The sequence below is a fragment of the Myodes glareolus genome, chromosome 5 (assembly GCF_982192425.1).
Source record: "Myodes glareolus chromosome 5, mMyoGla1.1, whole genome shotgun sequence".
Lineage (NCBI taxonomy): Eukaryota > Metazoa > Chordata > Mammalia > Rodentia > Cricetidae > Myodes > Myodes glareolus.
Genome location: NC_142030.1, coordinates 76,646,360 through 76,790,538, shown reverse-complemented (window position 1 = coordinate 76,790,538; position 144,179 = coordinate 76,646,360).

Genomic DNA, 144,179 nt, shown 5'->3' with positions numbered 1-144,179 from the left:
AATATTTATAGTGGAAATTATCTCTCCTATTTTGCAATTAATAAGCATGTTTAGTAGCATATTCTAGCAGAGTATTTGATTGTTTTCTGTGGTGATATAGCAAAGTATCTTAATTGTATTCCACCAAAGATAAAGATAATTAAATTCTAATTCTCATATTATTTGCACACTTAAAATGCTGTCTTAACTATATGAACAGGTAAGCTACTCAACTGTCACCAAATGAGAAATACATACTAGCATGTTTCATAGGCAATCTTGAGACTAGTATGTGTTGGTCACTGTTCTGTGTGAATGTACTCATGCTTCAAGTCCCTAAACAACTTTTAGTTCAACAATGGAGAAAGACAAAGCATGTAAAGGCATAGCAAAACAGTTATGCATTATAAATAAAACAAGTATAAAGAAAAAAATAAAAGGGATAATACAAGAGAAATTTCATGCTAATAGAGGGTCAGAGAAAGACATTACACTGGTGAATTTGTGAGATCTGAACAAAACAAAATAATTAGGGGAGGAAAAGAAGCAGCAAGCAGAGGGACAACAGAGATACTGGACAACTCTCCTACAGCCTCATAAAAGTCAGGTCAAACGACTTGGAGGTATACAGAAGCAGAAGTTTTCAGTATAGCAGTAAATGATCCCCATTCTTGACTGACTGTTATATATCAGCACTTTGTGACATCTTCTAACCATCCTGCAGGAAAGGTTGATTACAAAACCTCTGATATAGAAGGGATCAAGAACACTTAGGGAGGAAGCAGTCACCTCAGAGCCCACAATGCAAAAGAAAGGAAGTCAGACTTCATGGACATCTACAGCAGAAGCTCTTTCCCTCTCTGTGTGCTCAGTTCATGTTCAGTATCAAACACTGTACAAAATTCTTTGCAATGTATATTAAAAATAAAACCTGCAGTGAATATTAAATAGTAATCTAATTTTGTGAATTAAGAAACTAATAGATGCTAATACCGGGTGAGTGCTTGGGTCAATAAGGGATGCAGGTAACATGTTTCAGTCCGTCTTTTATTTCTCAAGACATTATACATTTTCATTTTCACTGTCTACTGAAGACTTTTATTTTCCTTGCAATAGGCAACCTTTTGGCAATTATTTATTCTCAAAGTTGACAGTTTGATCTTTCAATGGGAACAATAACAGAAACTACAAAAGACGTGCCACTGACTCCTGAGTGCTGGCATTAAAGGTATTATGTCACTACAAAAAAAATTCAGCTATACTTTTGATATTCATATATGAAATTCAGTACATGGCATATTTCATGCTGGATAAGGTCATTTTATTTTATTTATTTATTATTCTGTTGTAGTCATGAAAACTGGAAGAATTTTTACCGAAGAAAAACATTAAGTAAAGAACTATATTAGAAAAATATAGGCATTAAGTAGTTTGGTTTTTCTTTTCTATCCTCTTCTTTTATTTTTAAATTACTTTTTCTTCTTTCTTTCTTTCTTTCTTTTGTGTATGTATGTGTGCAATGTGTGTGAAAACATTAATGTAAATGTGCCTTGACATACTTGCCGAAAACTATGCAGTCTGTCTTTGTTATCTTCAATGTTCTGTGACTTTCAGGATCAAACAATGTACCTGGTTGTTGCAGCAAATGCCTTCCCTAGCTGAGTCATCTGGCCAACTGACAACTCTAAGGTTTTCTTCTTTGGCTACTTTCCTTTGTCTTATGCTCATCACCATCAGACCAGAGCATTTGGTAATACAGTCAATATATGTATAATTTTATTAGCAGAAATTAAACAAGTAAAGCTTTTTAAAACATTTCATATATCTTCTTGTCAAGGACAATTACCATGATTTTATATGTTAATATAAAATATAAAATGAGGTTTTCAAAACAACAACATGAGTACTTACTAAAATGTCTTCTGATTCATTTCATCTAATTCAAGCCTTGCTCTTTCTTTGAAGTATAAAACAAATAAATAAAAGCAGATATGTAATATACATATATATAAATACACACATACATATATGTATTGAATGTATATGTGTGTTGTTCTGTTCTTAAACATCTCTGCTTACTTTCATTATTGAAGAATTATAAAAAAAATGTGGGAAAAGTTAAAATGTTACAGTATGATCTATGTCTTTTACCTGAAATATGAAAACATGACTTGATGTTTTCTTAAAGCTGATTTATAACTGGGACAGGGAAAAGCAAATATTGGTGAAGGGATCATTTATTGTTAAGAAAAGATGTTCTCCTTTTTTGGAATAATTTTGTCCTTTAACTTGTTGGTCCTATCTGGAAGCTCTCTGATTGCCTTCTAAGAGAAGTGTTAGTTACAATCCTTGCTGATATTCCAGAGCATGTAGTGAAAGAACAGCTCCTCACAGCAATATGTGTCTAGCCTGGAACATCAGCAGGGTCAAAACCGAAGAGCACTATTGTAGAGAAAGTGTATGCTTTGCTGTTTTATATTAAAAATGCGTGCAGAACCAGTTTTATTTTAAAACTAATTTTAAAAATGCATTGTTCTCATTCAAACCATGAATATAATTTAGCTAATTCTACTTCTTTTTAAAAAAAACATTGAAGCAGGGTGTTTGCATAGCTCCTGCCACTCTCGGGCTTCTGCTCCTCTAGGTTCTGCTTCCAGAGTCCTGGATCTACAGGGTGAACCATCAGTTTCAATAAGTTAACTATTGTTTATTAAATATACTTTCAAGTAGCACATGTTTAAAAATTGAAAATATTTCACAAATAATTTTTAAAAATAAATTGAAATGATATTTTAGAATTTAGGGTTATATATTTAAAGTACTTTTATAGATTTCACATACATTGATTTATACATCTCTTTAGAACAGTAGTAATTTGTACATGTTACATTCTTTATTGTGATCCTTGCAACACGACAGCCAAGCTGCCAGAGGGTCTTCAACAAAGTAGCATGAATATTTACAATTACAGATCACCATACCTAAATATCTGAAAAAATTAAAAGTTTTCCAGGTCCAAGGGTTGGTTTATTCATAATGTGCTTGCCAGTCCCCATATTTGATGACTGGTGTTTGATTCCAGAAACATTCATAGTGCAATAAGATAATGGCAAGTTTTCCTTTGACTTTCACAAATGTGCTGTGGTATTCACACACACAGAGACACACAGACACACATACACAGATATCAAAATCAGTACAAGTGATAAAAAATGAATAAATAAACAAAAGTAGTTTAGATGACTGATGAATAAAGCTCTCCCTCTTGATTTCTCTATTCCAATTGGAGCGCTGACTGTTCCTAAACATGTTCCATCTTGATGAAGCAACATCTGTTGCCCAACCATAGGTGATACCTGCACAGGTGCGTGGTCTTGACCTTTCCTCCTAAGCCTACATAAATATCCCTCTCTGGTGACGCAAAGTTATCTGAGATAAGAGAGCAAGTAACATAAACAATATTTGGAAAGAGAGAATGTGCTGCAGCAAGAATAAAATGATAATCAGGTTTAAGAATGACGGCAGGAACTACATTGTTGTTGAAAACATTTTTCATCTTTATTATGTATGAAGGAATTGCTAATTGGTAAATATAGAAATTACAAAGTTTATGAAATAACAGTTGATGAACATATAAAATAGTGAGATAGGGAAGATAAGTTGGTGTGAAGAATTTAGCATGCAAGATTTCGATTAAGTTATGCCTATATTTCTAGGAAAGAACTCGATAATGTTACTGAATACATTGATCTGCTAGGTTCTGAGACAGGCAAAGCAGAGTAATGTATTACAAATGATTCTTCAGTGTCTGACCTGATCAAAAATTGGAGACTCAACCTCTTTCAAAACATTAGGAGAAAACTACAAGAAAAATTTATTTCAAAATATATAGTATGTTGGTTTCGGTAAAGTTAAATTTTGAACATCTGTGTTCATCCAAGCAGAGATTTTTTTTTCCTCTCAGGAGACAACAGGATATTGCACTCTGACCTTGAAAAGGATTTGTTGCATAAATTGTTTTACTTCTCATTGGAGAAAATTCAAGTCTATAGTTGTTACTCAGTTTTGAGTATAAATAAGCATCCTGATATAATCCTTGAGCAGCTACAGTATATGAAAATGGTTAGAGGATAAAAATAACTAAAAGACCTCTTGAATAAAGTAGAAGTATGTTCAAAAGAAAGAGTGGGCATAATGAAACTTGGAGATGAAAATTTGGAGTAGGGAACTGGCTTGCCAACAATTTTTTTTTAATCTCACTACTATGCAAGGTTGTGCCAAATTATAAAGGAAGAATCCTGAATCAAATTTGATGAACACATAGTTCTTGAGTGAATGGAAAGTAAATATTTTCATCACAAATATTTTTTTAAAAGTGGAAGAAGGATAGCTAAGTTACAATTTTACGACAGATCCCAAATGAAGATAAAATACATAAAGGGAAAATTTCTACTTTGCAAAAGAATGGGAACAGTATACGAAGCCAATTTCTAAGAAGAAAAACGTGATATGGCTATGATGCACCTGTGGAAGTATAGAGATTCACAGTGTTCAGTGTCACCATTGAAGGCAAATTTTGATTGAAGATGATAGTTAATTTTTCATTTTCAATAATGGGAAAAGAGCATTCTCTTTTTGCTACTATAAATATTCTATATTAGCTGAATCCTTTAGCTTAGGATGTCTTAGATTTCAAGGAACACAATCTGTAATAGAAAGGAGAAAACTGACATATAAAATTTGGAGAAATGATATAGGGAGAAAATTTAAGAAGAGTAGTTATATTAAATGGTTTTCATTAGATGTGATTAAAATAAGTGAACATTGATGCTAATAAATCAGGTTGTGGAGTTTACATACAGTATTTCTCAGTTGCTATGGTGTTTGGTGTGTAGTCATTGGCTGCATTCCTCTCTAGTACAACTTTTGCCAGATTCATCTAATGAGCAACCCAACCATAATGAGTTCAAGAAATAAAAGTACAAGAAAATGTAATATCTCCACTGAGTATAGTAATTGTTCCCCAAAAAAGAGCTGGCATTACTCATTGTAATTCTTTCTTCTGCTAAATTTTGAATATGGGTAATACCTGATCTAATTCATACTAATTAGTTCTAAAAGTTTAAGCCTTGTCCCAATCACATTTTGTATAATAATTTCAAGCACACATAAGAACTCTGCATTGCCAGTGATCATTGCTCACTTTTAGTGCAGATAACCCGATACAATCTTATTAAAGAAGATAAGAAGCATAAGAGACATCTACAGAGAGAACTAAATTGAGAGGCAGTGAATTCCGTCCTGGTGAATTTTTGTTTCTGCACTCCATATGCCTTTTTAAAGCAAATTAAGATCTTAATCAAACTTGCTTACAGGCAAGTATGAATTAACTCACTGAAATTTAGATGAATCATGCTGAGAAGTGCTAAACTTATATAATATTTTCACATTAAAATGAGGGAGGGGACTATTGTATTTCTTGATACTTGCTTCACTTATCCTGACTTGCTGGTGTAGGAGAGTCTTCTGTCTCTGTGTTATTTTCATTGGTTAAATAAAGAAGCTGCTTTGGCCTTTTGATAGGCCAGCCCTTACGTGGGTGGAGTAGACAGAATACAATTTCTGTGTAATTGTTTCGGGTAAAGCTAGCTGGGAGCCAGGTGGAGGGAAGTGGCCCGCTGCTCCACATTACTACAACTTGCTACTTTGTGAAACAGTCGTATTTTAAACATTTGGAAAGATATGTCTGGTAAACATTTTTGAGGAAAAGGTGTATGTCTTTTGTAAGTGAATATTACATTATGACTCATCTGCAGATGCAAAATATGACAAGAACTTAAGTGAAATGAGTGTAATTGAAGATATGCTCATAAACTTGGAGGCTTTTAAAAATATAATCAAATCAAAGCTGTTTGAGAGTTTATTTTTCTTGTTGTTAAAATGTTCTTATTTTCCACATATGACTACAATGTGCAAATAACTACTTACCACTGATAGTAGTAAAGAAGAACTTAGGGACTAAGGGACTGAGTGGGTCAGTGACAGCACATGTCCCCTCAAAACAAGGGAATAACAAAGATCACACCTTTTGCTAGTATATGAAATTATATTTAAATGTACAGGGATTAGTGCAGAGAGAAGGCACTCTGCACATAATTAGATGATTTGTAAAACAAATTGGTTATGTGTTAACCCTAAGGCAAAATACATGTTTTGTTATCCAGTTGAATAATTATGGTCAAAAACATTCACAGATAAAAGTACTCCATGATACCCTCTTCCTCAAGGCAATATCATTTTCTAACCATTAAAATAATACAATTTTCACAATAAACTTTCTACTTTATTGTAATAAAGGTGTCTGCTATGTATATTTTAAACCAAAATTACACAGCATCTCTAATAAATATTCAAATTTATTTCTATCTGAATAGATTTAATTTAATGGGTTACATTTGTATAAATTGTTTGCGTGTGTTTGTGTGTGTGCAAAATGTTACTGTGAAGGTCATCAAAACCTAAAATGTCAAATCCATAATGAAAAATTAAAATATATCACAAAGGTACAGGTCTTTAAGGAAATAAAGTGAGCTGAAGCAAACAACTTTACTTCCTTCCATTTCTTCTCAAGTACAGTGGTTCACTGCTGGAAGTAAACAGGAGAGTTTCAAGTTTGACATGGTTTTGTGCCACCATAATTTCCATGTTTTAGTTAGTATAAACTTAAATACCTTATGAATAATTTGGATTCTTTTGTCGTTGAGTACCATTTATTAGAAATTAATCTTTTTTGTACATTGAAGGAGAGTTTTACTTTATGTTCATCTAACTATGAAAATCAGTAATATAATTTTCTTTGAAGCAGTCAGAAGGATCAGAAACTTAAATTCTAAAATAGAAAAATGTAAGGCAAAAAAACTAACAATAATTCATTAATAATTGATGTTTTTCAAAAGTGCTTTTAAATCTTTCAAAATATTATAAATGTTTCTTTCAGAAAGTCAAGTTGGCAAAAATGCGAGTTATTCAGTTCAAGGTGTCACTCTAAAATTTCAAGTAAGCAACCATTAATAAAATATAAGTTGCTTGCATGGTCCAAAGGAATATAAAATTATATTAGTCAGAAAATGCAATGGAATCTCCTAGGAAATAAACTCAATAAAAACATTCATACTTTATCTTCAGGATAATATCCAACCATAATTATTTCACTGCTCTAACTATTCATTGTTTGGCATGAAGCCTGAATAATTTTTAGTGGTTTTATTCATCATACATTTCTAGATAGTACGCATAGAAAAAGAGAAAACACAGTACCTGTAGTCTATCTCTTAATAAGTATCACAGTCACTTTAATCTATTTTCGTAATTCTTTCTCAATTAAAAAAAATCTACAGGTCATTAATGTTGTTTATAACATGAATTGATATTAATATGATAATTTTTAAAGAATGTTAACATCATACATATTCCAACTCTTGGTGCAAAATTTTCCAAATAAATATTTTGGCTTCATTTGTAAAATACATAAGTGTTAATAAATGTCATCTGTGCTATTATGCTATTCATCACTCAGTGTAGAAGCCCCTGTTGCCTTAAGAACAAGTCATTGACCTCCATATATACACAATGTATTTGTCAGTTAAGATCTTTTTGGGAAGCCATAACTAGAATTTTGATAAAGAAAAATACTAACTGAATTTGGTACCTGTAGATAATAAAGTAAGTAATTATATAGGTTTTATATACATCTTAATCTTTATATTTTTTTGAGAAAATAAATCACACAGTTCCTTGTTTCCATAAAAGTGGACATAATACTAAACTAAGAAAAAAGAAACTGAAGTGTTTTCAGACAAGTATTGTGACCTGACTTCAGATCCCCAGAAACCATGTGAAGCCCAGCTAAGTAGTGCAAGCCTCTGTAATCACATCATGTCCCTTCAGGGATACAGAAGGCAAAACAAGGCCAACTACCAAGACTTTGTCAGTTGCTACTTATTCTGAAGTTGGTGTTTTAGTAGACTCTTTTTAGTTACTTGAAAAAAAGCCTTACATTGGAGTATGCTGGAAATGATTCCTTGAATAGCTTCCTATGTGAGAGCATTTGCTAGCTGTGTAAGCATAAATACTGAGATTTGAATCTCTAGCATTCATGTAAAAGGCTGTACATTGTCTCATATATATATATATATATATATATATATATATATATATGTGTGTGTCAGAGCTTTGGGCAGTGCGGACAGTAGGATTGTTGGGGATTGCTGGCTACTGCCTAACATCTAGGTTCAATTAGAGACCCTGTCTCAAAAGAATAAACAGAGAGTGAGGGAGCAAGACTCCTGAGCCTTTCTCCGGCCTCACATGCATGCAAGTGTTATCTGTTAACATGAGAATTAAACTAATATTGATATGTCCTCTTTAGCATCCTTTTCAAAATTTTTATTTGGCATACATTTTAGAACATGTATTAACAAATTGTTTTTTAATTTTTCCACTGATAGTTTACCTACTTGAGAATTTTATATATGTAATTTGGTCATATTTACCTAAAACATTTCTCAGCGTGACTACTACCGCACATAATCCAACATTAATTTGTTCTATCTCCTTTGAAAACTCACTGAGTCTAATGTGTGTTGCTCAAATAATCTTGAATATAGGACCCATCAGCATTCACCTCCTAACGAAAACTGACGATTCCTCTCTCAATAGCCTAGAGAATGTCATCATTAGCTCCTCAGCTAGTGGTGGGAGTTTGTTTCCTGTGATTTTATACCCTGTCCTGCCTCCACGCTGAGATTTTTGTGGCTTGAGCTTAAGCAGGTCTTCTTCATGCTATTGTAATCACTGTAAGGGCTCATGTGCAACTGCCATGTTGGGGCATGAAAACACTGTTGCACTGCACCACTTCTGGATGTTTCCTTCACATTTACCATAGTGCTCCCTAAGCTTTGGTGGAAGCAGTATGGTAAAAATGTGAATAGAATGCTGGTTGACAAGTCGTAGGTCTCTTTATAAGCTCTCTGATTAAACTTGGGAGTCTAATAATAACTCAGTAGCAATCGTTTTAATGTGATGCCATTTAGCAGAATAAGAATATTAAGATTGCCTAGGACCTATGACCTATCTAGTCACAAGTTCTAGTACCCAATAATATTGGCATGTATGGGTTCCATCTCCTAGAACAGACCTTAAATCCAGTCAAAAAGTAGATAATTTCTCCAATAGCATTCTTACCATTACTTTACCAGTATAATATCTTTCCATGATAGACATTCTTGTAGTTAATAGGGCTGGCAGTTAGGTTAAATTTATGAAGATTTATCTCTGCTGGTAGAGTATATAACACTTTCTTGCACTCTCAAAGTTAGCTAATAGAGATGAAGCTTCCAAAAAGTACTTTCTTGATTACTCTAAAACTTACAACTCAAGTGTGTGGTATATTGAGCAATAGGCTCTTACTGTGCAGTTCTGGAGGTTATCCAAGAGAGATTACAACATTCAATAATACCTAGGTGTTTATTCCCCAAGAGCAATGACAATATTCAATAATACCTAGGGCGTTTAATCCATTATTCTATTTTATTCATATTATGCAACATTAAAAAGAGTGAAGGAAATGATTTGAATCTTCCATTAGGTACTGATAAAAAATGTTTGAATAAATAGGTGTAATTCACCTCATTATTATATTGACTATTACAAATATGTAAGCATTGCATGTTACATGTCTAATATGTTCCTTTTATGATTCAGTACTGAACTGTATTGGGTTTGATGCCCTTTTTGACCCCTGTGTGCACTGTATTCGTGTGTACAAAGACACATACAAAGACACATAGATATGATTAAATATCAATTACATTCCTCATATAATTAAAAATGAAAACCCCCAATACAAATGGAAGCACAAAAGAAGCAGAAAAACAAAAGGGATATGAGCAATATGAGAAATACTGGAGGCCTCACAAAACCTTATAACTTATCATGTAGTCATTGTAACAATCAAACATAGAGCAGGCACTTAAAACAAAGGACTAGAACAGAGATAAAAATAACATTATAAAAATGAGGTAAAGATAAGAGAGATAGCTGTAAAATAAATAATGCAAGTAAGCTATGTGTTTATTAAAATATTCAAAACCCCTAAGCACCACAGAAAAAATAGTCAAAAAACAAAACAAAACAAAATAGTCAAAACAAATTGAGATTCTTGACTACTTATAATGTTTATTACATAAAAACAAAACAAACATACCAATAATGTGGAATAAAATGAAGATTCACATTGTTAGTGGAGGAGTAAATTTATATAATCACTATGGAGATCAGGACTGATTTTTTTAAAAAAATAAATAAATCAACCATAAAATCAAGAGATACTGTTTCTGAATCAGTATCTGAAGGAAATAAAATAAGCCTGAACTAGAAAACCATTTGCCCATAGTAATGCCTGTTCTTTTCTTTTATAAAATTTTTAAATTTTAACTTTGAGTCTTTCACATCAGGCATCCTGATCCCACCCATCTCTCGTCTCCTCGCATCTTCCCTCTGCCTCTGCAACCTCTCCTGCCAAAATAAAAGAAAATAAAATTTAATATCATAAAAAGGGGGGAAAGGAGAAAATCTTGTCATAGAAGCTACAGCGAAACATGCAGTGAACCCGTTTATGTATACATCTTTACATGCAGGTGTTTATTACATAGAAACAATGGTTGGGTTCAAAGCCCATAGTCTCTGCTTTACTATCAACACTGGGTGCTCAATGAGATTCTTCCTGGACATCCTGTTGCTACCCTCTGTTATGAAAAACCTGTAGCTCTGAGTCCACCGGATGCTCCCCACTTGTGTTCCAGCAGATCACAGATGGAGTGGTTATTGGGGTGGGCCAGCACACTTAACCCTGGATCTGGGCTTCGGTAGTTGAAGAGTTGGTCAGTTTACCTGCTCTTCCCTGTCTTCACCACTAGGGTGAGTTCTTCAGCATTGCTCCAGCTATTTCAGCTCCTGAAGTGATGATCAAGGGATAGAATCAGTTCTGCTTTCACACCCTCAGGGGCTGTTTTCCCCACCTGTACCTTCAGGGCCATCTCTATCGTGTTGCCCAGATGAAGTAGAGGGATCATTCCCCTGAGTACTGCAGCTGACAGGGGACAGGGACAGTTCTCCTGCCCTGCTCTTAATGGCCTCAGGGCCAGGCCTCCTAGCTGAGACCTGGGGAGGTCAGGATAGAGCAGAATCTCTCCCCTCCCGATGCTTCCACAAGACAGATGAGTACTGTGGATTCCTATTCTTGATTGTTGACTGGACTTAGAATCAACTTAAATGCAAGATTCTAGGCACTCCTCTAAGTGTTATGTATATCTGTGTAGGGGAGGGAGAAAGAATACATAATAGTTTCAGTAGAGGCCAGATGAGGCCATCTGGTTCCCTTGGAGCAGGAGTTGCAGGCATTGGTGAGTTTACCTGAGGAGGGTACTGAGAACGTAACTGTGCTCCTCTGCAAGAGAAGTGTGTGATGTTAATTGCCACCTATTTCAAAACCCATAATCCTGACACTATACTTAGTAGGATAAATGCTTCTCTCTCTCTCTCTCTCTCTCTCTCTCTCTCTCTCTCTCTCTCTCTCTCTCTCTCTTCTTTTTTTTTTGTTTTTTTCGATACAGGGTTTTTCTGTGTATTTCTAACTATGCTGAAACCCAATATGTAGACCAGGCTTGCCTTGAATTCACAGAGATCCGTCTGCCTCTGCCTCCCTGAGTACTGGGATTAAAGGTATGTGCCTCTACCTCCTGGCAAAATGATTATTTATTATGATTCTTTGTGATTCCCTTTATTTGATATGAATGAACTTCCATTTGTATGTAAAAATATTGGTAAACAGAATCTTTATTATACACTATTATTCACAGTGCAAAAGCATTTTGTTTGCTGTTGTTCCTTTTAAATATAAATATATTAACTTAGTTTGAAAAACTAGATATTTATCAGAAATAATTGATCAAAAGTTATTCATATCCAGTCACCTAATAATATGCTCTAAGTGTTGCCACATTACTTCTTTATTTTTTTAAAAAAAATCTGTTGAATAATTGAAAGGGAAATGAAATACCTCTGGAGACCTTAATCTCCTTCTGGGAGAAAACCATAGCATTCTGAGTTACATACCTAGGGAATAAGAGACTAATTTTCTTTTGTTTCTCTAATTGATTAATCTACAAAAATATTAAACTTTGTGTCTAGTATCTAGAAGAGTGTCAATAGATCCCTTTACTAATGTCCTATGCACTGGAAAGAATGAATGGAGGGCTACTCTCTAAGCATTTACATTGTGAAGTCAGTGACACTCCCAAATTTGGAAATTAAGTTTTTAAAGGCTGGAAAATGGAGACTGGTTGGCACCTGTATGTTTTATTAACATATCACAGGTCTAGAATTAATACTCTAGGCTCCTAGTAGATACACTTAAGAAGGAGGCAGTTGCAGCCTTATTTTGTTAGATAACTAGTGAAAGCTTTTCTACATCCTTAAATTGTATAGTGCCCAACTGCTTCAGTAGAATCACAAAAAACACAAACTTTCCATGTATTAACTATCCCTGAGATAAACCTGAGGACAAGTGTGATGCTTGCTATATATTACTACAAAGAATTAAATCTATTTGATCAAAATAATTGGTTTAATTTATGAAAAACAATTTATGATGAATTAAAGAAAATTAGTTCTAAACACTGAATGGTGTTGGTGATGATATTATAATATTATTTTCTATGTAGATTGTTTTTGAGTTGTTCATCTTTAAAAAAAAAACTGGTTTATCTAATTAGATTTTTGATTCACTTTCTCAGAATTATTTTCTATTATACTATAACTGAACTTGATATTTCCCTTTATTAAATATAAAGTATATCATTGAAAAATAATATTGTCTTCATTTTGGTTGTTTTCATGATCTTCTTTTCACATGCTTTTACTTTTGCTATAGTATATCACCAAGTATTATATGCATATTTATTAAATATAATGCTTGAACAGAAACTTGAGGACAGCTTTATTAGATAAAAAAATAAAGAAAGAAAAGAAGAAAGAAAGAAAGAAGAAAAATAAAACAAGAAACATTAGCAGGCAAACTGTCAATAACTAAACCTGCCAGGAGAGAACATAGAGATTAAAAAACCATGCAATTAGAGCTATGCTGGCAAGGAGGTCATCTTGAAGGCAGACAAAATCACGTGGCTGGGAGTGCTACTTGCAGAAAGAATGAAAACGCCAATGTACTACAAAAGCCACTAAGTATACTTAAGTAGTTCTGGGCAGTGTCTAAAAGAAAAAGAGGAGAAAAGATGGTTCTTTTCAAGTAGACTGACTGACCCAACTCGGAGATTCTGACTAGGAAATTTTCAATATTTCATTGAAGGTCCAGTATTTTCTTCTATCACTTTATCATAGTTTATAACGAGTCCAAATTCTTGAGGTGTGGTTTCCTGTCCAGGTGATTGACTGCCTCACGTAAATATCTTTTAAGGGAGGAAAAGACGACATGTCTCTACCCAGAAGTAGATTCAATTCTTGAGTGGAAAGCAATAACTTTCTCTTAAGGAGCATTCAACACTATTGTAACCTATTAAAATATCTAAAACTCATATATTACCACGTGTTAGTCTAGCAGTATGTTCAAAATCATTACTGGTATTAGCTAATTTAATTAAGACAATTATCTCAAAGGAGTAGCAAATATATTTGTAGATGCTCGGGGCAGGGGTTACATTTTCAAGATCATAAGGGTAGGATGTAAACTACATGTATTTGGCCTTTCTCTTGGATCTGTGCTAATATTCACTACCACCATACTGCAAAGGTTTATTGCAAAAGTAGAAACAAAATGGCAAGACAAACAAAACAGCAGAATCAAATCTATTTCAAAGGACACTATAACTGTGTTTGAGAGGAATTAATATTTTTAAAATGTGTCTTACTAAGAATGTACAAAAACTTTAAAAGTAGTTTCTCCTATTAGTCTATACAGAATCCAGATCACCATTATACATTTGAGTAATAATTGATATCCATACATTAAATACTTGCAAATCAGACATTATGAAACATATTGATAAAAATAAGATACACAATTGTTCCTGCAAATATGTGTGGGAGGATTTATTCTAGAGTTCTTGTGAAGGCACACAGACATGCACCCAAATATCTTTGGGTGCTCAAATTTCTTATATAAAACAATGTATCCTGGAGGCTGGAGAGGTGGGTGAGTGGTTCAAAGGACTTGCTGCTCTAGCAGATGACCAAAGTTTGATTCCTGTCATGCAGAAAGTGTCTCACAAACATCTACAACTCCAGTTCTCAGTGTTTTTATGTCCTCTTTTGACTCCCATGGACACTAACCATACTCATGGTGTACATACATGCAGACAAAGCACTAATGTTCATAACATATATGAATAATTTTAAAAATACAGTGGAGCATATGAAGGCGACCAAATGAGAAACTCCATAGATGAGTCAGCAACGGGACAGTTATCTGTCCTTAATTCAATAGCCAGCACCTCGCTTTCAATGGATAAGTTGGAAGCAGGATTTTCCAGGATAAGGAGAGAAAAATAAGACCAGGTTTACCCAGTGCTGTATACGAGCCAGTAAGGGCATATCTGTTTTTGATCAGTCAGAGGAAAAGTTGTATTTACCTTTTCATATGGAAAATTGTGGATAGGCAACCTTTGCATGCAGAGAGTTTCTGCATTTAGAAGTTCAACTGTCAATGATGGTAGGATGCAGCTCATTCCCAACCTTTGGGGTCTCACCATGTGCCTACATGCATATAAAGAATATCAGAAAAAGAACCTGGAAATCTTGAGTCATATATATGAATAATCCTACTACCACACCAATTCTCTGAAGTATTTTCCACATTTTTACTCACTTTGAATTATCATATACTTTCACCACTGCTACTCTATCTCTTGCCCACTTAGTGTCCCAGGCACAAAGGACCTGGATGTTATAACATGAGACACTCAAAAATGCCAAACTGTAGCACTTTCATATAATTTAAAAATCTTTAGGCTACTTATATCTAATACCATCAATTGCTAAGTAAATAGTAGTTTATCCATATAATTTAGAAAATAAAGATAAGAAAAGTGTCTGTAGATACTCTGAGGTCAGTAAATCTGCCTTTAGCAAATATTGTTCATCTATTGTACGTAATCATATTACCCGTTCAGTCCTTGAATAATGGTGAACTATACTACATGGGAATACTAAATTTTAATATTTTGTTAAAGTTTAGAAAACATCTGGACTACAGTAAAAAAATAGTATACTTTATTAAATTAGAGGATTATATACTTTTAGAAATTGTGAGTCTTAATTTATATATATCTAAAATGTGAGAAAATGGGCTAATTTACTGTATTGTCTTCCTTTGTATTTGTGAAATATTGTGGTAATAAACCATATTTTTAATTGTAAATTCCAGAGGAATTTTTATCCTAAAATTTTTAACAAAGAAACCTTGCAAAATAATGTCTACGCAAACATTTTAGTAAATTTTTCACCAACTTGTAGGTCTGTTGATTATACATAGTATAAGGAAATTTGCCAAAATAATGTTTACAATTTGACCATTTATATTTTTTCGTTTTACTGTAATGCCAAAGCAGTATAAAAAATTACTGAAACATTAGCAACATGGATACTGATTACTCTTTTCCACACTCTAAAACAGGTAAGAACAAAATTAAGTTGTGTCATACTGGGAACCTTGATGATCATTTGAAATTGCTGTGGAAATGGGCAAAGAGATAAAAAAAAATATATAGAAGATTTCTTTCAGGAAGTGTTCTTCAAGGAGAGATTTAATCTGGAGGCAGACTGTCAGACAAAGGGCCTGTTAGAGGAGAGAGTGAGCAGGTATTATTTCAAAATAGTCAGAGGAAAGTTACTTGGTATTAGCATCAAGTGCCATTCATGAGAGCCTATCTATTTGCTAACTGGTAAGTCTTGTGGCACTGTTGTTTTGATTGACTTTGGCCATTTGGATTAAGGTTTGGAGTCATTGAGATAAGGATTAGAGTCAGCAAATGATTTTATGAAATATCAGACATCACTAAGGCTGAATACTAAAGAATGAGAGTCATTGTTCCTGTGCTCTCCTTTGTGTCTTCACAATTTAAACTTTGCAAATCTATTGAATATTTTTTAAGAATTTTCAAATTAATGTCCTGAGATTCAAGGCACACAAACAAAATAAAATGTGTAACAAGTATCTAGGAAACAGAACATTAAGAATCTCTCACTCTCCTATGCAAAGCGTGCATTGCCTACTGGTTTCCTGGTTCATAAAGATGCACACATGTGCTTCTTCACAAAGTCAGGAAAAGAATAGTCTTTTTTTTTACTTTTTTAATGAATCATTGAAATTTACTAAATTAGAAAAAATATTGCAAAATCATAAAAAGTCACTTGATTTTTTTTTCTGTGTTTTTGCATTGGTTGTCACTGGCTATTCAAAACATTTTTCAAAGTTTATTTATTATAATGCTTCTATGTTTGTCAGTTTTAAGAGTTTATATTTTTCAGAATTTCCGTTAGAATTATGTTTAAAGTTTCTTTATTCATTCTTCCACAGAGGGCCTTCTAGGTTGTTTCCAGGTTCTGGCTATTACAAATAATGTAATATAATGCTGCTATGAACATAGTTGAACAAATGCTTTTGTAGTATAATTGGGAATTTCTTGGGTATATTCCCAAAAGTGATATTGCTGGATCCTGAGGTAGGTTGATTCCCAATTTCTGAGAAGCTGCCACACTGATTTCCAAAGTGGTTGTACAAGCTTGCATTCCACCAGTAATGAATGAGTATTCCCCTTATTCCACATCCTCTCCATCATAGACTATCATTAGTGTTTTTGATTTTACCCATTATGAAAGGTGTAAGATGGTATCTCAAAGTTGTTTTGATTTGCATTTCCCTGATAACTAAGGAAGTTGAACATGTCCTTAAGTATTTTTTGGCCGTTTGACCCAGAGGTCCTGTCTCTCTGCGCACTCTCACTTGAGTTACCATCATGAATGGGATGCCTCACTTGTTTTGTGGGCACTGGCATTCAAAGATGTCTTCATGGTTATGTAACAAGTGCTCTTCACCACAAAGCCATTTCCTCACACTAAGTTTTTTTTTTCTTGACTTTACTCACAAATACTTGTAGTCTTGGTGATAATAAACATCCTTACTGGGTAAAGTAATAACTCATTGTGTTTTTCTAATGATTTAGTGATTTTGAATGTTTAAAAATACGTTTTTTACTTTTAAATCATATGTCCATTTGTGTACTATGAATCCACATGGGAATCATACATATTCAACTGTAGGTAAATGCAGGTTTTAGAATGCCACAGGAATTGAATAATCTTGAGTTGGGGTTATAGGTTGTTGTTAGTCAACCATCATGGGTTTTGGGAATCAAACTCTAGACATCTGCAAGTACAGTACTCAATTTAACTTCTCTGCAGCACCAAATTGAAGATTTTCATTATTTTATTTATGTGCATTCTTTTCATAAATATCTATATAGATCTATTTTTTATGTTTAAATCTGGTTGTTCATTATCATTCTTTTTGAAAATCACTTTGGGAATTGAATTGCACACTTTAAACATCTGTCCATTGTGAGATGTATCACTTGAAAATATTTTCTAGATTACCTCCCCACTCCATTGTTTGCTTTTCTATGGAGGAGATTATTTCATTGATGTAATCTCTAATATATATATATATATATATATATATGAGGCTGCTTATTTTCTACTTTGCTTTAAATTCTCTGAGTTTTCACATACTTATTATGACAGGGTCAATATCTCCCACCATATTTTAATATTCATCAAGGATTCCCTGTAATTTCTTGATGCTTGTTGTCATAATAAATCTGCTGGGCTTTGAAAGATTATGCATTTATTCCAGTTTTCCTAATTTGGCTTTGTTTGTATCTATGGCTCCAGAAGTACTAAGCAGATTGCTTATGTTCCCATGCGTCTCTCCTCATTTACACCATGTCAACTCTGGATGACATCCAAGACCAGACTTTCTGGGCGTCTACTTATGGTTTGTTACTACTGCTTCAGGGCTAGAGAAAAAGCCAACCTTGGGTTTGTTTCAAAAGCAAGCCCAGGGTATGTTGTTCAATAAGAAATGCGAACATCTAAAAAGAGTCAGCTGCCCCAACAAACCAGGGTTCATTGAGGTGCCTTGTCCAAAAATGTGTTGCCCATTGGTTAGACACTAAATTATCCAGTTAATTCATAATGGACAACGTGCACATTAACGTCTAAATCCCAAGTTGTATATCACACATTTTCCTTTCAATGTCTCTACCTGTTCAGTGGTTGGTTTAGATTTTCATTTTAGGTATTTTGAAGAAATTAAAATTAAATGAATATTGTCATAGTTTTAATTTCTATATGGTATTTTTAAAGAAACTTATAAATTATAGGTTTAGTGTAAGAATTATGAATTTCATATTTTCTTAGATTGAAACATTATGTTCCCTTTTACTGTTGATCATTAAATAACATTTTAACTCTTCAGGAAAATAAGCACAATATCCTGAAAATATGAAAAATATAGAAAAACATATAATTGCAGAATTATATAAGGACTCTTAATTTTAATTTTATGTTTATTTGACAATAAATAAACATGTGACTCACTCAATATGTTGACATATGTTAAACATTATTTATTAAAATGAATGAGGTGATTGATATAGTTTTACTGGGTATAAACTCACAAAACAATTCCCAACATATGCACTCCCTAAACAATTAGAGGTAGGTCTACTGTTTTGATTCAGAATGCATGTACTTACACATACACTTTTCTATTGGGTGTTATTTTGTACTAAACGTTCAATAAAATGATTCTTCTGTAAGTAAATTAATTTCCAACAGCACTAATCTAATAATAATTGTGAAATTAAAAAATAATTATATAAGCCAAAGTTTTCAGAAAAACCACATGCGTGTTAAAGGCTGGAGGATTGACTAGAATATCCTAACCACGGGGTCTGATGCTGAGCATCCCAGAACTGCATAGTCTTGAGCTATTGTTATTCACTTTATTAACTACTCATCCTCCACTCTTGTGTCTGAAATAATATGATTTAATTGTCAGGTAAAAGTTTTAATATCTATTCTAGCAGACAACTAATTTATATAAAGCCAAAAACTATGAGTACTATTAGATAACATATGAAATGTACAACTGAAATTTACATACTTAACTAAAACCCCCTAACTTAAGATCCTTACCAATATATTTCATGGAGCTTTGGTTTTGACTTTCATTTGTCCTGTAACTAATAAATCTTATGTAACTGTTTTCATGTTGGAACATGTTATCTGGGGCTGAAAATATTTTTCTACAACCAAAATTAAAGATGAGGCAGTTTGGATCTCTGATTCCCTTTTTGGCTCCGGAATAGTGCTAATTAACATGTTCTAGAATTCAATTTCTTATGTTTCAGACTTGGTCTCACAAATTCACTGTATTATTATTTGTTTTCACTGCAGTAGTGATATCATATATTCTGTTACTACTTAGTAAATTATATTTTCTTCTTAGTGCTTCAGAAACCCCATATTCTAAATGGTTGTAGTAAATACATCAGGAAATATAGGCATCATAGGACAATAGTTATTATCATTGTGGAGATGCAAAGTTGAAACTCATGCTATCATTGGGAAGAAAATAAAATATGTTCACAGAAAGGTATCTTTTAAAATATTAACTCTGTAGGGAAATCTAACTGTATTCATTGGGCAAATAAGGTGTGTCATATTATAATAAATCTGTAAAGCAGACTTGTAGCTTCCACAATAAGTTTCATCATATAGTGATCAAGTATCTAAATTCATGTTATCTCTTTCCTTACATGTCTCTCTCTGATAAAAAGAAAGCAGAACCAATTATTTTGAAATTTGAGGCAGATCATCTGCTTCCACCACCAGTAAGTCTATAAAAAGTTAGCATAGCACTAAGCCAATGTCTACCATTTATTGATTCCATTTCTTGATCTATTCATAAATCAGTTAAATATAGTGTACAATTTATTCATTTATTCATACCCCATGGAAAATTTTAATGTGAAATACATTGCAAAAAGTAAACATGATTTACCTTTCATGCATATAATGAGATGTTCAATGATATAAAGGCAATGGCAATTAGATTATGATGTTATGAAAAATAATATTCATTATTAAAAATAAAAAAGCTATTAAATTGCTTATACTAAATTGATTAGAACCCTATTAATGTTATCTCACTGTAATTAAATGTAGGCCTTCGTGACATTGTAAGGAAAAGTGGCAAATAAATCGATCAGTCAGAACGGTTTGCTTCATTCAAGTACCTTAGAGTTTAAGTTTTAAATAATCAGCTTCACTTTTAACCAAAGAACCTTGTCCAAATGTAATTACTTTGAATTTGAAATTACATTAAACAGAAGAAGAAAGAGGAATTAGTGAAATCTAGTGTAATGGCTACACTTCACTAATTCTCTGTTGATATCTAATTATTTTGTGCTAGTGGAACCAGGGCAGATTAAATTCCATCATACTTGTGTACAAAGCTTGTAGAATGTGCTATATAGATGCTCTTTGAATAGCACAAAAATCCAGGTCTCATATTTAAATAAGAAAAGGTGAAGTTTTAATGATTTGGATGTACTGTAATAAAATATAAAGGAAAAATGATTTCAGTCAGCTTTTAGTAGTGTGTGTTGAACTAAATTCTAATTATAAACTTACAAAAAAGTAGCAATTTTTATTTTAATGTACTTCTCTCAGACTTACAAACTGCACTGTGTCTTATATTTCTCTATATATTGTATTATCAATGATAGAACTGAATGTTTACTTTTCCTTTAACCCATCTATCTTGAAGTATACATTCTCTTTGTTTAGGTGTGCCTCTAACTCTGTCTTTCTGTCTTCTTCTCTCTCTTGTCTCAGTAGATTTTCTCTTCTTTCTTTAACCTCTTACATCTTTTAAAAATATGGGTAAATTTAAAACTATTGTTTTACAAGTTTAAAGTTAATCTAGTTTAGATAAGACGATTTTGGACTGTAGAAGAATGTACTATGTCAGCAGTGAAAACCTAATGAGTTGTCAATAATATATAAACATGACACACACAGGTAGATGTGGACATGAATAAAAGCCATTCACCTTGTTACCTAGGAAACAAAATGTTAATGATTTTACCCCTAAGTTTATGTTTTGATATATAAGATTGTTTGGAGAATAAAGCAAAGGAGGAATTCTTCAGGATGTGAACTCAGGACTTCATGACAGGCCACTGAGAGTCTCTCTCCTAATAATGCTGGAAAAAAAAAGAATGAAAAAGAAAAAGAAAAAAAGAAAATTCTTGAAGTTTGTGTTTTCCAACAAATCACTACAGAAAAGGGTTCCAGATGCAGAAATTAAACCTTCAGATTTAAAATGAAGAGAAACTAACATTTGTTTATAATAAAGGGTCAATTGTCTCCTTGTCTGGGTCCAAATTCTGTAATGCAGTGGTGAGGAGTTACTGTCAAACATTAAGAAAATTCAACAAAATCCCTGAATAGCAGATTAGCATCTGCTCTTCTTGGATTTTATATATAAAACATATACATCTTTAAAAAAACTTTTATCCAGTAAGACCCATGACCAGCTTGGACTTTCCTAAACAAAGTTTACAGAATACGTTAAAGCTAAGTGTTGTATTATAAATTGAATATTAGGACTTGAAAAAAAAAGTGAAATAATTGTATCACCCAGTCTAAAAAATTGCAATGAATAAAAAATACATAAATGACATAACAAAAAAATCAAAGAAAAAACAGCCTGTAATTCACAATCCTAGAGAAATTAGACAACAAAGACGACCTTAAGAGAGGCATACATGAATCTATCTAATCTACAGGTAAAGTAGAAAAAGACAGGATCTCCTCAGTAAATTGTGAGCACAATATCATAGGAGGAGGTCGAAGGGGAGGGGAGAGGAAAGGACAGAAGCAGAGAAAAATATATAACTCAATAAAAACAATAAAAATCTTCAACAAAATATCTAGAAATTTTGGAACAGTATTTAAAATATCAAACTTATGAATAATAGGTATAGGAGAGAAGATGAAAATCAAAGAGACAAATATTATTTAACAAAACCACCACAGAAAACTTTGTTTATCTAAGGAATGTGATATTATTAAGGTCGAGAGATGTACAGAACATCAAGTAGACAGGACCAGAACAGAAATGTTCTATTGTTGACTGAGGTTTCCTGGTCCACCAGGTCCCACAGTTGTTAAGTCCCAAAGAATCATACCAAGGTCTACATTAGTTATAAACTGAATGGCCCATTAGCTCAGGCTTCTTATTATTCTTACAAATTATACTAGCCCATTATACTTGTCTATGTTAGCCACGTGGCTTGGTACCTTATTTGATGAGGAAGTCACATCTTGCTTCTTCTGTGACTGCATCATGACTGCAGACTGTGTTCTCTTCCCAGAATTCTCCTGTTCTCTAGTCGTGCCTCTACTTCCTGCCTGTTGTCCCTCATCTACTTCCTGCCTGGTTACTGGTCATTCAGCATTTTATTAAAATACAATTGACAGGGTATAAACCATTGTCCCACAGCATTTTACATCAAAATGCAAGTTAAAAAAAAAGGATATTGAAAGTACCTAGGGAAACAACAGATCACATACCCAGTGAGATCCATTAGAAAAGCAATAGATGTTTTTCAGTGGAGACTACGAATACCAGAGGGAGTGGGTAAATGTTCTACATAAAACATGAAATATTGTAGATGCCATACCAAGCTACCATATGCTGCATAACTTTTAATTTTTGTCAAAAGAAAAGAAAATCTTACTATTGTAAAAACAGATAAAAGAAATTCATGACCAATAAGCTAGGTCAACACAGGATAATCAAAGGAATGTTTTTATCTTAACAGAAGTTTAAACACAGCCCAAAAATGCACAAGAAACAAAAAAAAAAATTCCAGAATACTAAATCAAAATAGAAATCATAGAATTTCATGCAAATAACAAAATGACAGGAATTAAAATGAACTGTTTGATAACTCTATTATTAAGTTCCAAACTCCAAAACAGAGACATTAATATATTCAAAAATAGAATCTTTTGACTGCCTCCAAGCAGTACATCTCAATCTATGGTGAAAGGAAGTCAAAAGTTGTTTCAAACAAACAAAACTAAGACTTAGTCAGACATATGTATTCTTATATCTGACAAAATGTAATTCAAATTAAAACTATGCAAAAAAGATAAGTTTGGAAACTTCATACTCAGAAGAAAATCTGCCAAAAGGATATTATAATCTTAAATATATACATTAATATATCACCCAATTTTACAAAAACAAAAATATTACATCTAAAAATCACATATGCACCCCAATACAGCATTTCTGGGTTATTTTAACATGCCCACTCTCATCAATATTCACCATTTGGAAATAAACAGGAAAATGATGGAATCAAATGATATAATAAGTAAAGTGGCCCTAAAAAACATCTTCAAAACATTACACAAACTGTAAATAAATGTTTTTTTCTTGCATTCAATTGTTTTTATTCAGAATTAAGCACATATTATCTAATACCAAATGAATCTCAATAAAAGTAGGAAAATTAAAATTACATTCTGAATTCTATCTGACACAAAATAATAATGCTGGATATCAATAGGAGTATAAAAGCAGAGAAAATACGTAACCATGGAGACTAAACAACACACTATTGAGAGATACATATTGTTTTAATTTTTATCATCTTATATGATTTCTGGAATATGTACATCTTAAATTTTTTAGATTGTCACACAAAGTGTTTTGACCTTATTCACTTTCACTTTCTACCCCAAATATCTCCCAGAATTGACCTCCTACTTCCCTAACCTCTCCAAAATTTCTGTCCTTTTTAAAAATTTTATTTTTATTACAAATGGTATTTGTGTGGCCACTATACTCTACTGAAAAGTATTGACAGATTATGGCTGAAAGAGGAGGGAGAATGACTTTTCTTTTTGTATGTATTAGAAACCTATTCTTTGAAGCACTGGACTGAGCTCCCAAGGTCCACGTGAGGAGCAGAAGGAGAGAGATCATAAGCAAGGAAGTCAAGACCTTGAGGGGTGCATCCACCCACTGAGACAATGGAACTAATCTAATGGGAGCTCACCAAGGCCAGCTGGCCTGGGACTGATGGAGCATGTGATCAAACTGGACTCTCTGAGTGTGGCTGGCAATGAGAGCTGACTGAGAAGCCAAGGACTATGGCACTGAGTTTTGATTCTACTGCATGGACTGGCCTCGTGGGAGCCTAGTCTGTTTGGATGCTCACCTTCCTAGACCTGGAGGACCTTGGACTTCCCACAGGGCAGGAAATCCTGACTGCTCTTAGCACTAGAGAGAGAGCGGAAGAGGGAGTTGGGGGAGTGGAAGGGAATTGGGAGGAGGGGAAGGGTGGAAATTTTTAATAAATAAATAAAAAAATGTAAAAAAAAGGTGAAAATGTAAAAAAAAAGAAACATATTTTTTGGAAGTTCTTAACATGAACAATGAGATATTATCATATTTCCTCATCCATCTCCTCCTGCGTCCCCACAGTATTCCACTGTTTCAATTTTATGTCCCACTCTTCATCTCATTTGCATATATTGTTTGTTTCTGTTCTTTGTTAATAGCCAATAGTTGTTGTGAGTTTCTGAGTGTCCTAATGACAGCATTTCACAGCTCTTCTCCCTTAATATTTTCAAACATATTAATCCAAGTCTATATCTGTCAGTATAACTGCATTTTTGTAAAAGTATAAAAGTATATGTTAAAAATAGGAAAATATTTAATTGGATGATTTGGCAAATATCTACACATATTTATGTATAGGAATTTCTATCAGAATAGATAATAAATTAAAAAGTGAAAAACTACTTAATATATTTTGTCTTGACACTCGATAAACAGCTTACTGGAAGGCATAATATATAAAAAAATGTTTAAGCTCTAGTATATTTGCATATCTTTTTATTTTAGTACATTGAAATGGTTGTTTGTGCATAAGTGTGTATGTGTGTGTGTATAGTATTAAGGACTAGTGATAATTTTAAGTACCTTCAGTAGAATAAAACAACAATCAAATCAAATTAAAATATGTTGAATTTATTTTCTTACTTATTTTACTTCATTTGTCAAAATATTGATACCAAGTTACAAAAGAAATTCTGAAATCTAATATGAGACTAGTATTTTTTATAGAATAAACTATCAATTTAAGCTCTACAGTTAGAATTATGGGGTTCAGAGTACAGTTTTAGATAAATAAAGATATAGTAGTCAATGAATATTACAAAATTTAATAATAATTCTTGCTATGTATTTGTAAATGAGATGAACAACTTGTTGGTTTCCTTCTGTCTTTTATTATGTTATTCCTATTGTTTCCTCTTAGCTCGTAGTTCTCTCAAAATTTCCTACAATGTATTTTTGTCATATGCACCCCTACTTCAACTCCTTCAAATCCACTCACCATACCCACATACTCACCTTTGTCTCCTTTTATTAATTTTGAAAATAAAAATCTCATCAAAAATACTCAAATATTAAACAGTTCACTTGAAAATGTTAAAATTTCACACCAGTTTTCTTTAAACACTCCAAATAATGGATACATTTTCTTTAAAAACTCAAAATGACATTTCTCTGAAATAAGTTTAGCCAATTCAGTAACATTAATATTTTCCCATGAGAATAATGAAAACGAAGGAGTAGAAACCCTGCCAAGTCCCAATTTGAACACTAAGAGCACAGATAAGCTTGTCTACTCAAAATGAAATATTTTTCTTTGTACAGACACATTTAAATGCATACGTGCATATGGACGTAAGATTTTATTTTTGTTTTTGTTTTCTTCGGCCAATCCTTTGTACAATGCTCATTTGTCAATTTTATTAATAATGCTACCAGGATCCAGGGTCTACTGAAGCCAGGGTCTGTGCTGATGCCCAATGCACCTGTTACCATCGAAGGCCAGGCAGACAGCAGAGATGGAGGGCCATGTTGGTGTTTCAGGGCCATACTTCTGCTGGGTACGTGGTGACATCCAGACCCAGCCACTGTTGAGTCAGGGTCCATGGTTCCACCACGGCTGAGGTCTATGCTGAATTCCGGGTCCTAAATTGCCACCAAAGGTCACATAGAGGCTCAAGTTTAGGGTCACAATCATTCTCATGCAAATGACTAGTCCTTTTACCCAGAGTCAGGATATCTACTGGGCCCAAGCTGCTGCCGAGGACCACGTCAACGTCCATGGTACGTTTACAACTGGAGTCTATGTGGAGGCTCTAGGAACCATGTGAGACGAAATCAGAGTGTCATTCTGAGCCAACCATGCCTTTTGCTGGTTCTGGGAAAGCTGGCCCCTTCATGCCGGAGAGATGGCCCCCACCCCACTCCACAGAACAGGGGGAACCCACTCTAACTGCATACATGATCTGGAGCTGACTCCACACACTCACCCAAGGTGAGTGGCTCTAGGGCCTGGACTGACCAGCTTGGCTGCTACCCAGGTTCATAGCTGTGTATTGATTTGACCCACCCTAGCATCTACCCCATCTAGGACAAGCTGGAGCTGGTGAAGAGACTGGTCCTGTGGCACGATACCCACGAGATCTCCAAGACTACTAGTGGCCATCACAGGATATCTCACAGGAGTTCCAGTTAAAATCCAGTGATGATGGTGTTCCAGAGACCAGAGGTCTTGAACCAGACCAGTGACTCATTTCATGAGTATTTGCCAGTAAAACTGATGGGACAAAGAGGTATGCTATACGGCACACTGAAGCCTCCATTGCTACCAGGACAAATGAAGAGGTGTTGGAGAAGCAGGAAAGAAGGGAAGCAAAGAGATTTTTCTGTTGTGGATTTCGTTTTGTTTTTGTTTTTTTCCTTGATTGCTTACTTTGACTTGTTTTTTTTTTTTTTTTTTTTTTTTTTTTTTTTTTTTTTTTTTAATGTGTGAGTGTGGGTGTGTGTAGCAGGGATGAGGGGGGAGCAGGGAGGAACGAAAAGTGAAAGGAATGAGGTGTATAATATGAAACTCCCAAAGACTCAATAAAGAAGCTATTTAAAAAAAAAAAGATTTGAAAGTGCTAGAAGAAAGTATTGAGTGATCCAGCCATTGTTGTTAATGGTCCATTTTCTCCCTGTTATATCATGAATCCTGGTATACGGCTGACTAATTACATAGCCAGGTTACAAGTGTCATTCACTGCGGGAAATTGAGCAAGTTCTGTGACCTGTTTGTATCTGTATTTAAGAAAGCTGAATATCTAATAATTTGTTGGGTGTGTTTTGTAAGAGCCAGTGCATATAAAACTGGAAAAAAGCTGCTTGGTAAAGAACTAAAATAATAAATATTATTATTCATTAATAAATATTTCTAAATTTACTGTCTTAGTTTTAAATGGCTTAATTTTATAATACACTTTTTTCTAAAACAAATAAAATATTTTGCACATAATTTGTCGTTTTGAGTGTCAAATATTGAGCTGTGAATAAATGCAATTTAGGATCTATCTATAGTAGTAAATATTGGTGAAGGGGTAAAGAAAATATTAAGTATTTGAAAAAGTTAGAATAAAGACAGCAGTTAAGTTAAATAACACTGATAAAATCAATACTTCTAACTTTCTTGAAAACAACTCATGACTGTAGGGAGGTAGGACTCTAACGAAAGAACTATTATTTAGGCAATGAAAACATGAGAGCTGGCTCCGAAAGGGTTCTTTTGGAAGAATGTGAAGAGTTTTCAAAATTCTTCATGTAACTTTTATTCAATAATAATAATATCAAATATTTAGACTGAAGCACAAATGAAACATGTGGAAATGACTAAAAATCCTGTTAAATATTAAATAATTGGCATAGTCCAATAAATAGACATTTATTTGCAAAGTATTATTAAAACAATCTCTATATACTTTTTCAGAGAAAACTAAAAGCAAAATAGAAGACTATGTAAAAATACTATCAATTTTTAAAACTGTTGTTGGTCTACCTGTATGTCTTTGAACTTCATGTATGCCTTTGAACTTCATTATCCTCGGAGGCCCAAAGCACATGATGGATTTCCTGGAACTGGAGTACAAATGGCTGTGAGTCATCATATAGATACGAAGAATTAAACAAGGTTCTTCTGAGAGAATACCAGTGCACTTAATTTCTAAGCCATCTCTTCAGGTACCAAAGAATTATTTTTAAATTACTTTTATTATTTTACAAATTAAGGTCTGACTACTATTTTGTAAGACTGTGTGTCTTGATGTATATTTGTGTTTGATTGATAATATTACTACCCTCTTGCAGTTCTTGTGGTAAGTTGCTATTTCCCCATGATCCATATTTATTGTAATGTACATTTTATATTTTTGCTGTAAATTTACCTAAATTAAAACATATTTATCATAAAAATTGCAAATTTCAAATGAGCTGTTTTTAAAACGTTGTATACAAGGTATTTAATTAATGATGGTTGTCTATTGACCAAAATTCATTTAAAATTCTAAATTACATGGAAATGGGCTAAAATTTAATTGAAAATGATGCAAAACATAAATGTTCACAATTTTAGTATGGAACTGTCTTCTTTAAAGAACTGGAATGTGTTGTAAACTTTAGTTTGGGATTTCTATAACAAATCCTGAAAAATGATACTTAAATACGAAGAAACAGTGTCCTCATGTGTGTAATAGGTTGCTTCCTCATGTGTGTAATTGCTTGTGTTAAGGTCAGTAGGAAAAGAAAGATAAAAGTATAGGGAAGAGATATGATGTATTTAAGAATGCAGTATTTTTTATTAATTAACATTTCCTATGCAATTAAAAGTACTGAATGTTTTTATAAGTATTAGGAGAAAAGAATTAATAGAAAAAATACACAAAATAATATAGTTTATAACAATGAGTTAATATTGCTATAAAATAATGCTTAGGATATATCTGTATTGCCCATATAATTTCAAGCTGTTAAATTGTGTACAACACTGAATTCTATAGATAGATCTGTTACCCATATTCTCTTAGTCTCTAAGGAAAATGCTCTTAAATTTTCTATGTCATTCCCTGTGAGTCAGAACTTACTATTTGGTAAATTCAGAGAAGCAATCTAGTTCACATTATAAATTTATTGTACGCATTTTTGTTAACAGTTTTTCAGTCATTTTTTTCCCTTTAGTTGAGAATTAGGTGCTTAGTTGCTGTTTTTTAAAAGATGCCAAATACATTTCTCCATACGATTTTTTGATAAAATCTTGCTCTTTAAAAAATTATGTTTTTATTAAGTATGGATACAAATATTAGGAATTGGCATAGTTAGGAAAGAGTTTAGTAGCCTCAGGAGACAAGCTGAAGAATTCATTTTGACACCATGGAAAGAAGACAAATGTACCTGTTACACTCCATACTCTCTAAAATGCCATCCACATGCCTCTGTCAGGGAGGAGACATTATGAAAATTGCTAATCCTTTAAAATAACTGTGCAATTAATCACTGCTGAAATCTCTGGTTAAATCCCAAAGAACTAGTTATGACATACATATTTATACTAGATGAGATCATCATGATTAATATTGTGACAATAAATACCAGAGGAAATTCACAGTGATTAGCTGTAATTTTAAAGCAATGTTTCACAATTCAAATATTTTACCTTAAAATATAAGCATTTTAAGATACATATTATCTACTTTTTTCCTTGTTTTAATTCACTGTAGTAAGCTGTAGTATCCTCTATTTTGTAAATAATAACTACTGAAAAATATAATTCTACTTATCTTTACTAATATTTTTTAAAAAATGACAATACAAAACAACTTTAATCTATTTAGTTTTCTCTATCTAAAATGTAATTATCTTAAATTATTAACTCTTTGGTAGAAGCATAGAACTGTTAGTCTTTTTTAAAAATTTATTAGATTTTTAAAAAATACCAATCCAAGTTCCCTCTTACTCCCCTCATCCCATATCCTCCACAACTCTCACACCCCAACCTCCTCCAATCTTCAGAGAGGGTATGGCGCATTGCTTTGTGGAGGGTCCAAGATCCTTCCAACTATTTCTAGGTTGAGCAAGGAGAAATTCCAAAGACAGAAATTCCCAAAAAGCCAGTATATGCAATAGGGATAAATCCTGGTGCAACTACCAGTGGCCCCCAGTCTTCTCCAGACTTGCTGCTGTCAACCACATTCAGAGGGACTAGTTTGTTCCTATGTTTGTTCCTTCCCAGTCCGGCAGGAGTTGGTGAGCTCCCATTAGTTCAGGTAGACTGATTCAGTGGGTGAACCCATCATGGTCTTGATCTCTTTGCTCATATTCTCACTCTTCCCGCTCTTCAACTGGACTTTGGGAGCTCAGTGCAGTGCTCTGATGCAGGTCGCTGACTCTGTTTCCATCAGTTGCTGGATGAAGGTTCTATAGAGATATTTAAGATATTCATCAGTCTAACTACAGGGAAAATCCAAAATCAGGCTTTCTCTCCTCTATTGCTTAGGGTCTACCTGGAGTCAACCTTGTGGATTTTGGGGAATTTCTCTAGAGCATAGTTTCTGTTAATCCTATAATGGCTCCCTCAAACAAAATATCCTTTTCCTTGCTCTCTTCTCTGTCCTTCTTCCATCTCGACTATACCAGTCATTCAAGCTCTCCTCAATCCTCCCCTTCTCCCCTTCTCCTCTCCTTCCACCCTCCTTTCTCCCCACACCCCCATGCTCCAAATTTTGCCAGGTGATTTCATCTGTTTCTAATTTTCAGGTGGATTAATATATGTTTTTTCTTAGGGTTCATCTTGTTACTTAACTTCTCTAGGATTATGAACTATAGGGTCAAATTCCTTCGTTTATAGCTAGTATCCACTTAGGAGTGAGGACATACTATATTCATCTTTTTGTGTCTGGGTTATCTCACTCAGGATAGTGTTTTCTAATTCCATCCATTTACATGCAAAATTCAAGATGTCATTGTTTTTTAACTCGAGTAATACTCTAATGTGTAGATATGCCACATTTTCTTTATCCATTCTTCAGCTGAGGGACATCTATGTTGGATCCAGGTTCTGGCTATAACAAATAATGCTGCTATGAACATTGTAGAACAAATGCCTTTGTAGTACAATTGAGCATTTTTTGGGTATATGTCCAAAAGTGGTATTGCTGGATCCTGAAGTAGGCTGATTCCCAATTTTCTGAGAAACTGCCATACTGCTTTCCAAAGTGGTTGTATAAGGTTTATTCCTACAATGATTTTTTTTCCTTCTTAAAAAATGAACCCTATGTGACTTCTACACGAAATAGTAGAATGTGTATGCTTAAGTACATAACTGCCCTAAGGAAAATATTCTCAATATATTTTATCAGGACATTAATAATACTAATTAGACTCTATAATATATAGCACAAACTCAATAGTTCAAGATTTCTGATAAGCAATCTGTTTTTACAGTTGATTCTCATTTTTAAATTGTCATTTTGTCAGTTCTGGTCACCATTTCCTGAATGAAGAACATTCAGAAAAATATCTAATCTCATCCTTGAAGTCTTTTTTATAATGCTACATTATAGGTAGTCTCCTTATAAATTTTTCATTTTGATATATTTCTATCGCTTTATGGAAGCTTTCCTGTTTGTTTTTTTGTACTATAAACAATTTTATTACTCAAGATTTAATTATTTTATATAAATAATTTCTTTTGTATTCTTTCAATTTCTTTTTTTAATTTTATTTATTTTATTTTTTATTTATTAAAAATTTCCACCTCCTCCCTGCCTCCCTTTTCCCTCCCCTCCCCACCTCCCCCTCCCTCTCTAGCCTTAAGAACAGTCAGGGTTCCCTTCCCCGTGGGAAGTCCAAGGTCCTCCCCCCTCCATCCAGGTCTATAAAGGTGAGCATCCAAACAAATCAGGCTCCCATAAAGTCAGTCCATGCAGCAGAATAAAAATCCAGTGCCATTGTCCTTGACTTATCAGTCAGCCTTCATTGCCAGCCACGTTCAGAGTGTCCATTTTGATCACATGCTCCAACACTTCCAGTCCAGCTGGCCTTGGTGAACTCCCATTAGATCAGTCCCAGCATCTCAGTGGGTGGACGCACCCCTCATGGTCTTGACTTTCTTGCTCATGTTCTCACTCCTTCTGCTCCTCATTTGGACCTTGGGAGCTCAGTCCAGTGCTCCAATGTGGGTCTCTGTCTCTATCTCCATCCATCGCCAGATGAAGGTTCTATGGTGATATACAAGATATTCATCAGTGTGGCTATGGGACAAGGCCAGTTCAGGCACCCTCTCCTCTGCTGCCCAAGGAGCAATCTGGGGACCTCTCCTTGTATCATTTAAATACATTAATATATACCAAAGAGTCTCCAATAGCACTGAGTTATAGAATTGCTTGTTCTGATATAAGACAGAAATGGGTACTGCCAGGTCCCCTCTGAATCTATACAGACACTATGAACAACAATCTCATTATTTTATTTTCTCATACATATGATGTTTATTCTACCATGAAGGGTAATGTCTCCTCCTCCCATCATTTCTTGCTGCATCATTAGCTTTGGGTCTTACTGGGGAGTAACACACATTAAGTTTCTCATTTCTAGCATAAACTAAACAACAAGCGATGATAATTCACCCTGAGTAGATCTATAAAGAGACTATTTCAAACTATCTTAAAGCACTGAAATCCTCTGATTCCCACATTCTGTTCTTGACACCAGTGTACAATGCCAGATTATTCATCTTCTAGAAGAAATGTCTTATAATTTTGTTACATTATCTTTTGTCTAGAAACAATTGTAGCTTAATCTGCCAAACTAATATCTCTTTTCAGTTACTTTCCTTAGGCTACATGTCAATGACAGGACAAAGAGTTCTGAAAACATAAGGAATGGTAACCATGAATATATATGTATGTTTGATGCTGTCTCAAATCTATAATTCTGTACTCTTAAGAGAAAATAAATTCTTATGGATTATATCTCACTATTAAACATCATATCTTAAGTCAGAGTCAAAATGTTTGTTTCATGAGAAAATGATGAGATGTAATATCCTATGAAATATCAAACTTTGAAAAAGAAGTGTTTCTCAGTGCATAAAATTTATTGGCTAGTGAACTGAGTCAGTGATTGGAAAATAATTATGACAAAATAAGGACAACAGTCAATTTTTTTTGTATCTCTGACTTGTTCTTCATGTATATCTTTTAAGAAGGGGCTTGCATAGTTTTTAGAGTGTGCTATTTCAGTCTTGCATCTATGAAATCCAGAAGTTGATAGCTGACTTCCTCAAGTAGTCTTCCTACTGCCATATCTATGCTATTTCACATATACACACCTGAATGCTTGTGCAAGGTAGCAATGCATACTAAATAAGCAAATTTTAAAAAAGTCTATATAGAACTTTATAAAGTAAAATCTATCTTAGATTTAGAACTGGAATGTAGTATTAGAGTTTAACTCTACAACAAAATTCCGTAGAAACTAACTGGCATGATTGAAGAAATTGGTACTTGAACCTAATCATTTCTAACAAAGCACTAATATATAGCAATTTCACTTCATTGTATATCATAATTGAGAATCCATTAGCACTAGAAATCCATAATGTTTCAAGAAAATATAAATTCTTATATACTTTCAATTTGTACAGGTAATCTAAATTTTAAAAAGACAACTCACAACAGTTGTAATATGTTAATGATAACAGAGAAAAATATAGATGTCATTTACAACGATTTTGAGTCATATTGATTAACTTCAGTCTTTGCTTCTCAACTTAACAATACATCAACAGAAGTACAAAATCCATATGAATGTTCTTTCTACACAATACTGCTCCCTTAGTATAGCAATTTTCAGGAAACAAAATATCAATGAGTAATTTTTTCATAGTGTTAAGTATTTCAGCAGAGATTATTTTCTCATCTTCAAATAATTTTAGTTGTGTGAAAATAAAATGTTTATTGCTCTTTGATTCAATTTAGACTTGCTCAAGTGGCAGGAATTCTCATTCTGATACTGTAAACTTGATCAACAAGATACACTTTTGAGGGCATAGGCCCTTAAAGAAACTTACTACTGATTTTTAACTAAACTGGCATGACATCAAGCAGTTTTCTAAGTATTCATGAAATATACAAAAATGCTGTTTTCAGTCTTATTCAAAAAAGCATCACTTTGCCGTGAACAAGTATCTATCCAAAGGCTCATAACTGTAGAAGCTTCTGAGAATAAATGGCATTCAATGCTCCCCCTTCTTCAAGAGATTTCTATTTCCTCTTTTAATGCTCAGGGCATATGACAAAAATAATCTGGAAGACAGTGAGAAGACTTCCAAATATATATTTTGAGAATGACACTAAAACTTCACAGTCTCTATAACTACTGGCAATCAGCCCATACAAAAAAATTCCTGTAAACAGCCAATCATGGATGTGGAAAACATTAAGAAACCCTACCCCCTCCCCCGAAACTAGTTATAACTAATAGATTCTGAGAATGGGAAATTCACAAGGCTTTCAGTTTTATATCCACTGAGAGACAACTAGATTCTAGTAGATAATTTGAAACCCTGGCTACATAAAATCTTGGATAAATTAATAGGGTCACAAAATAAACTGAAAAGACATGAATGTAGGAAGTGATTTTGGGAGGGAGCATTAATAATGTAGAAGGGAGATAGGAAAGGGCTGGGTAGTAAAAGCTTTCAGAATAAATTATACATGATGAAAATCATGTGAAATACTGTATAGTATATATACAGTATATAATACTGTATACTGTAAAGATTTGTCACTCAAACTGATTTAATAAATGACAGATTGGACAGTAGCCAGAGAGGAAGTAAAGGTGGGATGACCAAACTAAGGATGTTGGGAAGGAGAAGGGTATAGTCAGGAGTCATAAGTCAGTCACAAAGGGAGTAGGAGATGAATGCACCGTGCTAATAAAGGTACTGCCACGTGACAGAGTATAAATAAGGAATATGGGTTACTTAAATTGTAAAAACTAGTTAGTAATAAGCTTGAGTAATTGTTTGTGCATTTATGAATAATATTAAGTCTCTGTGCGGTTACTTTGTAAGCGGTCTCTGAGTATTTGGGAACCAGCAGGCAGGAGAGAAATATCTGACAGCATATAGCATTTCAATATGGGACGAGACTTTCCACATAAGCACTGTCAAAGCTTTAAAAAGGATACTAAACACACACACACACACACACACACACACACACACACACACTCACACTCACACACACACCAACACACACCTTCAAACTTGGCTTTTCTTGGTTGGGTTCTTTATGCAGGCAGTGAGGATGACCCTTATTGTCATCATAGAGCCTCATCCAGTAATCGATGGAAACAGATTAGGAGATTCATGCTAAACACTGGGTCTAGCTCCTGGAGTCCATCCAAAGAGAGGGAAAAGGGATTATATGAGAAAAATGGTGAAAATCATGATGGGGAAATCCTAATGGTCAGCTGCCTGGAACTAGTAGGAACGCACTGACTTTGGATTGATAAATGGGGAACCTGTGTAAGATCAAACTAGGCCCTCTGATGTAGGTAGCAGTTCCATGACTTGGGCAGTCTGCGGGACTACTGACAATGGAATCAGGATTAATCCCTAGTACATGAACTGGTTTTTTGTAGCCCAGTTCTTATACTCACTATGAGAGGGAGGGCCTTATGACTCAACTTGCTATACCTAGACTTTGTAGTCTTCCCATGTAAGGCCTTGCCCTTTCTGAGGAGAGGATGGGGTTTTGGGTGCAGGAAGTAGGAGGGTAATGGGAGGGACGGGGAACTATGATTGGTATGCAAAAGGAAAAAAATTTAAAAAAAAATTAAAAAAGAAAAATTTTAAAAAATTTGAAAATGAAAAAAGAGAGAGATGGCTCCCTAACTCAGCATTAGCAGAAAAAAAAGCAACAACAAGTGACTTTTTTAACAAGTCCTGTGCCACACTTTTAAATGGAGTTTATGAGCAACTGCTATCAAACTACTTGGTGGTGGCATGGGTCCAGAAATCTCCCAGAGTTGGAGCAGTAAACATTGCTCCCAGAGACGGTAATAAACATACCTCCACTATAAGACTACCTTTCAAGGAACAAAGGAATGGGGTGAAGCCAGCTGCCAAAGCACCTGTTAGGGTCCTACTCATGATTCTTAACAGGTTAAAGACTCATGTGTTCAGAAAAATATAGAAATTTGAAATAAAGATAGATTCAGACAAAAAAAATAGAGACCTCTAAATGGATTTTAAAGTATATGTAGGCTTGGGAGAGAAAGGAAAAACAGTAACAAAATAAGTTCTTATAAAAAGAAATAAAGTAATAAAAATATAATAATCCATATAAAGATGGAAAATAGGCACAAAGTCTGGATTATGTCTGTAATCATATTGTCTTTAATTTTTTAACTGCTAAAAGACCTTGGAACATAAAAAATGTTGTATTAAACTAATCTATATATTTTAAAGTTACGTGGACTTTAAAATATAAGTAAAATGATATGTTAAATTTGGGGTGAGATATGTTTTTTTATTTTCACAGGAAATGAGAGACTATGGATTCATTCCAGGTTAAGGAAAATCAGACAAGACCAGTGAAGGGCTCCTGAAATCATGACCACAGTCATGGAAAAATAAAGCTAAAGGAACTATAAGACATGTGATATATATTTTACCTGATCAAACATGTAAGAAAAAACATCTTTGCATAACTTGTGTATAATTTGCACAATTTATTCTTATATTAATATAGATTTGTATGTTAACATTAAAAGTTTATGTATTTTCAGAAAAGGGGGACCAAAAACCAATAAAAACTCCTTAGATGATCCAGCATCCAGAACACCTTCAAGACTGCTGACAGAGATGATCCAGCCACACAGAGTACTCCATCCAAGATTTAACAATTATCCTGACTTTCTAAATGTTTCCCCAAAGATTAATAGTGTCCCTAGTCAACAGGAAATGGTCTGGAGTACTAAATCCATATCCCCCAAATTGAATAATGAAGGCTTGTCATTGTTTGAGGGGTTGGTTATAAGTTGTTATTAATAATAGTCAAGAAAAAAGCTGAAGAATGAGATTAGATTTTGTGATATCATTCTAAAAAGAAGAGCTATAGAAATAGAATAAAAGAATAGGTTATTGAATCTACTTTAACCCAAAACAACTATTAATCTCAGGATATTTTAAATTTGTTTGGATTTTAGTTTAATAATACAAATATAATGTTATTTCTTTTGTGTTATATGTATGTTTCTACTCTTATTTAGATTAGCATAATTATGCTGCTCATTTAAAATGTAATAAATCACTAGGAAATAAAAATTAATATTCATCAATAATAGTCAAACTTATAGTCATATCAGGTTGTTTTTAAGGTCATATGAAGATATATTTAGATTGTAGATGATCTTCAAACACTTCAAAGACCTAAAAAATATTTCATTTAAAGGTTTTAATAACTTAGACATTTCTGACATTGAGACATTTCTGCTCTTGACAATACCAATTACTTCAAATAGGATGTTGAGCATCAAAGAAACTCCATATGGGTTTGCTTACTGTATGGCAAAAGCTAACCATGTGGGCAAAGAAACAGCCCTTGCCTTACTTGCTGACAGTGATTGTCCAAACTGGACCAGTAGGACCAAGAAAAGAGATTACCAAACTTTATCACACAAAGTAGGACAGTCTCTCAAAATTCCATGATTCACAGGAAAATCTGTCAGAAGTGCTAGGCCTGTAAGTCAGAGTTTAATGCCTCAACATTACAGAGGAACTCTGGATGACTGTCCAGGCAGAGAAATGTTACTATCATTAGGTAACATTTATCTTTCTGGGGTCTTTGATAAAGCTGAAGACTAGATAGTTATAGTTTTCTTTAGTTATCACAACAGATGAATTTGGACTGACAAAGATAAAATAGATAATAGAGTATTTTCTCTAATTTTGCCAAATACAAATGGATTGGTTATAGTAAATGTAATTCTTACTTGGTTATTGTGTTTTGCTGTATATAATCTTACTATGCCAAATTTAAAACTTTTTTTAACTAGAAATTATGTAGAATAATTCTCTTGTAGACTGTAAAAATGTATCACTTAAGTCTCTGGTTGGCCTATAGCAAGACAGGAAAAATAGGTAGGGTGACCCAACTAAGGATGGTGGGAAGGGCAAGGTCTGAGTAAGGAGTCACCAATTATATACACAGAGGGGATGAGACGAATGTGCCATGCTAAGAAAGGTACCGCCACATGAAGAGCATAAATACAAAAATAGGTTAACTTAAAGTATAAGAGCTAGTTAGTAATAAGCCTGAGCAATTCGTTGAACATTGAAAAATAATATTAAGTCTTTTTGTGATAATTTGGGAAACATCCTGTTGATATTTGGAAACAAGTAGATGGGAAAGAAATGTTTAATTATAGGAATGCCTAAATATTTTTTTTATTTTTTTATTATTAAATTATAAAAGTTTCCATTTCAGCCCCTCCTCCCATAACCCTCCCACTCCCCCCACTCCCTCTCCTCCTCCCTCTCCATCCCCTAGAGCAGTCAGGGTTTCCTGCCCTGTGGGAAGTTCGAGTTCCTCCCCCCCTCCCTCCAGGTCCAGGGAAGGTGAGAGTCCAAACAGACTGGAGCGCCAAAATCCAGTATATGCAGAGGAAGCAAGTCCCAGTGTCATTGTCAACGGCTTTTCAAAAAGGCTCCAGGCCAGCCACATTCAGAGAATCTGGTTGGATCATGTCCTCGTTCAGTCCCAGTCCAACAGGCCTTGGTGAACTCTCATTATATCAGTCCCCTTGTATCAGTGGGTGCTCGCATCCCTCGCAGTCCTGATTACTTTTTTTTATTTTCTTCATCATTCTGTTCCTCATTTGGACTGTGGAGTGCTCAGTTCGGTGTTCCAATATGGGTCTCCATCTGTATCGCCATCCAACGTCAGATGAAGGTTTCCTGTGCCCTTGCCTTCATTGCTCACGATCTCTTTCCTTCTGCCTCTCATTTGGACCTAGGGAGCTAGGTCCAGTGTTCCAACGTGGTTCTCCGCCTCCATCTCCATCCATCGCCAGATGAGGGTTCTATGGTGACATGCAAAATATTCATCAGTATGGTTGTGGGCCAAGGCCGGTTCAGGCACCCTCTCCTCTGTCCAGAGAACAATCTGGGGATCTCTCCTTGGACCTGGGATCCCATATATAATCAAGTTTCCTATAAACCCTAAAATGACTCCCTTAGTTGAAATATATTCTTCCCTGCTCCCTTATTCATGCTTCCTCCCTTCCCCCATCCCGGTCAACCGAGCTTTCTCCATTCCTCCCCTACTCCTTTCTCTCTAACCCTCTCCCCTTCCAACAACCCTCCCACCCCCCCCCCCCCATGCACCCAAGGTTACCTGGGACTCTTGACTATTTCCTACCTCCTGGCGGATAGCTAAATAATCTTCATCAGGATCGTCTTCTTATTTAGCTTCTCTAGGATCACGAATAATAGGCTCAAAGACCTTTAAATTATGGTTAGAATCCACTTATGAGTGAATACATACCGTGTTCCTCTTTTTGGGTCTGGCTTACCTCACTCAGTAAAGCGTTTTCTATGTCCATCCATTTGCATGCAAAATTCAAGATGTCATTATTTTTTACTCCTGAGTAAAACTCTAACGTGTATATGTTCCACATCTTTTTTAACCATTCTTCTATTGAGGGGCACCTCGGCTGTTTCCAGGTTCTGGCTATTACAAATAGTGCTGCTATGAACATAGTTGAACAAATGCTTTTGTTGTATGCTAGGGAATCTCTAGGGTAAATTCCCAAGAGTGGAATTGCTGGGTCCTGAGGGAGGTTGACTCCCAGTTTCCTGAGAAACCGCCACACTGATTTCCAAAGTGACTGCAAAAGTTTGCATTCCCACCAACAATGGATGAGTGTTCCCCTCACCCCACATCCTCTCCAGCATAGGCTATCATTGGTGTTTTTTAACTTTAGCTATTCTGACAGGTGTAAGATGGTATCTCAAAGTGGTTTTGATTTGCATTTCCCTGATCGCTAAGGAGGTTGAGCATGACCTTAAGTGTCTTCTGGCCATTCGAAGTTCATCTGTTGTGAATTCTCTGTTCAGTTCAGTACCCCCATTTTTTAATTGGGTTAATTAGAGTTTTAGTGTCTAATTTCTTGAGTTCTTTGTATATTCTGGAGATCAGACCTTTGTCTGATGAGGGGTTGGTGAAGATCTTCTCCCAGTCAGAAGGCAGCCTTTTTGTCTTACTGACAGTGTCCTTTGCTTTACAGAAGCTTCTCAGTTTCAGTAGATCCCATTTATTCATTGTTTCTCTTATTGTCTGTGCTGCTGGGGTCCTACTTAGGAAGAGGCCTCCTGTGCCTATATCTTGTAGACTACTTCCCACTTTCTCTTCTATCAGGTTCAAAGTGGACGGATTAATGTTGATGTCTTTAATCCATTTGGACCTGAGTTTTGTGCATGGTGATAGGTATGGATCTACTTTCATCCTTCTACAGGTTGACATCCAGTTATGCCAGCACCATTTGTTAAAGATGCTTTCCTTCTTCCATTGTATACCTTTAGCTACCTTGTCAAAAATTAGGTGCTCATAGGTTTGTGGGTTAATATCCGGGTCTTCTATTCGATTCCATAGGTCGACTTCTCTGTTCTTATGCCAATACCAAGCTGTTTTCAATACTGTAGCTCTGTAATAGAGTTTGAAGTCAGGGATGGTAATGCCTCCTGAAGTTCCTTTATTGTATAAGATTGTTTTGGCTATCCTGGGTTTTTTGTTTTTCCAAATAAACTTGATTATTGTTTTCTCAAGGTCTGTGAAGAAGTTTGATGGGATTTTGATGGGGATTGCATTGAATCTATAGATTGCTTTTGGTAGAATTGCCATTTTTACTATGTTGATCCTCCCAATCCAAGAACAAGGGAGATCTTTCCATTTTCTGGTGTCCTCCTCAAATTCTTTCTTCAAAGACTTAAAGTTCTTGTCAAATAGTTCTTTCACTTTCTTGGTTAGAGTAACCCCAAGATATTTTATGCTATTTGTGGCTATCGTGAAAGGTGATGTTTCTCTGATTTCCTCTGTGCTTCTTTATCCTTTGTGTATAGGAGGTCAACTGATTTTTTGGAGTTGATCTTGTATCCTGCCACGTTACTAAAGGTGTTTATCAACTGTAGGAGTTCTTTGGTAGAGTTTTTGGGGTCGCTTATGTACACTATCATATCGTCAGCAAATAACGAAAGTTTAACTTCATCCTTTCCAATTCGAATCCCCTTGATCCCCTTATGTTGTCTTATTGCTATTGCTAGAACTTCAAGCACTATATTGAAGAGGTATGGAGAGAGTGGACAGCCTTGTCGTGTTCCTGATTTTAGTGGAAAGGCTTTGAGTTTCTCTCCATTCAATTTGATGTTAGCTGTCGGCTTGCTGTATATTGCTTTTATTATATTTAGGTATGATCCTTGTATCCCCAGTCTCTCCAACACCTTTATCATAAATGGGTGTTGAATTTTGTCAAATGCTTTTTCAGCATCCATTGAAATGATCATATGATTTTTTCTTTCAGTTTATTTATATGATGGACTACATTGATAGATTTGCGTATGTTGAACCAGTCCTGCATCTCTGGGATGAAGCCTACTTGATCATAATGGATAATTTTTCTAATGTGTTCTTGGATTCGGTTTGCCAGGATTTTATTGAGAATTTTCGCGTCGATGTTCATGAGTGAGATTGGCCTGTAATTCTCTTTCTTGGTTGTGTCTTTGTGTGGTGTTGGTATTAAGGTAACTGTAGCTTCATAAAAGGAGTTTGGCAATGACTCTTCTGTTTCTATATTATGGAATACATTAAGGAGTATAGGAATTAGCTCTTCCTGGAAGTTCTGGTAGAATTCTGCATTGAAACCATCTGGTCCTGGGCTTTTTTTGGTAGGGAGATTTCTGATAACAGCTTCTAGTTCTTCACGACTAACAGGTCTATTTAGATTATTCACCTGTTCTTGGTTCAACTTTGGTATATGGTACTTATCTAAAAAAATGTCCATTTCTTTTACATTTTCCAACTTTGTGGCATATAAACTTTCGTAGTAAGATCTAATGATTCTCTGAATTTCCTCTGAGTCTGTGGTTATATCCCCCTTTTCATTTCTGATCCTATTAATTTGCATGTGCTCTCTCTGCCGTTTGATTAGTTTGGATAGGGGTTTGTCAATCTTGTTGATTTTCTCCAAGAACCAGCTTTTTGATTCATTGATTCTTTGGATTGTTTTCTGTGTTTCTATTTTGTTGATTTCAGCCCTCAGTTTGATTATTTCCAGTCTTCTAGACCTCCTGGGTGAATCAGCTTCTTTTTTTTCTAGAGCTTTCAAGTGTGCTGTTAGGTCTCCAATGTGTGCTTTCTCCGTTTTCTTTATTTGGGCACCTATTGCTATGAACTTTCCTCTTAGCACTGCTTTCATAGTGTCCCATAGGTTTGAGTATGTTGTGTCTTTGTTTTCATTAAATTCAAGGAAGACTTTAATTTCTTTCTTAATTTCGTCCTTGACCCAGGGGTGATTTAGTAGTTGACTGTTCAACTTCCATGAGTTTGTTGACTTCCTGTGGGTAGCATTGTTGTTGAATTCTAATTTTAATCCATGGTGATCTGACAAGACACAGGTGGTTACTAATATTTTTTTGTATCTGTGGGAGTTTGCTTTGTTGCCGAGTATGTGGTCAATCTTCGAGAAGGTTCCATGAACTGCAGAGAAGAAGGTATATTCTTTCCTATTTGGGTGGAGTGTTCTATAGATGTCTGTTAAGTCCATTTGATTCAATACCTCCAATAAATCTCTTAATTCTCTGTTTGGTTTCTGTCTGATTGACCTGTCCATTGGTGATAGAGGAGTGTTGAAGTCTCCTACTATTAGCGTGTGTGGTTTGATGACTGCCTTGAGTTCTAGAATAGTTTCTTTTACATATGTGGGTGCCTTTACATTAGGGGCATAGATATTCAGGATTGAGACTTCTTCCTGATGAGTTGTTCCAGTTATGAGTATGAAATGTCCATCTCCATCTCTTCTGATTGATTTTAGTTTGAAGTCGATTTTGTTAGATATTAGAATGGCCACACCCGCTTGTTTCTTAGGTCCATTTGCTTGGAAGACCTTTTCCCAACCCTTTACTCTGAGTAGGTGTCTGTCTTTGTGGTTGAGGTGTGTTTCTTGTAAACAGCAGAATGTTGGATCCTGTTTTCGTATCCAATCTCTAAGTCTGTGCCTCTTTATAGGTGAATTGAGTCCATTGATATTAAGAGATATTAATGACCATTGGTTGTTGACTCCAGTCATTTTTTTTTGTGGTAATAGAGTGTATGTGTTTTCCTTCTTTGAATTGTGCTAGTGAAGAGTCGCTAGATGTCTGAATTATTGTAGTCAGTGTTGGCAGTGTTGGATTCCTTGGGATGTAATTTTCCTTCTAGTATTATCTGTAAGGCTGGATTAGTAGTTACATATTGTTTAAATTTGTTTTTATCCTGGAATATTTTGTTTTCTCCGTTGATAGTGAACGAAAGCTTGGCTGGGTAAAGTAGTCTGGGCTTGCATCCATGGTCCCTTAATTTCTGCAGTACCTCTATCCAGGACCTTCTGGCTTTCATGGTTTCTATAGAGAAGTCTGGTGTAAGTCTGATAGGTTTACCTTTATAGGTTACTTGACCTTTTTCCTTTGCAGCTCTTAATATTCTTTCTTTAATCTGACTGCTTTGTGTTTTGATTATTATATGGCGAGGGGACGTTTTTTTCTGATCCAGTCTATTCGGTGTTCTGTATGCTTCTTGCACCTTCATAGGAATATCCCTCTTTAGGATGGGAAAGTTTTCTTCTATAATTTTGTTGAATATATCTTCTGGACCTTTGATCTGCAATTCTTCTCCTTCTTCTACTCCTATTATTCTTAGATTTGGTTTTTTTTATTATGTCCCATATTTCCTGAATGTTTTGTGATGAGAATTTGTTGGATTTGCTGTTTTCTTTGGTCAGGGCGTTTATTTTCTCTATGGTGTCTTCATAATCTGAGATTCGTTCTTCTATCTCTTGTATTCTATTGGTTAAGCTTGATTCTGTAGTCTCCGTTCGTTTACCTAGATTTTCCATATCCAACCGGCCCTCGGTTTGTGTTTTCTTCACTGCCTCCATTTCAGTTTTCAATTCTTGAACTGATTCCATTACCTGTTTGATTGCTTTTTCTTGGTTTCCCAGGGTATCATTTACGAATTTACTCATTTCTTCAAACTTTTTGTTATATTTGTCTTCCATTTCTTTACTCATTTCTTCCATTTTTTTGTTATATTTCTCTTCTATTTCTTTAAGTGAGTTATTCATACCCTGTTTTAGAGACTCTATTGCTTTCATAATGACACTGTTTTCCACTTCTTCCGGAATAGGGCGTTCGAGTCCTTCTGTCGTAAGATCGCTGGGATCTGGTGATTTCATGTTGTTTTTCAGATTGTTGGAGGAATTCTTGCCTTGGCGCCTGCCCATCTCTTCCTTCAGATGCTCTCCAATGGCTCTTCCCTCCGCTGGGTCTTCTTCTACTGGATTAGTGTCCCTTGCTATCCAGGAATCACTTTGCCTGCAGTCTTAGCTAGCTGCAGGCAGGCTATTAGAACAAAGGGACTTCCTTCCCTTTGCACTCACCACCTGTCCTGACCCACGGTGCCCACCCTGGCTGAGATGGAGGAATTTAAGCCCTGATAAAGGGAGAGGGGAGGGGAGGGGTTCGAGGCCAAAAGCTGGGATGGCGTAGCAGGAGAGAGGGATTAGCTGGGGGAAGCTGCCCCTTTGGAGTAGCCAGGGAGATAAGGATGGCGGGAATATTGTGTGTCCCCTCACCGGTCCACACACTTACCCCTGCACAGGATCAGAGCCCCTCGCTGGTCAGAAGAGTCCCTGCCTGCGGTCTTAGCTGCTGCAGGCCGGCTATCAGAACAAAGGGACTCCCGCCCCTTTGCTCTCACCGCCTGCCCCGGCCTGCGGTCAGGAATGCCTAAATATTTTTATCTAACACAATCCTTAAATGATACAGTGCTCTTCCTATGTTATAACTTAAGACTTAGAGCTCATTCATCGTTTTAGCAAGAAAGTCTTTTATTCTTGTTTTCTTTTATCTGTTGTAATGATTTTTTTCTGTCCTATTACCCTCCAAAAAATGTCATGAAGACATTAAGTATAAATGTCCTTCCCTACCTGGTTGCTTGTTTATAACTAGCTCTTATAACTTAAATTTCCCATTTTTATTAATCTGTCTTCTGTCACATACTACCCATCCTGCTTATTTCCTGTCTTCTCTAATCTCTCCCTCATCTCAATTAATTCTAATTCCTCTCTCTGATGGCAAATCCTTCCTACAAATCCTGCCTAGCTATGGGCCATTCAGTTCACATTATTAAACCAATTACCACAATGTAACTTCTCGTAGTATACAAATATCCCACCACAATTGGGTTGACAATTATACTAGTTTTTTTAGCGAATATTTATTATTTCTGTTTCTAATTATTGTTTTCCAGTGGAGCAGTCTTAATTATTTTCCATTTATTATATTAGTTTTTATTCAGTGGATGAAAGCATTCACTTAAAATATGACTTTGTGTTGCAACAGGGTCAGCGGGCTGTGTCCCGCCTCCAGGTTCCCGGCTAGCTTTACCTGAGATAATTACACAGAAACTGTATTCTTTCAAACACTGCCTGGCCTGTTATCTCCACCCTCTTGGCTAACTCTCACATATTGATTCAACCCATTTCTAATAATGTGTATCTCACCACGAGGTCATGGCTTACCAGGAAAGATTCAGCATGTTTGACCTGGCAGCTTCATGGCGGGCAGCTCTCTTGACTCTGCTTCCTTTCTCCCAAAATTCTGCTCTGTATACTCTGCCTATCTAAGCTGTTGTCCTATCAAAAGCCAAGGCAGTTTCTTTGTTAACCAATAAAAGTAACAAATAGACAGATGACCCTCCTACATCAATTTTGAATTTATAAAGTGTCTTTTTATTGTTGTTAAACAGTGTCTGAATATGAGTGCATACACACAGTAAAAGTGACTAGGATGGAAAGCTTCTATACTTCTCCTCCTTGGAGGTTTCATTAGCATTGCAATTGAGGGATAAGATGGTCAGAAGTCAACATAGGTAAAGAACTTTCTCCTCAGATGATGGAGGCTTGACTTACCATTTTACAGAGGAAAATTTAATTGATCTATCAGGGCCACTTGCAATTTTCCAGGCTAGTTATGATTATAATGATTTTATTTATTTGCTACTAAGGTAAAATGAGTTCCAAGAACCAACAATTTTTTTAAATACCATTTCCTGCCTGTGTTGAATTGTCTCTAGGATTATTTTATAAGTGATAAGAGAAATGGTTCCTATGCATTTAAATTTCAAAGAACATATATTTTATTTTTTTATTTATTTTTTGAAAGTAATTTTATTAAATTATAAAAAGTTTCCATTTACGCCCCTCCTCCCAACGCCCTCCCACTCCCCCCCTCCCTCTCCTCCTCCCTCTTTGTCCCCAAGGGCAGTCAGGGTCTCCTTCCCTGTGGGAAGTCCAAGTTCCTCCCCCCTCCCTCCAGGTCCAGGAAGGTGAGCATACAAACAGACTGGATCCCAAAAATCCAGTATATGCAGAGGAAACCAGTCCCAGTGTCATTGTCAATGGCTTCTCAGAAAGACTGCAGGCCTGCCACAATCAGAAAATCCGGCCACATTCAGAGAATCTGGTTGGATCACATGCTCGTTCAGTCACGGTCCATCTGGCCTTGGTAAACTCTCATTAGATCCGACCCCTTGTATCAGTGGGTGATAGTATCCCTCGCAGTCCTTCGTCATTTTCTTCCTCCTTCTGCTCCTCGTTTGGATCTTGGGGGGCTCAGTTCGGTGCTCCAACGCGGGCCTCCATCTGTATCGCCATCCAATGCCAGATGAAGGATCTATGGTGATAAGCAAAATATTCATCAGTATGGTCACGGGCCAAGGCCGGTTCAGGCACCCCCACCTCTGTCCAAAGAACAATCTGGGGATCTCTCCTTGGACCTGGGATCCCATATATAATCAAGTTTCCTGTAAACTCTAAAATGACTCCCTTAGTTCAAATATATTCTTCCCTGATCCCACATTCATCCTTCCTCCCTTCCCCCCATCTCGGTCAGCCGAGCTTTCTCCATTCCTCCCCTACTCCTTTCTCTCTAACCCTCTCCCCTTCCAACAACCCTCCCACCCCCCCATGCATCCAAGGTTACCTGGGACTCTTGACTATTTCCTACCTCCTGGCAGATAGCTAAATAATCTTCATCAGGTTCGTCTTCTTATTTAGCTTCTCTAGGATCACGAATAATAGGCTCAAAGACCTTTAAATTATGGTTAGAATCCACTTATGAGTGAATACATACCGTGTTCCTCTTTTTGGGTCTGGCTTACCTCACTCAGTAAAGCGTTTTCTATGTCCATCCATTTGCATGCAAAATTCAAGATGTCATTATTTTTTACCGCTGAGTAAAACTCTAATGTGTATATGTTCCACACCTTTTTTAACCATTCTTCTATTGAGGGGCACCTCGGCTGTTTCCAGGTTCTGGCTATTACAAATAGTGCTGCTATGAACATAGTTGAACAAACACTTTTGTAGTATGTTTGGGAATCTCTAGGGTATATTCCCAAGAGAGGAATTGCTGGGTCCTGAGGGAGGTTGACTCCCAGTTTCCTGAGAAACCGCCACACTGATTTCCAAAGTGACTGCAAAAGTTTGCATTCCCACCAACAATGGATGAGTGTTCCCCTCACCCCACATCCTCTCCAGCATAGGCTATCATTGGTGTTTTTAACTTTAGCTATTCTGACAGGTGTAAGATGGTATCTCAAAGTGGTTTTGATTTGCATTTCCCTGATCGCTAAGGAGGTTGAGCATGACCTTAAGTGTCTTCTGGCCATTCGAAGTTCATCTGTTGTGAATTCTCTGTTCAGTTCAGTACCCCATTTTTTAATTGGGTTAATTAGAGTTTTAGTGTCTAATTTCTTGAGTTCTTTGTATATTCTGGAGATCAGACCTTTGTCTGATGAGGGGTTGGTGAAAATCTTCTCCCAGTCAGAAGGCAGCCTTTTTGTCTTACTGACAGTGTCCTTTGCTTTACAGAAGCTTCTCAGTTTCAGTAGATCCCATTTATTCATTGTTTCTCTTATTGTCTGTGCTTCTGGGGTCCTACTTAGGAAGAGGCCTCCTGTGCCTAAATCTTGTAGACTACTTCCCACTTTCTCTTCTATCAGGTTCAAAGTGGACGGATTAATGTTGATGTCTTTAATCCATTTGGACTTGATTTTTGTGCATGGTGATAGATATGGATCTACTTTCATTCTTTTACAGGTTGACATCCAGTTTTGCCAGCACCATTTGTTAAAGATGCTTTCCTTCTTCCATTGTATACCTTTAGCTCCCTTGTCAAAAATTAGGTGCTCATAGGTTTGTGGGTTAATATCCGGGTCTTCTATTCGATTCCATAGGTCGACTTCTCTGTTCTTATGCCAATACCAAGCTGTTTTCAATACTGTAGCTCTGTAATAGAGTTTGAAGTCAGGGATGGTAATGCCTCCTGAAGTTCCTTTATTGTATAAGATTGTTTTGGCTATCCTGGGTTTTTTGTTTTTCCATATAAACTTGATTAATGTTCTCTCAAGGTCTGTGAAGAAGTTTGATGGGATTTTGATGGGGATTGCATTGAATCTGTAGATTGCTTTTGGTAGAATTGCCATTTTTACTATGTTGATTCTCCCAATCCAAGAGCAGGGGAGGTCTTTCCATTTTCTGGTATCCTCCTCAATTTCTCTTTTCAAAGGCTTAAAGTTCTTGTCAAATAGGTCTTTCACATCCTTGGTTAGAGTAACCCCAAGATATTTTATGCTATTTGTGGCTATCGTGAAAGGTGATGTCTCTCTGATTTCCCTCTCCGTTTCTTTATCCTTTGTGTATAGGAGTGCCACTGATTTTTTGGAGTTGATCTTGTATCCTGCCACGTTACTAAAGGTGTTTATCAGCTGTAGGAGTTCTTTGGTAGAGTTTTTGGGGTTGCTTATGTACACTATCATATCGTCAGCAAATAACGAAAGTTTAACTTCATCCTTTCCAATTCGAATCCCCTTGATCCCCTTATGTTGTCTTATTGCTATTGCTAGAACTTCAAGCACTATATTGAAGAGGTATGGAGAGAGTGGACAGCCTTGTCGTGTTCCTGATTTTAGTGGAAAGGCTTTGAGTTTCTCTCCATTCAATTTGATGTTAGCTGTCGGCTTGCTGTATATTGCTTTTATTATATTTAGGTATGATCCTTGTATCCCCAGTCTCTCCCACACCTTTATCATAAATGGGTGTTGAATTTGTCAAACGCTTTTTCAGCATCCAATGAAATCATCATATGATTTTTTTCTTTCAGTTTATTTATATGATGGACTACATTGATAGATTTGCGTATGTTGAACCAGCCCTGCATCTCTGGGATGAAGCCTACTTGATCATAATGGATGATTTTTCTAATGTGTTCTTGGATTCGGTTTGCCAGGATTTTATTGAGAATTTTCGCGTCGATGTTCATGAGTGAGATTGGCCTGTAATTCTCTTTCTTGGTTGTGTCTTTGTGTGGTTTTGGTACATACATTTTAGATTTTTCCATTTTGAGATAAGTTTAGCTTATATAAGCAATAATTACCGATAGAGAGATCACTGTTTATGATGTACTTTATTGCAATCACTTAATTATAATGTAAATTTAAGTTTGTGTCTAGTTCATGATCCTTTACTAATAATGTATTGCTGCTTAACAAAATATTCCTTAACCACTCATCTTAAACATCAAAACTGGTTAAAGTTTCTGTAGGTCAATGTTCTTTACAAAGAGTTTTGTGAGTTTTAAACCTTGCATGAGCTACACAATTATTTTTAACCAGGCTGGGGCTTATGAGATGATATAGCTGAGGAAAGGATCTGTTCAAGCTTGCTAACCTACATCAAAATTGGCAGGATGGATTTGTTTGATTTTGTTGGAATTGCAGGCTCTAGTTCTATAATGCCTCTGGTTCACAGACTCCAGCTATTCCATTGCTATTACTCCCTGTTTGTTGAAAAGCTCACAACAGTTTATTTTAAAATCAGAGAATCCATCAAAAAGAGCCATGGACAGATTAGGAAAAAATCAAACATTAATATTCTACAATTTAATATGAGACATTGCCATGTCTCATATGTTTACAGTGTACTGAACATTAGTTGCAAATTTATAATTGAAAGCAATACTTATTATGATATATCATATGTAGACTGAAACACAGGAAACAGCTCATTGGAAGCTATGTTAGGTAGTAGTCTGTGGCAATGTCCATTCTCAATATATATATATATATATATATATATATATATACATATACATATATATATTCATATATATGTGAACTGAATTTCATCTGTTCACAACAGATGAACTTCGAATGGCCAGAAGACACTTAAGGTCATGCTCAACCTCCTTAGTGATCAGGGAAATGCAAATCAAAACCACTTTGAGATACCATCTTACACCTGTCAGAATAGCTAAAGTCAAAAACACCAATGATAGCCTATGCTGGAGAGGATGTGGGGTGAGGGGAACACTCATCCATTGTTGGTGGGAATGCAAACTTGTGCAGTCACTTTGGAAATCAGTGTGGCGGTTTCTCAGGAAACTGGGAGTCAACCTCCCTCAGGACCCAGCAATTCCACTCTTGGGAATATACCCTAGAGATTCCCTAGCATACTACAAAAGCATTTGTTCAACTATGTTCATAGCAGCACTATTTGTAATAGCCAGAACCTGGAAACAGCCTAGGTGCCCCTCAATAGAAGAATGGTTAAAAAAGGTGTGGAACATATACACATTAGAGTTTTACTCAGCGGTAAAAAATAATGACATCTTGAATTTTGCATGCAAATGGATGGACATAGAAAATGCTTTACTGAGTGAGGTAAGCCAGACCCAAAAAGAGGAACACGGTATGTATTCACTCATAAGTGGATTCTAACCATAATTTAAAGGTCTTTGAGCCTATTATTCGTGATCCTAGAGAAGCTAAATAAGAAGACGAACCTGATGAAGATTATTTAGCTATCTGCCAGGAGGTAGGAAATAGTCAAGAGTCCCAGGTAACCTTGGGTGCATGGGGGGTGGGGTGGGAGGGTTGTTGGAAGGGGTGAGGGTTAGAGTGAAGGGAGTAGGGGAGGAATGGAGAAAGCTTGATTGACCGGGATGGGGTGAAGGGAGAAAGGATGAATATGGGATCAGGGAAGAATATATTTCAACTAAGGGAGTCATTTTAGGGTTTATAGGAAACTTGATTATATATGGGATCCCAGGTCCAAGGAGAGATCCCCAGATTGTTCTCTGGACAGAGGAGAGGGTGCCTGAACCGGCCTTGGCCCATAACCATACTGATGAACATTTTGCTTATCACCATAGATCCTTCATCTGACGATGGATGGCGATACAGAGGGAGACCCACATTGGAGCACCGGACTGAACCCCTCAAGGCCCAAATGAGGAGCAGAAGGACGAAGAAAATGACGAAGGACTGTGAGGGATGCTATCACCCACTGATACAAGGGGTCGGTTCTAATGAGAGTTTACCAAGGCCAGTTGGACTGCGACTGAACGAGCACGTGATCCAACCAGATTCTCTGAATGTCACCGGATTTTCTGAATGTGGCTGGCCCGGAGTCTTTCTGAGAAGCCATTGACAATGTCACTGGGACTAGTTTCCTCTGCATATACTGGATTTTTGGGATCCAGTCTGTTTGGATACTCACTTTCCCGGACCTGGGGGGAGGGGGGACGATCTTGAACTTCCCACAGGGCTTGAAACCCTGACTGACCTTAGGGACAAAGAGGGAGGAGGAGAGGGAGGGGGGGTAGTGGGAGGGTGTTGGGAAGAGGGGCGTAAATGGAAACTTTTATAATTTAATAAAATTACTTAAAAAATATTTTTATATATAAATATATATTATATATGAATATATATTTAATATAAATATATTATATATGTTTTATATATTTATATATATAAATCAAGATATATATATATATAATCCTGTTATTAAATTTAAACATTTTTTTAAATTTTTAATGAACTTACCTATTATAAAAATTGTTTATGCTATTTTAACTTGTAATTTAGAGATTTTTTAAATCAAATTTTATTAAACTATACATTCCTTCTCTACTATTTAGAATTTGCTCTATAACCTTTGTGTAAGTTTTGTGGAAAATATTTAATGTATCGTCTGAAAAAGAGGAGAATTTTAATGCAAGTTTTATTGTTATAAAGGACATGTAGGGCATAGTTTATAAACATCAATAAAATGCAGTTCCCTATTGTAGGTCCATATAAAAAATTGATTTCTTCCAGAATGTGTTTATTGATTTTTGCCTAACCATATCTTTAGCAAGCTTAGGCTTGTAGTTGGACCATGATTTCACAAAATTAGATCTACAAATAGATGCTTGATGATGATCCAATTCAGCAAACACAGTCTCATTCACATAATTGATAAATGAGGGATTTTTAACATTAATTTTGGTTCACAATTCTAGAAAAATTTCAGAAAAAGTATAATGAAACACAGGTTAGTTGGTTAGAATTTTATTTATTGATCAATGATATAGATAAGTGCTTTGCTGAATCAAGTGAAAATATTAATTACTAGAAATCATATTTTCTTATATATTTTTTGGTGTATACATACCTCTCTTAATGATTATAGACATGTAACTTTCAAAGTTTGCAATGCCTTATTAGTATTTCTCCATGTATTAGTTACTCTAAGTCCTCAGCAAACAATAAATCAAGCCTTGAATTTCATAGTTTTCTCAATTCCTTGCTACAAGATGACCTATTATATCTACATTGTATCATCCAAGAGAATGTAGACTAACACGTTTTCAAAAAAGATATGGCCAACATTATACTGTTATTTGGCTTTACAAGTAGATAAAAATAATTTTGTGAACATGGTTCAGAGTTACCATAGCAAGCATATGTGCTGATTAATTATAAGTGTTACAAGATGATTTAATATATCATTTTAGTTTTATCTGACTTAAACTTTAATAATAGTTGTATTTAAAATAGTTTTATAAGATTTCTGAAAATTTCACAGTGAGTTTTGTGATATATAAAACAAGCCAATACGTGGTGGATTATTTATAACATTTCAAAATATGAATTTCAAGAAGACTGCTTTGTCTTGTGATCATACAACCTTTATGTAAATAAGTAGTAAGTTAATGGTTAGTCATATTTAAAAAAAACATTTATAATTTTTATATGTTTTATTATTTCAACAAAACAGTTAAATAAATGTGGACTATCACAAATTGCAGGTGAAATGAAATGTTGTGGTACAAAGAATGTGGAGACTAGGCAATCCCTATTTGTAAAGTAAAGAGAAAAAAGATTTACCTCTGGTTAATTGGCAAGATAAAATCAATTAATATTCACAAGTATTCATATTAAAATTTAGATCATGACAAAGAAAGCCTGTGATATGTCAAGCAATATGATCTAAAGAGATGTGAGAAAGTCCTTTAGTTAAAGCAATAATCTGTTTGAACATTGTGACCTTTCCCCTCCACTGTACATATAGACATAGGGGTGAGAATGAAGCCCAGGGCAAATCTGATATAATAGTGTTCCTGTCATGAGGAATGATTAAATTTTATTTCATTTCCATTTCCTCAGTATAGCAAGACATATTCAATAGATATTTTCAGAAGTTAATATTTATTCCATAAAGGAAGACATTTCTACCAGTCTAAAATAAACAATCTGGTTTTAGATTGTATTATTAGTACATATCTATATCATGAAACATATTACTTGTAAAATTTACAGGTATAACAAAGGAACTACGTCATTTGAATTCAACTTCAGTATGTCACCATTTTAAAGGTTCAAGTTCCTAGTGGAAGACCTATTTCTCCAGCTCACAGTACTTTTTAGTTGCCTGTACTTAGTGTGAGGTGGAGGCCTCAAGTTTTCCCTGACTACTTTAGCATGTCCATTGTTGTTCTTCTGAAGCTCAGGTTTAGACAATCACTTTATTGTGTTTTCAAGGATGTGATTTCTGACTTTCTTAACAGAGTTTCAAAGGAGGAAAGGAAGGAGAAATTATGCAATTATAGTCTCAAGTTATAAAGTTAATAAAAATAAATGTTCCATATCATTAAACTGATATAATTCTATATATGTGTATAAATAATGAAAAATTCTTCAAACTTTATAAGACCATTGTCTATATAATAAAATATTTTATTCTTTTTAAATTTCCTATTTAAAAAGTTTTGTTTCATTTTACATACCAACCATAGCTCCACCTTCCTCCCTTCCATCCACTCTCCCCAACCTTTCCCCCCTCAACCTCTCATCCAGTCCTCAGAAAGTGTATGGCCTCCCATGGGGAGACTACAAAGTCTGGCATATCGAGTTGAGGCAGAAGAACTAAGGCCCTCTCTCCTATATGGTTGCTGAGCAAGATATTCCTCCATAGAGAATGAACTCCAAAAAGGGATTTCATGCACTGTGGATAAATCCTTGTACCACTACTTTCATAAGGAAAGGCCAGAAGCAGCATTGTTTGTTATAGCCAGAACTTGGAAACAACCTAAGTGCCCTTCAATCAAAGAATAGATAAGAAAAATGTGGTACATTTAGACAATGGAGTACTACACAGCATAAAAAATGACATCTTGAAATCTGCAGGCAAATGGAACTAGATGGAACTAGAAAGCATCATACTAAATGAGGTAACCCAGACACAGAAAGACAATTATCATATGTACTCACTCATAAGTGGTACTTAAACATAAGGCAAAGAAAAACAGCCTACAAATTACAATCCCAGAGAACCTAGACAACAATGAGGACCCTAAGAGAGACATACATGGATCTAATCTACATGGTAAATAAAAAAAGACAAGATCTCCTTTAGTAAATTGGGAGCATGGGGACCATGGGAGGGGACAAGAAGGGAGGGGGCAGAGAAAAATGCATAGCTCAATAAAATCAATTAACAAAAAGCCTGAAGAGTTACAGTTAAAACTACAAGTTAGAGCCTCATCAGACCTGGAAAGAATTGGTTTGTAATCAATTGTTTTGTAAAACAGTTTTAACATGTGTTCTTCTATATATTTATGCATTTTATTATTATTATTATTATAAATTTATTTTCTAACATAAGAAAAAATGACTTCTGATTATCAATGATAAACTAGCAAAGTATGGAGTCCTGTTCTCAGGCTGTACAATTCATCATAAAAAAAAAAAAGTCAAAAGCTTAGTGTTAACCAAAAATCTTATTCTCAATTGTAGTAAAGAAAATTGAAACAATGTTTTACTATCTGTCAGCAATGTTGTCCTATGATTAGCAAAGCATATCATGTCACAGATATTGGGAAAAGAGAAGTCAGAGTAACCAAAAGTGAATTTTTAACTGTGATGATGAAAATACACAGTTTAAGCTCTGCAGAGTCATAGAACACACACAGTGGGGAAATTGTATTGAAAAGATGATTAGGTCTTAGGTTTAATCTTTGTTAATTCATTGGATTTAGATAAGTACTTCGCTCTCTGTACTTTCTTTTTTATCAGCTTTAATGAAGATACAGTGAGAGGGATTTATCGTTTTTGTGACATTCAAATGAATTTATACAGGTAAAGTACATTACAAAAGAAAGAAAGAAAGAAAGAAAGCAAGCAAGAAAGCAAGCAAGCAAGAAAGAAAGACATTTTACTTGTATTATTTTCTGGTATTTACAATGATCTTATCAATCACTTATTCTGTATCATGTATTTCAAAATATAAAACAAAGAAGGCCTTTCTACTTTAAAATTTGTATCCTATTCATATAAAGCATCAAGATTACTTTTAACATTGCTTTAAATACAAAGATATTATATTTATTTTATATCTGTAATATATCTGTATGCTGAAACAAATAGAAATAAGTAATTAGTTATTGATGGTGAAATATCTGTAAAGTACAAAATAAATTATATAGATAAGCAGGATATAATAATGAAAAGGTTTTGCTTTTTATATATATGAGAAATAATGAAAACAATGAATTTTCATAATTCAATTGCTTAACAGGCTTTATGGAAATGATAGTAATTCTCAAATAAAAATTAAAAATATATAAAATATTCTTTGCTTTAAATTGAGAATTTATAATAAAATTTAAATAATATCAAATTTCAATTAAATTATTTGACAATCACAAAGTATATTTTACAGAATGCAACAAAAAATTTATCAATATGAAAATATTATTGATAGTAAAACTTTAAACGACAAACTCAAATGTTATGGCATTTCTTTTGATATCAGAATAACCAACTGAAACTTACTCAAATTCTCTGTAATAGTCTAGAAAAATTAATTAACATGGTGTGGATAAAATTCTGCAGGACAATCAAAAGTAAGTATACTATGAATAAAGTATACCACTTGAGGAATTTACTCTTCAGGGATAGAATCCCTATACTACTAGATGGAAAGTTTTCATACATGGACATGGTATTCACATGATTAGTAATTTATTAGACATTATTTGACATGAGCAACATTGCAATCCACCTAAATAGATAAAGAATGTATTCATTTATCCACTTTATAAAACATAAAAGCACATGAGAGAGATGGAAAGAATTAATATTAGATAGAATTTTAGGCATTTGAATAGAAAGTAATCTATTTTTGTTGTGAGATTTTCTACCTACCATGTAAAAGAAGGAAAAAAAGATAAAAAGGATGCAACTATACATAAACAATAGATGTACACAGGTAAACATGGTATTATACTTGTAAATTCCTAAAGAAACTAAAACTTTTAAAAATAGTGGTTGTTGTAAGAAGTGATTGTTTACAATGTTATTGATTTATGTGTTTTTAAAGACAATCAAATATATTTAATGTATACAAAATCACTTGCAAGTAAGCCTTTTTTTGTGTGATTATATTAGCTTCAAATTTTAATAATTAAATATTTAATGAAGAATTCTGTCCAATGGAAACAGAAACGCATGCATGTCTTAGAAAAGTAGATACATTAAAATAGTTAATGAAACATTTGCAATGTTCGTGAAACAAGGCAGATTTGAATAATGATACAATTAATGGTTCTTGGTGTACTTTCGTCTGAGATTGATTTAGCATTTCATTTATTTGTTTATATTTGTAAGTATAGGTGTATGCATTCTATTCACAGTGTATGTGTGGAGGTCACAGACTAACTTTAGGGAATAGATTTTCTTCTGCTACTATGTGGGTTCCAGGGATCAAACTTACATTAGCAAACTTGTTAACAAGTTCTCCAATGTGCTGAACCATACCCCTGAGATGATCTTTTTATATGATTCCCTTCCAGGGAAGAAAAATATTGTTGACTATGGTTTTTGTCCTGCCTGATTCCACAGCTGTGCAGCCCCAAAGAAGCACACAGAGGCTTATATTAATTATAAACTGGTTGGCCTATTAGCTCAGACATTTCATTAACTAAATTAGTCCATTGATTTTGTCTATGTTAGTTGTGCAGCTTGATTCCTTTTATCAGTGAGATTTTTTTTTGGAGGGGGGAGTCTGGCTTTCTCTGTGTCAGACTGACTCTTATTATCCCTGAATTTTCCTGTTTTCATTTCCCCACCTCTACTTCCGGCCTAGTCACCTGGCCTATACTTCCTGCCTGACAACTGGTCAATCAGCATTTTATACAAGACCACTGTCCTATAGCAATCAGCATAATATGAATTTTTCATTGTATTTTGGGTACTTTGCCAGGGCTTACCTTTGGTTTTGTGAAACAGTTAATTAAAGTTAGTCATTTAATCACTATACTGATGACATTAAACCGTTTTTCACAATTTTATGATAAAATTTTAAAACAAATGTCAAAATTTATAACTTATGCCTAGACTTTTCATTTTGACTTAATTTTATGTATCACCATATATCTTGTAAATATTTATTTATAAATGGATAAAATTTCAAAAATATCCATTAGTTATCTTTTATTCAGATTATATTTAATGTAACCTTTCTTGTTTCTTCTGTAAACATATTTTATTGATGGTTGAAACTATTTGTTTTGGTATCTTGTTGCTTTAGCTGAAAAGAAATAAGACAGAAAAAGAAATTGTGGAGCAATATGTAGGAATATATGTTTGGATAGCAATATTTAGAAGACAGAAGGGACAGAAAAGCTTTGTATGTGAAATGTTACAAAGATTCACACACTGGAGATTTGACCGTCAGTATAGGCATGATTGAGGTACTGAACTGCAGATGTGATTGGATCACAGGGGATCTCACACCTTAGCATACTGTGAGAAGGTAGACTATAGATGAAAGATGTGGGCCATTATCTCTTTGTATCCTTTGTATAACATAGCTTGTCTGCATTTCCCACATGTCTGCCTAAAGCTTAGCCCCATCACTTCCATGCACACTGACAGAATTGAGGCTTTGTCTCACTAAAGTACCCTATATAATGAGGCTAAGTGAAAATATACTGAAATTATCACAGGCTGTGAAGGAAATAAAAATTTCTTATTTTGAAATTTTTTCTCAGATATTTGAACAAAAAAAAATCTTGGACAAATGACTTACACAATCCCTGTGTCACAAAGAAAATGAAGAGATCACTTAAAATTATACTTACAAAGAAAACATTCATAAATCTTTATACTTAGGGACAATTTCACTAATAGGTTAGAAAATACTTCTAGTAAAATCATGAAGAAATATAAGCTAGAATATGTTAAATGAGTATAATTATAGTGTTTTACCAATATGCTATTTATTCAAGCAGCATTTTTCCTTGAACATTTCAAGTTATAAAATGAAATAACATGCTGTTTTGTGGGAAACTCACTATTAAAAAAAGGAACAAGGCAATTGTAATAATAACCATAAAAATATTTCATGTAACACAAATGATTCATAATATGTATGATCAAGAAAAAAAGACAAATTGGTGATGTGTGATAACTCAAAGATAAACCAGTGCAATAAATATTAGAAAACAGAACCCAAAAAGAGAACCTTAGAAAGAGAGCTGTGAGAATTCCCAAAAGACATACACTGGAAAGTAATTAACAGAGCTGAAGATAATAAAAGTCTAAAAGGAATCAAAGATAAGATTAAGGTTTGAAAATTGTACTGTTCAAAGACATAATATCACTGAGTAAATACTGGATATAAAAATGGAATCTTAGAGGACTGTATTTACAATGTAGAAGTTGGAAGTTTCTGTAAATGAACATCTTATTAGATAAAATATGGATGAATTTGTATAATTTGATTTCTAGTTTAAATTCATAACATCACATGTAAAAGTGATTAATATGGTCTCACAGAGTTTTTAATAATAAAAGTCATTATGACAGTAAACCTTGGTTTCATGAGCTCACTTCTTTTCTATTAATTTGATATAACTAGTATTTTAAAATTTTTATGAAAATCTATTCCAAGTTTTTATGTTTTTGAGTGTATCATGCTGTTTATTGAACACAGGACCTTGATATTCCAGGCAAACTCTCTAACACTAGATAATTCTCCAACAAAATTTATTAGCTTTTTATTTAGTGAAAATTTAATATCTCCATAAATGACTCCATTTTTTAAATTTAAGTTTTGTGTTCTTTAATAAAAACATATACTTCACTTTTTTGTTTGTTTGTTTGTTTGTTTTTTCAAGACAGGGTTTCTCTGTAGCTTTGGAACCTGTCCTGGAACTTGCTCTTATAGACCAGACTGGCCTCGAACTCACAGAGATCCACCTGTCTCTGCCTCCCAAGTGCTGAGATTAAAGGTGTGCACCACTACCACCCAGCTATATTATTTTCATTTACTTTTAATAAATACTTTTTAATATTTTTGTATGATACATGAGATAAAATTTTTGTCTACTTTTAAATTCATATAAATTTTTTGGTGTTTTATATTTATTTTTAACAACAAAAAATAAGATACACTAAGATATAATAATATAAAATAGAAATCATCTGAGAGACGTTGGACTATGCCAACAAGCAGATGGAAAAGAGCTCAAGAGAAGGCTTAAGAATCAGAGATCCATTCATTTGCACACTCAAAAATCCCGTTAAATTACTAAACTAAAAGCTGTAACTGCTGAGGACCTGGCACAGACCAATGTTTTTCCTGTGCTTGCTACTCAGTCTCTGTGAGTTCATCTTGGCCAACTCTCACATCTTGATCTAACCCATTTCTACCAATCTGTGTTCACCATGAGGTCGTGGCTTACCAGGAAAGATCCTAACCAGCGTCAGTCTCAGACAAGAGTTTTATGGTGTCTGCCACACTGCCTTCTTTCTCCCAGCATTCTGTTTTGTTTTCCCTGCCTATCTAAGTTCTGCAATATCAAAAGGCCAAGCAGTTTCTTTATTTAACTAGAATCTAGTTATAGCGGGATAGGAAAGAATTTAATTAATACAATTTCTCTGTGGTTATTTTGGGTGTGAGCTAGCCTGGCAGGATGGAACAAAGGGCCCTGCAAGGACCATATAACAGAGATCCATGTGTCTTTGCTAGTCCTTTCCTCTAAACCTAACATATTTGGATCTACAGACTGTATCAAGATTATTATGTTTTTTAATAGCTAATGTATACATGTAAGTGAATACATATCATAATTTTCTTTCTAGGTCTGGGTTACCACATTTAGGATTATTTTTTTCTAGTTCCATTCATTTTCCTACAAATTTAATATCACTTTTAAATAATTATGAAATATTCCATTTTGTAAATGTTCCACATTTTCTTTTTTTATTATTCTGTTTAGAAAATTCTAGTATTTCCCAAGTTTCTGACTATTTATTATAATTCATTGAATCTCTAGATTTCTCTTGATAGGATGACTATTCTTACTATGTTACTCCTACAGATTTATGAACATTAGCAGTCTTTCCAACTTCTGATATATTCATTAATTTCTTTCTACCAAGATGTAAAGCTTTTATCTCATACAAGTTTTACATTTGCGTGGCTAGTGTTAACCCAAGATATTTTATAATATTTGTGACTGTTGTAAAAGATGTTTTCATGATTTATTTCTCAGTATGTATTAATTTGCATATAGGAGGGCTACAATTTTAGTGACTTAATCTTGTCTCCAACTACTTTTTTGATAGTATTTTTCAACTTTAGAAGTAACCTGGTGGAATTTTAGGATCAATTATAACATACTATCATTTCATCTTCAAATAAATACTTTGACTTCTTCATTTCCAATTTGTATACACTTGAGAAATATTTAGCCTTTTATATCTGAAAACTTATCTATGTTAATATGGATTTGACAACATTAAAGTACTGATACTATTTCAGTCCATATTATATCACATTACAAAGGAACAAGAGAGAAAATGAAACACAATTTTTTTCAATATATTTGCATAAATTGACCTAACAAAGTTGAATAGAAATGCTGCTGGCAATATGTCTATAACCATTACTTATAGCTATTTTGTATAACCCTACCTTAAGCAAGCACCTCATCAGATTTTTGTTTCTTAGATTGGAGGTATGGCCCATATGTTCATTCTTAAACTGACAGGACCATTTATCATTCTGCCTGAATTAAATCATTGTCTTTTCTCCATTAACCTTAAATAAAAGACATGGCAACACCAACAGTTGCTGTATATGACCCCATGCATACCATACATATTCATTGTGGAGTTCATTTCTTCTCTAGCAGTCTGGATCAATCATGGCATAACTCCTAACAGTGTAGCTCCTCTTAATTCATTGGTTTAAGGACAGCAGTTGATTAGCTTCTAGTTTAGTAGGATATTTATTATGTCTGCTAAGAGAAAAATCACCCACCCCTTTTCTAGAACCACACATTTTTTTGAAAAAACAGCATTAAGTCAGAGGAATAGGAAGCAATTTTTTTAGTGTATCATTAGAAATTCCTTCATTTTAAACCTCAGATACTTGAAACCATAAATTCTATGGCAGAGAGGGTATCATATATTGAATACTGATTCAGAGCATACACTGCTTTCTCAAGAATGCTACCAAGACCTCAAGGCTATCACCACCTAGTTTGTATCATAATTGCCTGTTTAAAATAACATACAATAGTAAAATAAAGACTTCTGCTCTAAGTTTGTATGAAGCAGATTAAAACCAATAAATTCAATAAAAATTGAGTCCATTGATTCACTATTACAATATAAAATGAGTTCCTTGGATAATCACAATGCTGTATAGAGTACCATAATAATGATAAAACATTATATAAGTTTGTAGATGAACGTTTTACCAGAAGTACTTGTTCAGAAAAGTCAATTGTCTAGAACAATTACCTATTCCAATAAAAACAAAGAGATACAAGTGGTCCAATCTAGTCAACTCACCACCAGTTCTACCTTTTCACTATGGAGAAGAAAAGGGAGAATGGCATTGTATCAGGGTTTCAGTGTTGGGTTTACTGCTAACAGATCTGACAATCGATGGCAGTTGTATCTAAATCAGTGTTGGTGAATGGAGTTTCATGTTTCTAAGCCCAGGCATATCCTCAATCCCTTCCACCATGGTCACTTTGTTAATTGGTTCACTGTGAAATTACAAGGCAGACTGGAGATAGAGAATAATTATCATCAATAAATTGGGTAATTCTATCTACCTCACTATTGAAACTTTTCTGAGGTATTCTTTTGTGAGCATTTAGATAAGAACATTATCTTCATAACTTTATACATTTGTACTTTACAAATATACTGTCTCTAAATGTCTTTATCACCAATTTTCAACTTATGTTCCATTTAATTTCCAAATACTGAGTCAAAATATTGACTATATCACATGAATTAATGTGCAAACACACATACTGCCATTGTTCTTTTCCAACCTATTTGTCTGTCTTTCTTTGATCATGTTCTGAAGGTCTACCCACGATGAAAATTTCTTCTTATCACTATACTTAAGGTAATTCCAAGAAAGTTGATGTGTTTTTGTATCTGTTCACTTGTGAGTTGTGTCTGTATAGCATTCAAATTCAATTGGACCTGTTCATTGTTATTTGGTCATTGGTTAGTTTTAGTTGTTGAATTTCTTCTTAGTCTATTGACTACATGGTACATTTCAGAAGAATACCAGTGAATGACTGGAAAGAAAAGGCATTATATAAGGAGTGAGAATCATAGGCATTTGGACAACTTCTTTGTGTAACCTATTTGTGTCTTTACTAGTTGCTTGGTCCTGATTACATTTATACACCATCTATTTGATATGGATTTTTAATGCTCAAATCAAACTTTATGACTTCATAGTTTGGATAAAACCTAGCTCATGATGGACATTTAGAGCACATGGTAACTTACTGGTCCATTTATGGGCAAAGTTTTTAATAAGGGCTCATAGAAGACCAAGATGTGGTATGTAACAACAATAGAAATACTTGCTTATAAATTACAGTAGCACCTTACCCCAAAATTCTAAGAGCTTCCACTGTGAGTCAACTATTGGCGTCGGTCAATGGTGATATTACATGGCACTGACACTTAAAGTACCATTAATGCAAGTGAATCATTTTCCAAAATCTTAGACTATTCAGTAAAGGCACTTTGTCTTAATCTAGAACCCACTCTTGATCTGTGTCTCACTCAAAGCTAGAAGCTTTTCAAATTCACTTGTCCTATGGACTAGAATCTGACATGTAAGTGAGAAACTGGCTGCTTCCATGTAACATCTGGTCCTACTGAGTAATTTGCATTTTTTTGGTAGTGAGGGGAATCAGGCACATGAGAGAGCTTTCATCTCAGGAACATTATCTCTGAATCTTGTAGATCACTGAACTCAGAAATCCTACTGAGGTGGAAAGCTTTACAATTTTCATTAGTTTATTTACCTTTCCTCTTTGTACATATATTCTACAAGCAAGTCTAGAATAGTTCCTATAGCCTATGGTATACTCAGTAATATGTCATCAAAGTATAGGACTTTGGGAAGATTTTGGTAATCAAAAGCCCTGCAAATAAGTTATGACACAGAACTAGAGGGTTAAAGTATAGTAATAGTTCAATTCTATCCTGAAAAATTGAACCCACATTGCTTCTGTTGAGTCTTATGGACAGGTTGGTGATAGTCAGTATCTTCATGCAAAACTATTCAGAAAGGGGTTAATCTGCTCAAACTGAGAAATCTTATCTATTACAGAAGCTAGAATTGAAGTCACTGCTTGATTATGTTTATTATAATCAACTTCAAAGTCTTCTTCAAAGTCTACCTGTCTTTTTGCATAGATCAAATAGAATTAGAGATGTTGTGTCAACTACAATTTCTCAACCGCAAAGTCCTTGATAGCAACCCTAACCTCCAAATTCCTTCCAGAAATTTGGTTCACCATTTTCATCTGTAAATGCTGTAGAACATAAGATCCTAACTAGTCTAATTTGTTCTTACATGTGCTTACCTTTGCTTTAGATTTGAAATGTACTGCTTATTGTCACTCTTTTCTTCTAATTAGGAAATGGCAGAGAGTTGAAAGTCAGCAATGATCATCCATTACTTCGAGAGGCTGAGAGTTCAATTGCTTCTCAGTACATAAGGCTAGATGCCTTATTAGCTTTAGTTTGACAGTGAATAATTGGAAGATTCTTATAAATTTGCTACACCCCAGTCCATCTCTGAAGTTTGAAAACACTTCAGTCTGATGTCAGAGAGGAATAGCAATACACCAGGGACAGAAATACTCACCAACAAGAACCAAACACAACAAAGAACTGCTTTGTGCTTCGATACTTTTGGAGCTGGGATGCCACAGATGTCTGACATATTCTCTGAGAGTCATGACCCTTATAATGTGAATATCGTTCAAATTGAAAATCAGTACTTATAGTCATGAAAATTAAAGTTTCTGTGAATTTCGTTGTAATGAAGTGATCAGCATTTGAATAAGTAAGATTAGTATTGGAGTTCTACCCTCATGGGTATGGATGAGTATGATTCAATATATTAAACACCTTACTAGAACAAAGGATGCTCTGTGTATGAGATGGAGCATCTTCTTCATTTCCCTAACCTTGAATGTTTGAATTCCTGGTGATCAGTTCTTTGGATCTGGATTGAGATATTCCTTTCCTGCTTCCCCTTTCAAGTTCTCATGCGTTGTCTTACACTAAATTATATCCATGACTGTCTTGATTGTGTAGCTCATGAAAGGCATTTTGTAAAACTTCTTGCCCTTCTTTATCATGCTTTCCAATTCAACACATCACATACGTATTAGTATATATGTATACATATATCTTATACACACACACATATGTTGTATGTATATGTGTGTGTTCTGATATCTTAAAAGTCTGAGTAACAATGTAATCATATTTCAGTAGATTTTATATTAGGCAAATAAGAGTTTATTATTCGTTGAATTTATGTATTTTATTAAAGTACTAATATAGCATAACAGCAAAACCAATTAAAATTACAAAGTGTTTATTGTTAAAAAGTAACAAACTCTGACTGTCCTGTAATTTCAACTTCTTTCTATATTCTAAGTTGTTATTGTTACTTTTGAATCCTGAAATAAAATATTCATCATTACTACATTGTAAAAAACCCCAGTAGTTAATAAAAATTAAATATGTTAATGTTTGGTATATTTTAAAAGTTAGTGTAAACATGACTCCAGATGTTATTAAACACTCTAATGTTTATTTTTCTTTTGTTGCATTGGTGTTTCAAAGCTCATTTAATTTAAATTATTTATAACGTTTTCTTGTTGCCCTAGGCTGTTTTTTTCTGGTAAAGTTGATACAGGGTTGTTAACACAAAGAAAATGACACGTAAAATATCAATAGAGTACTAACGGGTGTAACTCAAGGGTAAACAGATGAGTAACATGCAGGAAATGCTGGGTCTGAACCCAACACCAAATTCATTAATTAATCAATTTTAATGCAATATAAGAAAACCAATATTCTTTATTCTTTGAAACTCCCAGATAATTTTCATTTAGGTATTTGAAGTGATTTCTTGTACAATGTCTAACACAAGAATATTTCCCTAAATTTTAAAAGAACTAGAAGTTTTAGGTGGCAGAATAAGAATTTATAGCACTCATGTCCTTAGAGGAATTCCGACTTGAGTTGCTGTCAACATGGGGAATTCCTTTAACAAGAGGGAAAGAAATCACTTATCGGGCTACAGTATGTGATTTTGGCATAATGAAGGAAAAAGATGCAGTGACAAGGTGAGAAAAAATGTATTGAGGATGCCATCCTTCATAAATATCATATACTGTGCTAGAAAGGAAAGTGATATCTGCTCATGGAATAGACAAGATGATTTAAGTATAGGCTGTTGTGCGGTATTTCACTCTTCTTTTGTTTTTTTGAGAAAGGGTTTCTCTATAGCATTAAAGCCTATCCTTGGAACTAGCTCTTATAGATCAAACTGGCCTTGAACTCATAGAGATCCTCCTGCCTCTGCCTCCCAAGTGTTGGGATTAAAAGTGTGTGCCACAACTGCCCAGCTGTGATGTTTTACTCTTTTGGCTCTTTTGCAAGGTCCTACCACCCTGTTCCCAAGTAAACCACAAAGGAGGCTTAATCTTCGTCATGAATGGCTGATCTTAGTTTGGCTTGTTTCTTGCCAGTTTTTCTTAAGTTATCCTGATTACCTTTTGCCTCTGGCCTTTTATCTCTCTTAATTCTGTATATCTTGCTTTCCTTCTTACTCTACAGCTAGCTGGGTGACCGGCCACTGTTTTCCTTCTCTTCTTGCTCTCTTGCTGATCTTTATGCTCCTTCCTCCCAGATTTCTCTGCCTGCCAGCTCCACCAATCCTTGCCTGTTCATCTCTTTGTTAAGACTCACAACTTCAAAGTTAATCAAATGCAGAACAAACAAAGTAATATACCTGAAAATAATATTCCCCAATAGTAGGCCTTAGACTAAAACCATCCTAGCCATAAAAGGACTATCATTTTGCAGATTACAAAGAACTCTGCCCCTCCACAAAGCATGTTGATGATAAATCTTAAATTATATTTGCATAGTGGCCAAAAGACTACTCCTGTCCATCTTTCTCCACTCAAAGGCATGGCAACATTGAAAAATATTGTTATTGTTGTTTTCAAGCAGACATGTAATAAAAGTTGGAATCATAAAAAAAGAAGGCATTGCTTCCCCATATTCATTCAAAGGTTTCAGCTCCTACTGTTTTTTCCCTCCTCTTTCTTAATTATCCCTAAGCTTCCAGGGTGGCTGTCTCTATGAGCTAAGTTGTTATAATAGCATGGATAAGCCCTGAGAAAGCTCAAGCCCAATCATATCACAACATGAATAAAGAGGATGGATTAAAAGCTCAGCATCAGCTGAGAGATTATTGGCTATCTATAGATGCTGGGAGAGCAGCAGAGAGTTTTCTCTTAACAGGTTGTTCCTGGTAGGTTGATCATGCTCCAAAGGAAGTCCACACATTCATGAATATATTGGCAGCATAAATTACACAAAATTTTCAAAGAATTAGTTTTTAAAAGAAAAAATCTAAATAAAAAGCAAGGAAATCACATTCTGCATATTAGGAGAGATCAGAAAAAGACTTTTTCAATGACAACAAACTAGGAAGACATAAATAACTTCCACTTCAATCTCATGCCTTTTGTAATTTGCCTTTGCATCCACCCTTCTATCCAGTGGTGATTCTCCAGTCTCAAAGGTATGGAAATGCATTTTGAACATTATTAATTATATCTGACCCTAGAATATTCAGGTAAAAAGTAGTACAAATAAACAAGGAATAGCCGTACACCTTTAGCTTACTTTGGTGGACTGTCAGCTCTGGTTATGAACGATCATTGGATTATTAGTGGCTACAGAAACACCTCTTGAGAGTCTTTCAAATCCAGTAGCAAATCATATAAACAGTCAATATTTACTCAGTGGATAAAATTTTCCTCAGGAGTCAAGAAGAATTCCGTGCCTGATAATGTCCAGTGGATAGTGACTGTTGATGAAATATTTCCCCTATTCTCTTCCACACACAGATTTAAAGTTGTAAAATGCCCTTTTATGCCATTCTCTCAGTGTGCACTAAATACTACACCAGAAGCAGATTTGCAAAAATGCTGAGCTAAAAATACTGCCTTCGACAATACACAGAAGTCCTGTGGAAAATTGAAACTTAGAGCAAAGGCAATGGAATTAAATAGTTCTGAGGTGTGATGGTGGTGGTGGTAAGAGTAGCCAACCAAGAATAAATCACACAAAAATGTATTTATTTGGAAAGGATGTATAAATATTCACAATATAATACTCATATTCATGCAAGACTAGGCCTGTAATAAATGCTAATGGATGACATAGAAACTGACAATAAAGTTGCTGAAATAAAAGAAAGCATGCAGTCATATGTAATCCAGTGGTAAGGTAACTATATAAATCCAAAATGTAAAATTTTAATTTTAATTTGAAATGTTAAGTTGTTCATGCATTAAATGTTACTATTAAGCATAAAAATAATTCAAACCAAATATAACTGGATTTATTTGTGAAAATTATGTATGAGGTAAAGATTTTTTAAAATGCAACAACAAAGTTTCCAATATTCAAGAGGAGTGCCACGTGAGTGCAAAGACAGTTTTCTTTCACTGTTTTACTATCTTTGTAATCAGAGTCATAGTTTAAAATAGTTTTGAAATAATCAAAAGATTTTATCAAGTTTCATAAAAGCTACAAATAAAATTCTATAATAAACAATTATGAATAAAAGAGTCAATTCACACTACTGTGTTCAATTAATTAACCATTCAGGAGTACCTGAATAGAGGGACAAATAAGATAGTATTTAAGGATGAAAGAACTTTTTGAAAAATAAGAAACTTATAATAATTAGTCCCAACCTAAAGTAATCACAGATTAAATTCTGTGGTCAAATGATAAAAATTAACATCATAAAACCATAGAACAGATTTTTGTATTGGATGTTACTTATAAATGTTTTGCTTCACTTTTAGAGGCTTGCATAGACTGAAATTAGGTATAGAAAAAATAATACATGCTAATTGAGACCAGAAGAAAGCAAGAGTATATACAGTGCTCTAATCTAAAAATACTCAATGCAAAAGTAGCAAAAAGAGACATATTAGTTGATTTTATAATGGTAAAGGGGTATATTCTGCAGTAATTAACAACAGTTGTAGATATGTTTGTAGGCAGCAGTGGAATGCCTACATATAAAAGTAAAATATTTGCAGACAAGTATGAAGACAAAATCTCTTACACAATAGAATTATTGGGCCAACAATATCTCTCATAGATCATCATCCATAGTCAGCAATATCTCTTATAGATCATCATCCAAATGGAAAATCAACAAAAGAATAAAAGAATGTGAGGATTAGCTATACGTAAGAACAAGTGAAACTAATCAATGTCTACTAAATGTTTCATACAGGAACAACTGAATATATACCCTCTAATATAGAATATTTTCTGGAATATATTCAATGATAGGCAGAAAAAATTCTCAACAAAGCAAAATAATGAATAATTATTGCATGTATTCTCTGACTACAATTATAAATAAATGCAAGTCAAGAGAAAAAACCCAGCAATGATCGAACAAACTTTCAAGAGCTTAATAAGAAATAAATTTCAAAAAGCATAAAATTATTATACAAAACTTATATGTAAAACTGACCAACATCATTAAGAGGAAATTTTCCAACCGTCTATGTGAACATGAGAACTAGAAATAGATTTATTATAACTCGACCACCTGAAAAACTAGATCAAGTCCTGCATTCAAATTCCAAAGTAATAGTACAATAGAAAATATTAAAGAAGAGATGATGAGAGTAACAGAGAAATCCCAAAAGAGGAATCTCAAATGGCTTAGAGTCTAAACCGGAGATCTGTATTGAGTCCTTCTCCTAAGAGCTTGGGAATTCTTGGGAAAAGGAGGCAGAAAGACTGCAGGAAACAGAAAGGATTGAGGACACAGGGAAATTCATGTCCACTGAATCAGCTAAGCAGGGCACATGAGGCGCACAAAGACTGAAATAGCAAGCACTGGGTCTACATAGGTCTGTGTAGGTTGCCTGGATCTGTGTTGTGAATGTTAAGCTTAATGATTTTGTGGGACTTGGAACAGTAGGACTGGGTGAAAAGACTCTGACTCTTTTCCCTGTTTCTGGAAATGTTTTCTTCCTGTTAGGATGCCTTGTCCAGCTTTAGTGTAAGGACTTTCGCCCTGTCTTATTTTACTAAGTTTTGTCCTTTTGGTTGTTCTCTCTTGGAGGTCTACTCTTTTCTGATGGGAGTCAGAGGACATGTGGATCCAAGACAGAAGAGAGTTTGAGGAGAAGCTGGGAGAAGTAGATGAAGGTGAAATTGTGGTCAAAATGTATTGTTTGAGAGAAAAATATATTTTCAAAGAAAAAAATGAGAGTAAAACATAAAAATTCAATAGAATTAATTGGAATTTTTCCAACATTTTTCAAACAAGAATTTTAACAAATTCTTAGTTTGAGTAAGTGCAAAAGTAAACATTGAAAAAATAAACCAAAGCTATACGTGGAGATTTGGACGTGGCTTACTTGATAGCAAGCTTGCTGCACAGATTTTATTTTATAGAAAAAAAAACAATGACTTTGCAGACATAAAATATATGTTCAAGAGTCTTATTTGATTATTTACTGCCTAATTTCTTATTCTGAATTTCTTGCTGCATTTATGCATCTAACAAATTCTTATTCTATAGTACTGTAAAGTGTTAAGATCATTTCATAATTTGAGTTACCTCTTAAATTGATGGTCCCAAGTAGGCATAAAAGCATTTCAACTGTCAAAAGTTATGATAAATGACATGTACATTTATGAGTTGAGATTCAATTGTGCTATAGATATTAAGATTACTGAAACTTTGCAATTATATGAGGACTATATAAAATATAAAATAAGATAGAATTTTTGGCAGTATTTGGGCAAATACCGTGTGACCTTTTAATTGTTAAGGAAATCAGTAGTTAAATTAAGTTTCTTTCTTAATTGGAAGCCTTTAACCATGCATAATATGCCTGTATTCCAAGCTCCTAGGAGACTGAAGCAGTAGGATAGAAACCTGGAGGCTAGTTTGAGCTTTCTGGCAAGATTTTGTCACAAACAATAAAGTCAACAAAATATTCAAAGTAATTTCTGATGTATATTTTATAAATCATATTTTTTTAAATTCTGTCACAAACCAGAAAGCAAACAAATTATTCAGAACTATTTTTGGCATATATTTTATAACTCATGATTTTTAATTCTGGTATGCTCACCATGACAAAAAGAGGAAACTGTATACATTTATTTACTTACTAATAATCATAAAGTGATACAGGTAAGGTAATTAGTTTACATTAGTAATATAAATAAAATAATGAATTTATTCAATAAAGTATCTAATAAAACATTCCATATTCCATAGTATTAATATCAAGTCCAATGTTAATGTATATAAATAATCCTCTAAAATTTAGAGTCAGGAAAATTTTTCACAAAACATTATTTATTTTATATGTCACCTAATTTTTGCCTTGTCAACAGTAATCTGAGTAATGTTTTAACACATTAGAAGAAATTTATGGTCACTTCCTGGACCTGATAGTATTTCTTCTTTAAATTTAGAAAGTACGTAATATTTTAAATGAACATTTTCATGATATACATTTTCAAAGACACAGGTGTGAGTGAGATTTTTACATAGGCTGTTTGTGTCATAATTTGGGATCAAAATCACTGAGATGATACCTAAAGGCAATGATGTCGTCAATCACATCTGTTCTTAACAAACAAGTGTTTAGTTTTGTGTTTTCTTATATCAATATTACTGTAAAGAATATTTATTCTCTGTGAATAACAGATATGTAATGTAATGAATATATCATGACAACAAAGTGATTTTATCACACACATGGTGTGACATGGAACTTCCTCATTATTAAAGAATAGAAGTTTTTCTGGCCTCTTTTTTAATTTTTTGTTTGTTTTCTAGAAATTCACACAGGAGTAATTTATTTATATCATTTTGAGTCTTCCTTTTCACTCCCATTTCTCCTGTGTCCCTTTCCCATTTATTCTCAAATGTAATACCTGTTCTTTTATATTTATTATTGTAAAACACATACACACACACACACACAAGCACACATTAAGTTCCCTTGGTGTTGATAATATGTATATATTCTTAGTATTAACACCTTGGGATTATTGTATGACCTATATCATGGAGAACGTTACTCTCTCTCAGAAACAATTGCATGCTTATTTGTTCCTCTAGTGAGAGATAAAAAAAATTGACAATTATCCAAAACATGCTTGTTGACTGGCACTGTCATTATCCAAATCTTGTTCAAGCTACAATACTGCATACATTTCATGGGCATAGCACGCCTACCATGCCCAAAGGACACAATCCAGCAGTAGTCATCCTTTTCTGATGGATCTTACAATTCTACTCCTTCTTCGAGAATATTCTCTGAGCCTTGGATGTGAGGATTGTAATTTAGATGTGGCCATTGGAGCTAGAAAATCTATAATTAAGTTATTTTTCACAATTTTTGTTTTTGTGAAGTATCTTTTAGTACGTTCAATCTGAAAAAAAAATGAAGTCTTTTTGTTTTAAATGAGCTGTGAGATACTGACTTTTCAGTGGATAGAGAAAATTATGTTTATCATATAGTTCCATGTTAGTGTTGTTTAGAACAATGGCAGCAGTAGATCCTCTTTTAGGATCCTCTTTTTAGTAGAGGTTAATGACCTCTTCAGTTACAGGTAAAATATACATAAAAAGTGATTCTCTTGATTTAGTTTAAGAATTGTGCAATGTGATATTTAAATGTGATATTACCAAAATATAGACAATATGCCTGAATAGCTTACAAAGTCATATAAATAAATATATTATCCTGTATTTTTAAGTAATAGAATGAAAAAATAAATATTTTACCATATATTCGTAAGTAACAATGTTCCTTCAAGATTTCTAGAGGCTTACACAAGTCTTGAACATGGACAATGATAATTTATTCAACTATAATTAATTTCTACATGACTACGATAAGGATGAATATTAAGTTCAACCTTGTAACATTGGAAACAAAATCTAAACAAATAGTAAAAGTTAATCGTGTGCCAATATCAAATGTCAAAAAAATAGTTATTGGTATACTTCTTTCTTTTGTAAAAGCACTTTAAAATTAATATCTGAAGATTTCAGTTGGCTCAAATTTGTCTATAACACTGAGACAAGTCAGTCAAGTAAATAACACTAATTAAAAAGAAAGTCTTGGAAGCATATGTGTCAACATATTAAATATTGATAAATTATCATATTAAAGTTGTCTGAGTTTAATATTAATGAAAAAAGGAAGAAAAATTGTAGTAGGAACCCTGCTTGTGAAGTCTCGGCTGCCCAGACTCCTGAAATAACCACACAAAAACTATATTATTTGCAATACTGCTTGGCGAATAGCTTAAGTATATTTCTGGCTAACTCATATCTTAAATTAACCCATCTCCATTACTCTGTGTTTTGCCGGGAGACTGTGGCTTACCAGGTAAAGATCCAGTATCTATCTCTGGCAGGGTTACATGGTTTCTTTTTATTCTGCCTTTTTTTCAACCAACATTCAGCTGAGTTTTCCCCACCTAGCTCTACTCTACTCTACCAACGCAAGCTAGTTTCTTTATTAACTAATGGTATTCACAGCATACAGAGGGGAATCACATACCACCAAAACAATAAAATAAAATCTCTGCACTTATGGGAGAACAAATTCTCAAACACATAGATAACTGAAAACTAAAATCCAATTACCAAAGAGATACTTTTTTGTGTAATATTAAATACAGAATGCACTTCTCCATAAATGAAAACTAACTATATAGTCATCAACCCTGTCTTCTAATCTTTGGGGTATTATTACTGTTTGTATCCATGCTTCTGTCATAAAACAATGTTGCAGTCTGTACTATATTCAGGTTTTGAGTAACAGATTCTTCCCAATTAGAGAAACAATGAAACAACAACCTTTTTCCAATTAGAAAGGAGGTAGGTTTGTTAAACCCAGGAAGTAAGAAAGCCTCAAAGTCCTAAAGGAATAAAATGCTGTAATTTACATAATTTTCAAGGTTTTGTCCTAAATTTACTTAAGTAGCAAATTATTGCTGGGCGAAAAAGGTATTGAATGACTAAGCTGCCTTTTAGTGAGGTAAGGCTCAGGACACAGCTTTTCTGTCATGTATACTGAGGTTCCTTTTGGGGTCATGGGGTTGCATTGGTGTTGGACATTTTTCTGTAAGTCAGTCCTTATATATTCTTAGATGAATAAGAACAATAAACTCATTGGGATTTTGATCTATTTTTGTTGCCTTATCTATGGTTAAGTACTTTTTTTGCCTTCCCCCTTGGGGAAGTCACACAACCTAACTCCATGTATATTTACCACGTATCTAACTTATATTCTTTACTGTGTATAAGTTAAGCTTCATTAGTTTTCCATTTAATTTGTAGAATTCTTTCTCTCTATGATTCCCTTGAGGCCAAATTGGCATGTAATTAAGGTAATTTATTATCTCATAGAATTTTAATATTTAGTTTTTACTAAATATTTAAACAAAATATTCAGAGAAAATTCAAACAAATTAATCTTTTTAAGTATATTGTAAATAAATATATTGAAATATTTATCATGGGTTGTTATTGATTAAACTTGAAATGATTTTTCCTTTATCATAAAGAAAAATATCTGAGAGCCTGACTCTGCACATTTCTCTAATTGTTATACACTAGAGGAAGCCTGTACTCTGTCTCTCAATGTCTCATCCTGGCTTTGATACACAGACATGTGGTTTTAGTAAATAAGATAGCATGAGAAATCACATGTCATTGACAAAATGTCTCAAAGAGGCCACCACAAATGGTATGAAGTCACAGAATATATAATTTTCTGCAAATTTGGTTCACATTTCCATTTTTATTGGCAATAGATCCTTATGAGTAGTATAGTGATAACACCAGAATAAATTATCCCCAATGTTATTTTCAACTGTATAAAAAATAACATCTTCAAAAACTAGCTTGATAATCAATTCACTGGGAATCCTCACACTTCCATATAACTCCTGCCACTTGTTAGTTCTTGCGTTTTCTAATCTCAAAGACTTTGCTTTTAAGGTTCCCAGGCTTGTGACTTTGCAGAGAAATCTTGTCTCTGCTTGAAGAAACTTTTACTTGGCTCTGTCAGATGTGAAAGTTCATAGTTTTGGGAACTTTAAAGTAAAACTATCATTTACATTATTTTCAAATCTATCTAAATTCCTTGATTTCATGTTTATATATATATGTATATATAAAACATATGTATATATATATACATATATGAGTGTTGTAATTGTTAAAATTTTTCAAGAGTGTAACAAAGTAAAGTATAAATTGATACTAATGCAAGTGTGAGAGAGATATAAGGATTATTAAGGGTAATATACAATAAGTCATAGCTTGTTTTTATCATTTTGTTTTGCTTTTGCTGTATTTTATTTTATACTCTTTACAAACAATGGAGTTCATTTATTTGTACAGATATTGAAGATGATTTTTACACTTACAAAAATTTTCTGTCCCTTTAAATAACAGACTATACATTTTCAATTATTTATTACTTCTCCTGATGCCCATAAAATTTTAATACTATTACAAATTCAGACAAGTACTACTTATAAATGTAATATTGATGTAAGGAAGCCTAGAGGCGGAAGCATTGTAGAGCTTTTACGTGTTATCAGGTATAAACAAATTCAGAACACAGCATTCTAGTAAATTGTGTGGTTTATACAGTGCACTTGAGTTTCAACAGTTAACCTGGACTTTGAGGAGACTCAAAAATACTGGCTGTTTTCAGAGAACAGTAGACCAGCATATAAGTATTTATAACACAACAGATGGGTGGTGTGACAGAGGAGAGAGCTAACAGAGAATGGAGAATGAAAGAGACACAGTGACCAAAGTTGGCACAAAACTAAGCAGAAAATAAGTGAATTTTTATATTCTTGCTGGGAATATGGCTCAGAATAACTTATGTTATAAGAATGAGGACCCATGATTGTTTGCCTGTGCTCCTTGGGTAGAAAAAGAAAGAGAGCATGGTGTGACTAGTTTTACACCTGTGTTCTCCCATGATTGGATGAGGCGTGTGTGTGTGTGTGTGTGTGTGTGTGTGTGTGTGTACGTGCATGTGTGTGTGTGTGTGTGTGTGTGTGTGTGCATGAGAGAGAGAGAGAGAGAGAGAGAGAGAGAGAGAGAGAGAGAGAGAGAGATGTAAGTGGTTGAAAAAGTTGTTTAAAGTGGAGGAAGAACGAAGAGAGAGTTGGGAAATGCTAAGAAATGGACTGGAGAGATTGAAAGATCCCTGAAAATTTACTATCCAGCCAGTCAAATTGTTGAGTTTCAGATTCATTAAGGGACCATGGCTAAAGGAATAAGGTCAACAACAATCCAGGAAAACTCTCAACTTTGATCTTTGACCTTGGCACACAGGTGCACACTAATATGTAGCTCTGCACTCGGACAACATCTTGAAAAACTGGTACCCAATTTTCTTCGTTTTTGTAATGCTAAGTCCTTAACTTTTCCTTTCTCCTTGACACAACAAATATTGTCCTGATGCCATTGCCAGTGTCTGTTTTGTTACCTTGTGATGCACTATCACAACATTTCAGAGATGAGATCATTCTTGGTTTGTCCTATTTACTTGTCATTTGTAAATGGTGTGGGGACTATAGTGAATAAGAATAACCAAACCCAGAAAGACAAAACACCATGTTTTCTCTTTGTTGTGAATGCTAGTTCTAAACATTTAGATATAATGTGATATAACTATACATACCATGAACCAAAAGATTCCAAATTAGAGCTGGGGAACATGAGTACCAAAGACAGGAAGAGTAGAATACAGTGGCTACAATGAGGCAGTAGTAAAAATTGGTGGAGAAAATTTAACTGGGGAGAGGAGAGAGTAGGGCAACAGATAGGAAGAGGAAAAAAATGACACTAAGTATATTCCAAATAGCCATCAGTAATTGTGCTATTATGGTTATCACTCAATTATATAACTATATTATATAATTAAATAGGGTGGCAATTCTTTCTTAAAAATTCATAGACTATCTAACAAAACACCGAGTGCAGCATGAGAAACCTCCCTTTGAGTAGTTAGTTAGGGTAGATAAGTGTCCTAGAAAAGAATATAGGCTATTGATAATCTCTTTGCTGCCTCTCAGATGTTGAAAGTACATCCCTGTCACTGAGGACAATGCACAAATCAGATATAGGACTAGTACAAACAGGTATAGACCTGACATGACAGCATATTATTTAAGGATTTATTCTTCTTGTATGAGTGGAGCTCTACAAGGTGACAAGGGAAAAATGCAATCAGTAGTCTAGATGCAATGCTTACAAGCCACAAAAATGTCCAGAATGGCAAAATATTGCAAATGAGGCTATTATATCCTGGAAGTAAATAATTAATTCGTCATAAGGCACACACAGTAGCAGAGAATTCATGATTGACACTGTAAATTAGCAAACTTTCCATGGCTAGTGAGGACATGGAATGTAGAGGAAAACCTACTATTTCTTTCAAAACTTTCAAAATCAGAATAATTTATGGTTGCATTGTAAACACTTACATTATATACAGCTAATTGTTTTTCTCTCCTTACCAAAGAAGATTCTTTTGTAACATGTAGGGATCATTATAAAAAGTCACAATTTCTTAAAATGTAGAGACCAATTGATAGTGAAGTAACTCATTTATAACACAACCCTTATTACATTTACAACACAACCCCAGACTTAGGATTTAGAGATTACCATGAAAGAGGGGCAGCAAGATTGGGTCATAGGCTAAGAAATCTGTTGTGACATAGTTTCATTACAAAAGAAATTCACAGAATGGAGAGTCATGCTGGGAAGAAAAGGTATATATAGCAGGAATTGAGAAAAAAAGTAGAGAGTAAATATCATCAAGGTATTATAATGTTTGAAATTGTTAATAATTGATAAAAGAATGTTGTTTAAAAAGAATATTGGAGCTAGGCTATGGTAGCAAACACCTTTAATCCCAGTACATGGGAGGTAGAGGCAGGTGAATTGCTGCGAGTTCAAGGTCAGTGTGGTCTACAAAACCTAGTTCAAGGACAACTAGGACTATTACACAGGGAAACCCTGTCTCAGAAATCAAAAGCAAAATTAATAATAATAATAATAACAATAATAATAATAATAGAATGGAATTTTCTTTGGATAAACAGCAAGTAATTATAAATTATAATATAGCAGAAAAAGCAAGATTCTGAGAAGAAAAAGAAATTAAAAAAAAGAGGGTGTAGTGTTGTATTTAAGCCCTAAAAGAAAAAAAATCTAGATTGATCTTGATGTCTACGTACAACACTTCTATTTTTGAAGTTTGTAAAGACCTTTCAAGACAGACATTAATGGATTTTCACATTAAGCTAACATTATTGTTTATATTTAACCCTACATTCAACAAATAATATAAAAATAGGGATGGAAGAAATAAACTCTATCAAAACACAAGTAAAGCAAATGAAAAATAGGAAAAGAGAATAAATAACAAAATCAACAAAATAGGAGAAATCATCCTCTAAATTATGACCCGAAATAAAAATCATGGTGATATAAACATGGCTGGGGACACACTAAGTTAAGAAACAAGATACAATTATGTCCTTTCTGTGGGGTTTGAACAAAATGAATGAAATAACCATAGCATTTCTAACATGAAGTGCTGGTAATATTGGCTATTTGCATGTAGAACATAAAAGTAGACTCTGTCTCCCACCTTAATAAAATGTAAGTTCAAAACAAGAGATATATATTTCAATGATTAGGAAAGAAGAGACACTGAATCTGAGAGTAATAGGAATCATGAAGTATTTTAGGGAGAGGAAGACATAGAAATGATACAAATACAATATTCTATAATACTAATGTATGACAGTCTCTTAAGATTTTCAAAAGAAATATGTTTTGTTGTTGTTGTTGTTGAATAGGGTTTTTTTTTGTGAAACAGTCCTGGCTGTCCTGGAATTCAGAATTCATTTTGTAGACCAGGCTGGAGTTGAACTCATAAAGATTCACCTGCTCTTGCCTCCTCAGTGCTGGGATTAAAGGCATAAACCACCCAGCTTTAATGGGTTTGGAGGAAGTTCTGTTTTCAAGACAGTATTTCTCTGTGTAGACCTGGCTGGCCTAAGACTCACTCTGTAGACCAGGCTTGCTTTGAAGTCACAGATATCCACCTGCCTCTGCCTCCTAGAGTGCTGGAATTAAATGTGTGTGCCACTATGCCCTGCAACAAAACCCTTAAAAGAAGAATTACTAAAATCACCATAAGAAATCTTGTAAATAAAATTAGTACATAGGCAATAATTTTCAGAATTGAACTCTATTGGCTCAGAAAATTATAAAAAAATTAACAAAGTGGATTACAGAAAGCTAAAATCATGCATAACAGAATAAACAATAAACAAAATGTAGATAGAGTAGGTAATCCTTCTTAACTATTTTTTTTAGAGAACATTAATTCAGGGTGTTTAAATTGCAAAACATAAGAATAACAAAACACATATACTAATTCAGTCAGTAAAAGGACACATGCAATGATCAGTGTTCAATTACCAACAAATACAGGGAAGTTAGTTAAGCATCTTCAATCCTTGAAAAGCAGAAATCAAAAGTATTTTAAATCCTTTCTTGCTCCAGTCAAAGTGGCTATCCTCAAGGAACCATAAAGCACCAGGTACGAAAATTATTTAAATATTCAAAATAAAATTAACATATCATATAATGGTACTCCGTCTAGATCCATATTCAAAGTAATCAAATTCGACATATGTTGCAGAAACTACATGCTATTGTTTATTGTGATAAGGTTCACAATAAATTGAGGAATCTGCCTAGTTTCCTGTGTGTGGATGAACTGTTCAGTGAAATGTGACATATATTAATAGTAGAATATAATTCATCCAAAAACAACAAAATAATGTGGTTTAAAAGAAAATGGAGCGAAGTAAAAATCACCAAATGAGTGAAATATAGTAGATTCTAAAGTCAAGAAGCACTTGCCCCCTCTTGTTTGTGAATTAATAATAAAGAGGGAAAAGACAGCGAAGCAAAGGTGGTGCTCAGAGCAAAAGAGGCATAGAGTATATTCTATGCACAGATATGAGCAAAGTACATTGTGTCTTGTATAAAACGTCACAACAAATCACATTATGTTGAGCATTAAGTTTAATATATGCTTCTGAGTTGTCTTTTTGTAACTGCCTTGCTGATGCACTATTAGATTTTCAGACAAGGATCATGTATGTTGGTATAGAATGTAAAATTTTCCCTGTTGGTTAATATATGATTTGAAAAGTCATGAGAAAATTTGAGTTTGAAAATGTGAAAGAATGATTGTGTGATGAAAAGAAAAGCCATAGAATAAAGTTAAAGTTTCTGGGAGATAGTGCTTTGGATTTATCCCTAGAAAGAAAAAGTGAAATTGCATACTCCCTACAGGAGAAAACATACTAACAACAGAGATTTTGTGGATGTTTAGTGAAGTATTTTTTTTTCTGCATAGAATGGCATAGTATTTAAAATAAGTTTAGAAAGCTCCATAATTGTTACCAACAAGAATAAATAAGGTTTATAATTCTCCTCTTGCAAATTGCTGCTTCTGGAAGCTGTGAAATTATAATGTTGTAATCACTGTGGAAAGTGTTTCTTAAAAGAAAAAAGAAAGATGTGTTAGAGACATTATTGAAATGTTGCTGGGAATTGAGACTGGCCCTTGGGAAACATCAGCAAAGAAGACTAAAAGAGATAAAATTCTTTGAGTTGTTCTATTAGATTACCTGGTAACCACTGTCTGTAACAAACAATGAAATCAGGAAAATAAGTCTCTGACAAAAAACTTAGCTGCAGGATTCTCATCAGAATGAACTCTTATCCAAGGCACAGATTATAACTAGGTTTCTAAGATCTAACCACAGTAGAAAAGTTAGAGACTTGGGTTTTAGTAGAACCTGGGTGTAGGATTACACAGTATACCTTTAGCTTTCACTTAGATGTTGAGAAACTAAGGCTGGGGAAGAGGAAAAAGAAACAGGGAGTAAAGACTATATTTAATGAGAGATTTTCCAGATGGATCTTCATTCACAGGTTAGAGTAAGTAGGAATGAGGTAGAGAAAAGAATTAGTCATTGTTGTGAGATACAGTGTGGACAAGAGGCAGTTTTGTGTCACCATCCACAAAGAAGAAGTCATCAGAAGGAAGGTTTAGGAGAATCAATAACATTGAGAAATCACCTCTGACAAAGGCTGCTTGGCATTGGGTCATTGAAGATTTTGTCATAATCTGAAGCTGTCGTGACAGGAGCCATCAGTACAAATTATATTTAACATAAGTACTTTAAAAATAGTAGAATTTGCTAAAGGGATAATTATCAAATTTAGGAGGCTATTTAGTTACAAGACCATTCCCCCTCTCATAATGTCATTATAAGAAGAAGAAGTACCATTTATTTTTTGAAATATAACTGGTATTAGAATTTTGTCACAATTCTTTTTAAAAGGATAGCTTTATAGAGTTAGAATATAAAACAAAGCTTGTGGATATTCACTGAGTATAATGTGATAAATTGGGCATAGAGGTGGATATACATGTCTAATGACACTATTAAGATGGGGTCAAATACTATAACCTGGGGAGTGACTACAGAATGCTTTGGTTTAATTTTTTTATTTGTTTTGATTTTATGTTCTTTGTGGCAAAACATACAACATGATAAATGTACCTGTTCTTTATGAAAAAAAAAATTATGGCTTTTCTTACTATTAATTAGTTGCACAAATTTATTAAGCTCTTACATTCCTGTTATGTCTTATTTAGACACGAGATATTTTGTGATAGAACATTTTTATAGCTTTCTATTTTTGTCATTTTCAGCATATACTAATTGCATAAATTAATGTCATTCACTGATTGTTCATATTTGCACAGTCTAGCTGTCTCATAGTTGCCCTCCTTTTTTTCCATTGCCTAGTTTGCTCTCCAGTTCCTACTGGCACACCTCAATTTGTCTTCCTTTCCCCTAGCCCTTGTGTTTTCCTCAGGTCAGTGTTTTTTTTTTTTCTTGTATTTCTTCAGGTATGATATGTTTTTTCCTTAAAGAACAGAGGATGTCTGGTATTAGTTTTCCTGTCTGCTTGGTATTACTTGAGAGAATATTTCCCTTCTGCATCTGTTTTACTTCAAATGACAAAGTTGTTTGCTTCTTTTTAAATGTATACTATCTGATACTGTGACTGCAGCATTTTCTGTGCATGCGCAGCTTCTGTAGTTCATGTCAGCTGATTCTTTGAACCCAGCTGCTGAAAAGGTAAAATGGTATAAATATCATGGGAAATGGACTATTTTCTAAATAAAAGATTATTCTTTAATATGATCTAGACATTCAATCTATGCTTATATAGTTAGAAAATAAAAATAATTCTGGAAGATATGCCTGCTATTGTGTTAACTTCACTTATTTTTAAATAGTTATTAAATCAGGTGTTTATTGATAAATAAAGAGCAAAAGCAATAGTATATATGCAATGTAGTCTTAAAAACAGAAATTTCAAGCTGGATGGTAGCACATAACAATACCCTCAGCACTCAAGAGGTAGAGTCAGGAAGATTATTGTTGGAGACCAGCTTTGACAAAAATACCACTTACCATGGTAGGGGCATAAAGATCAGAAAATAAATAAGCCTATAGTTCACAAGCCTAGAGAAGCCAAATAACAAGGTGAACCCAAATAAAAACATATATAGATTGGCCTGGAAATTGGAAGCAAACAAGATTGCCTAGCAAAAGTTAGGAGCATGGGGGTGGGGGTGAGGTTAGGGGAAGGGAGGGGGGAGAAGGGAGGGAGAAGGGAAAGACAGGAGAGAGCTTGGGGGAGTGGGAGGGTGGAGATGGAGGAAGGGCCAATATAGGAGCAGGGAAGAAGATATCTACATTAAGGGATCCATTTTAGGGTTGACGAGAGGCTTGGCTCTAAAGGAGATCCCAGGTGTCCACGGGGATGTCCCCAGCTAGGTCCTTGGGCAGCAGAGCAGAGGGTGCCTGAACTGTCCTTGCCGCACTATCACACTCATGATTCTCTCGAATATCACCATAGAATCTTTGTCCGGCGATAGATGGAGATAGAGACAGAGACTCTCATCAGAGCCATGGACTGAGCTCCCAAGGTTCAGTTGAAGAGCAGAAGGAGGGAGAGGATGAGCAAGGAACTCAGGACCAAGACGGGTTGGTCCACCAACTGAGGCAGTGTGCCTGCCTGTCCTAATGGGAGCTCACCAAATACAGCTGTACTGGGACTGAAGGAGAATGTGATCAAACCGGACTCTCTGAATGTGGCTGACAATGGGGACTGACTGAGAAGCCACTGATAAAGGCACTGGGTCTTGATTTTACAGCATGTTCTGGCTTTTTGGAACCCTAGTCTATATGGATGCACAGCTTCCTAGGCATGGATGTAGGAGCAAGGGCCTTGGACTTCCCACAGGGCAGGGTTCCCTGCCCTCTTTCAAGAAGAGAGGGGAAGCGAGGAGGGTGAGTGGGGGAGTGGGAGAGAACTGGGAGGAGGGGAGGAAGTGTAAATTTTTTTTTTCTTCAGAAGAACTTGACTCCAGTTTACCACTGGTTCCTGTTTTACATTTAATAATTACTCCAATTCTGGAGGAGGGGTGAGGTTGCTCCTGGCCCGAGGTCTTCGGCTAGGAGGAATTCAGACTTTCCCCACCCCCCTAGACTTTCTGGTTGCACTGCAGTGGTGGCTATACCCTGCGGAGCTCTCCCGAATCCCATCCCAGCCCTCATCCAGGTACACCTCCCTCTCTTTCTCCCCTTAACCTGGGGCCACAAGATCGCCCCAGAGCTGCTCCCTGGTAATCTGAGCCTGGGCTGTGGGCTCAGCCGGGCAGGGGCAGTTCCTGTGCTTTGAGAGCCTGCCTGACAGGCAGGCCCTGAATCACCTCAGCCACATTCCTGACCAGAAACAGACAGTGATCTTCTAGCAGACATCCATTGGAGGAGGGGTGAGTTTGCTCCTGGCCCGAGGGCTTCGGCAAGGAGGAATTCAGACTTTCCCCACCTCCCTCGACATTCTGGTCACCCTGCAGTGGTGGCTCCACCTTGCGGAGCTCTCCCAGATCCCATTCCAGCCTTCATCCAGGTACACCTTCCTCTCTTCCCCCCATCCCCCTGGGGCCACAAGATTTCCCCAGAGCAGCTCCCTTGTGCGCTGGGCCAGGGCTGTGAGTGCAACCCGGCAGGAGGGAGTGCCTGTGTTTCAATAGACTGCCTGAGGAAAGGTAGACATTCTGTCAGTGAAGACCCTGCCCAACAAGGGAACCTGACCTGGTACCAGAAGATCCAATATAGAGCAGTTGAAGGAAAAGATGGGCAGACGCCAAGGCAAGAACTCCTCCAACAATCTAAAAAAACAACATGAAATCACCAGATGCCAACGACCCTAAAATAGAAGGACTTGAACCTCTTAATTCAGAAGAATTGGGAAAAAATGCCATGATGAAAGCAATAGAGTCCCTTAAACAGGATATGAATAATTCCCTTAAAGAACTGGATGAGAAGTTCAACAAAAGGATTGAAGAAATGAGCAAAGAAATGGATGAGAAGTATAACAAAAAGTTTGAAGAACTGAGTAAATCCGTGAATGATACACTGGGAAACCAAGAAAAAACAATCAAACAGGTAATGGAAACAGTTCAAGAATTGAAAACTGAAATGGAGTCAATGAAGAAAACACAAAACAAGGGCCGGCTGGATATGGAAAATCTAGGTAAACGAACAGAGACTACAGAATCAAGCATAACCAATAGGATACAAGAGATGGAAGAATGAATCTCAGAGTCTGAAGATACAATGGAGAAAATAAATGCTCAGATCAAAGAAAACAGCAAATCCAACAAATTCTCATCACAAAACATTCAGGAAATCTGGCACAATAAAAAAACCAAATCTAAGAATAATAGGGATTGAAGAAGGAGAAGGACTGCAGATCAAAGGCCCAGAAAATATATTCAACAAAATTATAGAAGAAAACTTTCTCAACCTAAAGTATGATATTCCTATGAAGGTTCAAGAAGCATACAGTACACCGAATAGACTTGATCAAAAAAAAACATCCCCTTGCCATATAATAATCAAAACACAAAACATACAGATTAAAGAAAGAATATTAAGAGCTGCAAAGGAAAAAGGTCAAGTAACTTATAAAGGTAAACCTATCAGACTTACACCAGACTTCTCTATGGAAACCATGAAAGCCAGAAGGTCCTGGATAGAGGTACTGCAGAAACTAAGAGACCATGGATGCAAACCCAGACTACTATACTCAGCCAAGCTATCATTCACTATCAATGGAGAAAACAAAATATTCCAGGATAAGAACAAATTTAAACAATTCGTAGACACAAACCCAGCCTTACAGAAAGTATTAGAAGGAAAATCGCAACCCAAGGAATCCAACATTGCCAACACTGCCTACAATAACTCAGACATCTAGTGACCCTTCAAGAGCTTAACTCAAAGAAGGGACACATAAAAACTCTATTAAACAAACAAACAAACAAAATAATAACCAGAGTCAACAACCACTGGTCATTAATATTACTTAATATTAATGGACTCAATTCACCTATAAAAAGGCACAGACTAAGAGACTGGATAGAAAATAGGATCCAACATTCTGCTGTTTACAAGAAACACACCTCAAACACAAAGACAGACATCTACTCAGAGTAAAGGGTTGGGAAAAGGTTTTTCAAGCAAATGGACCTAAGAAACAAGCAGGTGTAGCCATTCTAATTTCCAACAAAATTGACTTCAAACTAAAATCAATCAGAAGAGATGGAGACAGACATTTTATACTCATAACAGGAACAATTCACCAGGAGGAAGTCTCAATCCTGAATATCTATGCCCCTAATATAAAGCCTCCTCCTTATGTAAAAGAAACACTTCTAGAACTCAAAGCAATCATCAATTCACAGACACTAATAGTAGGAGACTTCAACACTCCCCTCTCACCAATGGACAGGTCAATCAGACAGAAACCTAGCAGAGAAATAAGAGAATTATTGGAGGTATTGAATCAAATGGACTTAACAGATATCTATAGATCATTCCGCCTAATAGGAAAGAATATACCTTCTTCTCTGCTGCTCATGGAACCTTCTCGAAAATTGACCACATACTGGGTAACAAAGCAAACTTCCACAGATACAAAAAAATATTAGTAACCACCTGCGTCTTGTCAGACCACCATGGATTAAAGTTAGAATTCAACAACAGTGCTACCCCCAGGAAGCCAACAAATTCATGGAAGTTGAACAGTCAACTACTGAATCATCCCTGGGTCAAGGAAGAAATTAAGAAAGAAATTAAAGTCTTCCTTGAATTTAATGAAAATAAAGACAAAACATACTCAAACCTATGGGACACTATGAAAGCAGTGCTAAGAGGAAAGTTCATAGCACTAAGTGCCCAATTAAAGAAAACAGAGAAAGCACACATTGGAGACTTAACAGCACACTTGAAAGCTCTAGAAAAAAAAGAAGTGGATACACCCAGGAGGTATAGAAGACTGGAAATAATCAGACTGAGGGCTGAAATCAACAAAATAGAAACACAGAAAACAATCCAAATAATCAATGAATCAAAAAGCTGGTTCTTGGAGAAAATCAACAAGATTGACAAACCCCTATCCAAATTAATCAAACGGCAGAGAGAGAACATGCAAATTAATAAGATCAGAAATGAAAAGGGGAACTAACCACAGACACAGAAAATTCAGAGAATCATTAGATCTTACTACTAAAATTTATATGCCACAAAGTTGGAAAATGTAAAAGAAATGGACATTTTTTTAGATAAGTACCATATACCAAAGTTGAACCAAGAACAGGTGAACAATCTAAATAGACCTGTCAGTCGTGAAGAATTAGAAGCTGTTATCAATAATCTCCTTACCAAAAAAAGTCCTGGACCAGATGGTTTCAATGCAGAAATCTACCAGAACTTCCAGGAAGAGCTAATACCTATACTCTATAGTGTATTTCACAATATAGAAACAGAAGGATCATTGACAAACTCTTTTTATGAAGCTACGGTTACTCTGATACCAAAACCACACAAAGACACAACCAAGAAAGAGAATTACAGACCAATCTCACTCATGAACATTGACGCAAATATACTCAATAAAATACTGGCAAACCGAATCCAAGAATACATTAGAAAAATCATCCATTATGATCAAGTGGGCTTCATCCCAGAGATGCAGGGTTGGTTCAACATACACAAATCTATCAATGTAATCCATCATATAAATAAACTGAAAGAAAAAAACCATATGATCATTTCATTGGATGCTGAAAAAGCATTTGACAAAATTCAACACCCCTTTATGATAAGGGTGTTGGAGAGATTGGGTTTACGAGGATCATACCTGAATATAATAAAAGCAATATATAGCAAGCCGACAGCTAACATCAAATTGAATGGAGAGAAATTCAAAGCCATTCCACTAAAATCAGGAACACGACAAGGCTGTCCACTCTCTCCATACCTCTTCAATATAGTGCTTGAAGTTCTAGCAATAGCAATAAGACAACATAAAGGGATCAAGGGGATTCGAAATGGAAAGGAAGAAGTTAAACTTTCGTTATTTGAAGACGATATGATAGTGTACATAAGCGACCCCAAAAACTCTACCAAAGAACTCCTACAGTTAATAAACACCTTTAGTAAAGTGGCAGGATACAAGATCAACTCCAAAAAATCGGTTGACCTCCTATACACAAAGGATAAAGAAGCACAGAGGGAAATCAGAGAAACATCACCTTTCATGATAGCCACAAATAGCATAAAATATCTTGGGGTTACTCTAACCAAGGAAGTGAAAGACCTATTTGACAAGAACTTTAAGTCCTTGAAGAAAGAAATTGAGGAGGATACCAGAAAATGGAAAGACCTCCTCTGCTCTTGGATTGGGAGAATCAACATAGTAAAAATGGCAATTCTACCAAAAGCAATCTATAGATTCAATGCAATTCCCATCAAAGTCCCACCAAACTTCTTCACAGACCTTGAGAGAACAATAATCAAGTTTATATGGCAAAACAAAAACCGAAGATAGCCAAAACAATCTTATACAATAAAGGAACTTCTGGAGGCATTACCATTCCTGACTTCAAACTCTATTACAGAGCAACAGTGTTGAAAACAGCTTGGTATTGGCATAAGTACAGAGAAGTTGACCTATGGAATCGAATAGAAGACCCAGGTATTAACCCACAAACTTATGAACACCTAATTTTTGACAAGGGAGCTAAAGGTATACAATGGAAGAATGATAGCATCTTTAACAAATGGTGCTGGCTTAACTGGATGTCAACCTGTAGAAATATGAAAATAGATCCATATCTATCACCATGCACAAAACTCAGGTCCAAATGGATTAAAGACATCAACATTAATCCGACCGCTTTGAACCTGATAGAAGAGAAAGTGGGAAGTAGTCTACAAGATATAGGCACAGGAGACGACTTCCTAAGCAGAACCCCAGGAATGCAGACAATAAGAGAAACAATGAATAAATGGGACCTACTGGAACTGAGAAGCTTCTGTAAAGGAAAGGACACTGTCAGTAAGACAAAAAGGCTACCTTCCGACTGGGAGAAGATCTTCACAAACCCCTCATCAGACAAAGGTCTGATCTGAAAAAAAAAGATAGATGATAAAGATTAGATGGTAGATACAAAGAGATATATACATGGTCGAGAAATAAATGATAGATTGATAGATGATAGAAAAATAGATAGATAGATAGATAGATAGATAGATAGATAGACAGATAGATAGATGATAAACAGGTAAATGATAGCTTATAAAAATGATTTATGTTTTATATATATACATATATATATACAGTAGATAGGCATATATTATAGATAAGAAAGAAAGAATGAAAAAGAGAGGCTGGTTTGCATGATGTTGATGGAGAATTTAGGCTATCACACAGTTCTAGAAACAGACTTTTCCTATGCTTTCTACCACTGTATACCAAAATTATAACAACCTGTGATGTATGTTGGCCTTTATGATGAGAATTGGAGTAATTATTTTTTTAGCTTATTTAACATATATTTATTATACATTTTAAACATAATTATGCATTATAATATTAACAGCCATTGAAAACCTTTACATTAGTACATAATACTCACACATGCTTATATTTGTTACTTTGGATTAAGGGCACAAGGCTATATTATCTCAATCTCTGTGTTTATCTGCCATGGTCTGTATCAGGCTTTTGATGGGAAAGCTTTGTTAACCTTCAAGAGATGGGACAAAGTTAGGGTGTGGATTTCAGGGACCCGGAGAAAAACGGGTGCATGGCCCAGTGATCTCTCTTTGTGGTTTCCACACAGCACAGCTGAGTTGGACTTCTGGTTCCTGTTTTGTGAGTTTTTCCCTTATAATAAATAAAAATATAATTGCTTTATCTTTAAGCTAGCCTGGTTATTTCCTGAATTGAGCAAGTTTCTATAGTTGGTGATCAAATCATGGGGCTAGGTCTCAGCGGCTCTAGCCAGCTGCCTTTAGGCTCTATGCTGTTCATTTGGGTATAGAATTCCCGTGCAGCAGCCCTGAGTAGCTGTTAGCTCTGGTCCTTCGTCTTTTCTAAATAAACGTCTCAGAGACCCTTGTCTACTTGTGACTGTGCACCTGGCTTCTGGGTCCAGTATGGGACGTGGACTTTATGAAAGTTTCCATTTCTGCCCCTCCTCCCAACACCCTCCCACTTCACCCTCCCTCTCCTCCTCCCTCTCCATCCCTAAGAGCAGTCAGGGCTTCCAGCCCTGTGGGAAGTTCAAGTTCCTCCCACCTCCCTCCAGGTACAGGAAGGTGAGTATCCAAACAGACTGGATCCCAAAAATCCAGTATATGCAGAGGAAACAAGTCCCAGTGTCATTGTCAATGGCTTTTCAGAAAGGCTCCGGGCCAGCCACATTCAGGGAATCCGGCCACATTCAGAAAATCTGGCTGGATCACGTCCTCGTTCAGTCCCAGTCCAACTGACCTTGGTGAACTCTCATTATATCAGTCCCCTTGTATCAGTGGGTGATCGCACCCCTCACGGTCCTGAGTTTTTTTTTTTTCTTTTTTTCTTTTTTTTCTTTTTAAAGTAAATTTTATTAAATTATAAAAGTTTCCATTTCCGCCCCTCTTCCCAACACCCTCCCACTCCCCCCACTCCCTCTCCTCCTCCCTCTTCGTCCCTTAGGGCAGTCAGGGTTTCCTGCCCTGTGGGAAGTTCAAGTTCCTCCCCCCTCCCTCCAGGTCCAGGAAGGTGAGTATCCAAACAGACTGGATCCCCAAAATCCAGAATATGCAGAGGAAACAGGTCCCAGTGTCATAGTCAATGGCTTTTCAGGAAGACTCCGGGCCAGCCACATTCAGATAATCCGGCCACATTCAGAGAATCTGGTTAGATCACGTCCTCATTCAGACCCAGTCCAACTGGCCTTGGTAAACTCTCATTAGATCCGTTTCCTTGTATCAGTGGGTGATAGCATCCCTCGCAGTACTGATTTCGTTTTTCATGTTCTTCCTCCTTCTGCTCCTCATTTGGACCTCGGGGGGCTCCGTCCGGTACTCCAATGTGGGTCTCCGACTTTATCGCCGTCCTTCTCCAGATGAAGGATCTATGGTGATAAGCAAAATATACATCAGTATGGTTATGTGCCACGGCCGATTCAGGCACCCTCTCCTCTGTCCAGAGAACAATCTGGGGGATCTCTCCTTGGACCTGGGATCCCATATATAATCAAGTCTCCTGTAAACCCTAAACTGACTCCCTTAGTTGAAATATATTCTTCCCTGATCCCATATTCATCCTTCCTCCCTCCCCCCCCATCCCAGGCCACCGAGCTTTCCCCATTCCTCCCCTACTCCCTTCTCTCTAACCTTCTCCCCTTCCATCAACCCTCCCACCCCCCCATGCACCCGAGGTTACCTGGGACTCTTGTCTATTTCCTACCTCCTGGTGGATAGCTAAATAATCTTCATCAGGTTCATCTTCTTATTTAGCTTCTCTAGGATCACGAATAATGGGCTCAAAGACCTTTAATTATGGTTAGAATCCACTTATGAGTGAATACATACCGTGTTCCTCTTTTTGGGTCTGGCTTACCTCACTCAGTAAAGCGTTTTCTATGTCCATCCATTTGGATGCAAAATTCAAGATGTCATTGTTTTTTACCGCTGAGTAAAACTCTAATGTGTATATGTTCCACACCTTTTTTAACCATTCTTTTATTGAGGGGCACCTAGGCTGTTTCCAGGTTCTGGCTATTACAAATAGTGCTGCTATGAACATAATAGAACAAATGCTTTTGTAGTATGTTAGGGAATCTTTAGGGTATATTCCCAAGAGTGGAATTGCTGGGTCCTGAGGGAGGTTGACTCCCAGTTTCCTGAGAAACCTCCACACTGATTTCCAAAGTGGCTGCACAACTTTGCATTCCCACCAACAATGGATGAGTGTTCCCCTCACCCCACATCCTCTCCAGCATAGGCTATCATTGGTGTTTTTGACTTTAGCTATTCTGACAGGTGTAAGATGGTATCTCAAAGTGGTTTTGATTTGCATTTCCCTGATAGCTAAGGAGGTTGAGCATGACCTTAAGTGTCTTCTGGCCATTCGAAGTTCATCTGTTGTGAATTCTCTGTTAAGTTCAGTACCCCATTTTTTAATTGGATTAATTAGAGTTTTAGTGCCTAGTTTCTTGAGTTCTTTGTATATTTTGGAGATCAGACCTTTGTCTGATGAGGGGTTGGTGAAGATCTTCTCCGAGTCAGAAGGCAGCCTTTTTGTCCTACTACAGCTGATAAACACCTTTAGTAACGTGGCAGGATACAAGATCAACTCCAAAAAATCAGTGGCCCTCCTATACACAAAGGATAAAGAAGCAGAGAGGGAAATCAGAGAAACATCACCTTTCATGATAGCCACAAATAGCATAAAATATCTTGGGGTTACTCTAACCAAGGAAGTGAAAGACCTATTTGACAAAAACTTTAAGTCTTTGAAGAAAGAAATTGAGGAGGATACCAGAAAATGGAAAGACCTCCCCTGCTCTTGGATTGGGAGGATCAACATAGTAAAAATGGCAATTCTACCAAAAGCAATCTATAGATTCAATGCAATCCCCATCAAAATCCCATCAAACTTCTTCACAGACCTTGAGAGAACAATAATCAAGTTTATATGGCAAAACAAAAAACCCAGGATAGCCAAAACAATCTTATACAATGAAGGAACTTCTGGAGGCATTACCATCCCTGACTTCAAATGCTATTATAGAGCTACAGTATTGAAAACAGCTTGGTATTGGCATAAGAACAGAGAAGTTGACCTATGGAATCGAATAGAAGACCCAGATATTAACCCACAAACTTATGAACACCTAATTTTTGACAAGGGAGCTAAAGGTATACAATGGAAGAAGGAAAGCATCTTTAACAAATGGTGCTGGCGTAACTGGATGTCAACCTGTAAAAAAATGAAAGTAGATCCATATCTATCACCATGCACAAAACTCAAGTCCAAATGGATTAAAGACATCAACATTAATCCACTTTGTCCACTTTGAACCTGATAGAAGAGAAAGTGGGAAGTAGTCTACAAGATATAGGCACAGGAGGCCTCTTCCTAAGTAGGACCCCAGCAGCACAGACAATAAGAGAAACAATGAATAAATGGTATCTACTGAAACTGAGAAGCTTCTGTAAAGCAGCGGTCCTGAGTTTTTTTTTTTTTTCATGTTCTTCCTCCTTCTGCTCCTCATTTGGACCACGGGGGGCTCAGTCCGGTGCTCCAATGTGGGTTTCCGTCTGTATCGCCATCCATTGTCGGATGAAGGATCTATGGTGATAAGCAAAATATTCATCAGTATGGTTATAGGCCAAGGCCGGTTCAGGCACCCTCTCCTCTGTCCAGAGAACAATCTGGGGATCTCTCCTTGGACCTGGGATCCCATTTATAATCAAGTCTCTTGTAAACCCTAAAATGACTCCCTTAGTCGAGATATATTTTTCCCTGATCCCATATCCATCCTTCCTCCCTCCCCCCATCTCAGTCCCCTGAGTTTTCTCCATTCCTCCCCTACTCCCTTCTATCTAAACCTCTCCCCTTCCAACAACTCTCCCACCCCCCCCCCCATGCACCCGAGGTTACCTGGGACTCTTGTCTATTTCCAATCTCCAGGAGGATAAGTACATGATTTTCTTCAGGTTCACCTTCTTATTTAGCTTCTCTAGGATCACGAATAATAGGTTCAAAGACCTTTAATTATGGCTAGAATCCACTTTGAGTGAATACATACCATATTCCTCTTTTTGGGTCTCGCTTACTTCACTCAGTAACGCGTTTTCTATGTCCATCCATTTGCATGCAAAATTCAAGATGTCATTGTTTTTTACCGCTGAGTAAATCTCTAGTGTATATATGTTCCACACCTTCTTTAACCATTCTTCTATTCAGGGGCACCTAGGTTGTTTCCATGTTCTGGCTATTACAAATAGTGCTGCTATGAACATAGTTGAACAAATGCTTTTGTGTTATGATAGGGCATCTCTTGGGTATATTCCTAAGAGTGGAATTGCTGGGTCTTGAGGGAGATTGACTCCCAGTTTCCTGAGAAACCGCCACACTGATTTCCACAGTAGCTGCACAAGTTTGCATTCCCACCAACAATGGATGAGAGTTCCCCTCTCTTCACATCCTCTCCAGCATAGGCTATCATTGGTGTTTTTGACTTTAGCTAATCTAACTGGTGTAAAATGGTATCTCATAGTTGTTTTGATTTGCATTTCCCTTATCGCTAAGGATGTTGAGCATGACCTTAAGTGTCTTTTGTCCATTCGGAGTTCTTCTGTTGAGAATTCTCTGTTCAGATCAGCACCCCATTTTTTAATTGGGTTAATTAGAGTTTTATTGTCTAGTTTCTTGAGTTCTTTGTATATTTTGGAGATCAGGCCTTTGGAAGTGTAAATTTTTGAATGGAAAAAAAAAAGAGTATAAAGACAAGAGTGAAAATAACCAAACAGAAACATAAAATGTTATTGGGCAGGAGTTCCAGCGAATACTAAAATCACCTGCATTTAATTTCCAGTTGTTTAAAATACCCTGACAGGAGCAGTTCTTCCCAGAGAGGTGAGTGGGTGCTAGCCTGGGCAGCCTGCCTGCCTGTCTGGGAAGGGAGCACAGCACTCCCCCCCTCAGCTTCTGCGGCAGGGTCTTCGGTGTTCCAAGGGACCCCTCCCCTCCCCCCACTGCTGCGGGCCCTTTGTCTCCTGAGTCCTGGGAAGACCAGCTAGCCCTGTTGCCCTGCTGAGCAGTTCTTCCCAGAGAGGGCTGAGGAGCTCTATCCAGAGAGTGCTGTGAAGTCCTACCCAGAGAGTGCTGAGCAGTTCTATCCAGAAAGTGCTGAGGAGTTTCATCCAGAGTGGAAGAAATGGGCAGGCGCCAATGCAAGAATTCCTCCAACAACCTGAAAGGCAACATGACACCGCCAGAATCCAGGGAGCTCGAAACTAGAAGAATTGAACACCCTACGCCAGAAGAAATAGAAGAAATTGACTCTAAGCACTTCTTTATGAAAATAATAGAGGAAATTAAACAGGAGGTGAAAATCTGCCGTAAAGAAATGGAAGATAAGTATAACAAAAAAATTGAGGAAATGAGTAAATAAATGGAAGAGAAATATACCAAAAAGTTTGAAGAAATGAGTAAATCCGTAAATGAAATTCTGGGAAACCAAGAAAAAACAATCAAACAGGTAATAGAAACAGTTCAAGATTTGAAAACTGAAATGGAGTCAATGAAGAAATCACAAACCGAGGGCCGGCTGGCTATGGAAAATCTGGGTAAACGAACAGAGACTTCAGAAACAAGCTTAACCAATAGAATACAAGAGATAGAAGAAAGAATCTCAGACTCTGAGGACACCATAGAGAAATTAAACACTCTGTCCAAAGAAAACAGCAAATCCAACAAATTCTCATCACAAAACATTCAGGAACTGTGGGACACAATAAAAAAACCAAATCTAAGAATAATAGGAGTAGAAGAAGGAGAAGAATTGCATTTCAAAGGTCCAGAAAATATACTCAACAAAATTATAGAAGAAAACTTTCCCATCCTAAAGAACGATATTCCTATGAAGGTTCAAGAAGCATACAGAACACCGAATAGACTGGATCAGAAAAAAACATCCCCTCGTCATATAGTAATCAAAACACAAAGCATTCAGACTAAAGAAAGGATATTGAAAGCTGCAAAGGAAAAAGGTCAAGTAACTTATAAAGGTAAACCTATCAGACTTACACCAGACTTCTCTATGGAAACCATGAAAGCCAGAAGGTCCTGGATAGAGGTACTGCAGAAACTAAGAGACAATGGATGCAAACCCAGACTACTTTACCCAGCCAAGCTATTGTTCACTATCAACGGAGAAAACAAAATATTCCAGGATAAAAACAAATTTAAACAATACGTAGCTACTAATCCAGCCTTACAGAGAATACTAGAAGGAAAATCACAACCCAAGGAATCCAACATTCCCAACACTGCCTACATTAACTCAGACATTTAGCGACCCTCCACAAGCACAACTCAAAGAAGGAAAACACATACACGCTACTACCCAAAAAAATGACCGGAGTCATTGATCACTGGTCATTAATATCACTTAATATCAATGGTCTCAACTCACCTATAAAGAGGCACAGACTTAGAGATTGGATACGAAAACAGGATCCAACATTCTGCTGTCTACAAGAAACACACCTCAACAACAAAGACAGACACCTACTCAGAGTAAAGGGTTGGGAAAAGGTTTTCCAAGCAAATGGACCTAAGAAACAAGCGGGTGTGGCCATTCTAATATCTAACAAAATCGACTTCAAACTAAAATCAATCAGAAGAGATGGAGATGGACATTTCATACTCATAACAGGAACAATTCATCAGGAAGAAGTCTCAATCTTGAATATCTATGCCCCTAATATAAAGGCACCCACATATGTAAAAGAAACTCTTCTAGAACTCAAGGCAGTCATCAAACCACACACACTAATAGTAGGAGACTTCAACACTCCTCTCTCACCAATGGACAGGTCAATCAGACAGAAACCTAACAGAGAAATAAGAGATTTACTGGAGGTACTGAATCAAATGGACTTAACAGACATCTATAGAACGCTCCACCCAAATAGGAAAGAGTATACCTTCTTCTCTGCAGCTCATGGAACCTTCTCGAAAATTGACCACATACTTGGTAACAAAGCAAACTTCCACAGATACAAAAAAATATTAGTGACCACCTGTGTCTTGTCAGATCACCATGGATTAAAATTAGAATTCAACAACAATGGTACCCCCATGAAGCCAACAAACTCATGGAAGTTGAACAGTCAACTACTAAATCACCCCTGGGTCAAGGAAGAAATAAAGAAAGAAATTAAAGTCTTCCTTGAATATAATGAAAACAAAGACACAACGTATTCAAACCTATGGGACACAATGAAAGCAGTGCTAAGAGGAAAGTTCATAGCACTAAGTGCCCACCTAAAGAAAACAGAGAAAGCACACATTGGAGACTTAACAACACACTTGAAAGCTCTAGAAAAAAAAGAAGCTGATTTACCCAGGAGGAGTAGAAGACTGGAAATAATCAAACTGAGGGCTGAAATCAACAAAATAGAAACACAGAAAACAATTCAAAGAATCAATGAAGCAAAAAGCTGGTTCTTGGAGAAAATTAACAAGATTGACAAACCCCTATCCAAACTAATCAAACGGCAGAGAGAGAACTTGCAAATTAATAGGATCAGAAATGAAAAGGGGGACATAACCACAGACACAGAGGAAATACAGAGAATCATTAGATCTTACTACGAAAGTTTATATGCCACAAAGTTGGAAAATGTAAAAGAAATGGACATTTTTTTAGATAAGTACCATATACCAAAGTTGAACCAAGACCAGGTGAACAATCTAAATAGACCTGTTAGTCGTGAAGAACTAGAAGCTGTTATCAAAAATCTCCCTACCAAAAAAAGTCCTGGACCAGATGGTTTCAATGCAGAATTCTACCAGAACTTCCAGGAAGAGCTAATACCTATACTCCTTAATGTATTCCACAATATAGAAAAAGAAAAGTCACTGCCAAACTCCTTTTATGAAGCTACAGTCACCCTAATACCAAAACCACACAAAGACACAACCAAGAAAGAGAATTACAGGCCAATCTCACTCATGAACATCGATGCGAAAATTCTCAATAAAATACTGGCAAACCGAATCCAAGAACACATTAGAAAAATCATCCATTATGATCAAGTAGGCTTCATCCCAGAGATGCAGGGATGGTTCAACATACGCAAATCTATCAATGTAATCCATCATATAAATAAACGGAAAGAAAAAAATCATATGATCATTTCATTGGATGCTGAAAAAGCGTTTGACAAAATTCAACACCCTTTTATGATAAAGGTGTTGGAGAGACTGGGGATACAAGGATCATACCTAAATATAATAAAAGCAATATACAGCAAGCCGACAGCTAACATCAAATTGAATGGAGAGAAACTCAAAGCCTTTCCACTAAAATCAGGAACACGACAAGGCTGTCCACTCTCTCCATACCTCTTCAATATAGTGCTTGAAGTTCTAGCAATAGCAATAAGACAACATAAGGGGATCAAGGGGATTCGAATTGGAAAGGATGAAGTGAAACTTTCGTTATTTGCAGACGATATGATAGTGTACATAAGCGACCCCAAAAACTCTACCAAAGAACTCCTACAGCTGATAAACACCTTTAGTAACGTGGCAGGATACAAGATCAACTCCAAAAAATCAGTGGCCCTCCTATACACAAAGGATAAAGAAACGGAGAGGGAAATCAGAGAAACATCACCTTTTACGATAGCCACAAACACCATAAAATATCTTGGGGTTACTCTAACCAAGGATGTGAAAGACCTATTTGACAAGAACTTTAAGCCTTTGAAAAGAGAAATTGAGGAGGATACCAGAAAATGGAAAGACCTCCCCTGCTCTTGGATTGGGAGAATCAACATAGTAAAAATGGCAATTCTACCAAAAGCAATCTACAGATTCAATGCAATCCCCATCAAAATCCCATCAAACTTCTTCACAGACCTTGAGAGAACAATAATTAAGTTTATATGGAAAAACAAAAAACCCAGGATAGCCAAAACAATCTTATACAATAAAGGAACTTCTGGAGGCATTACTATCCCTGACTTCAAACTCTATTACAGAGCTACAGTATTGAAAACAGCTTGGTATTGGCATAAGAACAGAGAAGTCGACCTATGGAATCGAATAGAAGACCCAGATACTAACCCTCAAACCTACGAACACCTAATTTTTGACAAGGGAGCTAAAGGTATACAATGGAAGAAGGAAAGCGTCTTTAACAAATGGTGCTGGCATAACTGGATGTCAACCTGTAGAAGAATGAAAATAGATCCATATCTATCACCTTGCACAAAACTCAAGTCCAAATGGATTAAAGACATCAACATCAATCTGTCCACTTTGAACCTGATAGAAGAGAAAGTGGGAAGTAGTCTACAAGATATAGGCACAGGAGGCCACTTCCTAAGTAGGACCCCAGCAGCACAGACAATAAGAGAAACAATGAATAAATGGGACCTGCTGAAACTGAGAAGCTTCTGTAAAGCAAAGGACACTGTCAGTAAGACAAAAAGGCTGCCTTCTGACTGGGAGAAGATCTTCACCAACCCCTCATCAGACAAAGGTCTGATCTACAGAATATACAAAGAACTCAAGAAACTAGACACTAAAACTCTAATTAACCCAATTAAAAAATGGGGTACTGATCTGAACAGAGAATTCACAACAGATGAACTTCGAATGGCCAGAAGACACTTAAGGTCATGCTCAACCTCCTTAGCTATCAGGGAAATGCAAATCAAAACCACTTTGAGATACCATCTTACAGCTCTCAGAATAGCTAAAGTTAAAAACACCAATGATAACCTATGCTGGAGGGGATGTGGAATGAGGGGAACACTCATCCATTGTTGGTGGGAATGCAAAGTTGTGCAGCCACTTTGGAAATCAGTGTGGAGGTTTCTCAGGAAACTGGGAGTCAACCTCCCTCAGGACCCAGCAATTCCTCTCTTGGGAATATACCCTAGAGATGCCCAAACATACTACAAAAGCGTTTGTTCAACTATGTTCATAGCAGCACTATTTGTAATAGCCAGAACCTGGAAACAGCCTAGGTGCCCCTCAATAGAAGAATGGTTAAAAAAGGTGTGGAACATATACACATTAGAGTTTTATTCAGCGGTAAAAAATAATGACATCTTGAATTTTGCATGCAAATGGATGGACATAGAAAACGCTTTACTGAGTGAGGTAAGCCAGACCCAAAAAGAGGAACACGGTATGTATTCACTCATAAGTGGATTCTAACCATAATTAAAGGTCTTTGAGCCTATTATTCGTGATCCTAGAGAAGCTAAATAAGAAGACGAACCTGATGAAGATTATTTACCTATCCGCCAGGAGGTAGGAAATAGTCAAGAGTCCCAGGTAACCTTGGGTGCATGGGGGGGGGGTGGGAGGGTTGATGGAAGGGGAGAGGGTTAGAGAGAAGGGAGTAGGGGAGGAATGGAGAAAGCTCGGTTGACCGGGATGGGGGGAAGGGAGGAAGGATGAATGTGGGATCAGGGAAGAATATATTTCAACTAAGGGAGTCATATTAGAGTTTACAGGAAACTTGATTATATATGGGATCCCAGGTCCAAGGAGAGATCCCCAGATTGTTCTCTGGACAGAGGAGGGGGTGCCTGAACCGGCCTTGGCCCGTGACCATACTGATGAATATTTTGCTTATCACCATAGATCCCTCATCTGGCGTTGGATGACGATACAGATGGAGGCCCGCGTTGGAGCACCGAACTGAGCCCCCCAAGATCCAAACGAGGAGCAAAAGGAGGAAGAAAATGACGAAGGACTGCGAGGGATACTATCACCCACTGATACAAGGGGTCGGATCTAATGAGAGTTTACCAAGGCCAGATGGACCGTGACTGAACGAGCATGTGATCCAACCAGATTCTCTGAATGTGGCCGGATTTTCTGAATGTGGCTGGCCTGCAGTCTTTCCGAGAAGCCATTGACAATGACACTGGGACTGGTTTCCTCTGCATATACTGGATTTTTGGGATCCAGTCTGTTTGGATGCTCACCTTCCTGGACCTGGAGTGAGGGGGGAGGAACTTGGACTTCCCACAGGTCAGGAGACCCTGACTTCCCTAGGGGACAAAGAGGGAGGAGGAGAGGGAGGGGGGGAGTGGGAGGGCGTTGGGAGGAGGGGCGTAAATGGAAACTTTTTATAATTTAATAAAATTACAAAAAAAAAATAAAATACCCTGACAACAAAATATAGGAGTAAGATAGAAAAGAAACTGCATTACATGATGCAAGAAAATGAACAGGACAGTTGAAGCTTGCAGGCTAGATTCATAGTTAAACCTGTTGCTAGAACAAAACAAGTCACACTTATACCCTAGATCAAAACATTCTGTAGGTTAACTACTCCCTAGGTGGACTATAATGTTATCTCCCTAAGGGAACTGAAACTTGCTTGGACCCTTAGCCATTTGTTTTCGTTGTTCCTGAAATACAAGCTCTGAATATTAGCACACCTGCTGACAATAACCTTGAGAGAGCAGAACTCTCTGATCTAAATCTAGGTGGAACCTTTGAGGTAGAAACAGACAATAACCTTGAAGTTCCAACTTTATATATGATCAAGGTGGAAATAGGTTCACACTTTTGGGCCTCCACAGATTGTTACAAATTCTAGGCCAGTCAGCATTAAACAATAATTCTAGCAACTCCAATCCCATGTATATACAGAAATGATTCAGATATACAATACAGGTACTTGTATACGTGTATGTATTGTGACAAATTATAATATCACAGACTAGGTATCTGTGAAGATTGAATGAATGAATAAAGAGGGTATACTGGTTAATTGTGTCAACATGACAAAACTAGAATCACCTGCGAGGAGGAAACTCAATTGAGGACTTCTTTCTTTCAGGTTTGAATTTAGGAAAATCTGAGGTGCATTTTCTCAATCAATGATTGATGTAGCAGTAGCCATCAAATTATGAGAAGTGCAACCCCTGGTCTGTAAATAATGTCTTAAGTACATATCTGACAAAGGTTTGCTCTTATTTTGTGGTCTACCTTTCAACTTTGAATTTTCTTAACATTTTTATAAAGATTAATTTTATTTTTTTCCAGTCTTAGTTGTTGATTTTTGCTACTATTTTGAGTTCTTGATATCTTGTTGGTATCATTGTCTATGCATAGATTTTTAAATATTTTTCTCTACCTTTTTTCAATGTTTAAAGTCAAATTCATTCTAAGTTGATTTTGATACAGAGTGAAAGTCGGGTGTCCAATTTTAGTCTTTGTTGGGAAGATTTTCATTTTTTTCATAAACCTATCTCAAATTTGAGAGAATAATATGGTGTGGCTATACGAGTTTGCTAATGTATTTAATTTCTCTGCCTATCTGCATTAGTGTCACCAGCATATGTTTGTCTTAATTGCAATGGATCTATTCAATAATCTAATCAGATACTGAAATACCTCCACCATTACAATTCTTAATCTTGATATTGTTTGGCTGTTGTGTATCTTTTGTGCTTTGCTATACATACTAAGAATATGTTCTACATTTGTGAAGAATTTCACCATAAAAATACAGGTTTCATGGAGAAACTGTAAGCATTCCTTTGTATTTTATGACTTGTTTGGAAAAAGGTGTTGTTACTTCTTCTAAAGTATCTTGGGGAACATTAATCCTTCCATTTTGCAACCTTTCTTACAATAGAGGGGTCTTTTTATGCTTACTTGAATCCCACTACTTTTTATTTTATTTTATTTTTATCTTTTTTAAAAAGAAAATAAACTATCTTTTTCATTATACATACCAAATGAAGTTCCAGCTCCGCTCTCTTCTCCTATTCCCTCCAGTTACCCGACACACACACACATACCACCCCCTATTCTCTCCATAGAGGATAACGCACATTGCTTTGGGAAAGGTCCGAGACCAGACCCTCACTACTATACCTAGGCTGAGCAAGGTATCCATCCAAAGAGAAAAAGTTTCTAAAAAGCCGGTACAAGCAGTAGGGATAAATCCTGGTCCCACCTCCAGTGGCCCATCAGTCTGCCCCAGCCATGCAACTGCCAACCACATTCAGAGGGACTAGTTTGGACTTATGCTTGTTCCTTCCCTGTCCAGCTGGAACCGGTGAGCTCCTATTAGTTCAGGTAGACTGTTTCAGCATCTATACCCATCATGGTTTTAACCTCTTTGCTCATATTCTCACTCCTCTCACTTTTCAACTGGGTTTTGGGAGCTCAGTCCAGTGCTCTAATGTGGGTCACTGTCTCTATTTCCATTAATTGCTGGATTAGAGGGTTCTATGGTGATATTTAAGATAATCATAGTATGACTACAGGACAAGGCCAGTTTAAGCACCCTCTCCTTTATTGCTTGGGGTATTAGCTGGGGTCATCTTAGTGAATTTCTAGGAATTTTTCTAGAGCCAGGGTTCTTTCTAGCCCCATAATGGCTCCCTCAATCAAGATACCTCTTTCCTTGCTCTCATCTCTGTCCTTCCTCCATCTCAACTGTCCCTTTCCCTCAAGTTCTCCTCCTTTCTCCTCTTCTTCCCTCCTCTTCCTTTACACCCTCCCTATCCCCTCACCACCATTCTCCCAATTTTGTCAGGTGATCTAGTCTATTTTGACTTTTCAGGTGCATGCATATATGTTGTTCTTAGGGTTCACCTTGTTACTTAGCTTCTCTAGCATCATGACTATAGGCTAAATATTCTGTTAATAGCTAGTATCCATTTATGAATGAATATATACCATATTCATCTTTTTAGGTCTGGGTTACCTCAATCAGGAAGGCGTATTCTAGTTCCATCCATTTGCATGCAAATGTAGAAGTTAGCTCAATTCAGGAAATAACCAGGTTGGCTAAAAGATAAACAATTATATTTTTATTTATTATATGGGAAAAACTCACAAAACAGGAACAAGAAGTTTAAGCTCAGCTGTGCCATAAGGGAACCACAAAGAGAGAGCACCTGGGTGATATGCTCATTTTCCTCCAGGTCCCAGAAAGCCATACCCCAATCTGGTCTCACTTCTTAAAGATAATTGGTTAACAAAACTTCCCTATCACCTCCCCACTTTGTCTAAACAAGAGTGATCCAAACCCAATACAAATCTATACATAATAGGAACAGATATCAAGTATAAAATTACAACCAGACATAAACAATATTAAGCAAGGAACACATGACAAATGTTTTAATAAACATTCTATTCCAAAGACTTTAAGTCTTCTATCAAAAATAAGCTTGGCTAAATCATAAGGGGAAGGTAAATATGACTATCTAATCTTCAACCCATCAAAGGCCTGACAAGAGAGATAACATTACTTGAGTCAAGCAGAATATGGCAGAGACAATTGGCTACCTGAGCAATCACCTAACATCTCATTTGCAATACTGAAGCAACCAAATTTCAATAAGGCCTAGAGTAACTGACAGACTATTTTCAGAGGCAGGAAATTGTTTAGAACCGTCTTACCCTTACAAGGTTTGGCAGTCCTTTTCCTTGTGTCTTGCTTATCCAGTCCAGACACCATGTATTTTGTCAGTGTTTGAGGCATGAACAGTTCCTTGCTCAAAGGCCATTTGTGCCAAGGAGAAAACAAATTCCCAGTGGAATGTCTTTGGTGCTTTAGATTCTCTCAGGAATAGATTGGTGCTGTCAGGAACAATCATGTCTCATGTCAACAGAACCCTAAATTATTTAAATGCCATGTTCTACAGATGCTTTAGTGGATGAAGATTAGCTATATAGGCAGAATGCAATCTCTTTGTATCTAAAGAACATAATTAATTTGACTATATGTATAACAAACATGAATACTTACTGACATAATATTTAATAACTGTATAACTTCAACACTAAGACTTCATGTCGGAATATTAAATAATCTGTGAATAAATGTGCAGCAAATCAGGACAATGACCTCAAAATTTAAACAGTGTAAAAATATATTGGTCAGAGGTAAGAATAATATATAATGCAATACAAAAATACATCTTATAAGTTTTATCAATATACAGAATTTCCTAAACAGAGGTAGAAACATGAATATACACAATCTGACAGAATAACTTTGCATAGGTGTACAAATGTTGTGAACAGAACTAATAAATATAATTTGAACTTATATCAATATACAAAAAACTATGGCAATGTAAATTATTTGTAAATAATAGCTCACAAGTATTCATTCTCTTACCCACTATCATTATTCCCCCTTTTTTTAAATCTCTGAATCTACATAGATTCCACCCCAACCCTCTACCTGATATAAGTAATAATCAACAACCCCTAAACGGTGTTCCCAAACCTGAGGACTAACATTATTTGGCTGAAGGTATGTCTTCCTCTAGAAATACTTTCTGCTGTCATGGGAGTGATGTTCTCTTTATGGGATCCTGCAAAAGTAAAGTGATGGTTAAGCTTCAAGATTACTCTCTAGTATAGTTACAAATAATTTCTGAGCAGTAGATAAGGTTTTTTGTCCAAAGTTTTTATTTAGATATTAGGATAGCTACTACCACTTATTTCTTAGGTTAATTTGATTGTAAATTTTTTTTAAGTAATTTTATTAAATTATAAAAGTTTCCTTTTACGCCCCTCTTCCCAACACCCTCCCACTCCCCCCTCCCTCTCCTCCTCCCTCTTTGTCCCTAAGGTCAGTCAGGGTTTCAAGCCCTGTGGGAAGTTCAAGATCGTCCCCCCTCCCTCCAGGTCCAGGAAGGTGAGTATCCAAACAGACTGGATCCCAAAAATCCAGTATATGCAGAGGAAACTAGTCCCAGTGACATTGTCAATGGCTTCTCAGAAAGACTCCAGGCCAGCCACATTCAGAAAATCCGGCCACATTCAGAGAATCTGGTTGGATCCCGTGCTCGTTCAGTCGCAGTCCAACTGCCCTTGGTAAACTCTCATTAGATCCGACCCCTTGTATCAGTGGGTGATAGCATCCCTCGCAGTCCTTCGTCATTTTCTTCGTCCTTCTGCTCCTCATTTGGACCTTGGGGGGCTCAGTCCGGTGCTCCAATGTGGGTCTCCGTCTGTATCGCCATCCATCGTCAGATGAAGGATCTATGGTGATAAGCAAAATATTCATCAGTATGGTTATGGGCCAAGGCCGGTTCAGGCACCCTCTCCTCTGTCCAGAGAACAATCTGGGGATCTCTCCTTGGACCTGGGATCCCATATATAATCAAGTTTCCTATAAACCCTAAAATGACTCCCTTAGTTGAAATATATTCTTCCCTGATCCCATATTCATCCTTTCTCCCTTCCCCCCATCCCGGTCAACCAAGCTTTCTCCATTCCTCCCCTACTCCCTTCTCTCTAACCCTCTCCCCTTCCAACAACCCTCCCACCCCCCCATGCACCCAAGGTTACCTGGGACTCTTGACTATTTCCTACCTCCTGGCGGATAGCTAAATAATCTTCATCAGGTTCGTCTTCTTATTTAGCTTCTCTAGGATCACGAATAATAGGCTCAAAGACCTTTAAAGTTATGGTTAGAATCCACTTATGAGTGAATACATACCGTGTTCCTCTTTTTGGGTCTGGCTTACCTCACTCAGTAAAGCGTTTTCTATGTCCATCCATTTGCATGCAAAATTCAAGATGTCATTATTTTTTACTGCTGAGTAAAACTCTAATGTGTATATGTTCCACACCTTTTTTAACCATTCTTCTATTCAGGGGCACCTAGGCTGTTTCCAGGTTCTGGCTATTACAAATAGTGCTGCTATGAACATAGTTGAACAAATGCTTTTGTAGTATGCTAGGGAATCTCTAGGGTATATTCCCAAGAGTGGAATTGCTGGGTCCTGAGGGAGGTTGACTCCCAGTTTTCTGAGAAACCGCCAAACTGATTTCCACAGTGGCTGCACGAGTTTGCATTCCCAGCAACAATGGATGAGTGTTCCCCTCACCCCACATCCTCTCCAGCATAGGCTATCATTGGTGTTTTTGACTTTAGCTATTCTGACAGGTGTAAGATGGTATCTCAAAGTGGTTTTGATTTGCATTTCCCTGATCGCTAAGGAGGTTGAGCATTCCCAAACCTTTACTCTGAGGTAATGTCTGTCTTTGAGGTTGATGTTTCTTCTATACCACAGAAGAATGGGTCATGTTTTTGTATCCATTTCCTAGCCTTTGTCTTTTTATAAGTAGATTATGTCCAGTGATATAAAGAGATATTAATGATCAGTAGTTGTTGATTCTTGTAATTTTTCAGGGTAAATATGTGTGCATCCCTTTTTTGGGGAATTTTCTGTTGAGAAGGTTTCTGCAGTCTGTGTTTTTATGGATGTAGTCAGCTTCCTTGGGTTGGGGTTTTTCTTCTAGTACTTTCTGTAAAGCTGTGCTTGTGGATATGTATTGTTTCAATCTGAATTTGGCATGGAATACCTTGTTTCTTCCATCGATAGTGGTTGAAAGCTTTGCTGGGTATAGTTGTCTGGGCTTGCATCTGTGGTCTCTTAGTGTCTATAGTAAATCTTCACTGGACCTTCTGGCTTTCAATGGTTTCCACTGAAAAGTTAGGTGTAATTCTAACAGGTCTACCTTTATATGTTACATGACCTTTTTCCTCTGGAGCTCTTCATATCCTTTCTTTATTCTGTATATTTTACATTTTGATTATTATATGGCAAGAGGACATTTTTTTTGAGCCAGTCTATTTGCTGTTCTGTAATCTTCATTTACCTTCATAGGAATATCCTTCTTTAGGTTGGGAAAGTTTTCTTCTATGATTTTGCTGAATATATTTTCTGTGCCTTTGAGCTTGAGTTCTTCCCTTCTTCTATCCCTATTATTCTTAGGTTTGGTCTTTTCATGGTGTCCCAGATTTCCTGGATTTTTTTTGTTAAGAATTTATTGGATTTAATGTTTTCTTTGACCAATGAAATGATTTCCTCTCCATGGTATCATCAACTCTTGAGATTCTCTCTTCCATATCTTGTATCCTCTTGGTAATGCTTGCCTCTGTAGCTTCTATTCATTTATTCAAATTTTCCTAATCAGAATTCCCTCAGTTTGTTCTTTCTTTATTGCCTCTATTTTAGTCTTTAAGTCCTGAACTGCTTACTTCTCCTGTTTGATTTTTCTTTTTTCCTGGTTTTCTTGGGTTTCTTTGAGAGATTTATTAATTTCTTCCAATTTTTTATTTGCCTTTTCCTCCATTCTTTAAGGGAGTTTTTTTTATTTCCTCTTTAAAGGTCTCTATCATCTTCATAAAGTTACATTTAAAATCACTTTCTTCTGCTTCATCTAGTTTAGGATGATCAAGTCTTCCTGTTGTATGACCACTACATTCTGGTGTTATCGTGTTGGTTTTTAGGTTGTTGGATGAATTCTTGCATTGGCACCTACCCATCTCTTCCTTCAGTTGATGCTGGCAGTGTCTTTGTGTCTTGATCCTTGCAGTGGATTTCTGAATCTTTGGAAACTGTTCTTGGTCTGCTCTTTACTGTCAATGTCTGTGTCTCAGGGAGAAACTGAGGTCTCTCTTAGCTTGCTCCTTCGGTCTGTTTTCCTGGTTTACTCTCTTGGTGTACTCTGTGTAGTCACAACTTTGCTTTAGAGTTCTCTTGGCCATCTCTCATTGTCCTCTCTCTTGGTCTTTCTTGTGCAGTAGTAGGCTGTGTTTCAGAGTTCCCAGAGGTTGTGGAATTATAGACAAGTTCAGTGGTGTGGTGGGACTTTTAGTTTTCTGGGACTGGTGGATGGGGGTTATTGGGGCAGCCTACTTGCAGGAAACTCTTCTACTGGCTAGCTAGAGAAGCAGAGACAGGTGGAAGAAGGGACAGAGGTTTTCCCCCACTATCTCCAACACTTTTTTGACATATTTATTTTTATATATTCTCTCAGGTCGTTTTATGGTAGTTCACACATGTGTAGAAACTTATTATTTATTTTAGATTTTCTTAAGTTACATCTATCTATAATCTCTATTATCTATCATTCATTTACCTCTATGTCATCTATTTCATATCTATCTATCAATCGATATATTTATCTACCCATCTATCTGTCTATCTTCTATTTATTTACAACCACCTAGATATCTATTATTTAAGGGTTCTATGGATTTAAGGTATATGTATTCTATCATCACACTTAATACCAATAACTTTATAACTTTTTAATCTTTCTCTCTCATTTGGTACATTTTGTAAATATAAGGTCTCACAATGTTATAGTTCTTGCATCCTTGGAACTCACTATTTTGACTAGGTTGGCCTTAAAATCACAAGAGGCCCATGTGAATCTGCTTTCCAAGTGTTTGAATTACATGTGTGTACCACTACTCCTAGTTCTTCTATTTTATTTTATTGTTTGTTAGTTTTCGATAACATTAATACTGGGAATCATAGAACATATATCTATTTAGTCAAGATAGGAAATCACAATAGGTCAATGTAAGAATATCAGCATTATCAAACTTGTTGAATCAATGAATTTTATATAAGATTACTTGTAAGAGTATGAGTAAAGACTTACTTACAATAGCAGAAATAACTCAGAGATGGCTACATCATCAATGCTCACTCCAGCATGGCGACAACTCATGAAAACTAAAAGCCTAGAGTTCACTGAATGACCTGTACAAATCTCAGTGCATTGGTTGAAAAATGTCCTTTTCACGTAGATTAATTAGTTTGAATCTTTAATAAGCAGCTCTGCTGCTCTCATTTTCCTCCAGGCAGCTTGGCTGTCTCTTAAAAGTGGCTTAACTTGTCTGATAGTATTTTTCTGCATTCCTAAATACCTATGTGTATTTTAATAGGTCATGGCTTCATGTATTTTGTCAGTTTCAGGGTCTTCCTGATAATCAGATATTTTGATATCAGATATTCATGTTATGATTGATAGCAATAGCAATATTTTATCTATGAAGTAGGAACAAAATATTTTATGGTTGGGTGTCACCACAACATGAGGAACTGTATTAAAGGGTTGCAGCATTAGGAAGTTTTAGAATCACTAATTTATAAGTTTTGCTAATGATTTCTATCTTTATTTGATTGTGATCTGTATTCCTGAGATACACAAAATTATTTCACTGTTTTTCAGTTGTTAAAATTTGCTTTAGGGTTTTCATACCAATGGCAGACACTAAATAGCCTGCTTAGCAAGGCAGTTTGAAAATGAGTACAAGGCACATCAGTCACAGCTACTTCCTCAGAGGATTCTGGCCCCACGCAACACTTATGTTCCCTTACTTCTCACCATTCTCTAACCAATACCAAAAGGGAGCTTGAAGGAAGAAGCTGACTTCAATGAAGCAGAGACCACCTTAAATACATTCTAACGTAAACGAGTCAAGAACAAGTTGAATAAAAAATTACATAATTTAATATAAATATGCATGTATCAACACTGAATGCAATATTAAATAAAATTAGAAAGTGATAATTAGACAATAGATAAAAAGTACATTTTATTCTGATGCTATATTTTGTATCTTTACATTTATCAATATTACAAGTGTGTGGTGATATTATGCTTGTGATTTAGCAAATAAAGCTTGCTTGAAGATCAGAGTGCAGATCTAGCCACACTACTTAGACCTAGAGGCCATACAGTCATAGCACACACCTTTAATCTCAGTACTCAGGAGACAGAGGCAGACAGATCTGTGAGTTCAATGCTCCCGTGGGGCACATGAGATTGATTCAGTTTAGAATAGAAACAGAGTCAAGTAGTAATGGCTCATACCTTTAATATCAGCACTGGGGAAGTGGAGATAGGAAGTGATATGGTTGGGCAGAGAAGAGTATAAGTCAGGAAGAAACAGAAGATCAGGATTCTGTCCGAGGTTTCCTATGGACAGCCTTCAGTGTACGGATTTGACTAGAGAAAAAATCCAATTCTGTCTGAGGATTTCATAGAGGTAAGAACCAGTGATCAGCTGCTATGATTCTCTGATCTCAAAACACTTACCTTGATATCTGACTCCAGGTTTTTATAAATAAGATCAACTGGAATTCATGCTTCATGAACAAATATGAATTCATATGCATTCAAAAGAATTGCTCAATAACTAAAGGCTTAATTTTGTTATTTTTTACTTTCTAAGTTCTATCACATCTCACTTTCTGCTGTGTTTCAACATCAGTCTTTGTGTTGATATTTACTTGTGAGTAAATAAGAAAGCTCAAATGATAGTGATAGCTAATTAAATAAATGTTTTTTTTTCATTTAGAGGAATTATTTTACATTGAAAACCATCACTTTTAATTAATCACTTTTATAGCAGTATAATTTAGTGCTAAAAAATTTGTTCAATTAACTGGCATGTAATTAAACTAAAAAGATAATTATAGAGATTTTTCCTTTCCCTGTGTAATGGTGGACACAAGTTTTACTTTTTCAAGTATTGTCATATCAAAACCATGGCTCCAGGATTGTTCATCAACAGATGCTTCTTTCTCAAATATAAAACAATCAAAGTCACTTTATTAGAAGATGTAGTAACTAAAATTTATTCAAATGAAACACCAATTACATTGAATGTATATGAAAAGCTGTGTTCAAAGTTGAAATTACCTTTTAAACTTTGTGATATATTCACTCAATTCATATAAAATATGTATTATTTTTTTTCTTTTGATTTACTCAATAAAAGAAGTTAATCAAGGATCTAATTAAAACTAAAAAGAGTTTACTCTGCTTCAACAACAGACTTTTTTTTAATAAATACCTAAGATAATATGTAACCACATTCTTTTTACCATTTTCAATAATCACTTGATTTGGATTTCAATATTTTTGCTTGTTTGTTTTGCAAATCAGTCTCTTTTTATTTATTTATTTATTTTATTTATTAAAAATTTCCACCTCCTCCCGGCCTCTCTTTTCCCTTCCCCTCCCTCTCTAGCCTTAAGAGATGTCAGGGTTCCCTGCCCTATGGGAAGTCCAAGGTCCTCAACCCTCCATCCAGGCCTATAAAGGTAAGCATCCAAACAAACCAGGCTCCCACAAAGTCAGTCCATGCAGTAGAATAAAAATCCAGTGCCATTGTCATTGGCTTCTCAGTCAGCCTTCATTGCCAGCCACGTTCAGAGTGTCCATTTTGATCACATGCTCCAACATCCCAGTCCAGCTGGCCTTGGTTTGCTCCCGTTAGATCAATCCCACTGTCTCAGTGGGTGGACCTACCCCTCATGATCCTGACTTCATTCACATTCTCCCTCCTTCTGCTCCTCATTTGGACCTCGGGAGCTAAGTCCAGTGCTCCAATGTGGGTCTCTGTCCTATCTCCATCCATCGCCAGATGTAGGTTCTATGGTGATATGCAAGTTATTCATCACTGTGGCTATGGGACAAGGCCAGTTCAGGCACCCTCTCCTCTGCTTCCCAAGGAACAATCAAGGGATCTCTCCTTGGACCTGGGAACCCCTCTAGAGACAAGTCCCTAGCAAACCCTAAAATGGTTCCCTTAATTAAGATATTTATTTCCCTGCTCCCATATCCACCCTTCCTCCATCCCACCCATCCCATTCCCCCAAGCTTTCCCCAATCTTCCCCTTCTCCCCTTACATTCACCCCCCCAACCCCCACCCCCGTTTTGCCTGGCAATTTTATCTACTTCCAATATCCAGGAGGATAACTAAATAATTTTCTTTAGGTTCACCTTCTTATTTAACCTCTTTAGAATCACAAATTATAGGCTCGCAGTCCTTAAATTATGGCTAGAATCTACTTATGAGTGAGTACATATCATATTCCTCTTTTTGGGTCTGGGATACCTCACTCAGTAAAGCGTTTTCTATTTCCATCCATTTGCATGCAAAATTCAAGATGTCATTGTTTTTTACCACTGAGTAAAACTCTAATGTGTATATGTTCCACACCTTCTTTAACCATTCTTCTATTGAGGAGCACCTAGGTTGTTTCCAGGTTCTGGCTGTTACAAATATTGCTGCTATGAACATAGTTGAACAAATGCTTTTGTAGTATGATAGGGCATCTCTTGGGTATATTCCCAAGAGTGGAATTGCTGGGTCCTGAGGGAGGTTGACTCCCAGTTTCCTGAGACACCGCCAAACTGATTTCCACAGTTGCTGCACAAGTTTGCCTTCCCACCAACAATGGATGAGTGTTCCTCTCACTCCACATCCTCTCCAGCATAGGCTATCATTGGTATTTTTGAGTTTAGCTATTCTGACAGATGTAAGATGGTATCTCAAAGTTGTTTTAATTTGCATTTCCCTGATCGCTATGGAGGTTGATCATGAAGTATTTCTGTCATATATGGAAGTATTCACAGACTTCCTGTATTCTTAACTGTGATACCCTCACCCACAATATGTAACATGACATTGCTGCTGTTACAATTATATTGTGTATATTATTTGTTTAGGTTAATTTTCTGAATCCGGTATGCACCGTCATTGACTTTAGGGACTATTTTCAGAACAATTTCTCATCACATATTTAAAGTAAAACCAACCTTTGTTTAAGCAGTTTAGAAATATTAACTTTCCTTGGATATATATTCAATACAATGTTGATTGTTGATTTTATATTTGTAGCTTTGTAATTGTAATTTTTTATAAAATAGTTGAAATTTTATATGAAAAGCTATATTATTAAAAGAAATTTTGTTTAAATATGCCTAGAGTGCTACAAGTTATTAAGAAAATTGAAGTTTTTCTCAGGAAACTTTGAGAAAATAATTTAAATGCAGACTCAGAAAAAACTTAAGATTACCCTTATTAGAATATAAAAGTAAAACTCTAGGGCACGTGCTTAGCGTAGGAAGATGGAGGAAAAGGAAAGAAAAAAAATATTATTTTTTGAGTCATTCAGGTAGTTTAACAATGGAGATTGGACAAATAGCCACATGGCAGAACTGGGGGAAAGAAATTCAGAAATGAGTTTATCAGAAGAAAAACAGAAATGAAAGCATGGCAGAAGAATTTTGGTAAAGAATATAGTTCTTCTAAATATTATTACATGTTTCTTATTGATTATTATTGTTTTTCAGTTTTTATCCATTAGTCAGAAATATTCATAGGAATATTATAACCAAATACTTACATATGTAACACCACACTTATTGAATTGGCTCACATGTTCACAGGGACTGTAAATGCAGACTGCTCTTTCTTTTCTCAGTTGCCCAGAAATGAAAATCACACAAAAGCTATATTCATTACAACATTGCTTGGCCAACAGTTTAGGTGCATTTCTATGCAGTTCTTTCATTTCAAATTAGCCTGTTTCTATTTGTGTATTTCCACAACACCATGGTTTACCAGGTAAAGTTCTGAGCATCTTTCTCCTTTAGCAGCTACATGGCATCTCCCTGACTTTGCCTATTCTTAAAGACGGAGACTGCTTTTTTTATTTCCTGGTGGCCCAGATCTGAAATAATTATACAGAAATTGTATTACTACAGCACTGCTTGGGCTAGTATCTCATGCTTCTTATTAGCTATCTCTTATATCTTAAGTAAACCCATTTTTATTAATCTTCATATTGCCATGAGGTTGAACGTTTCCATCTGGCATCAGGCATCTGTCTCCTAAGGTGGCTACATGACTTCTCTTTGACTCTTCCTTATTTCTCTCAGAATTTAGTTTAATTTTCCCTGCCTAGCTCTGTTCTGCCCTGTCATAGGCCAAAACAGCTTCTTTATTAACTAATGTTAATAACACACACCCACAGTATACAGAGGGGAAATCTCACATCATCTCCCTTTTACTGTCTAAATAAAAAATGAAAGATTTAACTTTAATATAGTAAAATTATATACAACAAAACATATATCAAACAAGAATCACAGTTACAATATTTGTATCTATTTTGTCTTTTATCACAACAAAGGAAAACTATAACTATTATCTTTCTTCAAGTCTTCAAAGACACCAGAACATTAACTAAGTTAATGGGAAGTGCATTGTAAGCAACTTCCATAACTCTAGTGTTGACCGAGACACCTCGCTGCCTGAACTGTCACCCAAAATTATTCTGTAACATTGGGGCACCCATCTTCAGCCTATAGACCAATTGTGTCTGGCATACTTTTCCATAAGGCAGGAAATTTCAATGACAATTTCACCTATACTAGCAGTTTTCTTAGTCATTTTATTCTGTGTTCTGCAAAATTCTGGCAGTTCTTTTATAAAGTATGACCCCCCAAAGGACCATCTCACGTTTAGGAAAGTTAAGAGTAATTTTTCTGGGGGTTCTACATGTCCAGTTCTTATAACATCAAGAAGTCCAGGAAAGAACAGCTTCTTTACCAAATGGCTAACAAATTCCATAAGAAGCTTTTTCTGTGCCCATCTTCTTTTGAAGTAATTGGTGCCCTCAGAAGCAGATGTGTTTCATTTTCATGGGAAGTCCTAAGTTCTTCAAACATTTTATATGTCATAATCTGTTGGTCTTTGAATTTTTTAAATTTTATTATATTAAAAAAATAGCAATCCAATTCCCACTCTGTCCCCTCCTCCCACTCCCTCCCCCAAACCTCCCACAACTCCCCCCTCCAATCCTAAGAGAGGACAAGTTACCCTTCCCTGTGGCAAATACAAGGCCATCCCTATTACATGTAGGTTGAGTAAAGTATACATCCAAAGAGAATAGGATTCCAAAAGCCAGTACATGCAGTAGAGACAAATCTCAGTGCCACTGTCATTCAGAGGGACTAGTTTTTTCCCATGCTCATTCACTCCTACTCCAGTTGGAGATGGTGAACTCCCGTTCACTCAGGAAAACTGCTTCAGTGAGTGAACCCCTCATGATTTTGACCTGTTTGCTCACACTCTCACTCCTTCCACTCTTCAGTTGGACCTTGGAAGCTGAGTCCAGTCTCCAATGTGTGTATTTTCCCCATGAGAAAGTATCTACCTTCATGCACATGTGTTTGAAGACCAGAAGACACCTTGGGTGTCACCTTTCCCCCAAAGACCTGCCATGGATCCTCTGTTTGAGACAGACGCCTGTTAGAATCTATGCCAGTAAACCACTGCCACGTGGTGATATACAGATGAATAGAAATGGGTAAAATTAATATAAGAGTTAGCCAATAAGAAGCTAGCCAATGGGCCAAGCAGTGTTTTAATTAATATAGGTTCTGTGCGATTATTTGGAGATAAGCAAGTGGGACAGCCAGGATGAACAAGCATCCTCTCCTTACAACAATTGGTGTTCCAACATGGTCAACTAACTCCATATAAAACCAGAGAGGACTTAAAAATAAATTTCTGAGCATATCTATCTATCTATCTATCTATAGAGAAAGAGTGAGAGAAACAAAAAAAGAGAGACACACAGAGAGTTTAACACAGCTTTTTGCTGTTTGCTGGCAGTGTACTGCAGAGAGATTTTCCTGACTCAGCAGCTGTAACAGGAAAAAACTGGCAGTTTTGAAATACTGGCTTTCTGGGTTGTGCCAACAACATGATCTCTGACTCTTTTGGGAGACAAAGTATTTGGATGAGATTTGTGAGCAGATTGCTCCAGCTTGCTTGATGGCAACTTTGAACAGCTGGGTGCTTGGAAGTTGGGTGGTGTGTGTGACTCAGAGGATCAAGCAGCTCTGCCATGCTGGATTGAGTGGGGCAAGCAGGCACTAACATATTACCCAAACAATGACACAACTTAAGTTTTTAAGAAGCGCTTAGCATTTTATGAAGTGCTCCTGGACAAAAAAGAATTACAGATGCACAGTAGGAAAAAATCAGACATAAAAGACTTACAAATGGGTCATACTGTTGGATAAATGTACGTAGGCTTGAAAGAGAGAAGAAAAAGAGTATAGAGAGTCATAAAATAAAATTAATGCTATAAAAGGGTAAAGTCTTTAAAGAGACAGAGTACATAGTCATAAATTCATAGACATAAAGAAAAATAAGCCACATAAAAATGGAAAATTTACAGAGAGTCTGGGTTCTGTATATTATTGTGTTTTCTTTGAATTTTTTGACTGTGAAGGAATTAAGTACAGAGAGACATTTCTTTGTATGGGTTGCTAAGCTAAACCAGCATGTATATTATAAAGGTATCATGACTTTATTGTTTGGGTCTAAGGATATTTTTTGGGGGGAAAGAGGGTTCTTCTTTTGTTTTCACAGAAGATGAGAACCTGTGGATTGCCTCCAGGTGAATATGGTTTTATGGTACAAAGCCTCCTGAAAGGTTGCCATGAACACCCTCAAAAAATTACTTGGGCCAACTACTAACTGAGATAAACCTAGCACACAGGATACACCATGAAAGACCTGATTAACAGCACCATTAATCAGCATGAATGGATAAATCTACACCCATATTCCCAAAAGTTGTCTATACATGTTCTTTTAAATTTAAAGGGGGACATGATATAGATATGAATAATTTGCATTGGTATAGATCTTGGTTTATTAATACAAATTTAAGGTAAATCTTGTTATATATATTTCTGCTCTGAATTAAGTTATTGTGATTGTGTAGTTCATTTAAAAATGTAATGTATAATAAGAAATATAGGTTAATAGATAATCATCTATAATAGTCAAGCTTGTAGTCATGTTAGTTACATTTTCTAGATGTACATAGATATATTTCAGAAGGAGAGGCATTCTTCATATCTTTCAAAGACTACAAAATATGGCATTTAAAATGTTTTAAATACGTAGGACTTTTCATGACAACTTCTGCTCCTGGCAGCACCAATTACTTTGAGATGAAGATGGGCACCAAAGAGGCTGATTTGGGCAAGAAACTGCTCTTGCCTTGACTGCTTCACTGGACATGAAGGACCCTCAGAGAAATGACTGTTGGACTTGCCTAAAGGTGAGGTAATCCTTCGGGGTTCATGCTTCATGAAAGACTCTGCGAGACATTCTGTAGGATACAAAAGTAAGTGACTGAACCGTCTTTAAAATCTGCTTTGTAAAAAAGTCTGCTGGATACTATGGACCTGAAGGCCAAAGATGAATGCTCGAATGATATAGAACTTTGGGTAACTGACCAGGCAGCAAGATGTCTCTGTCATTTCTACAGTTTTGGAAGTTGTTTATATGCACTTCTGGTTTACATAGGTAATATTATATCCTTCTGAAGTCTTTGATGGAGTTGAAGAATTTATAGTTATAGTTACAGTTTTCCTTAGTTACAATAAATGATAAAGTAGATATAAATATTGTAACTGTAATTCTTGTTTGATAACTATTTTTGTCATATGTAATTTTACTTATGTTAAAGACTTCACTTTTGTTTAAACAGAAAAGGGGAAATGGTGTAGGAGGTCCTTGTGTTTATGTGTTGCTTTTATTGGTTAATGAATAAAAAAAACTACTTTGGCCTTTTAATAGGCAGAATTTAGGTAGGCAGGGAGAAAACAGAACTGAATGCTGGGAAGAAGAAGGCAGAGAGAGAGTCGCCATGCATCCTCTGTCTGAGACACATGCTGGTTAGAATCTTTCCCAGGAATCCACTGAAACAGGGCAATATGCAGATTAATAGAAATGGGTTAAATTAACATAATACTTAGACAATAAGTATAAGAAGCTATAGCTAATGGACCTAGCAGTGTTTTAGTTAATATAGTTTCTGTGTGGTTATTTTGGGGATCAGCAAGTCAGGTGCCAGGACTAATAAGCAGCCTCTCTTTATGACATACTGGTAAAATTTTGTCCTGCATCAGGCATCTCTCTCCTGTGGTGGCTACATATCTTCCCTTTTATTCTGCCTTCTATCTTCCAGAATTTAGTTTAGTTTTCACTGCCTAACTCTGTTTTGCCCTGTCATAGGCCAAATCAGATTCTTTATTAATCAATAAAACATATTTACAGCATACAGAAAGGAATTCCCCATCATGCTCTCTATGTATCTCTGTTCTGATTTTCTGTCAGTCTTTACTCTGCCCTGTCATAGGATAAAGCAGCTTTATTCATCAACCACTAAAGCAACTTATACAGAAGGATATCTTACCTCAAGGACAAAATTTCCAAGACACTGGTAAGATTCATAAGGTCAGACAAAATTGCATCAATGATGCAAATTCTTAAATCCGGAATCTGATAAAACCTGGAATCCAAAGAACAAGGCTAGTTCCAATAGAAAAGGCCAATGATAAATGAAGTACTTCTGTCTTTTTCTATTTTGTTCTTTCCCCTGGTTAATTTACATGTGCTTCTTTCATTTATGGATTACTTTTTTCATTTAGTTGAATGATTAACATGCAAATCTTTACTGGAACCAAACCAATGGGCATATACAAATATAGCAATGGATCAGATGTATTGAAAACAAAACTAAATAAAAAGAAGGCATGGTAGTAATGAAAGGTCACCCACATAGACTCTGGCATTTGAATAGTAACTTGTCCCTCATTGATGGTAATGTTTGCTATGGCTTATGAGCTGTGGCCTTGCTGGAGGAATCGTTTCACTTAGGCAAGATTTGAGATTTTATAGTCTCACCCTAATTTGCTTTCTCTGCTTTTTGGTTATGGGTCAAGAAGTGAGCTCTCAGCCTCCTACTCCAGCTAACATGACTGTTGTTTGCTGACATAATTACCGATCACAGTGAAAACTAATATCCTTGGTTCTGTAAGTCATGTAAATTCTTTTTCTTTGAGTCACTTTGCTCATAGAGATTTATCATATAACTATAAAAGAAACTAATACAGATTTACACAATTTTGTATGTTAATTTTACTAAAAGAATTTATCAGCTGTAAGATTTTGGTAAAGACTTTCAAATACTTTCAAGTACTATATTGAGCAAAAATGGCGAGAGGGAGAATCTTATTTTAATCCTGGTTTTAATGAAATACTTCATTTTTTCTCTTTTTAGTATGAGATTTGGTATGTGTTTGTTATATATTACCATTATTATGTTAAGATGTGTTCCCTAGGTTCCCTAGGACTTTTACCATTAAGGTATGCTGGATTTTTGTCAAAGGTTATTTCTCCTTTGAATGAAATGGCCTTGTGGTTGCTGTCCTTCAGTCTACTTATTTAGTAGAATGCATTTAGTGATTTATGTATATGTAAACATTTCAGTGTCTCTTGGATGAAATCAATTTTGTCATGACAGATTAAGCTTTTGATGTTTTCTTGAATTTTATTTTCAATTATTTTATGAAAATATTTTCTGCGTGCTTGTTCATTGAATCAATTTGTCTGTGATTGCTTCCCTCACCCCTCTATATCCTGTTTTGTTGTTGTTTTTTATTTGCTTGTTTTTTCTGCATTTTTATTGCTTGTTGGTTTAGTTTAGGTATCAAGTAAATACTGGCTTCATTAAAAATAATTTGGAAGTGTGATTTTTTTATTTTACAGAATAATTTCTGGAGTATTAATACTTTTTTAAAAAGAACTTGTAGCATTCTGTGTTGAGTCCCTTTGATTTGGGATGTGTAGTTGGTATTTATGGGTCCCTTCAAAGTCACTAGACATTTTTTGAGATTAGGAAAAATAATTCCATTAACAGTAGCGTTAAAGAATCTTGAAATAAAAATAACCATAGAAATTAAAGACTTAGATAATAAAAAATTTAATAAGCTAATAAAAGTAATTTAGCTTGATACCAAGAGACATACCTTCTACACTCATGGATTAGTAGGATTAATATTTTAAAAATGATTGAGGTTCTAAAAGTAAAATAGAGATTCAATATAATCCCTTCAAAATTCCAATGCATTTATTCATAGATATTTTTTAAAAAACCTAAACACTTATATAAAAATAAAATTATCTGGGATAACTGAAACTATACTGAACAATAAAATACCCTTGAAAGTATTACTCCTCCTGAATTGTGACTGTGAAGGGTGATGGATTTAATAAAAGGACACTATATGAATGTTTAAATTCACAAACATTAAAAAAATCCAAATGCAGAATGTATCCCATTTTTTTTTAACTAGAAAACCCACAGAGACTTCAAAGCACTGGAGGATTTTACCATTGTGTAACATGACAGGGCCTGTTTGTTTGTGGTTCTGTCTCCCCCAGCCCTCCAGCTATTTAGTCCCAGAGAAAAATCACACAAGAACTCTATAAGTTATAATGCTGATTGGCCCATTAGATCAGGCTTCTTACTGGCTAACTCTCACATCTCGATTAACCCATTTTTCTGATCTATGTTAGCCATGTGGTTCAGTACCTTTTTCAGTAGGGCAGCTCACATCCTGCTGCTTCGGTGATCTGGGAGGAGTGGGAGGAATCAACTTCCTCCTCGCCAGAATTCTCCTGCTCTCCTTGCATCATTTCCACTTCCTGTCTGGTTTTCCCACCTATACATCCTGCCTGGCCAAGCAGCGTTTATTTAAAACATGATTGACAGAATACAGACAATTCTCTCACACCACCATTGCTCTTAGTTACTTGTTTCTAGTTATATCTATTTCTATAGATGTGAAGTACCTGATTTACAATACTACAGACTTTGGATGTATTGCAGAAATCAATAAAGCTGAAACTGATCTAAGAACTTCCAAGTGGCAGAAGGTCTTATAAAAAGACAAATGGAATAATAAAGGTCTCACACAGAGGTAAGGGAACTAGACACACTCAACATTCTCTATTGTTATATTAAAATACTATGTGGAGGTAGGTGAAGTAGAAAGAATCATTCATAACACTCAGAGTTCAGGAAGTTCAAGGCTCTAATTGTCTCAAATTTATGCCACAAACATGAATAGTAATTGATTTTAAGAGAATAGAGTTTTTGTAAATGTCTTTCTGAGAAAATGTTGGTTTTACAAAATTAAAGCAAACATTATATTGTCACTTGTGTTATATACTCCAACATATATAATTTATAAAATCAACACACCCATTTTCTGACATTTTTCAATCATATAAGAAACGAAGTGCTTTGATGAAAATAGTGATATATGGAATAATTGAGATAGGAGTCATTTTATTAATTTGAGAAATAAATATCTGACTTCAAATGTTAATATATATTATCTGAAGAATTTCTCACTTCAGAAAGTTTGTCTTAACTTAAAAAATAAAAAAAGAATGAAAAAAGTTTTGAATGAATAAGACAATCTTAAACAAAATCAACTGCCTAAAATTGTCAATGAGTTTCTCTGTTTACTTTAAAGACAAGGGAGAAAAGAATATAGGGGAAGTAGAAAAAGAAGGAAGAGGAAGAGAAAATAGAGAACAAAGATGGGGAGTGGATGGAGAGGAGCAAGGGTGGAAAGTGGAAAAGAGAACAAAAAAGGGAGGGAGGTAGCAAGACAGTCCACATACAAAAAAATGTGTTTCTGCTGGTGCCATTGAATTGGCCTTACATGTTTAAATATTTTTATAGCCAATTACAATTTTTCTATGACACAAAAGTATAACTATAATGTAATACTTGCTAATTAATGTCAAATATTAATTTAAAGTAATTAAATTATTTGAAGATTTATCTTGTCACAAGACAAGTCATTGCCAAGTTTTTTGCAATCCATCCATGTGTTTGATGAATCTTATGGTTTATTATACTTTGTAGTTTCAATTATAGTTGATTTAAAAAATGTAATCAAATTTATGCATCTTCTAGTTTTATGCTATGGTGATTTCAGCAATTTTTTTGAATTGAGAAATTTAAAATGCTGAGATGTTGATAAATAACATGTTTTTAAAGTATTATATACATTCCATGAATTTTTAGCCCTTTGATCAATTGATAGAAATATTGGGATACTCTCATGAGTGTCACAAATATTGGCTGGCTGCAGACCTTCTTAACTGTGTATCACAGATTGATGCACTCACTTTCTCTCAGAGCATGCACAGTTTCTAAAGCTGGATGCTCTTTGAGCAGCAGAAATAATCTTTCCACTATATTGGGATCTACATAATTGTTTTATTTTTGTAAGTGTCATTTCTCTTCTAATTTGAAGGGAGTTTAAGACTATTTTCTCATATTTTCCTGGTCCTTTTATTTATTTGCCCTTTTCAGGAGAAAAAAAGTTTCCGGGCACAAAGTTTTATTTACCAAAAGAAGGTACTTTAACAAAAATAGATCCTGAGCTTAATCCATAGTATGTGTTTCTCATCAGATATCATTGTATTGATGCTAGACCATTTTACATACAGGTGGCAGAACAAGTTTGAGGGCATTGAACATGACTAATTCTGCCAATGCATCACAATTACCAAGACACCTGGGCTAAATATCCTTGTCCCATTTCCAGGAAAATGAACAGAGTTCAATAACCCTCAAAATATCTTATTTCATGCTGATTCAGGTTTTCTGCAGCCATTTTTCTGTGACATTGATTCCATAACAACATAACGGGTTTAAAAAGACAAAGGTAGTTTGTTTTCCTACATTTATTCAGATTCTTCTTCCCTCATTTTCTTTTTGTAACTAAACCTGTCTTGAAGCACTTATCACAAATATTATATATTTCTTTATAGAGGGCAAAATGAAAAATGATACTATTTATTTTAAAAATCTGTCCAAGCATTATCACTCTACCTATCCTGGCATTCCACGTTGTTAAATTTCACAGATATTGATTAGACACTAAGAATGACTTGAATCACAGCATCCTATTTCACCATTTCAAAAATCACCCACTGCCTTATGATATGTTAAATGACTAAAGCTTGTAAACCAGGAGGTTCCAATTAGAGGTTCATTTACCATTGCACCAAGGTAGTGTTATGCATTTGTACACCAATTTCACAGTGAAAATGAAATAAAACAGCTGAAAGAGATTTTCACATAGACCTTTAAAAAATGTGAGTTCTAACATTAACAAATATCATAAACACGGAAGAAATTTGAATTAATATGCATTAAGTAAGAATAATACAGGGTTTGTGAGATGTCCCATTCAGAAAAAGTGCTTACCATGAAAAGTCCATTAACAGTCCCCAGAACCTGTGGTGGAAGAAGAGAACCATTTTCTAAAAGTTGTCGTCTGACCACCACACCATAACATGGTATGTTCATGCTCACACTCACAACCACCCACAGACAATAATTTTAAATAAATAGAAAACAGGTATATATAATATATCCAAAACCATTCAGAAAGAGTACAACTAATAGATAGCCAATTGACATTTACTTAAGGGTAATATTGATGAAGCCATCATGATAGTATTCAACAACAGATCTGATGTTATAGATCATCAATTATTCAGTGACCCTCCACATGACAGCTGTGAAAAAGCTGAGCTAACATGCTGTCTGTGTTGATTTGAGAGCCGTACTGACAGGAAATTCTCAGATGCATTTAATAAGCTATCTGAATGGGTTGTAAATGCTGGAAAAAATCTTTGGTTGGAATAAATAATTATTTTATGGATGAGTGTCAGGTCCATATTTTAATTTCAAATTGTAGGCATAGTTTTAAATTAAATTTACTAAAACAGAATTTTGAGCATAATATTCATGTCCTATGTCCTAATGTCCTAATACAGGCATCATCTTAGAAATACAGCACAAACAGGTGCAGCTTGTCATCAGGAAATAAAGAATATATGACTAAATATTCTAGGATTTGAAATTTGGGAAGCAGAAAAGAAAATAATGAAGAAACTAAATTAAAACAAGATATATATATATATATATATATATATATATATACAGAGTATATCCTACTTACATATCTAAATTGCTTATTATACTAAAAAAGAAGCATTATCTATAACTGATGTTTTACAAAAGTGTGTTTATCGAAAAATATGTAACATTAACACTGCAGAATTTCATTACCTGAATTTTTTTTGATGTAATCCCCATATAGTACTTTATCATATAGGACGTTAGTCCTATGTATTTAAGATCAAATACAAAGAATCAACTGTTTGCGTTTCTTAGCTATTTTTTCATTTCTGTGATTAAACACCATGACCATGGTAACTCTTTTTTTTTTTTTTTTTGGAAAGAGGTTAATTTGGCTTATGGTTTCAGAAGGCTAGACTACATGTTGGTACAGTGGAGTAACATTTGATCACTCACAACTTGATCCACAAACATTGGGCAAGTAGGCCAAAGGAGAGGGTTTTGGGTAGCAGAGGACTCTGGAAAAATCAAAGCTTACCACTAGTGACACAGCTCCTCCTAAAAGGATACACTTCTGAATTCTTCTCAGCCTGTTCTAACAAGTGAGGCTCAAGCAGTAACAAATGCTTTCATGGGGCTCTTCTCATTCAAATTAAAATGCTAACAGTTCTGTGGAATACTGCCTTCCGTTTGCTTTCATGAGTGTTACAGTTTCAGGGTTTTAAGTTCTTAATTCATTTGCTTAAGGATAAAGATCTGTAACTTCTCAGCATGTAAAAAAAATAAATGCCTAGTTTTCTAAACACTCTAATGTTTGGAAGACATTTACCTGTACATTAGGATTCTTAGTGAACAACCTTATTTTCCACTCTAAATATTTGCATTTCTAAAAAGAGTTATGTTACACAGAGATTTAAGACGGCAACTTGAGGCCTGAAATGTGGAAAATGGGACCTTTTCCTATCTGGTTGCCACTTGAGAAACCCACTACATGATATCCTTCATCACTCCAATGGGATAAAATGGCTATCTAATGTTCTGAGTTCATTGGTAATCTGAGGGGCAGAAACAAAAGAGTAATTCAAATTTGAAATGAAACAAAAGATTGAAAAGTAAACTTAGTCAAACTATACTTCCTTTCCCTTTTCCAGTCTGCCAGAGGCATGCCAGTCAGTCTATGCCTTCCTAGGCACTTCACATCCTGTTCTAGTTCATTTATTCAGTGCAAGAAACTTAGTCAAATCTGCTGTTGGAAATGTGACAAAAAAAATAAGCAAATGCTGACTGCATTTTTTATTTATACTGCTTATAAAAATAGCATTATGGTGCCAGACAGTTGTCTTATCCACCTGCCACTCTTTCTTTGCTTGATCATTATTTTTGAAAAGTTTTTTCTTCAGAATGCATTCTTACAGTAATGATTCCACTTGTCTGTACTGTGAAGCAGTTTGTATAAACCAAACTCAAAATTTAGGGCTTTTCAACTTCAGCTGGCATAGAAGAAAGTCAGGATCACTGCTCACTCATCTTTCTGAACACAATAATTCTAAACTGCTTGATTTCAGGACACTTATCCATTTCAGATATACACTTCATCAATTTCCATGAAGGAGAGCATAAAAACATCATGCATATGGAATATTATTGCTAAAAGGAATGGAACTGAAAGGAGAAGAAAAGTATCAAAGTAATACCAAGTATGTTTATGTGAGTGGAGGCACTTAATGTGCTGCAGATAAAAGGACTTCTTAAATACCACTACTTATTGGCTGTGGTTATATTAACTTATGTCAACGATTTTCTGTTATTATAAAATGTGAAATAAAATTCAAACGAAAATTGATCTTATCATATGGTTCCTTTATAAATATGTATTTTTTAAACCAAGCAAATAGAATTATTTTTCCCATGAATGAAAACAAAAAAGTGAAAAATATTTTTTTAAGATTTTGAAACTCTTTTTTTTTAATTATGTACAATTATAGGTAGATTTAATATTACTTCTAATACTGCCACATTTGACAAACATACTTCTATAGTAATAATATAGAGGAACATAAATGTTACTTAAATTTCTACTTCATTGAGGGTCTTATTTTCTAAACTCCATATGGAAATTTTTTTACAAGCTCTATGAAAATGCAGCAAGGATGTCATTTTGTAGTATAATTTAGAATTATGAATGAAATGTAAAGAATAAAACAAGTTAGTATTAGAACCCCAAATTATTTCTGCATATAAACATGGTTTTCTGCTATATGACTAAATTCCTTTTGCTTTTATACTGTAAGAAGTAGCAAGATTAAATAAGCAAATTATTTAAACACAATATTCACAAATTAGTCATATTCCATAAGAATAATAATACCTACATTTTCATGAATATGAAAATCTGTCATTTTCCCATGTTTATTTGTTGAAGATTTTCTACATATAAGATATTCCAGTGATTGGATGACTAGGCAAGATACGAGTGAGTTTTCAGTATTTTATACATGTTGTGGCACAGGTATGGAAGACCTAGAAAAAGCATTTTGAGTCTTCTGAAAGAAACACTATTCTCAACACATCGTAGCAAAAACATTCAGTGTTTTAGTAAGTTAAAGGAGATATGGAACAGACTGGTATGGAAAGGAATGGAACCAAGCTAAATAATGTGGGACTAGAATACAGCTTAGGGAAAATGGACTGGAAAAAAGCATGGCACTTCCATGATAGTTATCAAACGAACACTTTGCAGCACCAGTGCAATATTTTCTTCTCGTGTGATTTCTTTCAAATACTTTTGTTCTGGTGGATAAGTGAACATCACAGCTTTCCCTATTTGAAACTCCATTAATGATAACTTCACAAGAGAAAGAATAGGTTTATTTATCCTTTCATTTTAAAGCAAAAATAAATTCTTCATTATTAGAATTAGCACAATATAGCACTGTAAATTAATAATTATATATGAAGCTATATCAAAAAATTCATAATTCAAATATTGTTAAGATTAACTTGAAAGCAGATACCATAATGCAATGGAACATGCATGAGTGAAAAGGTGGATTGAGACATGTGTGCTTTCTCACATTTTCAATGGTGAGGGCAGCCTCATATGGGTCAGGGTCTGTTCTTCAATAGTGCAATTCAGATTCTGGACAAGATTTAAATTCATAATCAATGACTAAGTAAATCCTATTTTTTTTTATTTCTTCAGAATGTTGCAATTACTGCTACACTCTTCCTTAGAAACTAAGAGGCTTACTAAAGTTTTCACATGTAGTAAGTGTAAAGGAACATACATTTATTTTATTTTGTCTTGCTCATGCCTTTTGACAGTTAAAATACATTCTTACTTTCAAATTGGTGCATAGTATATGTGGTTTTATAGATAGTGTTGAATTGTATGTAAACTTTTTGAAAGTTCATAACCATTGCTATTTTTTGGTCAAATTTTCACCATAGTCAGCATATTTGATATAAGTGTGATTAGTATCATGAATATTGAATCAGAAAATTGTCTTCATTCTACAGAGAATCAAGACTTTTCTTTTTCAATTATTAACCATTTCTTTAATTGAACAGAAGCAACATATTCATTATATTATTTTTGTTTCTTTTTAATCACACAAATATTTACACAAACTGGGCAGTGGTGGTGCACGCCTTTAATTCCAGCACTTGGGAGGCAGAAACAGGCAGATCTCTGTGAGTTCAAGGCCAGCCTGGTCTACAATAGCTTGTTCCAAGACAGGATCCAAAGCTACAGAGAAACCCTGTCTTGAAGAACCAAAAATAAAAATTAATTAATCAATCAATTAATTAATTAAAATATTTACACAAGTTAGAATAAAATATTTTATACTTATAAAATTTGTGTCTTTATATCAAATGACTGTTTTAAGATGTAATGGCATGAGATAACTTTTAGCATGTTTGATATTACATTTTTGGTTTAATTGATAAATTAATATGTATTTATTTATGTGAACTTTGAGCAATTAAAAGAAGATTAATGACTTATTGAATTATCCAGGGCTCAGAATTAGTCTATAGATATTCTCAAAGAGTTCTGAGATTCTGAGATTTATGGTAATCAATAGAACTCAGTCAATAACATGAGCTAGAAAGGTCTCCCTTCCCACCAACACAAATATGATAATTTTAGTTTACTTGCTGGTAAATGATATCTTTTTATTTGAAAAGTGTAATGACTAATTTGTGTGTCAACGTGACACAAGCTAGGTTCCTTAGAAAGGAAGGAGCCTTAGTTGAGATCCAGCTCTAAGATATTTTCTTATTTAGTGATCAATGAAGGAGGGCCTAGCCCTGGTGGGTGGTGCCATCTCTGGATTCCTGGACTTGAGTTCTATAAGAAGGAAAACTGAACAAGTCATGAGAAAGAAGCCAGTAAGCAGCTTGCCTCCATGGTCTGTATATCAGGATCAGCTCCTGGATCTTGGATTTACTAACTCATTGGTTAGTAAATTAAACTGTGGGAATATTTTTACATAGGTCTATAATTGATTCCCTATCTGATGTGGGTAGATATTTACTCAATTCTCCATATTATTGTATTATGCAATGTTGCTAGCTGTTCACACTAGTTCTCTAAACTAGTGGAACTCAGAAACAGAAAGTAGAGGTTTGATTATGACAAACAGGCATTGGGCTATGTAGAAATGAGTGTTCTATCCTAGAATTTTAGATTTTCAGTTACAAGGATAAATAAATAATGAACAAATAAGTAAATAAGACATCTAAGTATCTTAACTTTCACTTTAATCACCTTAAACAGCAATCTTTCTTTGTTATGTTTTTAAGTATGTGTTGTGATTCTCTATATACCACAGACTGCAAAATTCTCTCCTACAGAAGGAAAGGCAAGGCAAGTCTCTTCTTTTTATAGTATCATCTTAATTTAATGAAATTTATATTGACAACTTAGTTTTAGAAAAATCTTGCAGCTGTAAAAATGAATATAACTAAATCTGTGTGTTTATTTCTCAGTACCTTCCTGCTCAGAATCTCTTCTGGAAATTTCTTGAGTATTCTGGAACTAAGGCATCCTAAAACATCTGGATTCTACAATTAGCAGAAGCTCATTAAGCTCAGTGGTTCTTCTAGCTTCTGCCTCATATGAGAGACAGGTAATACCAGGGGACGCAAGCCTGTGAAAAGAGCTTCGGCACAAGTCTCATCGGTTATTCTCCACAGAGTCAAAGAAGGATATGGCATGCTGAATAAGATCCAAGAGGATTATTTCTATGGTAAGTGGTTCTAAGGGTTGTACTAACAGTACACTGACAGAACCAGTACCGCTGAACCATTATCAAAATGACAGAACTAAGCCACCAGGGAATGACTTAATTCCCCTTCTATCAGATTCTATATGTATGCTACCGTCATGTTTATTGGTTGCGGCTTATAACAACTACAAGAAACATATAAATGTATTAACATTATAGCCATGTGCATAGGTGAAAATAAAAGCATACTTCTTAGTAAAAGGTCTAGATTATTCATTCCACTTGATGGAAATGATATATAAAATTAAAAGAATTTGTAAAAGTTGAAAATTATAAAGACTAAAAACTAACTTATGCCAATTATCACTATTGCTTTGATAAAGTCTGCAACTTGGATAACACAAAATTGTATCAATTCATAAAGTTTTGTTTCTTAGGAAAACTATCAACCTCTAGCCTTTATTGAATATACTGCAAATACATAATTGAAAGAATAAGCATAATCTTCCCCAACTTTTATTTAGTATTTCTAAATTACGCTAAACAATGCAAGGAGACCCTAAGGTATGCATGTGATATGTCTCAAAATGCTTTCCTTAAAACATGCACACAAATTCTCTAATATTTGTAAAGGAAACAAAAAGTTAAAAGTACAAATTTCTCTAACTGTTCACTGAATAGAGAAATGTAGGTCTTTATGTTTTATAAAGCTTTAGAGATATCAGCACAAAAATATTTCTCTACCCCGTTCTACTTGTTCAATAATTGACACCATCAGTTGAAAAAGGCTGACAATATGGTTACATTTATAGTAAATTCATTCTTAGTGAGCATACCTATTCATTGAATATTTATGCAGCATTTGGTAGTTTACGTAATTTAAAAGATGATCAATCATAAAGAGTTTCTCTAGCAAAAAAAGATTAACCCTGACATGTATGAGAATTACAATACATTTCAAAACTGACCAAGCATGTTATGAACCTCTGGTGGTACAGTGCAGCATAGCACATATCCATAAATGACCTCAAATATACTACCCTTCTGTGTTAGATATTTCTGCCATGACACGCACTAAGTAAATCAGCAATAATTTGGACATATCCTTTTCTTTTCAAGACACAAATTACATGCAAAATGCACTGCCAACTTCTAAGTTAAATTCCAATGTATAAAGAACTTTGAGGTAATCACTCAACTTCTTCCAGGAATGAAAATGTCAACAAAATGAGAACAAATTGCTTTTCTGAGATACATTAGGCAACTGAGGTGGTGAGACGTATTACCACCTGGAACCTAAACTACCTCAGTTGTCTAATGAAGTTTCACAGAAAACTCTACCCTTCTGGAATCAAAGAAGCAACAAACTGATAGAAATCTAAAGTCCAGAAAAATTCTCATATGGGGATACAGTTTTCAATATAAAAACATGATTGAAGAGGAAAACAGCAGAAAGTATGTAGTTCATTAAAACTACTGAATACTGTCAGCAATGGACAAAGGTAAAAGACAGACAAGTCAAAAAGACAGAATCTGGAAGATAACTAGAGATAGCCATATTAAGTGAATTAATGTACTCTCAGATAGACAAATATTATGTGTTTCTTCAAGTATTTACTTCCTAGGATTTGTACAAGTGCATACAAATTTGCATCAATACAGCAGAAAAGAGAAGGAGCAAGTGTAGCAAAGCTTGGGATTTGTGGGGGCTAATTAGCAACACACAATGTGTACATGCATGGAAGCTGAAAATTAAAATTATATACAAGTAGTTTTAAATTTTAATGTTGAAAATAAAAATCTAATCAAATTAACGAAAAGGGATAAACACAACCTTGAAGAAGGAGATGGAAGCAAGATAAATGGCTATTAGAATGGTGTTTAAAATAATCTGTCAATGTGGAACTGAAAGTGAGCACCGTGCACTGCTCAATGACCACCAAAAGGAATACAACATCAAAACATGGTAGCCTCATACAGAGATCCAGGAAATTTCATTCATGACCACTGTGATTGCAAAACAGCCTTAATCACCTTGAATATAATGCTTTGCTTTATATAATTTTAAATACAGATTTAAAGGACATATTCATGATCTTATGTGATAATCCATTTACTTTCTATATGTAGAGACTGTTATGATGTATTTTCATGTGTATATTAGTTTACATGCAATGATATATAATATGAAGTTAATACTTTATTATATCTTACTATCCCAGTATGTCTTCCTCTGGTACATCAACTTCTTGTAGAGCTTGGGAACAACTAACCGTATCAACAACGTATTGATGGTAAAATGTTACACTGTGATTACATGTTGCTTTCTAATATCAATATTTCAAGGAAAAGTATGTGCAGAATTCCTCAGAAAACAGTTAATTCTGATTATCGGCGTGGGGTAGAAAATATACTCCAGTGTTGTTTCATACGTGATTCCGAAAAAAAAACCATAAGGATAGAAATATATGTCATGAACAATTAAGAGGAAAATAGCTAATTGAAAGGGAGTACTTTTGAAAACTACAAGAAATGTATAAACAACTTAAATAGTATCTAATCTTTTCCTCAAGTGTGAATAAAAATCTGAGTCCATACTAATATAAGTTATTGAGGATTAAAATATGATTCCCCTGAGCAGAAGAACACAAATATTTTTGTAGATATTAAACTCAATAGAACACAATTCCCTATTACTTTGTCATTAGTTTAATTTATAGGCTTCCAGGGAAAATTTTATAATATAAACAAGTCTGAAAGTGAACTTTCAGGAGAGAAATCTGATACCTTCTACCACAGGATAAGCAATAAGTTTCCAATTTTCACTTGGTAAGTCCTGCTGCTGTATGAATCATTGACAGAGTGCAATGAAAATACAGCCTTGTTCCATTGATCTATTTCATAAACATATAAAGTACCATTCTAAGTGCACTGGAAGACAGTATGTATTTTAATACAAGTACATTTTCAGAAAATAATTGATAAAATATCTTCTAATTCTTTCTAGTTTTCTAAAAGTAAAGAGGATGTAGGAATCTATTAGAGCACAGAGCCTCTGAAAAAGGAGTTGCATCATTTTTTTATTTATCTTAACATAGAAAGTTGCATTTTTAAAGATAAAAAAGTATGTTACATAGTATTCGAAGACAGTGTTTCAAATGTGGACTTTATTATAGCAATGAACCTATTATGTTCATAACTAAGAGAAATATAACGTATACAAGATGCTGGTAACAGACACTAGATACAGATATTTGGGAACACTTGATATACTTTTACAGTTTTTCTTTTGAAGAAGAGTTACATCACATAAAGAATTAATATTTTTAAATGCATAAATTAAAAATATGTGTAATTTTTAGGGTGAATATAATCATATGTAAGTAGAGAAAAAAGTTATTTCATGATCCTTCTATGTCAATTTTTAGTAATTGATTACCTCATTGTTACTGTCCTATACTGGTTTGACCACAGTTTTAATGCTGTATACATTTTATAATGCAGCACATAATTTTATGATCACCTACATTAAAATACATCTGCCAAAAGAAGCAATTAGAACTGTCTAGTGGACTGTTTTCAAATCTGAGATAAGAGTTTGATCTTGAGAATATGTATAAAAAGCTGGGCATGGTGATGTGTTATTAATCATAGTACCTGTCAAACAGATGGGAGGGTCACTGAGGCCTGCTGGCCAGGCACCTTAGTTTACAAGTTCAGATTCAGGCCACTGAAAGCCTGTCATTGCAATGTAGAATGACACATGTAGTTGTCTCTTGTCTGCACACATGCACACAAGCACACAGCCACACACACAAATACATACATCCACACCCACATATACATGAACACATACATACACATATATAAACAAAGTAAGGAAAGAATATGTTTAAAATATTTATTATATTGCATATATTAGATGTTTTCTGAAATGTGTTCTTATTTGTACATATACTAAGATAAGCTTATTTTGGTTGTCTGATACTTAAAGGAATCAGACACTTAACACCTTCTTGGTATGCACTCTCAGTCTGAGCTACAACCCTTCTCAATAAGTTTTTATTCTTGGCTGGGTATTTGGATGATTCCCAGTCTTTAAGCATCCAGGTAAATTGCTAAAGGATTGGATATGGACATGTTCTTGCAATCATTTTGAATACATATGTAGAGGTGAAATAGCCAGACCCAGTTTTAAAAGGTGACAGAAGCCAAACTTGATTGCAGAGAGAGTGTATTGTATTTATTCCAGCAGCATAAGAGGTCAAACTGCTTCTCTGTGATCAGTCATGAGCACTGTATAGTTTTTATCTCAGCCATTTCTACACGTAAAGACTGCTTTTCTATGGTTAGAATTTGCATTTCTCTGCCAAGTAATGATTTCAAGAACATTTTCATATGGTAATGACATGCAATACATATTTTAGTGGGGTACCATATTTTGCATACTATTTGTTGGGAATGTTCTCTTCTCAGATCTGTGTTATTAAAACTGTATATTGAGTCTAGAAACAAATTTTATGTCAGGAATATATTTTCCTCTCAGACCTTGGACTTTTTAATGTGGTAAATTTATCTTTCAAATGAGAGTTTGTTTTTAAAATCTCATATGTCCACATTTTCATTGCTTTATAATTTCTCTGCTTTAAAAATCTTTGGCTACTTAATGACTACAATTTTTCTTGCAGTTCTATATTTATAAATACATAAAATACAATTATAAATAACTCACAGATGGAACTATGTATATTTCACATGTGCATATAAGTTTATTGAAGTTTTTAAATTATTTTGTGTTTGTGTGTGTGTTTTTTGATTATTATATGTACTCAGAGTGTGTAATCACCATGTATCCTAGAGAGAATAACATTTTTCCACAGAACTGGAGTTACAGATAAATGTGTATTTCCCAATGTAGATGCTGAATCATATGAAAGAGAAATTGAAGCTTTCAACCAATGAGTCACATTTCCAGACATATACTTACATATATAAATATATGTGTATATATTTGTGGGTATATGAATGTATGTTAATATATATGCATATGTATGTAGAAAATCTTAATTAAATGAATTAAATCTTTTCTTCTACAAATTGCATTTGCCATGATGTCTTTTTTCAATAATAGAAAAGTAGCTAAGCTACTACTACTTAATATTGCTACTTTTCTTTCATACTTTATTACCAAGATTATTAAAAATCAAACCAAATCTCCTCATATACAGCTGACCTTTATTGCTTTTATTAATGGTTATTATAAAGGGACATTTGTGGGCATTGTAGTAGAAATTTTAAAAAGAATCAATTAGATATTTTTATGTTTTTATTTTTGCTCAAGCTTGCATGCTGTGGGCAAAATGTGGAACAAAACAAAATCAAATTTACTTAAAACATTATAATGTATTTTTGTATTTGATTTTGTTTTGTAATTGATTGTAAAAACACCCCAATGTCTTTCTCTTACATGATTTTTTACATGTGTGAAAATGTTTCTGAAGTTATAAACACCTATGTTGAGGTCAGTGTTTAATTCAGGTGTCTTTCTTTATTGTCCTCCACATTGTTTTTTGGGACAGGATTACCCACTGAACTTGGAGCTTGACATTTCAGCTAGAGGGATCAACAAACCTCTGAGGATCCATCTCTAGAATTCTAGGTTACAGATGCAAATCTCAGACTGAATTTTTATGTGAGTTTTAGAGATCTGAACTCAGGTACTAGTGCATTTGCAGCAAGCTCTTTACATATTGAACCATCTCTAGAGTACTAAGTTGTGTGATTGCTCAGCATGAATTTCATAAATGACAATGGTGTCCTTTAAATCCAAATTATTCGACATACCTAGAGAGCAAGTAGCTCTCCTAAAAATATAAATTATTCTGCATAGATACTGAACCTGTGTCTTCATCTACAGAAAATGGTATTCTTTCAAAAACATATGAGCATGCATTTCAAATATGATGGTTGTCTCAGCAAATACAGGTAGAGAGACAGATATAGCCTACATAATTATAAACTTGTAGATAACATAAGTCTTAAAACAAATATCACTCTTATAAGTATATCTGTAGTTGAATAGACATTTTTATTTTCAATAAATTCCACATGTCAATTGGTAGCCCTAATTCTTGGGTAAACACAGTCTTATTCAGGAGTCTTTTTATATACGTATATCATGTATTGATCTGCCTATTTTTTTTCAAGTAGCTAAATGTTTCAGGTTTAATTTAGTTCTTTGTTCCATTTGGAATTTTGTGCAGGGTGTTAGAGATGTGTTGAATTTTATTATTCTTCATGGGGACATCCAATACCCAATCACTGGTTTTGGTAGATGCTTGATGGTTCCCATGCAAAACACTCCCATACCCAATGCTTAGAGATCATTGTAGAAGGGGGTCAGAAAACATGTTTATGAGATTATGTCTATTAGAAGCATCAGAAGTTGTACCCAAAGTCCCACCAACATGACCACCCAAATGTAACATGAATAAGGATGTCACCAAACTTGCAATACCAAATGAGGAGAAGCCCAGGATGTAACAGTCTACAAAACTATCTACAGGTGTGATCTCTTGGAACAATAGTAGCATGTCTGACTCTAAAAATAACTACAGATAACTTAGTAAAGTTAGAAGTCAGAGAGGTAATCCCCCAAGAAAAAGCATGACAATTGGTTGTCAATTTTCAAATGGTTAATTCTCTAAACATATAAGAAAATGACATTATATTGACTTAACAGTTTTGGGGATATATATGTTTTCACAAATATATGCATCTGCAAATATTAGTAAAAAAGAGGTAATGAATTTGAAGGAAATTAGAAAGAAATTTAGTACGTGGGAAGGTTTTGAGGAAGGAGAAGGAAGGAAGAAATATAATTAAATTAAAATCTCAAAAATAATAATGAATATATCTTTTAAAAATGAAGAATATTTAATTAAATTGACAACAAAATTTAACTCTCCAAAGGAAGGGGAATTTTCAGAGATATGTTCTTAAATTATATTTATGAATATGACATGTACATATATATGTGTCCATTCATGTATGTACACGTCATATTTATAATGAATATGGATTGTAGTGCTACAACACACATGTGTAGCAAAAAAGGAAAACATCAAATTTTGACTCTTATTTTTCCCTTTGTTTGAAACACTGATTCTAATTACTTCTTGCCATTAGTTCATGACAAAATTTCTGGTACACAGGTTTCCATAAATTCTTTTGTCTACAATTCCATATCATCTAAGGAGCCCTGGGATTGAAGGTATGCAGTGCTATAGCTTGCTTTACATGTGCATATTTTCAGAATTTTAAATAAGGTACACATGCTTGAACTACAAATGCCTCATTTGTCCATGGATCCATCTTCCTGGCTTTAGTAATATATTCTTACAAAAATTTTTAATAAAATTACCTGGTTCTCAATATAGTTACAGTATAAAGAAAGAACAATTTTATTTCTTGTTCTGTATACAACTTTTGATCATGAAACACTCTGCCATTATAACCTTAAAACTAGTCTGCCACTGTTTGCAAATGGAAGGAAATGTAGTGTGGGGTTGTTTTAATATTTCATTTAAACTAAGATCTAAACCTTAGGGAAAAGGGAATGATTGTTTCTTAGTCCAAGCTGGGAAATAAGGTAAATGTTGTGGCTAGGATACTTTGCACAGCTCATGTTCAGTGCACATTAAGAGGATTATTTATATTTAAGGAAATTATAGCCTTTGTCACCTGTGACAAAAGAGATGATTGACACGAAACAAACTGTGATTACTTTATTACATACTATGAAATTCCATGTCTGTTAGAGAAGAGACATTTCATCATCAGAGAGCAGTGATTAGCTTTCCATCATTATTAATGATCAACAAAATAAATCAAACAGGTGTTTTGAATATACAAATAAAAAAACCCAGAAAATCCAGATATGTCAAATTTCTATATAAGTTTCCTAAGAGCAGATGTGTGGGAAATATGATTCTATGATGACCATATAAAAATCCTCTGTTCCCTTTGGAAAACACAGGACATACTCACCTCCCATATATTGAGTGTGAGTCCAATGTAGTATCATTTTTATTATTATATTAAATTGAATTTTTGAGTTGAGATAGGGTTTCATTTAGGAAACAAGGATGGCCTCAAACTCACTATATAGTTCAGCAGCACGTTGAACTCTAAATCCTTTTGCCTATATTCAAGGGATTTTAGATATGTACCACAACACTCAGCTTAAGTCAAGTTTTACTCGGACCAAAGGAAGAATACAGTAGGTATAAGTTGCTTAATTGATAAGCCTTTAAAACATTCAGAAGTATTTATTTCACAGATAGGATTCCTACTCAAACCATGTAGGAGGGAATTAAAGAACACCAGAAAGACAGTTGGCTGGTGGTGGTGCATGCCTTTAATCTCAGTCTTTGGGAGGCAGGGAGTCAGAGGCAGGCAGATCTCTGTGAGTTCGAGGCCAGTCTGGTCTACAAGAGAGAGTGACAGTACAGCTAGGACTGTTACACAGAAAAACTCTGTTTTGAAAAACAGAAACAACAACAACAAAAAAGACTATCAGAAAGACTATAAAACCTATGGAATTTAAGTGTTGATTTGGACCTCGTTAGAGCAAGTCATCTTTAGTCCTAATAGCAACTGCTAGAGACTGAATCTGAAATTACCAGTGGATTATCAATGGATTTAGTCAAGGAATCTAACACTTAGATGAGATACTCTTGGCTGATAAATCATCTTATTCTAGTTCACTCTGTACAGAGAATGGTTTTTATGCAAGGATTTTGAACCTAACAGAAACTGTGGTGTAAATGGCTATTTTTTAGCATTCATTAGCATGTGTTATTTTGTTATAATGCAACAATCAATCTAGAAAATTGCAACTCAGAAACCCCAAATTATCTACGACTAAGTGATTTTGTTGAGAACATAGATGAATTCTTTGTAATTCAGTAGAAATGGACCCTACAAAAATAATTACAAGACTATGAATAAAACCTGAAAACCAGATTTCAAAATAGGCTTTAACAGATACACAGATGCAATAAATACAAGTATCACTGTTCTTAACTGTTTTAGAGAATTATTTAGGTCATTAAAATGCAGCTCTAGGTTTGTCTGAAAGCATGTCTCTGTAGAGAATGGTAGCACTGTTTTCAAGGCTGGAATCTTAGGAGGACTATATATGGGAAGAGAAGAAAGGACACTTGTACTTATCATTCTCTCTGCCTCTTGGCTGCCATGAAGTGAGCTTTCTGCTCTGCCACATAAGCCAGGATTAACTGAAAGGAGGCTACCATGATTGAGTAAATTCATAAAATCCAGTTCTTAGGCATTTTCTTAAATAGTAATTAATGTGGGGAGAGGTGAGCCTTTTGTCAGTGGTCCTATCCATGGACTTCTAGTCCGAGGTTTTATTAGAAATCAGGCTGAGCAAGTCAGTAAGCAGCATCTGTTTATGACCTCATCAGCCCCAAACTTGCTTTCGGTCTCGGTATTCATCACAGCAAGTGGATACTCGATGTAAAGCAAAGGATTGCCAGACTACAATCCACAGCTCCTGAGAATCCAGGCAACAAGGAGAACCCTAAGAGGGACATATGAATCTCCCTGGGAAGGGAAATTAGATGAGATCTCCTTCATGAACTTGGGGCAAATTGGGGACAGTAGAAGGAAGAGGATGGGCTATGAGAACATGAAGCAATAGGATGGTTGATTTGGAGAAGGTATCTAATGGGAAAGCAATGAAGAAATATTTTTATAGAGAGAATCATTATGGGATTAGGGAGAAACCTGGCAGGAAAATTCCCAGGAATCCACAAAGATTACCCCAGCTAAGACTCCTATCAATAGTGAAGAGTGTGCCTGAACTAGCCATCCACTGTAATCATATTGGTGAATACCCCAACTGTCATCTTAGAGTCTTAATCTAGTAAGTGATGGAACCAGATACAGAGATCTCAGTAATTTCTTAATGAAGGCACTTAGTGCTACAAGCTTTCTGTTAGAGCTACTTCATTATGTCCCACAAGACTGGGTATGTTGCACATTTATTTTCCTTGAATTCTGGGAAGTCTTTTCTTTCTTTATTTCTGCCTTTACCCAGTAGACATTAAGTAAAGAGTTGTTCAATTTCCATGATTTTGTAGGGCTTCTGTTGTTGAAATCCAGCTTTAATCAGTGTTTTTCTGATAGTATACAGTGAGTTATTTTAATTTTCTTGTATCTGATGAGACTTGCTTTGTGACAAATTATGTGATCAATTTTGTAGAAAAGTCTGGGATGTGCTGAGAAAAGGTATCTTCTTTGTGTTTTGGTAAATGTTCTGTAGATATTTGTGAGGTCCATTTGTGTCATAAAGTATGTTAGCTATAGAATTTCTCTGTTTAGATTTTATGTGGATTCCCTGTTCATTGATGAGAATGGGGTATTAGAGTCTCAGACTATTAATATGTGAAGTTTAGTATATAAGCTTAGTAATGTTTCTTTAGTAAATATAGTTTCTTTGCTTTTTGACATAGATGTTAAAAACTGAAACATCATCTGGGTGGATTTTTCCTTTAATAAGCATGAAGCTACCTCCTTCACCTCTTTTGATTTTTAGTTGTAAGTCTATTTTGCTAGATATTAGGGTGACTACACCAGATTGCTTCTTTGGTCTATTTGTTTGTAAAATCTTTCCACAAACTTTATTTCTTAGGTAATCTCTATCTTTCATATTGAGGTGTGGGTTTTGTATGCATATAAGTGTAGATACTGTTTTGAGCCAGCATGAGGTTGCTGAGAATTGAACTCAAGTCTTCTGAAAGATCAGTCAGTGCACTAAACCACTGCTCCAGCCTGAGTAGATACTGTTTTACATCCATTCTGTTATCCTGTGACTTTATTAATAGATTCCTTTTATTTTGTTGGTGGTATTAGTGTGCATGCGCACGTGCGTGTGTGTGTGTGTGTGTGTGTGTGTGTGTGTGTGTGTGTGTGTATCATTTCCACAGTCAAAAGACAGCAAGTGGAAATCTGTTCTTTCATTCTACTATGAGGATCTAGAGACATAACTCAGAATCCCAGGCTTGGAAGTAGACATCTTTACTGGTAGAGTCATCATATAGGACCAACATTGTTAATTCTTGCTTAACTATGTTACTCATTCTCTTGCTGATCATTACATATTATCTCCACATTTTGTTGGTAAGTTCAAATGCTTATGGAAACTTTTATAAACTTCATGACTTAAACAACTGTCATTATGTTTTCACAAGTGGAGAAGACGGGGCATCCAATGTTAAGTTTCAGACTGAGTATGTCTTGCTTAAACCTTCCCTATGCTGCAAAACACTGTCTTTGTTCTCATCTAAAGAGTGAAGGAGAAGGAGACAAATAGTTTCTCTCCAGTTTCTTCTTAGTTTAACATTCATCATAATGACTTACTTGACTGCCCAGGCCTCTCTAATATCATTTTATTTGTGAGGGCTTCGATGTGTGAATTTAAATAGCATACAACTATTCTTTCATAGTACATCCAGCATCTTGTCTTCAATACCATGAGCAATATCTTGTTAACATTTCTTGATTACATTAAAATTTTGAAGAAGTAGAATATATTTGATTGGTTATATATTATTTTAAATGAGTAAATAATAAATAGCAAAAAAATGATAGAGTTGTATGCATATTGAAGCCCATGTTGTGCATAATGCATCTCAAATGCTGGAATATTTCAAAAATATATTTTCTAATATATATATATATATATATACACATAAACTTATCAATATATTATATCAATTATACTTTCTTCAAGGCATAGATAGCTTTAGAGGCAAATTGCTTAGTGCAAGTCTCTGAATAAAGTTTTCAAGGCAGAAGTGGAAGTCTAATCTCATGACTTTCTGAACATGGGGAAGGTTTAACAGCAAGAGCCTACAGCCAGGCTCCCCAAAGAAGAGGATAAAGACGAGGATGTATGGTTTTGATGAAAGTTTACTGCCTAGGTAAGATATTTACAGTAAGGATGTCTGGTTAACTAAGGATTCCCATGTGATTCCTCACTAAGGCGTCTGTTTCATATCTGTGAAAGGAGGAAAGGTGTCTGTTAGCAGAATTTTGTCTGTGTTGTGGTATGATGTACAATGGATTAGGGCATTGGTTCCAGAGGTGAAGTTCACATTTAGCTATATGGAATGGATCATGCAGTTCTCTGGCCGACTCTGGAGAAGGGAAAGAGAGGCCCTTGGAAGAGGAAGAAATAAGCGAATGGATATGTTGGGGACCTTTCAAGACTGAAAGTAGAGGGTGGTTTATGTTGTATTATGTGACTCTTTGTTGTTGTGTTGTGTACTATGTGGCCTTTCAATAGACAGTCTTGGAATTAGCTTTTGATAATGTGTTAACATAAATGAATCTCCATGTGATGTATATAAGTATCTATACCCCTGCTGTATGTGATAGTTTTCAATCAATGCAATATAACTGTCTAATCACTACTCAGACATGGTTCTAAGGACCCAGATACTGTTAACATGAGTAAGTGAATTATTAAATTTTAATTTATTAAAATTAATTTTATTTTAAATGAAGCAAGCGAATGTGATTATCAGCTATAAAAAATAAAGGTCAAGAGAATAGAATATAGGGCTTGAATGGAATCCAACATGGAGGCAGGTCATTTTATTTCCCTAAACTTAGTAGCTTTATTATTAAATAAATCAAAATAGAAAATGTGAACTATTACATACAGTAATTTAAATGTTTTCTTTAGAGCCTTTGATGTGGTTCCATTAGTAGTCTTGAATTTTAGTGCAACCTCTTCATCTTGTTTTCATTATCTTCATGATGATAACACTGCAGTGATCTACTCCATAAAATTTAGAATTAGCCAACTGAAGCCATTCACACATCATACCACATCATGCTTTACAGAGCGTGAAGTCAGAATAATGAGGTTGTACAGCATGTGAGTTTGGAGGTCAGAACAGTCTTGGCGTCACAAGTAGTCCTGCCATGTAATGATTGCATTGCACTGAATTTACTAACTGCTTTAGGTTTCAGATTCATCATCTGTAAAGTATCAGTAATCATACTGAACTTCAAAGATGTCTGTGCAAATTAATGAAGGTAACATTGATAAAGCTGTTGGCCAAAGGGAATGGCTCAAAGGGTTATCTGTTCATGTTGTCACTGTTAAATAAAAGCAGTATGAACATAGACTGTTTCTCCAAGATTTTTTTTAAGTTCCTGGATAAATTTCCAATACTATGCAATAAACATTTAACCTGAATATTCTTTACACTAATTAGAAAGCATCTATAAAATACAAACACAGCAGGGTATCAAAATTAGATGACTTTTGGCTCCAACCATGCCGTCACAGTGCATTCCTAAGCAGTCTGCATGATCAGGGTCTCTCATAGGCAATATGAGGGAGTAGCATAGTCACATAGTCTGCTGATCTGAAAATTATGATTAGTGACCTGGAATCGCAGGCATTTGTTCAGACAGTTTTTGTCCAAATTTGGCTTGGCCGAGGTCCTAAATAGCAGAACTTTTGTGGACTTTCAATGATAATTACCTACTATGTGGATGATTAAGACACTTGGGATGTTTGCTGGATTGTGGTGCTCAGATCGGGACATCATCAGATGACTGTAATTTTTGTTTTCTATAGAGATAAATGGGGTAGCAAACCAATGAAGTATTTTCTCCTTTGAAACAATTATAATCACTATTTGGAAAGGCATATACAATAGTGAGTTTTTTCAGGTTTGTAGAGGATATTGAAGGCTTAAAATTAAAAATAATTCCTTTAGCACAATTGTACTAATGTATACATTGAGTCTCCATTCTCTTCAACATTCTTAACACTTCTATTGTTTATTGACTTTGTGGTGTGGGTGAATACAATTAACATTTTTCCTTGTCTTATATAACTCAGTTGTCTGCTTTGCTCTCTTCTAGAGATATTAGTCTCCTAAAGTGTAGGGCCCAGGCCTTCCCTTGCTCCTTGGGATGCAAATCAAGGACTGTTTTGGCTAACCTGCTAAGCTTCCTGCTAAATTATGTGCTCTGCTCTGCTAGCCTGGTGAATTAGCTGCAGGGCTTGTTCTGTCTTTGGTGTGGTAATTTCCAACTTGCCCTGGAGAGCTCATGGTGCCAAGGTCCCTCTTACCTGTCTCTCACTGCCCCACACCTCTTGCCCACTTGCCTGCAGAGGAGTTCCCAAAAGGCGCCAGTTCCCCCAACCCCCTCTGGCTGGGAGGGATTTCCCTTACTGTCGAAAGCTAAATAAGTTTGGCATTCACCTCTTGGCGAATGACCCGGACTCTCTATGTGTGTGTGTGTCTCTGTGTTTAACCCCTAGGCCCTTGCCCAAGCTTGTGGAGGTATGGAGCCGCGGTCCATACCGGGAGGGTGGTGATGTAGACCTCGGGTGAATACCACACTAAAGGTCTATTTGTTAGGATCACTCACTATGTATCCTCTATCTATAACCACATGTATACAGAAGAATGAGCACCCGACTACAGTTCTGCTGCATTAGAAGACTGCTGTCAGTCTTCAAACACTCAGCTATGGAGGGACTTGCAATGCTATGTGACTCAAAAACAATCCTTAATAGATAAAGTGACCTTCACTACAACACAGTTGGCAAATACATCTTTGGATCTTAAAGATTTAAGCAGCCTTTCCGAGTTGTCTATACAAGGATAAAATATGATAGCCTATATATAGTTTGCTAAGTCTTTCATCCAAAT